Source organism: Hetaerina americana, unplaced genomic scaffold (assembly GCF_022747635.1).
Source record: "Hetaerina americana unplaced genomic scaffold, ioHetAmer1.1.p SCAF_13, whole genome shotgun sequence".
Lineage (NCBI taxonomy): Eukaryota > Metazoa > Arthropoda > Insecta > Odonata > Calopterygidae > Hetaerina > Hetaerina americana.
Genome location: NW_027286403.1, coordinates 4,820,362 through 4,948,636, shown reverse-complemented (window position 1 = coordinate 4,948,636; position 128,275 = coordinate 4,820,362). Strand labels below are relative to the sequence as shown.

Below are 128,275 nucleotides of genomic sequence, written 5' to 3'. Positions count from 1 at the left end.
GTGCTTTTCCATCGCAATCCTGATGATTATGTTCTTCGCCGTAATAGTTTTTTTTATGCAAGGTGATCGACAGTTAAGGTCATCTGCACCATTAGGGATGGATGGATAAGGAAGGGTGGTGAGAAACCCAGCATCAGCATTAGCCTATTCTTGTCGAAAGGTACCGAGGGGTCAGCAGTTGAACGTCCCATCCGACGGACTTCTTACTCACTCAAGAGTGCTCTTCACAAAGCACCTCATGTAGGGATCGGGATACCCTAAATATTTGTTGTCTCCAGGATTCGAACCCAGACCCTCTCGGTGGGAAGCCTGTATGTTAGCCACCACACCATCCCAATCCCCGAGGTTCTTTGTTGACACATAACTCTGGAGAAACATGATACACTACTACACACCAGAGACGTAGGACTAGTCAAGAGTGTGGGTTTCTGAAGGCAATCCGGCTCCAAAGATGGCAATGGCTGTGAAATCAGCCAACAAGGAGATGGTCAGGGGTTTTGGGATGTGCACAGAATCATCTATATCGATTACTAGCAAAAAGGACAGATGATAAATGGAAAGTATTATATGTCATTACTGAACTGGTGTTGAAGTGAAGAAATCATGAAAAACATCCTCATTTGGCAAAGAAAAAAATTATCCATCCATTCCATCAACACAATGCACTTGTTAACCATAGCATTTTTTATGGGAAAAATTATGAAATTAGAGTTCGAATTATTACAGCATCTGCCAAATTCACCAGATTTGCCTCTCTTTGTCTTTTTTTATTTCCAAACTTTAAAAATGGAGGCTTAGCGAAAACGATTCACCTTGAATGAGGAGCTCATCTTCAAAACAGATGCTTATCTTGAGGACCTTCCAAAATTCTTTGTATACTGTATGGCTTAAGAAAGTTGGGGAAATGCTGGGAAAAGAGTATCAAGCTAACAGGAGATTAAGCTGAAAAATTAAAAAAAACTCTACCCAAAGTAATTTGCTTTTCTTCAAGTATTTCCATTGTAATTTTGCTTTTTTTTGTATTTTGTATTTCTTTGCAATTTGTATTTGTAAGTACTTATTGAATGACCCGTAAATCTTGATCGCTGCTGTAGGCAAAGGAACAAATAACTTACAAGGGCTGCCACTAAATCAATACTGAAGTCAATTCAATGAAATTTGTTCATTTCACGTCAACATTGTTCATTAAACACACTATACTAACAATATCGAATTAAATAAAATTTTAGGAGAATAAAAAATATGATATGACTCTTTAATGAAGAGCAGACATTTTTTCAACACGTTTTCAGAAAAATGTTCAAGTGTGACCTCCTAAAGTATGTGGACTATAAACTAAAAATAACCGATAACTTACCAGCATTCCCTTCATCATCAAAAACAACAAATGTCCTCCCATCATTGGGCATGACATCCAGCGAGTCTTCTTTACTGGCTGTAACTACACCTTCTGCAAGATACAATTATAATAATATATTACCAAAATGCATGAGAAAACCATGTCACAATTATACAAGAATATTCGCTTATAACTACTTAATTATTAACTTAGAGAATTAAAATCATGATTTAGAAGAAATAAATATGGTATTTGCACAAAGAGAAACCAGGGAAGAGAATGAATGTTGTACCACAGCAGCTATAACCAGGGGTCGTATTCTGCAACTGCTGAGACATATATTAGATGTGAAGAACATCACAAGAAGACTTCACTCAATATCACTGATAGGGACTCTAACACCAGCTAGTGGAGTTTCTTCACCCCTCAACATCCACTGATAGTATGATTCTTTGAGTACAGTCAACAAAATTCCCATTTTCTGATGGTCAGCAATGGAGAATGGAGGGTCCACCGCACGTTCCTATCTTTAGGTCTGAACTCTTTCTTACCAAGAAAGGGTCAAGTCCCTCCTCCCTCTGACTGACTCCTCCCTTGCCCATTAGGGTATTAATGCCAACATCATGAGGCATGATTGACCTTTTCAAATGCTGACTACATTCAGTAAGCAAACACTACTCGACTGAAAAGCAATGGATTTCAATGCCATTTGACAACAAATCTATCATATTATCACAAGGGAAATAAATACTTATGCATTTTCTAAGAATGTTAAAAATAAAAATATACTTAAAAATTTAGATCCACAAGTGAGTCATCAAGAGGGTGCGGCGCTTAAATCCAAACAAATTTCAATTTGAATTTCCCGCCATATCTTTGTTCCACTGGAGGTTGCGATTGGCGTTCTTGAAAGCTATTGGCATCTAGCAAACAGTCATAACCTCAAAATGGCCGAGATGTTACGTACAAGTGCAGAGTACAATTGAAGAGCCTCTATCATCGAAAGTGTTTGCACTGGAAGTTATAATTAGAAATAGTTCAATTCTTCTGGTACCCCAGAGCAACTGTTTATGATATTGTGGCTAAGTTTAATGCTTCGGAGAAGTCAGGGGAAGGTTTCGCTAAACCGGCAAGGAAATCTCATTCAAGGAAACGCGTGCTTGTCTGGATTTAAGCACTGCACCCTGTAGATACACTTCAAGGATACAACCCCTGGAGGAACAAAGAAATGGTATCCAGAGGGATTATAAGGGTCTTCCACCACCTTTGCCACAACCTCTGGAAGAGAGGGACGTCACTATTCTTTTGCAAAGTAGTGCAAGAAAATAGCCAGAATGTCTAAAATGAAGTCGTTAAACTGGTCCCATGAGGCTGAAGTAGTATTGTTCATGAAGTTTTGCACAGTAAGAGCATTGCCATTACATAGCAGCGTCCAAGACTCAAAAATTAGCTTTGTTTGCTTTTCAGGAGTCAAGCTTTGAGGAGTTGTTTGCTCATGGTACTATTTTATTAAACAATGATATGGCTGAAAAGGTCAAATTAAACAACAATATGAAAGTGACCAATAATGAAGTGAAAGTAACAGAATAGGCTTTCAAATTGGTCAAAAGATTGTGGCAATGCAAATCATTGCAAGTAATAACAACATCGCTATGAATGAAAGCAGCTGGGTGTCGCATTTTTTGTAAACATTTGGGGTCTCAACTGCAGGAGCACTTCTACAGAGTGGAATTTGCAGCTCCATAAGTGACATAATAGTCTGGTTTGAATATACTGTAATAAAATTGTACTGGTTCTCATGTATTTTCCTGTCTGTCACTACAAGTCTTCAAATAGCTCATGCTACAACTAATTCAGGCAAATCCAGCATGGCCAATAGCAGTACATTGGGACCATGTCAAGAGAAAGGTGTACCATTAAATATTTACTTTAAATTTGGGTTTGATCATTCAAGATAATGCAATATTTTCCACGTTCACAGGTTTTACTGAAGTCTATTGGGGCAGTGACCCAAGTAATTGAAAGCCATACTTTGTTCTCAAGTTAGTTCAAGTCATACGCAAAGGACTATTGCTTAGTCCTCATCATAGACAGAATGCATGACTACCTTGGATGCTTACAAGGAGGCTGTGTCCTTAAAGAGCCTATTAGCTGAAGTGTTAAACACAACAAAATGTGCATGGAAAATCAAAATACCATCAAAATTGCATAATATTCTAAGCCCCATTATCTAGACTAAGCATGTAGTATTGCTAAACATGTTAGTACTATTAAACATATATTATCAACCCATGAGGATGGTGGTAGCTTAATGCAATGTGAAATTACTGTACAACTGTACATATGATTGCAAAATTTTTACAAAGGCAATGCCTAGGATTAGGCATGAGAGATGAGGGATTGGACTAGGTATGCAAATGTACGCTAATTTTGATAGGCTCATTGTTTTTTTTCTTCCCCATTTTTCGTTGGCAGTTTAAGGAAGATATTTTGTGATTCAAAATGTCGTCGGTGCGTCTGCCGTGAGTCCCGTAAGACTGCTATCATTATAAAACATGACTTATCCATTATCATTGCTTTCTCATTTATCACTTCCGATTTCAAAGAAGTGAACGAACTACTTTTAAATAGCACAAAGTACTCCTACAAAATATTTTAAGAAGGGGTTGTAACATGGGCCTCCAAAACACATAATCCCTCATTGCATTCATAACAAAAAAATTTTAAGAAACTTCTTCCGTTCCATTTGTCCAACTGAAAAGCGGCATAAGCAATATTCCCTCAAAACCCATAACCTTCCAGGGCGCATTTTTGTTCACTTCTTCAACCACAGTGTCAACTGTTTTCATTTATAATCATAGCTTTACTTAATTCACGCAATTTCATGACGGTAAATTCACACACCGGTTATCTACAAATAGCCTTCCGTAGCATCGAAAAATACGAAACATCGACATTCATGTGTATTAAGCATTGGTCAATTATTTTTTGCTAAAATAAATCTTGGATAAGTCTACTTAAGCAATTATTTTGAAGTAGGTACCCGCAGCATCCACTATAACTTGAGTAGAGTAATCTTCCTCGGATATGACAACAGCTGGTGAGCATCCTTCCGTCACGGCTGACATTCGTGATTCCTCAATTATTTGGTCCCGTTCTGGATCCATGAAGGTGAGCTGTTAAAAAAATCGTACACTTTAGTGACAATTCATTTTCTGATGTTTTTAGCATTGACTTCCTCGCCATTTTGTAAGGAACGTGATCGAAAGGACCACAATATGCCCACAAAAATGAACGAGTTACATTAAAAAGGTCAGGCTTCTGCTAGAATCACGTAAGTACCAAATATTAACAATTAATCCTTGCCAATTCCCAAACCACAGTTTGTATTTTATTCCGGGAATTCAAATCCCAAGATGTTTAGTCACCAGGATGTTCCACAATAAATGGGACATATTGCCGCAGATATGAAATTCGCTCTTGGCCTGACGTCTACAGTCGAATTGGTGAAACTGTTGCAACATTTTCGACGTCATTATTCAAACCGTTTAAAGTGGAGTATCACCAGATGGAAAGAGAATTTTCGCCGTTGCGAAGATTCTTTATTATTTAACTGAAGTATACATAAATTTTAATATATGTTTATCATATTTACGTGTTTTAAGATGCTTTAAATTATAAGTGTAATCACAGATATGATCTGAATTATATGAAGGTCAGTTTGATAGATAAGGGTAAAGTTCACCTAATACTAAAATCAACTTCTGGTGTAATTCGCACATCTCTTTATGTAGATGTTTCTTTTACTGTGTCACCTGCAATTTCTCTGTAAAATTACTCGGAAATAATGTCACAGGACTGCATGCATAATGAAACAGGGCTGTGTGTATCATGATTCAAGGCTGTAAGTGCCATGATGTTTACGTTTGTGTGCATATTTTGATACAAAAATAGGTAAATAAAATCTTGGTAGATTTGGGAAATAATTAGGGATACTTTTGTATCACATGATATATTTTTTGTGAATGTGCACCCATGGTTGGATTTTCTTTAAGACTAATCTAGGCCATGGTCTATGGTGCAACAGTTGCAAGATGTACATACAAGAAATAAAGATACACGAGAAATAAAAACCTAGTATTTAGAATATTAAACTTAATCATTTTGAAAAGGATATATTAAATACCATTTGTTAATTTCACATCCATATACATTAGATAAACTGAATGGTATGTTTATATTGCCCATCTCCAAAAATAAACTATTAGGTATATATTAGATTAAAATTATAAATCCATTTTTGAGGGGAAAGGGCACAGAATCATGTGCTTTTGCCTTGGGTATATACATTTATATATTTGGCACTAGGTACACGCACATCATTTGCCCAGGATTGCATCCATCATAAGATAAGGTAGTATGGTTTTCAAGGCAAAAATACAAAACATCATAGTGAAAACTGGCACAATTATTTGCTATACTGTATGATTCTGTGAAAATACAAAAAATATTTGAACAAATTATAATCGGGATTTAGAATGCTAGAAAAACGTTCAGGACTAAAAAATTTGAAAATATAAAACAAGAAGAGATGGAAAGAGGAAATATAGATATCATAGGGCTGTGTGAGATGAGATGGAAGGATAGCAGGTATTGCTGGAGTGATATTTATAGACTATACGTGTATGGTGGAGAAGAAGAAAGCCAATGAGAGGTGACAATAACATTAAACAAAAAGGTAAGAAGAAGCACACAAAACAGAGCAAGTGACTGATAGAATATAATTAGTAGAAATAAAAGCTGAAAAAAGAATACAGTCAATGTTCAAGACTGCATGTCACCAAGGAATCTAATGGATGGAGAAGTCAACAGAGTGTAAGATCAGTTTAGAGGTCATAATTGGGGGTCTTCCTGGAGGGAAAATTTAACAGTGAATGAGGGGGATTGGAACTAAGGCATAGACAAATGAACAGATGGAAGTGAGATAGGGAACAAAAGTTTAGGAACACAGAATTAACATGAAGAATGAATTCTGTAGGAGAGAGGGGTTAATCATGACAAACAATTGGTTTAGACACCACAAAAGGCATGTGTGTTAGTGCATGGAAAATACCCAGGAATTCAAAGAAATAACAATCAGTTAGACTATTTTATGGTCAGGCACAGATTTAAGAACAATGTAATTAATTCACAGTTCCTCAGCAGCAGATTCAGACTCAGATAATTATTTAGTAATAATGATGTTTAGTATCCGATTCAAAACGATAAAACATAAAAGCTAGATTAGGAAATGGAATATAAAAGCATTAGCAGGAATTATGAGAAAGGAGTATCAGTATGCTTTGGAGAAAATGATGAGTAAAGAAAGGGAGAATAGAACAATAGAAGAAATATGGTAATATACGAGGGTCATCCGGAAAGTAGTACCCGTTCGTGCCGCATGAAGTGCTGACGACGCGAGTAGCCGCTGGACGAGGTCAGATAGCTTCAGTGGCTTGTCTGCCTTCTCTGAGCCAAGTTGCGTGACGCTAGCATTGCCTGTGTTGTTTCTGTGATTGTTTACAATGTTTAAAAAAATTGAGAACGCCGCCAGTTGTGAAGTGAGGGCAGTGATTAAATTCCTCAATGCAAGAAACGTTCGCCCATGTGATATTCATCGCCAATTAAAGGAGGTGTATGGAGACAATGTAATGGACGAGTCGTCTGTTCGGCGGTGGTGTCGCAACTTCAACATGGGGAGGGGGAACACACACGACGATGAGCGTTCGGAGAGACCGTCTGTCATTACAGACCAACTGGTGAGCTCAGTTGACGAATTCGTGAGGAACGATCGGCGCGTCACAATTGATGACATCTGTGAGCATTTTCCCAATGTTTCTCGAACAATTGTTCAGGAAATTGTTAAACACCATCTGCATTATGCAAAAATTTGTGCAAGATGGGTCCCTCGCGTATCTCAATGAGCTGGCGGCGAAGGACTATGCAGCAGGAATACAGAAACTTGTCACACGTTATGACAAATGCCTTAATTTGCTTGAAGATTATGTTGAGAAGTAGTTTAAAGTATCCTCTTTCAAATAAAATTTTTTATGTTTGTTAATATTTACTTTTGTATCTTTATTTCACGAACGGGTACTACTTTCCGGATGACCCTCGTATTAAGAAAGGGATATCAAAAGCTGCAAATGAAACACTATGAAAATTAAATAGGAAAAGAATGAGGTAACTATGGATTACTGACAAGATGATTAGAAAGATATATGAGAGAAGGAAATGGAGGATGATCTATCTCCACAAATCAGTGATAGGTAGAAGGAAGTATAAAAATTTATATATAATAACTTGAGGAGGGAAACAAACAGAGCAAAAGAAGCTTGGCAAAAGGTAGTGTAAGGATATGGAATCCATGCAAACACTCAATGATAAGGCAGGAAAATCATTAATTGAATCAGGGAAAGATCAAGAGAGATGAAATGAATATGCATTTATAGAGAAAATATATGGTAAAGATTTAAGGCCATCAAACTTAGGCATAGAAAGAGAATTTGATGCAGATGAGGATAGATTAGGTCCAGGCTTTATCAATAGCTAGATAGAAAGGACATTAATGTATTTAAAATCAAATAAAGCTGTGGGGTTGGACAACATCCATGTGGAACTACTTAAAGGTTTAGGAAAAGGTCAGAGGAAAAGATCTGATGCACTAATTCGTAGCACATATGAGGGAGGAATTTTGCTGGAAGAATTCATCTAATCAGTGTTAGTTCCTATCCCAAAAAAGGGAAGGGCTATCATTATGCAAGGACTAGGGAACTATAAATTTGATTTTGCAGGCAGCTGAAGTGGTTCTCAGGATCAGCAGTAAGTAGGTGGAGAGCAGAGAAAATTATTATTTAGGGGATAATCAGTTTGGGTTCAGAAAGGGAAGAGGCATGCGTGATGGCTTAGCAGTATTGAGGACACAATTAGAGAGGAAGATAGAATATAATCAGGGTGTATTTGCCTATTTTGAGAAACTGTCTGACAGAGTGAATTAAGTAGAATTAATTGATGTATTGGAGAAAATAGGAGTAGATTGGAGGGATATGAGACTTATCAGCAACCTGTATCTGTCTCAGACTGCTCAGGTGCAAGTGGGGAATGGAGAGTCCGGATGGGTAGAGTTAGGAGAGGGGTATAAGGCAGGGTTGTTCATTGTCACCCGTGCTGTTCAATGTATATGTGGAGGAAATGATTAAGGAGGCCTGGGGAGAACTGGAGAAAGGAATGAAAGTTGGTGGACAATTCATATAATCAGTTAGATTTTTGGATGATTGAGATTTAGTTTGACAGTCAGCAAAGGGGTTGCAAGCATTACTATGTGAATTTGGAATTATGGGTAGGTATGGGATGATGAAAATAAATACAAAAAAGCAAAGGTTCTATGATTTTTGAGAAAGAGAAAAGCTGAGTTTAATATTAAAATAAAGTTCATAAACTAGAGTAAATGGAACAGTTTACCATGAAAGTGTTCTAAACCAAAATGGTCAAAGTAGCTGAGACATGAATAATTGCATTTTTTTAAGGTCCCTTTATTTTGTCAATCAGCCAAGGAGTTGCAAGCATTGCTGAGTGCATTGGAAAGTCAGTACGATAGGTATGAGATGAGAGTAAATGTTAACATAAAGGTTATGTGGTTATCAAGAAAGAGATACGCTAAGTTAAATATTAAAATAGGAGTTCATAAACTAGAGCTGGTGGATCAGTTTACCTCTCTTGAAGTTTCCTTTACCAAAATGGTCAAAGTAGTAAGGACCTAAGAATAATTTTGTGAGGCAAAGAAGATTTCACAAGCAGAAGGGAGTTGATGATAGGGACACTGAGTAAGGTTATTAAGAAAAGGCTTGCTAAAGCCTTGATATGGCATGTAATTTTGTAAGGCATGGAAAGAAACATGGTCATTGAAGCAAGAGGTTTGGCATACAGAGGATGAATTCCTGTCTCCCTCTGCAGATAAATAATTTCGTTCCTATGTACGCTTTTACTGCACTTGTTAACTGTTTTATTTTTTAATTGTGACTATATCATTTGTGTTCAAACTCTAATTGCAATGCCTTGTGTCTGAAATATTTGCTAACAATGTAACATGTTCCATATATGTCTTTTCCAAACCAATAAACATCATCATCATTAATTGGAGGCCACTAAAATGTGGGTGTAGAGAAGAATGGAAAGGGTGAAATGGAAAGAAAGAAAAACAAACGAGGAAGTGCTAGGTATGGTGCGGAAGGAGAGGGGATTGTTGGGAGAAATCCCAAGGAGGTAAAAAAAGATTGATGAAGAGCATTTTGATTGGCAATGGGGTGCTGAAGACTTTTGTAGAGGGGAGAATGTTTGGCAAATGAGAAAGGGCAAAGAATAGGATAGGCATGTTGGATGGCATGAAGGGAGGAAGGTCTGCTGAATTGAAGAGGGGTTAATTATAGAGTTAGATGTCAGTTTGTGTTCTATGAGAGAGGCAAGGGAATCACCGTTGCACTGTTGTGTCCATCAAAAATCTCTCTTAACTGGTAGATTACCAACAGTAATGAAATAATAATAAAAAGATTCTATGAAGTCAATCAAAGAAGTTTTTTAGGTACAATTGAATGTGCTTTTGATTTGATGAGCTCAGATTTTTTAACCCAACCTTTATGGCAGTTTTTACTGTATGGCCAAGGATTTTGTAGTCCATCCTTGCTGTTTCTGTCTATCGCATTCCTTGGTAAAAGGCTTTTATTTTTGTAAGCAGCCTCCATTTAAGTTCTTTCAGACACAAGGCCAATGTTTCTGCTTTTTTGAGAGCCAGTTCTTTTTTGGTAGTTCATGATGCTTTTTCCAACATTCAGCCTGAAGAGTAACTTTTACCAAAGTCATCCGCTAATATGCACTTCAATGCAATAATTTCAGTGTAAAAATCATTCGCCTTCACTTTTTGGGCAGCAGCAAAATTTTCCATAATTTCCCTAATATCTGCTGCTAAATTCTTGCTTGTGTACTGCTTTCAGTTGATGCACACCAAGGATAGACTGATGGAAAATCATTGGCTTAAATTGAGCCATAATTGCAAAATAAACCTCCATGATTCCTTGAAGACCAGGTATCAGCTGATATGCAAATTCTACTTACACTATCCAATTTGATCTGAACAGCTGCTGCACTTATGGGATGATGAAAGGAAATTATATTGGTAGTTCTTTTATTATAAACTATATTTGCATTCACCTGTCGGCCAGGTAAGTATTACAGCATACGAATACTAATACATTATACATACTCTTCACGGATGGGGAAGTAGTAGACTTAAAGAAGCCATCCAATACAGCCACCCACCCACCACACAACCCACTTGATCCTTCCAAAATCTGCCAAAGCCCTGATCACACGAGTTTTAGAATAGCCCTGCAGGGATTATTCCAAATGAAGTTACCTTCAGAAATAAAAGTAACAAGATATCAGATTCACCCTCATGAGAACTTCAGCATAAGTTTGTTGCACTTTGCACCATCATGAATTTCAAAAGGTTATCATTCTCTATTCCTTGCTACCACGTTCCATATTTCAATGCACTATTCGAGAATCCAAACAAGGGAATATTTTTGGTCTGAGGGCTGATGGTTTGGTTTGGGGGCTGATGGCAATTGTGTGATCACATTGATATTTCAAGGGCATTATTCAGAGTCATACTTCATTTTGGTCAGCCAGCTCCATTCTACAGGTAAAACCAGTGCCATAACTCTGTTTCAGGGATTTATTAATTTTTTTGCATAATTACAGTTTTGGAAGTTTACAAATTTCAGTAGGATGTAGCTTAGTGTAATTATCGCTTTTGGTGTTTATATTATTGATAGTGCCTTAATTAACAATTTTAACGATTTATAATTCCTTTATGGTTGAGGTTAGTTTTAATTTCATTTTACTACTTTCAGTATTGCAGTATGTTGTAGCTTATTGTGTTTATTACTTTCTGTAGTCACTTTAATATTATATTTAGTTTTGTATTTAATGGTTACACAAATGGATACCACCATTCACAGGTTTAGGAATTAAGTTAATCATATGAATATCTTCCCTTTGGTTTAGCATAGAGTTAGGTGGGGAGTCTGTCATTTTAGTTTTTGTTTAATTATTGCATTAAGAGTTCACTGTTATATCTGTTACTGGTGGGTATTGTTTGATTCATACGTTCATGATGTTTTTATGATAGCTGGTGAATCTTAATTTCATTTGCAAACTCATCAACAAGAATGGAGCAATTAACAGCCACCTTCTTATCTTGAGAGTGATGAGAAAGATATAGCATGTTGAAGTATATTTTTTCCAATTGATGGTCCTCTTTAGACTAATAACATTAGTTAGCTGTACAGTTAACATGTTGGGAGTAGGTGTTATTAGGATTTCCTGAATGGGTTATTTTTACCTGGGTGTCTCAATGCTCTTCTTCAATGCATGCCTCCTTTTATTGTGAGAGGTAGTCTACTGACTGAAAGCGTCTGGGATGAATCCTGGAAAGTTTCCCAAACGTATTGCTGACTGGGTAACACTTGGCCATTCGTGGATCTCACAGACGTAATCAACTCTCCTTATCATGTTTTCGTCAATAGTAATTGGAAGCATGGCTATATTACCATACAGGCACTTTATTGTGCATTAGACTTTTCAAATTGAAAGACTTGGTGTCCGATTTCCATGCATTGATGCTTTCTCATTAACATTAAATGATGATCATTCCTTTTACTTTTTTCAAAACCAGATGATATCCTTTAGGTTTCTCAAAACCTAAAGGATATCTTCTGTCAATATCAATTGCAGAATATAATTTTAAACAGATGAGGCAGTGAGTGACTACATTTGGTTACTTTTTCTGATACAGCTAAGCAGGTTGAATTATCGTTATCAACTGGAGTAACTCTTGAAATAATCTATTTGAAATATTTTGCTATACCTATTGGCAGATTTTAAAAACATAAAGTTTAGTATTGTGAGGCCACCTTTGTAACAAATATCATTAAAGTCAGCTTACATCAAGCCTGACCAGCTTCAGCATCCAACAAGTATCTTGAGTCCTGCATTTAAAACTGCCTTCAATAATATTTCAGCCACTTGTTGTCCTAGCCATATGCACCAGTGGTTCTTGAAATACTAAATATTGTTTTCCACTCATGCTGATTTCTGGATTGAAATATTGTGTCAAAAACTTACTAAAATATATTAAGACCTTCACAATTCTAGCATCAGTTTGTTTTGCTTGTTGAGTGTGTATGAAACAGAAAAACTGGAAACGATTGAGGCATATTTTTTGTATTAAAAAGTCATACCAGTCCTTGTGGTTTATTATTTTATTAAGGTCCAGTTGAGTCAAGTGTCTTAAAAAAGGTAACAGTTATTGCATTTATTTCTGACCTTATGAAAAGCTAGGTTACATACAATATGGAGTACACTTGCAACAACCAACAATTACTATGAGGAAATTACATGAGGCCATATTCTTTGATAGCACATTAAGAAACAAATAAGGAAGAAAGAGAACTAAAAAACTCCAAATCGCACTCTCACCCTTATTTTACAGAGCATAATTCTTCTTCTCAAAATAGGTGAAATTCAAACTTTTTAATTTAACATTGCTTATTACCGTATTTTCCCATCGATAATGCGCGCCCAGAACTTTGTAGTCATCATGAATTTGTATAGATACCGCACGCCCAGGGCTTCATAGTTATCTTGAACGTGTATAGATGCCGCGCATCAGTATTTACATGGGTATATATGCGTGTAAAAATTATATGTAGTGTGTGTACAAATACATCTACAGGGTTCGTCCGGAAAATAAGTGTACTGACTCCTGGGCTGGGCGCGCCGCTCCAGGCGCGCCCAGCACCGCTCTGACGGGCTGCGATTGGAGGGGGGTATGTTGGCAAGCGACGCTGAAAAAGGCAGTCGGCTCTGAGCTGTGGTGTAGTGAGGAGCTCTTTTAACGCGAACCTCCACGCTCGACCCACGTCACGGAACGCGATGCCGAAGTTTTTGGAGCAGCGTTATTCCATCAAATTTGCGGTAAAGCTTGGGAAATCGTCTACCGAAACTGTCGGTATGATTAACCAGGCTTACGGGGAGTCAGCCATGTCCAGAAACATGATCTTTCGGTGGCACAAGATGTTCGTGGAGGGCAGAGAAGAGGTCGACGACGAGTCTTCGAGAGGTTCCCGATGATGCCTTCGCGGGGGCGTTCCAGGAATGGGAACGCCGCTGGAACAAGGGTATCGACTCACAAGGGTCCTATTTTGAGGAATATTAGCTTAAGATATGTAAAAGTGTAATAAATTTTTTTTTCCTGAGCTCAGTACACTTATTTTCCGGGCGAACCCTGTATGTTTGGATTTTTTCAATTTTCATTAAATAACATATATCGTCATTTTTTCGATCATCTGAACATTTTTGTCTAGATAACGCCCGTGTTATCGATGGGAAAATACGGTATTCCTTTTGGCCAGCAAATACTTCAGATAATTAAGAGAAAAATGCACTTTTTACCGATTCATGTTTCCCTAGAATAAGGTTTATGTTTGCCTTAGTTTTCACATCTTCAATATTGTGTATGGAACCCCATCACCACCATCTTCTTAAATTAGCTGAAAAGTGTTTTTCGGTCAAATGAAAATCTTTTACTGCCAAGGTTGAACTTTTTTAGCTTGTATCCCAAGTAATGGTGTCTCAGGATGCTTCCTGGGCTGCTTCAAAGATAATATGTAAATATGAAAAAAGTAACAATGGCCAAGAAGGAAAACTGCCTGAACTAATATGCATGAGATTAATTTTCACAAAATTGGGTTTAACAGTTATGATCAATATTTGTACTACTCTACTCTGTTTATGACTGTTATAATAACATCAATGGCAGATTGTCCTGGTTGTTTCAACAGCCAAACAAAGTTTGGTATAATGAGGGCAATGACAGATTTTTCCTCATTTACCTGAAATTGCAAGTAAGATCCAAAATTACCTCCTTGAATATTTTATGAGACAACTGTATTTTGGAATTTTGCAAATTTTATGCCACTCACTCAGGACCGTCCATTTTCTTGTGATCTGCAACACTCCGTAGTCCTCTTTGATTGACCTATGTCATTGTTCACTACTGACACACTACCTTTTGGTGTAAATGTACTCGATGACACACATTTCTCCAGACTAATTGAACTCATTACCAAAGGAATCACTAGCTGTTTCAACTAATATGCTTGAAAAAGTATAGAAAACCCACACAAATATTTCACACCTACCTCATGAAACAATGATCCAAGTCTGATAGATGCTCTTCATTGTACCAATTCACAAATTTATCTAAAGAAACTTGCTGCCCTATACTTGGCCTTATTTTATGAGCAAGGTGCCTCAAAAATAAATACAAAATTCAATGTTCCAACCTTTTTATTTTTGCTTGAAAACAAGTTATACAAATCACATTAAATGATTAAAAAACTATCGAGACCTTTGTCAAGGAAAAAATTTAGAGGGCTCCTTAAGGTAGGTAATATGCCTAAGGATATAACCAAGCATTTGATAATGATACTGGTTCCTACCAGAAGAATTAAAATGGAAAGTTACAAAAAAATTAATGATATAATAACTATATTCACATGTATGTACCTGATAAAAACCTAGATCAGACAGACAGCATTCTGATCCAATTTCATGGCTCCATCAAAATTGAGTTTTTTAATAACTCTTTTATAAAACATAGGACCACAAATGTCAGTTTAAGCTGGGAAGTGCTTCATTGGCATGAATTAATGTTTTCCATAGGTTGGTTTGAGAGGTGAGAGGCTCACCTGCTATATGCCTTATATAGCATATGAAATCATGCTTTCTGGGTTAGGAGGGCATCCTTTATTGTTCACCAGGTATGGTTTCCCAGAAAAATCTGGTAACCAGAAAATTACACAGCTTGGGTTTGGCTATCAGTGTCCAGAGACATCTCCCAGATGTAAACCCAGGGCCCTCCAGTCAGCAGCCTAATTTTTTACATAATAGGCCATCACTACCACTGCCCAGAAAACAAATTGGAAAAAACAATAAAATATGAAATACTACATATAAAAATTAAAAGAAAAGGAAAACTGTTCACTTTTCAGAATCCTCTCTCTTATTAGCAAATGACCTCTATAAATTGAAAGACCACTGAGGTTAAGGAGCCTGCCCTTATCCTCTCTTCTGTTTCATCATATATCATTTCCTTTCGTATAACTATCTATATTCATTCATTTATATATTTATATATACATAACATATAACTATACACACACATAAACTTGAAGCAGATAAACAAATATTTTATATGCAAATAATATTCCATTCCAATTTTTAATTTTTTGCACCATACTTGCAAAGAATGTGTAAAATTTCATCACGGTAACTTCCTGATGCCATTGAAGGAACTGAAAAGAAAACAAATATAGCTGAAACATGCAATTAATACAGAAATTTTAACCACTATCAAACAACAACAAAAAAGTATAAAACTTCACAATGAGTAGTAACACGAATGATTATAAATATTTGAAACACTGCAAAAAAAATCACAAGAGTATTAGACAAGTGATTAGTTAATTGTTCCTCAGCTAAAAAATTAAGATAAAGCTCCCTCTCCCTCCTTAAGTGCTAAGTAGATGGATAATAATAATTTCTTTACACACCACACACATATAAACATTTACAGGCATAAGTTTCTCAATTCACAAAGATGGTTCCCACTCAAGATTAAAAGAACAGCTCAAATACAGCATTGGAAGTGGGTATGTATTTACAGGATCTTTTCCATGATCATCGTAAAGAGATTTATACGAGGTCCAATCCAAATTCTGACTTAACCTCTGGACATTTGTTTCCTTAAGAATTCCTTTGCCAGTGAGAAATCTCAGAGTACATAAACTTCAAAGGAGTGTTAATTTAAAAATTAATTTTAATATCAGGTATATTCTTTGTGAATTGAAGACGTGTTGCCTGATTTGAAAGATATTTATTTACTTATTTTATTAACATATTTTACATTAACCCTAAAAGCAACCCCTTATCATGTTGTGGAAACAAACAGTGCAGCTTATTCTGAGTCACAATAATCATATCTTATGAGATTAATTCTGTAGGCATTCCTAACAACCTTTACACTGAATGTTTAAATGTTTAACTTTTTAAATGCTGCAATGAAAAACTTGCAGTATAGAAAATTATGCATGAAAATCATACATGCTTATTTTAAATTAAGTCAAGATAAAAAGATTAACATTCAATATTTTAGCCTACATTTAAAGCATATTAATTTAGAGATAACTTATTATCAGTTGATTCATCAATTCTGCAAAGCAGAGAGGCTTGTTTTTAGAAATCGCATATTAGGTGTGAGAGGAAAAAAAGATTCTCAGGGGCAAGAAAAAAATAATTGATGATGAAGGTCATTTTCATTTTTCCTTCTTAAAAGTCATAGAAAATTGGAGCATTTAAGTTTCATTCACAAGAAAGTTAAATTCTTTATGGGTCAGATATTGGTTTAGAAAGTCATGCCGAACTTCTGAGGGCAAAATATTTATAATGGACTGGAGTAAGCAAGAGATGAGCACCATGGAGTTAAAAGGATATGTTTAGCAATAGAAAAGGATTAATAAGAGTATTAATAATTTCTGTATCATTCACAATGGATATAAAACTTAACAAAAAAAGATCTAGAGGCTTTTCTTTTAGGATGTAAATGGAAAAAAATACTTTACACTTTCAGACTTCACTTTGTGGAATTGTTGAATATTGAATGAGTTTGTGATTTTCCACAGACTATATTTTAAGGTACAACACGTTTCACCAACTTGCGGCATTATCAGGAACAAGTTTGGCTCACATGCAGCAGTTGAATAGATACCCACCCTAAGGATTACAAATTGATACTCTCGAGCAAATTGAGATTAGAAGGCACTTGGCAGACCCCAAAAATACTTATAACGATCAATTATGTTCTCATCCTTCCCCTCTCCTTTCCAAGGAACTGATCTTGAGGAAAAACAAATCCAACTGTTAAACGTATCTGTTTGCCCCTACCTCCAATACCTCTGACCTCCCCCAATGCCACTACATAACCAAGGCATCACCGCCTTTCCCTTCCCTTAACCAAAAAACCTCAACCCCCACCTTCAACTCTCCACCCTCCCTCTCCCTTCTACATAGCCTCTCCTCTGTCCTAAGAGTATACTTGAATATTCAACTGCTGCATGTGAACCAACTTTGTACTTGATGATGCAGCAAGTTGGTAAAATACATTGCACCTAAAAATAAAGTCTGAGGAAAATTAAAAACTCATTTACTATGCACAAGAATACTGTCAATTGAATGCAACCAAATACCCTTTCAAACTTTCCCTCATTAGTTGACAAAAGGAAAATATGCATTGAGTGAATTCTTCCTTCCAAAACTAAGTGCCATAGTAAAACTTAAGAGTAAAAACATATTTCCATACTTAAAATTTTCCCTAAATAACAATGGTTAATCCTCAAGATTTTTTTACCAATTTTTATTGTTTTACCAAGGATTGATTCTTATGATATAGGAGCATTTAATTTTCACTTTCACTCAGTTATATCTGAAAGTTTTCTACTTTAGAAAAGGCCTATGCCCAAAAGATAACAGATGGATCTCATACAAAGGCATCGTTGCTAAGGTACATTTGATTTTGCATGAAAACTGAATATTCAATCATTTCTCTGTAGAGGCATCGCAAAACTTGGTTGGACTTGCACAGAAGTCACATTTTGGTGGATGAGTTCAGTTTCGTAAAAATTGCCCAATGCAGGGGGCAAGGGAGGCAGTGCACATCCACCAGGGTGGGGCAAACTAGCAATTGCTTCTATTCACTGCCAACCATAAAATGCTCTTGGATTATTCTCAGTAACTAAGGGCAATATAATATTTACTTTTTAGGTACACAATAAATTTAAGTAGCTTTAGAAGTTTAAGTAAACTGTAATATTTCAAAGTGATGATTTTATACATGGCAAGAGGAACTGAATAATTCATAACTAAGAATAATCACTTCACAGTGGTATAAATGCTACTACTGAAAAATTATAATAAAGTAATCATCTTTTTCTCAAATTATAACAGAGAATCAAGCTTTTCCAGTGAAACTCATTAAACCAGATATGATTATTTCTAGTTTTTATTTTTAGTATCCCACCTTATCCGTCTTACTTCTTTTAGTTTAGAAACAATCACAGGATTTGATAAAAATACTCTTACTTTATTCTCCATACTATTTTGTTTACATGATTAAAGAGGAATGATAAAAATTAATAATTTTATAATACCAATATGAGAATCACAAGTCTTGTCTAGATTTTAAAAATGTCATTCATCAAAAGTAGCTATCTCCATGTTTTTGACTCAACTAAAGATACATGTATGTCCCAGATTGCAAATTGCTTTACATGCTCTGTGTAGAAGGTTTTTTTACCCATTATCCTTAGAGATATACAGCACTTCTCTTAATGTAATAAGGGCAAGTATACGAGGAGGGTTGATTAAAAATACAATAGAAAAAATGACACAAAAACAGGCAAAAGGAGCATTCAAATGCATTTGGAGACTCATTGCATTTTTGAAAATCGTAAATAAAAATACATATTACTATACTTGGAAGTTATAATTTGAATGAATCTAGCATAAGGATTTTTTGCACATACAAAGCTACCCAATGCCAATTATGAGTAGAAAGAAAGCAATGTAACTGCAACATTGAAAGAAAAATGACAGAATATATATTTACGTGCAGGCATAATATGTCACCATTTGTAAACGTTGCCATGAACAGGGACTATCGTAATTGGCTGTGTGCTTTCTTCAAGGTTAACGTGAGCCATATGGCAGCTCTGCCTTTAATGCACTCTTCCCTCCCCTCCCTCAAGGATCCCCTTCCAAGCACACTTCCTCTTCCCTTCACTTCGTGCAGGCGAGAGCCACCAAGTTTTGCGATGCCTACACTAAGCCTGTTATTGAAATGAAAAAATAATAACCATAACAATTTTATTGACTAGGAAAATATTTAAGGTTTTAATTGATTAAAGAAAACAATAGTATGAAAGTCATGAAGGAAAAGAAATCTGGCAATCAGAGAGTGAAAGTTTATAAAAACATTGCACACATCCAATCTTTCAGATTATGCCTTGCATGCAAACAGTAGCTGGGTAGAGTTAACTTGTACAACAGCATAGATTGCATTTCTTTAGCAAATGTTTAACACCTATGAACATGCAAAAAATAAAATATGTGATAATAAGACTATTTATGCAAAACTTGAAGACTTTCTCATAAATATTGCAAATTTTGGCATGGTATACATCTATTATTGTTGTTTCACATTTTATTCCTGATTTACTTGGTATTCATTCTCGTCATTTTTTTAAATAAGACAATTTAAGCAGCTCCACTGACTCGAATTTAACTAGGAAACTCTTCTGCAATCTTAAATGATTACACATACTGCAGAAGTTTAAGAGACGATTTTTGATAGCTTGCTAAAATAAAGGAGATTAAATTGATGTAGGTTGTTTCAATGACAATTAATGCTGGAAATAATTCCTAGCAATTAGCCATTAATAAACCAACCTAAAGCAATGTTATTTAACTTTACCCATAAAAATCGAGGTTTTCACTTCCAAGATAAATGTAGTACACACTAGCCTGTGAATATTTCAACATGTATGGTTAAAAAATGGATATTTTAAAATCTATAATACATGACGAGAATTTTGAGTTATGAGAAATGATTGCGTCTTAGCCAATGAACCAAATAACTCAAATGTATTAACAATATGCATCTGCATGAAAATTATAAATCTCGTTAGTTCCTCATTTTTCTATCCTCTATGCCTTTTGTTTAATATATGCACTACACCTACATTAACACACTTATACATACACACACACAAAGAAAATGTTCACAAAAGTGTATATCAGGTTAGTTATAAGCATGAAAATAGCATATAAAACTTAGAAACACAAAAATAGGTACTCATATTGTTTGGTAGGTGATGGTAGACGAGTTCACTCAATAATGAGCCCAATGGCATGTCAAATTCACACATTAGCAGGATAAAGGTGGGGGGGGGGATATCCTTTCTCAGTGTTACCTATGGTTTCCAGGAAGAAAGGGACCGAGGATGGTAACGTGAGAAGAAAAAAGGTGGAGCAAGAGAAATAGAGGGACAAAGAAAGGGGGGGGGAGATAGGGGCAATAAGAGAGGCAAGAAGGAAGGAGAGATGGTGAGAATGAATGAGAGAGTGCAACTGGTGGTAACATAAGAGGTGAAAAGGGGGCGAGAGGGAACAAGAGTGAACGATTTGGGTGGAAGGTTTTGAGTGCCATGTGTTGAGATTGGCATAGAGAGTGTGAGCCGGAAAGAGACGGGAGACTCGCATGTAGTCCATATCATGCATTGAATCAAAATCCAAATTTAATGAGACACAGCTAAAAGTGGAACTATTTTAGAAACACTGCATGTTTTGGTAAATAAAGTAAGAATGGTGGTCTAGTCCCTATTCATCACTGATAATTTTTTGAGAGAAAAAATGACTTCCTTCAACATATTTATTAAGCATTATCCACCTGGCACTGTCCACTCTCCATGTGCTTGTGTTTTTGGCACTCAATACTATTTTGTTTTCGGAAAAGTATATCTCCAAAAAAATATGTTATTAGATGATCATTAGCATAGGATACACATTTATGCTAAAATCATGAAAAAAAACATTTTTAGCAAATTAAACATAGAAAACATGCAGAAATCTATAATTAAACCATGTCCAGAGTTTAAAGTAACCAACTTTAGTGTGAAAAACTAATATTGAACTTTAACATCACAATGGATCCAAACAAAATCCAAAAGTGGGAAAAGCCTTTCAGGGTGGGCAGTAGAATAGACAAGTTTTGAAAAGTGGGCTGGAAAGGAAAACAGAATGTCACTCAAATAATTCTCCATATGTGAAAGTGATAAAAAAATCACAAAATTAAAATGCCAAATGATATTCATTGAAAGACTTTCCACAACACACTTGCAAGAAGGCAAAATAATGGCCACAAAATGGAGGTATGGAGGGAGACTTCTGAATGACCAGAGTTGCTTAACACTCAGATGTAAAAGGGTGATTGGAGGCCAAGTGCAAAGAACCAAATGAAATGGAAAGGTTTACCATAGATGAAGGTACATTTCCAGCATGTGAAAGAGGGGAAAGAGTTGCTGGCCAAATTTTAATGAGGGAGGAAGGCATAGAGAAACATAAGAAAAAGAAAAATCAGAGATCAAAGCCTAAAGAACTGTTTATTGGTGGACGATTTACGAGCCCAAGTGAGGGGATAAATAGGGGCACTTCTTTTTTTCTTTACCGATTTCCACATTGTGCCTCCTACCTAGGAAGCCGTTGCTAAATGCGGCTATTACAGGTTCCTGTAGTTCCATAGTTTTCATCTTTGAAACACTGCCTTAGTCTCACAATGTTAGAGGATGTACTATATTTATGTGAGCTATGAAATATTATAAAACTGAGTCATCACATCATTTTTCAGCTGGTCAAATACCTAAATTTTAATATCACCCATTATATGCTAGTTGCATACACTAGTATGTGGATGAAGGAATATTTTGTTCATATTACCTTTATTAACCCTTCAGAGATGGTCTATGTATTGTGTATGTTCAATAAAATCCACATCAAGAGCTGCCAGGCATTTTTATACACCTTACATTCCATGTTATCTAAGATGACCACACTACTTGGATTTGAATCCCAATTTTTTTGCTACATCTATGCACGTAGAAAATGGTTAGGCAAACACATTTTGTGGAGTCCATGCCTTACCCACGTCTTTATTACTTCTTGACAAGGGAAGTTTGAGCATGAGACCAATGCAATAAGCATTTTGATTCCATTATACTGGCTCCCAATGAAGTAATCTAGGTACAATATTGTAAGTGAAATGCAAGCACTTACACAATCTGGTGATGCACCCATATATTATCATGTACACCCACAACGTGGAAACTTAAGTTTTCGAAGATGAGAGTCAAAAAGGTGGACAAGGTAGAATCTTGGTGCTGTATTCAGGCTTTTTAGGATGAGCAGATGCAAGAAAACCTTCAAAGAGAAAGCAGCGAGAGCATCATGATCTCTTTGCTTTCAAAGGCTAGAAGTCTATACTGGTTCAACACAAGGTGTCAACAGTGTGAGAAAACAATATGCTACAATCATAAATGGAACTATTTTTTGACATGAGCCAAGTTATTTTTTACTATTTTGCTTCATGTTTATGGATGCATATTTATAATAAAAAAGCCTGTGCACCTAATGGAAATGACAAGCAGGGAAAGGTGATAAGTTTTAGCTGAAGACAAAGAGGTAGAAAGGGTGTGCAAATTGGACTTAGATTAGAGTTTAGTAGTTGTTGACGCAAGTGACAGTGATGAAGCCAGTGATTTTGCTTTGCCAGTGATGCTGGAGAATCTATTCAGAGAATAAGTGTAATAACAAGAGTGAGAAAATTATATAATGTTCATTATCCCAAAAACATTAGTGAAAATGCAAAAAACTATATTTGAAAATGTTAATTGTTCTTTGATAAATCCCTTGTTTCATAATTGTAAAGGAGACCATTCAATATCCATAATAATACATTGCCTTGCTTGTAAATTTGTTTTTGAGAATATTGAGAGCACAATTAGAGGCCTAGGGGCTGCTGTTGGCCGAGTTGGTCAAGACCTGGCCACTTAGTGGAAGCATGCGACCACATGGATTTTCCCAGATGGCAAAGAGGGAAACATGGACTAGTGACTCCCACAGCAGGAGGGAGAGACTTCATATCCTAAATGTGTTTCTGTGCACACAATAATGAGTTCCAGCTTAGACCTGACTGCAGCATCATCAGACCAACCAATGAATAGGCATATCAAGCATCCGAGTTAAGTTTACCATGCAGTAGCTATAAGGGCTGTGGGAATATGTAAGTGAATAGCTAGAGCAATACAGTATATATTTAACTAAAATCATCTAAATGAGTATTACTTCCCGGTATCACATCTACACCTAACCAATTCAAGGAATGTTTAGCAGAACTTCACCACTAAAGCATTTTATTCTCAGATCTTTCTTCCTATGGCCCAGAAGCAACATGTGCCTACATCCACTCAGCTTGCCCACAGAAGGTCTTGACCAAGTCTCTATGATGATTAGCAGGCCTCTGGTATAATCATGGAAACCAATTCCAGACTTCCACAAATTCCACATTACACAGTTATAGCCGCAAAATAGTGAAATAGAGGAAAAAAGAAAAGTTGATACCCATAAATATAAGAGGTTATTACTGAAATGTGAGCGGGTTTCATCTGAAAGATCAGCTGCTTTTGGGTAACTTCCTCAAATGAAAAGAGATGAATAAGTGAGTTATGAAACTATTTTGAAGGAATACAGGAAGAAAGATTAAAAAAAGACTTTGTGTTTCCAATGGCAAGAATTCATTACTGTCGACTAGTTTCGGTACACCATAGCATCATCTGAACAATTGTAATTTAGGTCTGTGCTTTGATGTTTACCACACAAAACTATTTGACTAAATTTATTTGCACCTCATTTAATCATCTACACCTTCAATGGCATCCCAAGATAAGTTGCAAGCTCACGTTCATACCCACACCAGAAGCCTGGAGAGCAGTAGCTATGTGCTGGCATTTGCATTCAAAGGACATCTGGGTTTTTCCACAAGCAGAAGCAGTGCCAGGACTGAGATCATGTTCAATGACTCAGTCAAAAGTCACAAATTCTGAGTTCTAATTTAGCACTAGAAACTTAAGGAATCAGCAACATTATTAGTCACTGCAGAAGGCTGATGAAGCCATTTGCCAGAAGGGTGTTACTGGAGTTTAGAGATGGAGAGGGAGAGAGGTGGGGAGAAAACGAAGAATTAGCAACACTTGATGAAAGGAACTCCTGGGTACATTGGTTAATACCCATTCAGCAGGTTAAGCACAGTGCTTGACTTTCCGCACAAGGTGAAAAATACCACTGACAACAATGCAACCATGCGCCAACTACTGGAATGGCCCATGACTTAGCTGAAGGAGGTTAGCATATTAGCTGCGAGTGTGGCAATTTTTTGCTCCCATTTATACTTATTAATGTGCAAATGTTTCAAACAGATTTCTTTCACTACAAAGTGCTATTGCATTGTGGGCATGAGGTGTGTTTGTCAGAACTAACCTGTCTCCTCATGACATATCAGAGAAGGTTGACCTCCTTCTCTTAGGAGGAACATTTTGGAATACGGCTCTTAGCATATGCACATAGACAAGGTTTCAAGAAAATGTTAGCAATTGAAAAACAGTCCCTACTAATTTCACTGGGTCTTTTGAATTTGGATGCAATGCTTTTCGTGACTACTTTGAAAAAATTACTCCTTTGAGTGCCGCAGCACTCCATGATCATTCCATTCTACTGCTTGAGGTGTCAATGAGGATAATTTTATCCCTTGGGAGTACAATTAAAATGATGGGGTTAACTTCTTGGCTACAAAAATATTCTTTATATTTTAATGAATTCATGGCTGTTTTGCTGCATGTTGATAACATCGGTCATGTTCTTTTTTACTCCACAAGCAATGACCCTCACTTTTTGAGCTTGTATTGCCACTTTCAGGGGCTGTATTAACGGTGCTAATGCAATAATTGTTATATTCTACATTTATATTATTTTTCAACGACACACATTTGTCTTTCATACCAAGAAGTCATCGTGTCTATCCTTATTTGAGCTATCTCCCACTGTTATTTCTCCACTCATGATTCCTGCTTGCAAATACATCGTTGCCATCAAAATCCATTTAAATTAATTCCTAAGTATTTAAAACTTCCCCAAGCACCGAAAGAGACACTACTTGTAGTATGAATGCACTTCCAAGTCTATTCCCTTCCAAAGACTATCCATTCCACTGAAGCCATACTGCATTCACTATTCATCCTACCAGCCACCAGTCTGAGTGTATTAATAACATTGACTGCAACTGACCCATAGGTGCACAGAATCAACTAACATCTCATTGAAATAAAATTGGTTAATTTCAGAGCAATTTCATTCTTTAGCCCATATTTCAAAAAAAGCAAAAGCCATTTTCCAGGTCTTTTCTGTTCATCAAAACAAATCTCAGGTAATAAAAAAGTGTCGCGGACAATACTAAACTTATTTCATTTTGAAAATGAAGGACCACAAAGTGATGCCCATCAGCTTACCAAGCTTCCCACACTTCGGAAATTTAACTTCACCCTTCCATTAAGGACAAGGAAATCAACCCCTCACATGGAAAATCCTTTCTTGCCTGATTATTCACCCCACCAAATTTTAACGTGTCACACACAGCAAAAAAGGTAACCAGTGTAGCATTCTACTGACAATGATTTAGGACGGCAATAGGACTTTTTCCACTGAAATTAACAATTTGTTATACATACACCCAATTTTTTTCTGACCGATACATAGTATTTCCAAACTCTATATGCTCATTTAATGTGAGGTTTTAAAACCTATGGCTGTTTCTGCACAAATGCTGTCCTATCAAACAATGCATAAACTAACCAAACTGATTAATGGTTGTTAATGAAGAGTGTCAATTATTATCCTTCCACAAATTTATTTCATCCCTTTTCATGGAAATAGTTTCATCTTTTTTGAGCTGTACAGCAAACTCTCAATCATCCGTGGGCTAATGGACGTATGATGCAGCACGGATAATTGAAAACCACAGATTACCAAATATGTGGAAAATATGGTTGAGATATAAATGGACTAAATTAGTAAGACTCAAATAAGTTTTAAAAAAACAAGTCACTGCATTCAGGAAACAATTCTCTCTTCTTTTTCCCTCCTCGTGATTAATTCAAGCTTTTTGCAATGGAAAGTGAAACTTTTTTCTGTTTTTCAGCAATTTTTAGAAGGATGGAATTATATTTTTCCAAGAACACAGAACTATTTTTAAGTGAATAGTAGAATGTATTTTCCTCAGAAAGCTCAAAAAATCACAGAGCCAGGAAAAAACAAATGGCTAAGGAGGAATATTCACAAAGGCCCACTGTTAAAAATTTATATTTGTCATATGATACTGGTTAAAATAATGCAGTGTGAATATTTAATGACTTTTTGGCTGTATAGTAAAAATGTTTGCTCTTCTTGAAGGAGAACATGACATTATAGGGACTAGTGAATGTGAGGGAAATGATAACAGGAAAGGATGAAGAGTACAAAAATGTTTGCATTAAAACATTAAATATTACTGATGGCTTTTTATTTTGTGAAATGAAAAACTTTTAAGAAACCTGAAATATGTCAAACTTGTATTTTTTTTTAAAGTACATCAAAGTTTCAAAGCATTTAATCATCTTTACAAATGTAATTGCATAAAACTTTTAAGGTGCAGGGAAGAGAGAGTAGCACAGATGATCCAAAAAATGGATAATCGAGAGTTTAATGTATCTGACAAAAATCTCTGAAATGCATCACATCCATTACTCCTTTCTGTGTAGGCAAAACAAGGCAATCAATACTGGGTACCACTGCCAATTCCATTCAATCCCACCAAATGGAATAAAACACCAAGCCACAGTCCCTACCCACCTCAAAACTTACCTGTTCGTCCCTGTTCATCCCTAGCGGTTGCATCCGCTCCGAGTTTAAGCAACCGCTGAACAGCTGAAACCTGTCCCTCTCGTGCCGCACAGTGCAATGGACTCATGCCACTACCCGCACGGCCATCCACTGGCAGCCCACACCGCGCCACCAAGAAGGTCAACATGGGCAGGCGACCAGCTTGAGCGGCCAGGTGAACTCCTCCGCGCCCCGAGGCATCCACCCGACCCAAGGCGGCACCCCTCAATGCCAACAGCTGGACCAGGGCTACGTCTCCGCTCCGCACCGCTTCCAGCAAGGGGCTGAAGCCGCACGAGTCTAGTGGGTCTGGTGGACAGCCCGCCGCGAGCAGCAGCTCCACCACGGCCCCCCGAGCATGCAGTGCTGCCACGCAGACCATACCACTTCGTCACTCCTCTCCTCAGACCACTCCGATCCCATGGCTCATGCTTTGAGCTTTACCTACACCAGGGGTGGCCAGACTTAACAATCCCCCCCAAAAGCTACCGACACAGACATCCTCGAGTCAGACCTCTGACCCCCATTCCTTTAAGTGAAATGCCTTCCAGAATGAGCCATGTTGGTCTCCATAGAGCACACATGCATAATATTTCAATTTGTGTACAAAGCCTCAAGAAATTGTCCGCGAATGAGGCAGTGAATTCCCTTCCTTGCTTCAGCGCCTCATTATATTTCACACCAAATCAATAAAATACCTCTCATCCCAAAATGAGAAAATATCATTTTAAACACCTTTCACATGGATAACCTATAACTTGGGTTCCCTATCCGGGTGCAAGAAAAGGATTACAACAGATAATTAAATTTCCCCATTTGGGTTCTTGGCAAGAAAATGCTTGAAGAGAAATACAAAGATAAATCAACGGACTCGAATTCAAGAGGATGTTGCACACTCTACTGGAGTGGGGCAGGAAAAGTTTCATGCTAAGTCCAGCAGGTGAGAAGTGAGTATCTTCAACCAAGGCATTTCAGTGGATGACTGAGAACTTCAAGGCATGAATTAAATCGTTTGCCAAGCTGAGCAATCAAACCAGGAGAGCAAAAAACACTTTGCATACCCCCTAACAAACTCCCACCCCATTCTCTGCAAGTAAGGCTCTGATTGCCCTGTCCTGCTGTCAACTTTCCCTCCCTCAAATCTGTAGAATCGATACCAAGACTCACGGTTAAATGACAAGTAATCCTCGGCATAGAAGGGAAGGGAGGGAAGAAACACCACCACCACACACTACCATTAAAATATTTGTACTTATTCCAGAGAACTAATTTCTAATCTATTTCGCCCAATTTTTCAACCATATATTTTACTTATTGCATTTAATGCCCTTTAATCGGTGATATCTTAATGGGGTATTTTGCAAGGTACCAATCCTTTACCTAATATTGATTTTTTGTTCAACTCTTAACCGATATATGGCTCAACTAGGTGACCATCAACAGGATTGAGAACTTGGCACCAAGGAAGACAACAGTATCGAAGTACTGCACATGGTCAGGTGAGTGTGATCAAGTGGGAGGAGGTGGGGGAGGTAGCGGGGGCCAGTTTTTTGGGGCAGGGGAGAGGCAGGACTAAGAGTGGGGAGAGAAGGAGAAGGGGAGATGTGTTTGCTATTGTATCGTGTATCTATTCTTTCCCCTCAAAGTTAGTTTCTCAGAAAGAGGTGTGGAGGGTTGCGGGCACAATTTGCTTATTACAAAGGGTTGTGCTGGAATTTAAGTGCCTTCTTATCTTGATATTCTCGTGAGCATCCATTTATGATCCTTAAGGGAAGATGTGCAGTATTTCGGGAGAAAAATTGCTGATGTGGTTGTATTCTAAGAGGTATTTTGAAAAGAGGGAATTCTGATTTTTGTGACACCTAACATGTTCTTGGGCTTGTGTCTTGATATTTCTCCCTGTCTGTCCACATAAGAGATATTGCAAATATGGCCTTTCAGTTCATGAAAGCCTGATTTGAGAAGTATTTCCTGTTTGTCTTCACCATTAGCTATGAGTTTGGAGAGATCAAGGGGTGGGTAAAGTGAGGTAGGTATGCAATTGTTTATCTTATAGGAGATATCTCCCAGGAATGGGAACAAGCACCACTTGAAGTCTTTCGAATCTGCAGAAAATCCTGTGGAAAAGTACAACATCTTTTAACATGGATTTGAAAGAGGGAGGTGGAATAGTTGATTTTATAGGAAAAAAGCAGTCGCTAAATTCACTCCTTGATATTTACTCCTAGGGGACTACAGGTAGATTGAAATTCTCTGAAGCATATGATCAATGTAAAATGGGATACCACTGTGTATTTTTTACTTACGTCAATGTATTAAAACCATTAGCAATTTAAAATTTCATAAATTTTAACTAGAACATACCCAAATGGTCCAAGAGAATATCAAAAAATCCAATAAAATAATTGAATACCGGGATCCCTGCAGTTATGCCCCTGAAAAGGACCTCGGTTGAGAAAACCATGGTTGATAAACCACTTAGTGTATGACTTATTGCCAATATTTTTTCTATAAATAGCAGTAGTCAATCATGCTGGGGTAGGTCTTTGATCTACCCTGGCACAACACAGTATTATACTCCAAGACCCTCACTAGGCTGTTACAAATATCCTTAACCACATACTTGATATTGCAATAACTCATTTGTTAGCTGTGCATACTTTTTACCTCCATTAATTCTATCCAAAACGTCTATTCTTGTCCTCCCTCTACCTCTCTTTCCCAGCATTTCCCCTCAATTACAATGTTATGCATCCCATTGCCTCTCAGCTTCCCCTGCATCCGCTTACCCTGTGCCTGCTCCAAATTTCTCCCAACGACCATCTCTCTTCTCCTACCATGCCCATAACTTCACAATTGGTTTTCCTTCCCATCCATATCACTTTCTATATTCTTCCCCATGCCTGCATCTCAAGTGCTTTCACTCTCCACATGCCTCCTCCTACCTCCCTGACCAGGTTTCTGAATCATAAAAAACTGGGCTCCATATTAATTTTCACTAATCTTTTCTTCACATGTTTACTTAGGTTGTCGGCCATAAACTTCCACCTCTTTGTAAATACTTCTTTTACTGATGCAATTCTTCTTTTAATGTCCTGCCTACTTAGCCCACCCTGCTCCAAAACAGGCAAAACTATACTGGTTTATGTTGCCTGACTTGAATATTCATCATAGCCTTCCTATTTCTTACCATGGAACAAACTTACCTAACTTCACTTCAGCTAAAGGCAGAAGTGAAGTTAGACAAGGGCATGCAAATTAAGGCAGGTGTGTCCTCCCACCTTCGATAGTGTCCTGCATTTGATAGCTGACAGCCATTTCAAAAAAGATGTAGGACGGGGTCACCATCATCAGTAGTTCAATTTTGGTATTGAATGCACTCACCCAGATGCCACTAAAGGAATGAATTTGAATGGAGGATGATCATGGATAATTTCCAGATTTAGTATAATTAGCTTTACATCAAGTTACTGCATAATTTAAGCAAGAACAAAATTATAAGCAAACTTAATTGAAACTTGAATTTGAAAACTTTATTATAAAACATTAATTTCAGAATTAACTTTGCAGTTTCCACATAAAATAAGTTATTTTATGTGGAAACTGCAAAGTTATTTCTGAAACTCCTGTTCGCAATGGATTTCCACAAAGTCTCGGCCTCAACCATCAATCACATAAAACATTAACTTATCGCAATTTTCCACACTCTACTTTTAATATAACTCAACTGGTTTCAATGTCATTGCTATCAATTTTGCTAATGATCTAGCAATTTTGACACGAGTTGAGGTATATTAAGAATAAAGCCTGAAAAATTTGTTTTTTTTTCATTTTATAACTATAACTTTATTACATTAAAAAAATACTACATTAATATTTGATGTATAAATGGGGTTTTAAATAAGCAAGAAGACTAATTTTAGCTAGATAAAACTCAATAGCCATGCAGTTTGTGAGAAAAAATACTAAAAATAATGACATTTGTTTCGGCAGAACCATGTAAATGTAAGAGAAATGCCCCCTTGGTGGGTTAGTCTACTACTCAAAACATCATCCGTACATGGCTGAATGCTGCAGTCAACAAAATAGAGGCTAAAAAGGGAAACCTATATTATGGGAAAAGAATTTCCATCATACAATGAAATGCCTTATTTTAGCATGAATCTATGCATGAAGTCATCCATCGAGAATTGTGCAACATTGAAAGTTAGGTTTATCCATGTGCAGGCATAAGTAGCCACAACTGCATTGCTATTAATTGATAGCAAAACAAGGTAAATACAGAGACAGAGTAAGTAGATCTAGGGAATCAAACTAATCAATTCAATTTCAATCGTCAAAGAACCTTCGAGCTACTAAGAGTTTGGTCCCGTAGAGGCTAATCTATTGAAAGCATGTCACTGCAGTAAACCTGCTTCAATCATCTACTTATTATACACACACCCAAGCGAAGAACCAGGGTATTAAGAACTGTCTCTCTTTGCACAAGATTTCTTTGTCTCTCCAGGATTTATATCCATGACTACCTATTGACTGTACCTAAGAGATGGAATGGTCTGCTACTCCTCAAGATGATTATGTGGTGGTCTTATGTTTTCCATCCACAGTGAAGAGCTCAAGCCATCAATGTAAGGGTGGCTGTGCCTCTAGTGAGGTGAGTGTTGCTGCACTTTGTACTAATCCCTTGGGTCTCCACCTCTTCTCATGTTAACAAGAGTACCTGCCCTTTGGGTTAGTTGGAGACAAATGTGCTAGTGGCTTCTGTTTGTCATATCATAGTAGCTCTACTGGTTTCATTAACAGTTGAAAGGACTTCCTAACCTAAGGTTTAATTCATACACACTTTGAATGCCATTGCTGACTCTTCAAGACTGAGTATATGTTGAATACATTTACATATTCTGCAGCTAACTACACATTTAGAGGTCAAACCACGATTTTCAATCTGATGGACTTCCTCAATAGTTTTAAATACTGCACAGAGGTGTTTCTTAAAGGCACATGATTCTATAAGTAGCATAAGCGGAAATGCATAATTAAGTCTTGAGGCGGCAAGAGAGACCTCATGGCCACGTAAAAAATATAATCAGGGATAAATTCCCAGATTTCTAATTGGATATCAGATAGCCACCGACCTTGGCCATCTTAAGTACATTGGCGTGACAATGTACTAATTTGCCTATTAGGAGGTGGTAACTGGCCAAATTTCTAAATTTCTTTGGAAGGGATTTTCAATGAAGATCCCTTTTAGTATTAATTCTTCTCCACTTATATGGTGCAAATGATTCATTCCTTCCAAAACCGCACAATACTAATGAAAAATTAAGACTTGCCATTCAATCATGGCATTCCCCAAATTTAAACCACTTCCCCACCTCCAGTGTATGTGAAGGTGAATTCTACAATTTTTGACTAATGTCACACAACTGAATAAGAGCTGTGAGCAAGAGATTCCATATACCTCCACCTAGATTGGGACCATATGCCACATACTTCAGGGTTTTCCTTCTGAATAAAAAAACCAGGGGCCAATCAAGAATTTACAACAATTTCTAAGTCAATCTCTGTGGACAATAACAATGTTAAAATTTTAATTTTTCTTCCAGTTCAAGCAACTAATGAAGCAAGGCACTACACTTAATTGTTTTGACACTAAGATGAGCATTACCTCATCTCATGAAAGTCACATCAAAATAATCCTCTTGTCATGGAGCCAATTTGTCCACTTTAATTAAAGGAACTGACTATATGAGGCTTAAACACTGGGCTAGGGGATTCAGTAAATATAAGTGCACCTCACCGGCTGTGTGAAGGGGTGTGCGCCCATTTCGGCTGGTGGCAGTGGCTAGAGTTGGTGCTGCTGCGAGGAGACAGCGTGCAACGGCCGGATCACCCTCCCTGGCTGCCACATGCAAAGGTGTCCAGCCATCTTTGTTGCGTAGTCTAGGGTCGGCTCCTGCAGCCAATAGCGATCGGACTGTTGCGAGAGTGGAGGGCCCACTCCTGGTGCATGCCAACATTAAAGGAGTCCAATCAGCTCTCTTCAGTGGATCCACATCAACACCTGCATGGAAAGCAAGATGGTTGGTTCTTTGTGACATAATCACTATCCTTGGGAACAAAATGCACATCTGCTCTTGGATTTAAGCACCAATACCATAATTGCAATAGTGTAAAACAATTTTTTTAAGTGAGGGTTTACTCCGCGAGTTGGCATTTAGCTGTTGAAAGACCCTTTGACTGTTATAATTAATGACAGAAAGGAATAAGGCATATATGTGATTTTTTATTCTTCACATGTGTCTTCATCTGTAGCATTGACCATGAAAATAGTGCCAAGGGTTCTCACCTCAGTCTTAAAAGAATTTGGTAAAAAATTCCACTTTGGAAATAAATGATAAATATTAACAAGCTATAAATTCTGTTGTCAAAAAATAATGCAATAAATAATACAATATTAGCTTTATGAATCTCAATGGCCTCTATATCCTGGACTCCTATTGAAATCTCATGGATTTTCATTTGACATTCAAGGTTTGAAACCATTACGCAACACACAATAACCTAAAATTAGGAAGGCCATCAAAAAATATTTCCCACCATGCTCAACAATACTGAACCTAATGCTGGTAAGTTAAAAAAGATAAGAATTTAAATTTTCATCGGAACAAAAATAAAACTAAATAATTTTCAGATGAATGATGACAACTTCTTTTTAAAGACGCCGCACTTCAGGTAGAAATAAAGGTTCCAATCTAAACATTTCTTAGAATATCATTTTTAAAAACCTTGGGTCAGATATGGTGTCTGGAAGACTAAATATATGCATACAGACAGACATACAGAAGTACTTTACACTGTTCCCTTTAAGGGCATGCAAAAAACACAAAGCCTCATTTTAAGTTTTACCAAGAAACTTAGCACCTTTCATTAACTACTTCCATGCGACTCTATCTGTTCATACTACCTATATCACAGTCACATTCAATGCATACTATTCTGCTGTGATTTATGTGGTACAGTAGAACTTCACTTAACAAGAGCCACACAAAGCAAATAATTTGCACAACGAGCAAAAATATTGGTGCTGAAAATGACTCGCTTGACCAGCAACTTTTTGTATGATGAATGATGAGGAGAGGCGAATTTCCAGAATTATTGCATGTCTGCTGCTTCAGTTTGTTTAGCATTCGTTCCAATAGCATCTTAGTGTCATTAGTGATCAAGCATTTTTCCAAACTTATATTCCGATATAGGTGATTTTTTTCATCTAAAGTTTAATAATATTTTGAGCGAAGTTTTAAAAATTTCCCCAGAAGAAAAATTAGCAAGAAGACAGCCATATGAGAATAAAAATAAACGTAAAAATGAAAAGTAAAATAATTGAAAATCAGGAGCAAAAAAGGAGCATGGTTAATCTAGCACACACATCAACAATCGGTCAACATAAACAATTTGCATTTTCTTCAAGAACAAGTACAAGACTACGGAAGTATAGATGCTTCGAAGAGAGTGGCAAGAAAACCTATGCAATGGTTACATATTCCCAACGATGTCTACAGGTTTCTCACTGGATAAACAAAAAGCAATTGTGTTGCGACATTATTAACGAGATATGATTTGCGAAAAGGGGAAAGTGATTTTCGCCAACCTCATTTAGAAGATATCAGGATCATCAACAGCCGAAGTAATTAAGAGGAGCCGTGCATGGTTCGAGAGGTTAAAGAGAAGAACAGGCATCCACGGCATTGTGATGCATGGTGAAGCAGCAAGCTCCGACTCTAAGGCAGCAGAGAGCTTCATCAGTGACTTCAAGAAGCTCGTAGATTCACAGGGATACCTTCCCCAACAGGTTTTTAATTGTGATGAGACGGGTCTCTTCTGGAGGAAGATACCAAACCAAACCTATATTTGAACACAGCAGTAAAAGAAAGTGCATTGCCCGGCCATAAGCCAACGAAAGGCTGTCTCAAACTGCTATTTTGCACAAATGCATGTTGCATTTGAAAATTAAACCCCTGACTGTTTACCATTCAGAAACTCCATGAGCCTTCAAGAAGTGTTAAGTCCAAAACAACAGGCTAAATGTGATGTCAAGGCTGTGGGAAACTATTGCATCATATCATGCATACAAAGCATCTCCGTAATAAGGTAGGGGCTACACATTTACATACCATAAATTTATTTAATGATAATTCTGAGTCACATTTTTACAAAATTTTGAAGCATCAGCAAAAACAAACATCCCCAGAGAGCTTTTTAGTTAAAAGGAATTAGATATGTAGCATAAATATAAAACTATTTAGTTAGATTCTTTTTTGATTTTGAATCTAGAGTTTACATTCCCGGTTACTTCATTTCACAGAATGAGAAAAGATAAACATGATCCACAATTCTAAGCAAGGTTAATATAATTTTCTTTGAATGAACTTTTACAAAGTTTTTTTTGGGCATAGAATGCATGATCATATTTTATATTAATTAATATACAAAAAATTGTCTCACTAAACGAGTGTTTTGCTTAATGGGAAAGATCACGGAACAAATTATTCTCATTGTATGAGGTTCCATTGTATGTATATGGATATAATTTCTTTGAGTACTAGTATTCTTTCCTCATGGATAATAACCTTGATGTGGTGAAAGGGCTCGTGCATTCTGATGACCCCTAGAGATGTGCTGGTGGGAGAAATGATATTTGCTCCTCGTAGGGTCACAGGCATGGGGCTTGGACAACAGATGAACAAGGGTGACTCGGCTGTATCAACTCACCGGTGCACTATCTGGCATGTGAAATTTACATAACATTATTTTCTAGAGGAAATGAAGCATCACCGCCACTGCCTAAAATGAGCTGCTGTGAAGCTCTTTGCAGATGTCGGCCCTTCAAATCCACACACCTTTGGCCACCCTACACAGCATCCTGACACTCCATCACTTGTCGCCACAACATAATGAAGTCGAGATATACGCAGATGGACAGGGAGTGGCTAGCTCGCAGCTGCCTCTTTATGCAGAATCCTCGGCCAAAGTGAGGCATTTCTCCCTGGTCCATATTGAGCACCTGAAATCTGGCTGAATGGACAAGCTGGAATGGCCACCCACAAGCAATAGAGCCGCACAGTACTGCTCAGATGCTACCTTAGATGAACTTGGAGCTGGTGTTTGGGGTCCTCTTCCCACTCTTTTAGTCCACTCTCATCACATGCAGGGTACTGCAAAAGTATCTTCCATCCCCCTACCAGCCAGGGTGCTTTTTGCCTACTGCAACTTTGCAGCTGTCGCCGTTCTGCCCGGAGAGTGGTCATATGACTCAAGCTGGATAAAGTAATATCAATCATTGACTTCATAAAGTAAAAATGTATCTACTGCAAAATGCAACTAGCAAACACTACACTGATACCTAATTCTTGGATGCTATTGATAACACTACGCTGATAAGAAACAATGGTGATTTCTGGTCACTGTGGAATATGTAACCTTTGAGAGAGTTGAATCATGATGTCTGGGTAGGGTAGAAGTGGCGCCACTCTCATTTTCTGATATCTTTGCTAGTGAGTGAACACTAATTAAACCAGATTTGGGGAAATTTCATTAAGAAGGCTTTAGCTGAGGAAATAAATATAAAATGTGGCATCTAAGTACAAAATGATAATCATCCAGCATGACACTAGTCTAATAGATAAAGACTGCTTTAAAAATACAGAAAGCAAAGTAAAAATGCTTGATACTATATGCTATCTTTTCTCTTTACGTGCATTAATATATTCACTAGTAATGCTTCCTTACTATTCTAAAATTGGGAATCCTTTTCCTGTATGTGCATGTATTCAGAAACTTTTCACCTTTCACCTCACTCATGTTGGACTAAATCAGAGATGATTTCATGAATGAAATTGCTCTTTGGAATGCTCTTGAAATGATAAACCCTAATACAAAGTGGGATTTATTATTCCAAGATCCCCTTCAATTAGATATACACACGAACAATTAATGGATTACAATTAGTTACTGTCGACGAAAAAAATAATGCCAAGCATTTTTTTAAGGTTGAACAGCAACAAAAGTAAACATTTTAAAATAAATATGCGCTTTCTGAGATCTTATCCATAAAAATGTAAAAACTCTTCCCATAATTTCATTGCAGTTGCAATTACTTTAAATATAATACTGAAGCTCACCTCTACTTAAAAGGTAAAGGACAACATCAGGTCTTCCAGCCTGAGCAGCCTCATGTAGTGGTCTCTTACCATCAAGGTTGCTTACTTCAGGATTTACACCAGGACATTCTTCACACAAAAACCTAGGGGAAAAATTCGAAATGATAGAATTTTTGAGGTTAAACCTAGTTCCCTTTTTACTTATAGTAGGTCACTCAGTACTGATTGCATTAAAGTAACAGAAATTTTTAAGTATTTCTATACAATAACATACGCAGGTTTCACTGAGGGAACAGTTGAGAAAGAGGAGTAACTATAAACTGAAAGTTTAAGGATATCTTTTTTGACCATATATATAACTAGGTAATTTGTAGCATAAATCGTAGCACTTCCAATGAATTAATAAAATGTTTACACTTTTAGTATCTTCAACTAACAATCTGCTGAGCCCTAGCACCAAATACAAGATCTCACAGCAGCAATCAAGTAAATTTTCTATACCACAAACAAAAACAGGTTTTAGTTAAACCACTAGGTAATTGTTGGTGTGGCACTCCACATAAAACCCACACACACTTGCCTTCATTTTTTTCTAATTGTAACTATTTACATAACTAATAAAAGAAAAATCATAGAATATTAAATTACAACAGACATAACATTGATGGATTTCCCAATTGAGCTACATAAGAAATTGTAAATTTCATTTCAGAAGCAATATTCTAACACAAATAACTGAAAAACATAAACATACACCCTGCCACTCACTTGTAAACTTCATATATAATACATGCTATGTCTTTAAAGAGAGTGGTGAGATGAAATTGGGCATAAGTGTGGTTTAAACTTTCATAGAAACATATTTGCTGCATTTTTTCTATCTTAAGAGTCAAGCATTCCTCTTCCCATGTATTGCTTTCCTTTCTCCCATCCAAATTCCCATTAACCACACCAGCACTACCTCTTACAAATCCATTCATTCATATCAACACCAAAAATATTCCCGGCACTTGCAGATGAAAGAGGTAATTAAAATCAACAATAACCACCAGTGAACAGCACAGGGGTTGATTTCATGGATGAGGGTAGAGTTCACCTCATACACAGCATGTCATATTCACATATTAATAAGGAAGGAGAGTTGGTTTCTTTCCCTGGACTGCCCTGTGTTTTCCCATGGAATATATATCCTGGTCCCTCAACAACCATGCAACAAGGGCAAATTAGGCTGCTCAGAGCCATTGGTAGCTCAGCCAAGGCTCATTAAGTAATGTGTGACAGTAAACTAAAAAGCTTAAGAGCCACTAGGATACTTTGGCCACTTCAAAAACTACACCATACCAACACTTTTTTATTTTTACAATATTTCCCTCTCTCTTCAATACATTGTGGCACAGTTCTCTTAATGTAAAAACCTCTGGGACACATGAGTAGATATACAAAAATTTCATTCTCTGTCCATCTTTTGTTCATCATTTATTTGCATAAAGGCAAGTGAAGCAGTGATGAGAAAAGTGATCATGCAACTCAGATCAATGTGAATGCACAGCACACACAACCTATTTCTCCGGAGTTAATGCATTTCCATTCACTTACAAAAAAGTCACATTTATGTGCTGTTCAAGTTAGAACATTATACATGAAGAGTTTTCAACAGCATCCTAAAGATCATAAGTCCAGACTGTACATACATCACACCTACCTCTCCTGACTTGGGGAGGCAGATGTGTTTCTTCCCACCTGATTGTCAGACCTTCAAGCCAGCTGAAGTCCAAATTTAGCAAGGTTTGGCTGGTATGGCGAGACCTCCTCTCATAGGAGGATTGGGGACATCTAGAGTGGATTCCAGTTTGATAAGCCATCAATTAATTGGGGTAATCACTCATTTAATACAAATAATTCAAAAAAGGAATACAGTGCACTCCCTCTTAACTGGACTCACTTTGAGAAGTCACATCTAGACCTAATTTCCTTAAAGGCTAAATGACAAAAATTATGTCATGCTCTTTTCAATGCACCAGCATTAGGAATATAAGATTAAGTGAAATCCATGGATGGAAAAGATTCGATGTTTCCTAGGCCATAACATATGTAGCTCAGAGAGCAGATTGGCATAGAACCCAAGTATGAGCCTTGCCAAGACATCTCTCATTAAAAGTAAATTAGGACTAAGTTTTATAAGCAGTGCATTGGTTTCTCATTTAAAACAAAATGCCATAGATCAAGCTCCTTAAAGCATGATCACCAAACAGTAATCAGAAATGAGCAATGGGTTGATAGGTGATAGAGTTCACATAATACCCACCACACAATGGGCATCACAAGTCCAAAGAAATGCCATGCTCAAACATAAGGGTATTGGGATGGAGCTTTCTCCTCCCTTTGTGCAGCCTGTGGCTTCCAAAGAAGGTCTGGTACCCAAAAAATTACACTGCTTGTGTTTTAGAAGTGCGTGTCCAGAGGCATCTCTCATTTGGAATCAAACCTGTGGCCTCAAGTCGGGGGTCAACAAACACTACCTCCTTGGCTGCCACGCCAAATAGATTTTTTCCATTACATATGTTACATTAAAACTATATCTAATTAATGTTCTCTACTTTTATATTAAAATAGATTAAAGAAAAACCAATATTCATAAATGTTCAGATTGCTGTTCTGAATTCAATTCCAAACTTTTTTTATGGATTCACTGGCATCATCTCCTTGAGACAGAGGTCCAGCCTCTTTGGCTAGATTAGATATACTAAACGTACGAAGGAAATAACTGGAGCTTACTTGGGTTGGAATGGGTCATCATTTATTCTATCAGAACTGAATACAACTATATTGAGACTGCACCTGTTTTCCCACATCATACTTATTGAGTCACCAAATGGGTGTGTGGAATGTGGTGTAAGGACAGTTTTGGTGGATCATAACTGCAGGCATGAAATATGTAATTTGATATAGCTCAAAATTATTTCATGAAGTATGTGTTAATGGAAAGAGTAGCTGTTAGAGAGATTTGAGTTATTTTAGACTTCATCTTTGCCATCATCAAAAACTGCACGCACAAGGTTTGCATAAAAAGTATCAGTAATAATTTTTTCCTGACATGTTTGTGAAGTGCTGAATTCAGACCATCAGTTAATTATGCCCATGATTGCACATCATATTGGCATTGATAAGATGACAGTGCACACCATTATCACTGAAAATTTGGTGATGCGAAAGATCTGCACTAAACTCGTCCCAAAGATCTTGACGGGTGATCAAAAGCAGAGTCGTGTCTGCTTGAGAAGACCTTCTGCACCGGCATCACAACGATTCCCCAACCCCCATACAGTCCCAACTTGGCACCAGCAGACTATTTCCTATTCCCAAAAGTGAAATCCTCCCTCAAAGGGCACCACCATGGGACCCTAAGTGCCATCAAAGAACCTCGTATGCGTACCCTTAAGGACGTTCCAGAATCTGCCTAACAGGGAGCCTTGAGTCATGGAAATGCCACTGGTAAAAGTGTGTCGATGCTCAAGGGATGTAATTTAAAGAATTTTGAAGCATTGCACCAATATTTCAAAAAAACCTATTTTTCCAAAAAAATTCCCAATACTTTTTATACAAACCAAGCATGAAAAAATACATCTGAGACTTGAGGCACTGAGTGTGCGGAAATGGAAGGCAAGGAGGTAAGGGCATACAAAATGTGTGTAAGGAAGGGCGAGAAATGCTTCACTCTAGGGATGGCATTGAAGGTAGGTTTCAGATCCATACCTCCAGTCCACTCTCATACTCCACAATAACTCCATTAACTATGCCCACTCTACTAGGTCAAATGGCAAATTAAATTCTAATTAATTTTCTAATGTTCTCATCACTGCAATATCATCATGTGGTTCCTATCCCCTTTCTTAAGCCAAACTGATTTTCGCCTAAGTATGTAGTTGTTTGTGCTATTTTGTAAGCTAATATCAACAATTCTCAGAACTAGATTTCCTGCATGTGAAATTAAACTTATCATCTTACATTCCTCACATCCAGCAGCTTTACACATTTTTGGTTTTGAGGTAAAACTTGACCTAAGGAAATCGGGCCATATTCCTCCCTAATAAATACTGTGGGCAAATTCCCTTCCTCTTGATTTTCCTTCAACTCTTTAACAAATTTGTGTGGATATTGTCTATTCCTACTGCCTTGTTCCACCTCATCTCCCCTAGTTCTTCCTTTTTTATCTTACCATCTAGTATTCTGGTACGCAGGTGCTCATCATCAATTTTGCATCATCTACACGAGTTTTTTTATTCAAGCCATCAAACTCTCTATATTGGGAACCACAGGAATAATCTATGGAATGGCTATCCCAAATTGTTGCAAAGTGTTTACATTGAGCATGAGCCGGCGGGAGTGTTGTCTCTAAAAGTGGGTCCACTGACAAAACAAACAGATTCTCTGGTGGAGACATTGTCCTTTAACAATGACCTGTCAATGAATCGCAAAACCTCTCTGCTACATTTTCTCCTGCAAACAATTAACTTTGCTGCATCATGCAAGCCACAAACATCAAGATGTTTCATGTTCTGATAAACTGATCCAAGAATTTACTTCACTAAACCAAAAGACAAAATTCTAAAGTATAGTTAAAACATACAGGTTTCAAGGCAGGATGATAAAGACATCACAGACTGATTAAAATTATCGATTCTTTCCAAGGCCATGGAGACAGGAATTGTTGACAATTTAAAACAATAGGAAAAAATAACAAAATTTTGGACTGAAAACCATAATGAGTGTAGGGCTGACTTTGGGGCCATCCTCTCTATCATCCTAATTTTAATTAATGAATATTACTCTTTTTCATTTCAAACATAACTACTGTCCTGCAAGCTATGGCTACTCAGGGCATCATGAAGAACATTGCAGTGAACCATAGACAATTCTTCACTGAAAAGTCCAACCTATCCGAAACCGATCAATGACATTCTCCATATGAAGTAGCAAATCAATCATGGTTCATGATGTTCTACTATTGGTTAATCAACTATAAAAACCTTGCATATTTCAGAGTGCTTAACTTATTCATTAAACAATGTTTTTATACCATGGAATGGAATAGGAGCAACATGGAGACTACTAAAATCTTTTCAGCAGCCTCCAATTCCTTTTATATCTTTTCATGCTAGAGTTATGTTTATACATCGAATGTAAAATATATGGATGTTATAGGTCTCACCTCTAGCCTAAGATCATATTCATCTGGACCATTAAAGACCATTAGTGAAAGGATTTATTGTGATTAGTCGACTCTACTGTGAGCCAATATTTTTATTAAAAGTAACCCAATGCTTGAAATGAAAAACCATTAACTTTATGATTCCACAGAAAATTTATTTCGATACAACCTGGGTTTTGGCGTTCTCCGTCATTTTCAGTTAACTACTCTTACAGGCATCCATCTATATTTGTCCGTGAGAGTTGTTACCTGAAGAAGATGTTGCGACATTCAACATCTTCTTCAGGTAACAACTCTCACGGACAAATATAGATGGATGCCTGTAAGAGTAGTTACCTGAAGATGACAGAGAATGCCAAAACCCAGGTCGTATCGAAATAAATTTTCTGTGGAATCACAAAGCTTTATTTTTTCATTTCTAATATGAATCAATTCCATAAAGTTACACCTGAAACCAGCAATTACATCAAACCTAATGCTCATTTTATATTTGAGCAAGCTTTTTTATATTATAAGTAACATTTGTACAGGATGGTCAGCAATTAGATAGATTTGAATGTCTGGATTTTTGCCAGCTTTCAAGAGTAAAAATTCCTTACTACAGTTTTTTTTTCACTTTCTTATATCCCCTATGCAATCCTGTGGATACTGCAAATTTTATGTACGCAACTTTTGCAGCATTTCCCCTATAGCATACACTTTCATTGTAGATAAAGTATAATATAGAGTTTACCTTGCATGTAGTTTTGCATTCCTGCAACTGAGTATTTTTTACTCTTTTAAGCAACTTGGTGAATGTTAACTTTGTCATACATTTTTAAATTCTTTATTGCCATCAATCTGGAAATACAAATTTGTAAATAATTGTTAAAGCAGGGGAATATAAGTAGGCACATAGTGTTAGTGAAAAAAAATCATTGCAATTATGGATTATTTATTCTCCATGGCTTCTCCCTGAAAGAACTAAGTACCCAAGAATTACCACTCATTTGTAGTGCAGTCAAGGGTAACCAGTTATGTCATAGCAGTGCACTCATTTTGCATTATTGACAGCACTTGAAATGTCAATCTACACAGTTGCAGCATAAAATTTTTTACCTGCTCGCCGATGACGCATTGAAGGCTACTAGTTAAAAATAAACCCAATAGGGTTAGCCATTCATAAAAGTCTTTTCCTTCTACTACCCACTATCTAAAGAAAACAAAAATTCTCCAAAATTCCATTTTTCAGAGTTAATTTTTTTCCTAGAACCAAATTCTATCAGATGAACCTTGAAAATGAGATATGGTGAGACATGTGAAACTGAGTATTTTAAATCTGAAGAAAATATATTCCTCACAAAACTAATATTCATAATTGAAAGCTAATGCACGTTCAAAATTTGGCATCAAGAAATTTTCAAGGCAAGACCAAATGTTTCTATTAAAATTATGGTGCTAACCTCCACCACTGCGGTGTGTTAACTTTTTCATGCATGAGTGATTCACCTTCTTCGAGTGATTCAGAAACATTTGAAGAAGCGACTAAAACTGAAAGACTGGCGTCATTCGGCAAAAATTCAGGATACCCACAATTAAGTACATCAATCAAATGTTTGCAATACCTCCACAACCCCCTCCATATTTGCTTACAACCACAATGGTACCTTAATGATGACACAAGTCCCTGAAACCATGGCTGGTGAAGAAAAGCTGATGTCGTGAAAGTTTGAATGGTGGTGTTTTAATATGGACATCTATTGTCCATATTAAAATACCAAAGATAACAATAATAACTCAAGGACAAATAACAATCTCAAGGACTTCATGAAGAAATTACCACGGTGAAAATTATCATTTTCGACCCAAGGTTTAAGCAAACCATGCTGCTGTCTCTGGCAAGAGTGGATGTCAGTGTCAGAATCAGAATTCTGCTTTCAGAATCCAAACTAGTACCAATAATTGATATTTTTAAACTTGTCCAATTGGAGTTAATTTACCTAGCTATATTTTAATGATTATATAACAGACTCAGTGTGATATGCATGGGATGAGAATCAATGATGTAAAAACCAAGGCGATGTGAGAAATAGGATGCATGTGAAGTAGGGGGACCTAAACTAGTACAGGTATAGCAGCTCATATGTAATTTGTTCCAAAAGAGTCTGTTAAAAAGTTGAGGGAGTAGATGAAAAGGATCATAAGTAAGGATAGATAGAAAATTTCAACAGCGAACATTTCAACAGTGAGAGTATGGTGCCGAAGTTTGGTAGTTGAGACAAGAGGATAAGTATAACAATTTCACGTTTAACTTTGTGGAATTCCTTCATTATGAGGGTAAGAAAGAAACTTTACACTTTCACAATAAATTTTTTTTAAGTTTTAAAGTTTCTTTTTTACCCTCATAAAAAGGATAAGTATAGATAAGCAGCTTTAGAGATGTGACTGCGAAGGAGAATGAAAAAGTGAAATGAATGGAAATAATACGAATGGAGATTCTCGAGAGGAATAGAGGAGGAGGAGAGAAGGTTGTTGGGAGAAAAAAAATGAAGCAGAAAAACAGAAATGTATGAAACACTGAGAGACAATGGAATGTGGAAGACTTTCATTAAAGGGATGCATGTGAAATAAAGAAAACCGATTTGGTACAATGTCCAGTGAATCTGAATTTTGTGTTCCCTTGAATCTTCCACGCAAACTTTTGCCTTTTTCCAGGGGAACCCTTAGTTTTCTTTGCTAACCCAATTGCAGTTTCATTTGAGGAAAATATCCATATTAAATGCATATAATCATTAGAAATATGTAATGAAGAATGGGGTAAGGAAATTTAAATGTCTAGGCAGCAGTTGTCTCGAATAATGAAAAAAATTTTAATGTAATGATGATTGTTTGCTGCATCAGGCAAATAAAAATTACTACCATGACAGGGTCCATTCTTGTCAACAGAAGCTCTCCTGCACACGAGTAGCATGGAGGGGATGTTACAAGGTAACTTTTTAATGCATAAGAGGGTACTGTCACAAATTGGATCCCCTGAAATTTAAGGTGAATAGGTGATGGGAGTTTCTGGCAGAGAAACCATGACATTTACTATGTATAGTGCAAATACTGCCCATGATTCATATGCTTTCAAGGTACTGATACATAGAATGTATGGATTTGAAGGCGAATATCAATTTCAAAGGAGGTAGCAATTGATCCATCATGGAAGATTTGAATTTAATGAAGAAGGATGTTCTCGGTGGTGCCAGTCGGTGTTGTGAGGGTATGGTGGGAGAGGAGGGTATGCCCTAGGGGACCCAAGACAAGGATGGCTGGGGGTGGGGGATGGGTGGGTGGTCACGGCAGTGCCTTACTCTAAAGGAAGAAGTGACCGTCTTTCAGAAAAGCATTTTTTCCCCACACTAATTTTTTTAAATTATAAGTAGAAACTGTGTGGAAGAAGGATGTCGTGTTCGTCTATGAGAGAGAAATAGGGCGAGTGCTTATGGATGAGTGGGATAAGGAGGCCAAAACTCCATAGGTTAAGTGTCAGGATCAGTGTGCATGATGTGGTGATATCAAAAGCAGCCACGAGAAGGTTTGAATTAGAGAATGGTGGCACAAAGCAGATGATTGAGGAACTATTGGCGGTCCCATAAGATGGTAGTCAATGAATAGGCAGGGCATCACAGGCAATGGTCCACAAAGGCAGTGATTATCGAAAGAGAAATGGTTTCTCCATTTCGTGGCAATTTAGTTTAAGATTCAAGGAGAATTGATTTGTTTGTAGGAAATAATGTTCCTGGACAATGGTTTTGCCCATACTGAACAGATTAGGTAATTAACAGTATATACAATAGATGTATCAACCCTCAATCATAAATGATTTGCTTTCATAAAAATAGGTATCTCAATTACCTCAACTATATGCTTCTTAGCTGTCTCAACAACAGACATCTTACCTAACTCTTCAATGAAAAAATAATTGCACTTTTTTCCTTGCCCATGTTAAATATCCTCCAGGGATAAAAAAATTAAAGGGAAACCAATGTTTTCCCTTAATACATACCTCATGCCATATAAAGGGATATTATATAAGACTGAGCATATTATGTAAGAGACTATAAGAGGATTCAAAGATTACACCCCGAGATTCTAAAAATCCATAAACTTCAATGACTATTACTTTCGTATGTTCACAGAACTTTACATAATGACTCAAAAATAGTCAACTTTGAATATGTACGTATATAACATTCTGAGTACATTATCAATGGATGTTTGAATGCCATATAGATATTCAAAACGTTCAAATTTAATCATGTTTGAATGTCTAATAAGCGTTAATTATCTAAAGGAGTACACTAGTTTTTTGAAAAAACATATTTCTCTAAGCATGGAGTTTTTTTATATTACTTCAAACAATGAAAAAATTAAATTGGCAAAGTTACACTTGTCAATAGTAAATTTCTGGTATTGGTGTACACATGGAAAACCTAGAGGTATGCTCTCATAGGAAGTTATTTTTAATGCCTATAAATAAAGAAAAGACAAAAGGCCAAAGAATGTAAATCATACTCTTATGCTGAGACATTTATAAAATCATTCCCACTTACAAGAGAGCTATCATATAAATATTCGAAATGGCCTCAGCACTTGATCTTTTTTTGGTTAATATATTGAATACATAGAGTAAAATACAAATAATTTATGCTCATAACTTCAATGCTTATCTGATCTGTAATTTTTCTGTTATGTTGGCTAGAAAACTATACGGTTTTCAGTTGTCTTGTAATGCAGAATAATGATCAAGGTCAAGGTGAGGGACTGTAAAGTAAATCAAGACCTTATTCACTGCTGGCCAACGATTAATTGAAAATTGATGCGGAATAGTAAGCTAACCTAAAACGAAAATTTAACGAGGTTGCAAGTATTTATGAACCATGAAAAGAGACTGGGGCAGAAGTAAATTATAGCTCCATTTGATTAATCACTACTATGCTTCTCACCATGTTTATCCACTGAGCAACCAAAACCACAAGGGAATATTAATTATATCCTTGCCTAGATAGTTGACAAAACTGAATATTTACAAAACAATCACGCACCTGAACAAATGTTATCAAGTTTAAATTCAAATGCTATCACGTGATCAAATATTAGAATTTTCGAATAGGGTAATGAAGCGGAAATTAAAATAAGTGATACTTTTTGCCACTGCAAAAACATTAGAATGACTATAAACATACCTTAAAAGATGTAGGTGTCCTTCTCTCGCGGCTACATGAAGTGGAGTGTCACCAGATTTCTTGTACTTGCAATCTGCCCAATGAAGTGTAGTTCCTGCTGCAGTTATTAGTGACCTCAAGTTTTCAAGATCTCCTTCTCTCGTCGCTTGAAGGATTCTTTGGTAAGTGGTTGGACTATTGGTAGTCATCTGCCTGGTCGACAGAAAATAAAGCAATTTCACTTTCATTGCATTTTTTCACAAAAAATGGTCGAAGTGAAAAATGAGCGCACTTTAATAATTAATATCCGCAAATAAACGACTCATTTTTTGGTGATGTTGACTAATTATTCTCTATTTATGAATTCCAAACATCGTCAATTATGAAAAAAGAAAACATTTCGTCAACTGTACATTTGATAAAAAGGACAAAAAATCCCGAGAAAACTGATAACTTTGGAGCGTACCGTAATTCATAAACAAAGGTGCTGCCTCGAACATTGATTCAGAATTGACATAAAACTCAAGACAGGAAAATAATCCTCAGCTTGAAATAAAGTCCCGGTTGCTATTCAAAGATATTATCTAAACATGTAACAAAATATAACAAGCCGATACGATTACGGATGGATAAAAAATTGCCGGCAAAACGACAGCAATCCGACACATGATATTTACTAACAGATACCACGCATAATCCAAGCAGTCTTCCTGTCGCTTCGTTCACGCTATCAATATTAATCCGGAACAGTTAAAAGTTTCAACAAAAATATAAATGGAGTACCTCTTTTTGCTTCTTGGAGAAGAGTGGATGTAACGCGAGCAAAGCTTCGGGGGGTGTACAACGCCTGACATGCCCGGCCAGCAAATATGAAACAACTTCTCTGAATCTTCTTCAGTGACGCAGTATTTTCAGCACGTTCCTATGACAGAAGCATTTCCACCATTTCAATTTACCGACGGATCTCGTTCACAAACAAATGCGTTTGGGTGCGCCTAGTGTCAAAGTCTTCAAAATCAATTGTACCGGAAGATGGGGTATTAACCGCAAATACTCCGATTTACTTATTACACTACGATATCCCTAGATATTTCTATGATAAGACATAGATGTCAATCAAGAGGTAGATGATAGTGTTGTTTTCGCTAGAAATAGCGTTATGCTGGCCAGATTTTACTGCGTAACAAAACTAAAAAAATATCTGGTCTTACTTGATTCTTTTCTCACTCAGGGCAGTCGCTTCGTGCAGCCTGGATATATAACTCTTTAATTTAAACTACTTGTTGCGGTTCTATCAGTTTGATATTTTTTACATCGAAATGGTATGAGTCGCTCAATTAACATGTTGAACCGGAGTTGGTTACTCATCTATGTTTTTTATACTGTTAATTAGTGACGATAGAATAGGGATAGTGATAGAATTGTCGCAAGTGCGCCAACGTTATATGATTTCTGAACGTTTGTTAGTGAGAGTGACATGAACTAATGATAATAACATTTTACGCGCAAGAATGGATACATGCACGGTAAACGTCAAGGTTAAACCCACACCCTCGTCGTAATACGAGATAGAACGTCTCAATGCCAATTAAAAAAACAATATATCTAAGTCAATTACGTACTCATGCCCTGATTAGTTATGTCGCTCTGATTAGAATATTTCTGGTCGTGGTGCTATATTTCAGTCCTAGAAGTTAAATTAACTAGGTACCTATAATTCTGAAGTTTCTCTTCTAAATATTTTAATAATAAATGCCGTAAGTAACAGGTTTTTATCATCAGTACCTATTTAAAGTTCACTTTGAATAGTATTCCTAATTTCATAAATGTAACATCTAAATAAAGAATGAATCCCTAGTAAAACACCGGAGGTATGTTATATTCTTAAGATAGAAGATAAAATTCTATTTGCAGTGCTTTTTCCCCATTGTTATAATAAATGTAGCAAATCGATTGAAACGTTTTAAATATGTACCAAAGTGTCATCTCATGCCAATATTTTGAGAAGGCTGAGAAGAAAGTCAGGGGCAGAGGAAAGAATTCTTTCCTGAGCCAGAATCCACACCAAATCACCATCCATGCAATCACATTTATTAGATAGGGGACATAATTGGAGATTTTCATGGAGGGAATCATTTGTTAGTGTTGGCCGGTGAGTGAAGAGATGATACTACCGTCTCTTTTGTAACAGACCATTAGGGTGTTACAGTTTAAGAAAAATTATGAACTCATGGGAAAAGCAATCTTCTGTTCTGCAGGGGATGAATTAATCATAAAAAACACTTCATTTAAACACTACAACAAGTGTAGGTATACATAGAAAATGCCACAGAATTCAGAAGGATATCTTTTATAAGGGCAACGATTTAGGAACTCTATTCACAAAGGCCATTTGACAATTGATATTTTGGAAATATACTATCCAAATTCTTATTATGTTTTCTCAATACCGTAATGACCACCAGCTGGATTCTGTTTGGGAGCCTACTGTTTAAGTTAGATTTTGGATGGACACAAACCACACATCCCTATATTTATTAGCCATGCCCAAAACAAAACCTGTCGTAACACTCCAAAAGAGCCCTTCTGTATACTTACTGCAGTCATTCCTGCCCTTTCCCTCCCTCTTTTTCACTTACCACACATTCGCTTCCTCTTTATATCAGTTTTCAGGATTCCATCACTTCAATGCAATAATTTCACAGTGTAAAAATCTAGAGTTAGATAAAATTCAGCAGTAGTCACTTAAGGTGCTCCCCAGGGAAGTGTTATTGGATGCCTTTGATTCTTTCTTTACTTTAACAAAAGTACATATGTGGTTAGTAGTAAGACAAGTTTATTTGCCAACAATGCAGTGGTTTACAGAGATATTTGTAATCCTGAGGATAAAGCAACTTTAGCAGATAACCTAAATGCTATACACAATGCTGGGGCGACATTTGGAAATTAGAATTAAACAGAAACATGCGTGTGGTGATGAATATTTGAAAGAAGAGCAATTCCCTCCTCGATGCCTACTGCATCTGCAATACCAAAATTGTAAGTATAGACTCGATTAAATACTTGGGCATTACCCTTACTCATGGCCTCTCTTTGGTGAAACATATTGGGGAAATATGTGGTCAAGCTAAAAAAAATTATTTACTAGAAGAGTATTGGGGAATTTTGATGAGAAGATTAAAGACGCATGTTATCTTTCACTTGTTAGGCCTCATTTACAATATGCTGCTGGCATATGGGATCCTCATGAAGCTAGATTGATTGATGATTTGGATCGTCTACAGCATAGAGGAAGTAGATTTGTATGGCATTGTTATGATAAACTGAGTACTGCATCAAAATTATTAGAGGAACTAGGTTAGGAATCAACAACGGAGCAAAGGTTAAATCAAAGAATTAATCCTGCGCATTCTTTATATACTTAAAAGTGTACTAGCGACATTATATTTTTTCCACAATATCCTGGCATGCTTCCAAGTTGCTGACAGTTATATGGATTTAAAATGCACTGCTCATTGAGTACTCTAACATGGAGGACGGCATCTTTGTCTCTAAAAGATTTCATTTGTCCCATAGCTTTCTCTGGTGGATTACTACATATTGTCATTTTAGATGGGTTGCAAGTTGCAAAAATTCACTCAACAACTCCCTGAATTCTAGCACCATCATCCTTTTTAGTTAAGGGTTGTATGAAAAGGCAAAAGACGACCAAGAAGCAAAATGCTTTTAGATGTTTTTTCAAAGATCTCATTGGGGCACGATGCAGTAGTCTGACACTTGGATGCTATAGGTGACCTTACAGAATAGCTAGCAATTGATACCATTTCACACAATCAATGCCATCGGTTGATAGTTACGGAATAGCCCCCTAAGGATATCACTTCCAAAATCATTTAGTTGGTTTTCCATTTCATAGCCCCCAAAATTGAAGGTGATGCCACATGATACTCTGATATTAAATGCTAATCAAACACTCACTTTCATCCCTATTGATTGATTAGCCAATACTCAAACTTTCAAATGCCTAAAGAAACCAAATGTGATTTTAGCTTTACTTCCAGCACCCAATGCTCATGTGACCATTGGCATTTCATAATGCCTTAATTATAAAGCCAACTAAAAGTTGGACTGGAAAATCTGGAGAACACAAACAATGAAAGGTAATAAACCAAGTAAGAATGTAAAAATAATAATAAAATGAATGGGCAGAGCTATCTATGTACCCGGTCCTTTGACTGAGGTTTGTCTTTGTCAACATTCACTCACTCTTTCATGACAAAGTGGTCATCTTGACTACACAGCATCTCAGATGACAGTCTGCCCTTCTTTGCACCACTTGTTCCACCAGAAACAAGTACACAGCAAATACCACAAATTATGGGTCGGAACGCTTATGTCAAAACAATAAAGCCAATCATGCCATAATATTTTCGTCATATTTAGCTACTTTTAAAACTCTTTACCACAGTAAAAAGTGAAATGACTATCTGAAACATTATGACACTAAACTAAAAATGCTAAAATCAAAAATGAAGGTTCTCCCCGATTCAAAACCACTTCAAACTCCAATACTTGCCATTGGTTGTAGTCATTCTAGAATTTATAGCAAGTGGATGGTTAAGGGAGAGTGTTTTCCTGAAGGCTTAGTAAATTTAATTTTGATAATAATTCAATAAACTTATTATGTGTACTTTCATGAACCCAGTGGCAAAGAATCCTTTATCTTTGACCCCAAACATGCATTGAATTTTTATCAGGGTGAACAATTAGACTTGGCATAAAAATCCAGTACATGGACATAGAGAAAACTCAGATAGTTCTAAATTGGCAAAGGTTGGCATTTTTAACAAATACAATTTTAAAATTTGGTATATTTACATGGAATCAAAGCAACATCCTCTTCACAATCATCAAACATGAACATCTAACCATGATCTTTCATGGCTGAACAAGGGGAAATGCATAGCATTAGCAGCTGGACACTTTACACGACTGTGTGCTCAGTAAGAAGTGATTATAACAAATAACAGTAATTATTCACACAACACAAACTTATTTTTGGATGCATCAATTACATATGCTTAAATGACTCAATGCAACAATAATTTATTGAACACCATTGTGCATGAATCAACATCAGAATCTATTTTAAAACTTATGCTCAGACTCCAAATAATGCCACAAATAAAATGTATACTATATTAATCCATAATGTAGCTGCCAATCACATTATTCTACAATAAACAAATAATTCAATAGCTGTTTAACCACTCTTTTTTACAAATATTTTTTAATTATTTAAACCAAATATAATGTGGACAGGTTTATATACAGAGACACTATGTTCATTGGACAAGTGCAACTTATGTATTTTGAGAGGTGCACATTGTTTAACAGGATTAATTTAAATCTAATACATTTGCAAGGCATTAATCAAAAATGATAAGGCTACAGCAATGATTCAAAGACTAAGTATTGTTAGCCTTAAAATTGGTTGCTCTCTACCATTTCAATTTTTCTTAGCCTCATTAGATGCACCACTGTGCACCATGCATCAGTTCTATTTCCAAGCTTACCACATATTATTGAGAAAAGTGCCAAGTTTTACATAGAGAGCAATGCATTGAAAGTTGCATGAGAAAACTTAACTCAAATTTGGTAACCCATTTTTCAATAGGTGAATTGAAACATGTTCAGTAAAATATAAATTGAAGTAAGAATGTCACTTATCCATAGAAACATCAGAAATAGCCATGTAGAGAAGCCCATATTAAAAACGTGTGCCAACACCATTTCCATTGTAGCACATTATATCATGCCAGCTTCATAGAAAAGGTGAAACCATAAATCTCCTGGATGTTAAAATACTGGTGATCTTAGCAAGTAATTCGGTATTTCAAGTAATTGTACAACATCAATTTTTATAATCTTCACTAACTACTAGACAAAACAAATGAGCATAAAACAATTGGAATAAATACAGTTTTGGTACACCCATTAGAAAGGCATTAAATTAAAGGCACTCACAGTTGCTGTTGTTTCAATTTCAAAACATTAACAACGTTAGAAATCAAATATTTAATAAAACAATGTTTCATGAAGGTGAAAACAATAATTTAAAATTTTAATTAAGTACTAATGGAATCCAAATGCTTTGTTTTTAAGTAAATTTCAGGGGTAGAAAAAATGGGACAATTGTGGAATTCCTTTTTCTACACTCTAGCACAAAATCCTTTGCACTACAACAATTTCCTACTGAATAGTTCCATCAGCATTATCGCTATTTTGGCACCAATGCCTCAAGAGGTACTAATATCACTCACAATACAACATGGAGTTTATGTCGTGAATAAGAAAGGAGGCAGAGCATTTCTACCACAAATGGGTCTCTCGTATTTCACTTATTATGTGGTTGGCCCGTTGCAGTGCCTGGAAAAGAGAATTAACTTGTGTTAAAACAAACATTAAACAGGGCAGGCAATGAACTTGCCCTTCCACACCACAAACAAGCTGTATCAAGTGGGGCCCCAGAAAAGGTATCCTTCATGGGGACTTCTTAACATAAATAATAATTATTAAGTTTAGATTTTTGATGAGCTACATCATTACATTATACAACTCCCATTTAGCAAAATGCCACTCGGCATAGAGCATTGTTGGTCCTCCAATCTCAATAATCATAGTCATGGTATTGATAACTGTGATTAGACAAGCAGCACTTCTCATTATTATCAGCATTTATGGAGAATTTCTGATTACTTGTAATATAATAAAAGCAAATATTTGTAAAACAACATATATCATCAAAAGAATTTCAAATAAGATGTTTATTTATTTATTATTTTGTCCTATCGGTCAGGCATGTGAAATAGTACATAGCCATAAAGATACTACCTTGATCAAAAAGTTCCCGGAATAACCACCGTGTGGCGCTCCCATCGTTCCGATTTGAGTTCTGTTTTTTTTGTTAAATTGGTACATCTGTTGTTGATATTCCCTTTAAATCTTAGTGTCATAACTTGACATTTGCAAAAGTTACGTAGCCAAGAGTACATCTATCTCTGTGTGTGTTGGCGATGTTTTACAATTTCAGAAATGGATTTAAATTTGCAACAACGAACTTGTATTAAATTTTGCGTAAAAAACGGATTTAGTGGCGCACGGACGTTGGAAATGTTGGAAAAGTGTTTCGGCAACGATTCTCTAAAAAAAACGGTCGTTTACCAGTGGCACGAGCGGTTCAGAAGTGGTCGTGAGTCAATCGAAGATGATGAACGCAGTGGCAGACCATCGACATCGAAAGTCGGAGAAAAAATTGATAAAGTAAAAGAAATGTTGGTCAATAACCGCAAATTAACCATCAGAGAAATAGCGGAGGACTTGAACATTGCCTATGGATCCGCCCAAGACATTGTGGTTAATGATTTGGGTTTCCGTCGTGTAGCAGCAAAGTTGGTGCCAAAAGACCTCAATTTCATGCAAAAAAGAGACCGTGTTGACGTCGCAAAAGACATGATTTGCGAGGCTGAATCCGATCCCACATTCATCAAAAGGATCATTACTGGAGACGAGACGTGGGTTTATGAGTACGACACGCAATCCAGACATCAGGCAAGTGAATGGCGTTCACCAAATGAGCCGAGACCAAAAAAACCACGTCGTTTTCAGTCAAAAAAGAAGGCAATGCTGACGGTTTTCATGCATTACAACGGTGTAGTGCATCATGAATTTTTACCAGAAGGCCAGACAGTAAACAAAGAGTATTATTTGGGCGTTATGAGACGTTTGCGTGAAGCAATTCGCCGAAAGAGACCAGAAATGTGGGCAGAAAACTCGTGGATTTTGCACCATGATAACGCACCGTCGCACAGTGCTATCATTATTCGTAATTTTTTGACGAAAAATGCAACAAATACCATCCAACAGCCACCGAATTCACCTGATTTGGCTCCCTGTGACTTCTTTCTGTTCAATCGAGTTAAAAAACCATTACGGGGAACGCGTTTTAGCAGCCGAGAGGAAGTAATGGAAAAATCGCAGGAAGCACTGATGGACATACCGAAAACTGAATATAAAAAATGTTTCGAGGATTGGATCAAGCGCTGGCATAAGTGTGTTGCAGTCGATGGGGATTACTTTGAAGGGGACAATATAGATTTAGATGAATAAACTTGTATTTTTAATTTTCTGAATAAATTCCGGGAAATTTTTGATCAAGGTAGTATACAGAAAATACAATTTGAACAATAAACAAAAAGATACACTTTAAGGAAATATAGCAGTCAAGCGCACATAAAAATTAGAAAAATACATGGAAACACTACATACACACCCATACGCCTAAAACCACTGACAATCAAAAGTTATCACTCATAAACCCATCCAAATTGTAATAGCAATTGATTAAATAGCAGCTTCTAAAGTTCAGCTTTAGACCTATTTACAGTGGGTTTATTTTTTTCTATTCGATGGCAATTTGTTAAATATAATTGAAGGAGAGAGAGGAGGACTTTTATTAGATGCAGCACAAGATTACTGCATAAAATATATAGTCTCTTCCACGAGTGAAGTAACAATGTATGAAAAGCAAGGGAAAAATAAACCTAAATTTTTATGAGCAATGCACAGCAAAACATTTAAATGCATGGTAGTGGCATTAATTTGAATAAAAAAACAGTGATCCACAGGAGTTGTGAGGATACAGTATGCTACACTGTATGATAATTAGCACGAGGGCTGTCATGAAAATGTTAGAGTGGAACTTAATATAAGATTTATTAGCAAGGTTTAAACACTCTTCATAATTAAACAAAAAGAAGCCATATGTTTTCATAGAAATGGAGCACACAATATACAGAGAATAGAAGTATGATATAAATATAGGGTATGAATAGAAGTTAGTAATCTGGAAACTTATAGATGCTTTGACATGGCATATTTTTTTGGCAAAAAATGAAGAAGGTGGCTATCATTCATAGCTACCAGAAAAGCACAAGAGTAGACTCGATGTGGAGAGATGGCACCCAAACAATTGTAATGTTGAAGACACCAGATTCACTAAACCTGACATGAATAGAATAATAATTTTAGGAATGGAAAACAATCCGAGTGAAATAGGTTTCTTATCCATTTCCACCGGGATAAATTGTTGGAACAAATCTCAATTAAAATGATCAGGTGCATGGATGCCTATTAGCAGTCTGAAACAATGAAAAAGTGAAATTATGAAATTGTAGCTCAAACACAACTGAAGAAGAAATACGTGCCTATTTTCATTACGTTAATATCTAAAATAAAAAAAACTTCAAAACAATTGAAACCTTCCATTACGTAACAGAAACCCTGTGCATCATAAAGTTATGATTTTGAAAAGCTTTATTCTGTTATTAAAATATTATTTCATTTTTTTGATAACTGAAAAATCAATAAAATAGATATACTGGGAGAGATCCTTCCTAGAGTAGACCATGTAAATAAAATTTGGTTGGCCCACCATGTACTTTCGTGTATGTCCAGAGAGAAACCCCCTCCATTAAAGGAGAATAGTAAATGAAACTACATTCCGATTCAGCCCTATACACAACAATCAGAGTAAAAATGCTTGCTTTGTAATGAGTTTCACAAAATATGAAAAGCCTCCAACAAGTAATGCCTTCAATGTACACTCTAAACTGGAAAGAAATCATTAAGAGGAAGGAAAAGAAATTCCTTCTAGCGATGCCATAGTACCAGAACTCTGTATCTGAAAATTGAGTACGTTTATCCTAGGGTAAAGAATATAATGAGTACACATCATTCACTCTCCTTGTGAAGTTGACTGGCAAAAAAGCAATAAATTGGGTGCGTTCAAGTTAATCAATGGAGCATGCCAGCAGAATTTATAGAGGTGCATTTTAATAAATGGGAAGCTCAGGGACTTTTTCACAATGGAATCAAAGCAGAGACAGAGAAGACATGCACACACTATTCCTGCCACAAAACAAAACAAATAGGGAAGAAGACAGTGAAAACTATATGGACTATGATTTCAGATAATTATTAGGTGTAATAAATACAAGTTTGTGTTTTGTAAGTCATATTCATTTTTAAATGAGCTGTAAAAATTAACCAATTTGGTTTGGAATATATGCTAATGCTTAGCCAAACATTGCTTCACTTTGATCTCATAAGAAGCTGCTAACAGGAGCTTCTAACAATCTGATATTCTAATGCAGCAAGCAAGCCACAGCCACTACAAAGCTATATTCAGATAGAGAAAAAATGCCACTTGGATTAAAGGCACACATGTTCTTTGAGCATTCAAATTGAATGTTATTGAAAAAAGTAGCACAAAAGCATAAAAAAACCAGTGTGCTTTGACTTTGTGACATAATTTCTTCAATGATTCTAACCATAATAAATGCCAAAAAGAACTCCCTGAAGGATAGTTAAATCATTCTTATCGTATGATAACTAAATCATAACTAACAAACTAACATATATCAATGATAACTAAACCATTAAATCAATCTCTATCAAGTAATTCTTTGAACATTTGGAGAGGTAAATAACAACTACTGAATATGGAAGTGGAGCCCAAGTTATAACCCTTAAATATAGAAAAAATTATTGAATTTATGAATGGAACTACTTGAGGGCTCCAATATTTTATAAGTTTAAAACACATATTTAATGATTTTAGCAACCACTAAAATCAAGCTTATACTATTGGCATACTTAATCATGAGTAAAATAGGAGAAAAAATCAATTTTATAGTATTAGTACTTAAATAGATTATAATTGTGGTCTAAATGCTTAAAAAATGATTACTAATTCACATTCGACAAATTAAACACCCAAAAAAGAAAATTATTTCGATTTTTACCTTCAACATCTCAGCAGCTTCTTTTCTTCTTTGGATTGTGTGCTCTGACTCGTATAACAGTTCATCCAATTGATCTGGCTTATATAAATGGGTAACTAGTTCTGACTGCAAATTGTCTTTCACATAGTTCACAAGGAAATGCATCACCGCTTTTGGGACACTATCTTGGATAGATTTCCTCACTATGTAGAAGTAGGACTTAATCAGTCGCTCTGCAAATGAAACAAATATGTCACACTAATTTATACACCTCCATTAGGGATGAAGTAGAATATTATACAAATATTACAAAAGATCTTGTGAAACAAATGTGGAATGAATCAAAGAGTGAAATTACCACTGCATCAACACATTAAAAAATGATCCTACACATAGAAATGACATTTCATCAAAATTAAAGTAATCTTGCATGCAGATGAATATAATTTTTCTCACTCAATCTTTTGGTTTGAACCCAAGGTAGCCTTAACATTGCAGTGGTAGCTGTTATCATTGCTTAATAGTATGGTTAACAATGTTCAGGCAACAACAAAAATAACTTCATATTAAGAATACCCTGATTGGGCCCAACAATCACCATATAGTGAACATTGCATTATCTTCCAAAGAAACTGCGGGAGATGCCGCAACAGTAACTTTTAACGGAGTCATCCGCTAATTAAGTGGCTAAAGCACTCGACCGGATATTGAGGGATCTGGGTTCGAATCCCAGACAAGGCGAATGATTTTTACACTCTGAAATTGTTGCATTGCATTATCTATTACAGACACACAGGCGTGGCAATAGGACACCTCTGACCCAAGATGGACAATAAGAGTTAAACAAGCCCTTCATTAAAACTGGATGAAAGTAACGATAAAGAAGTTCAATCTAAAATGGCACTTATTGAAAACACTTATCACTACACCATGAATTAGATGGATATGGAAAGCCGTACCTATCCCCACACTGGGGCTTCAGTGAGGTTCTCGGATATCTCCAAAAGGATAGCTTTTCAGGGAGGGGTGTAAATGGAAGTAAACACCTAAGCCAGAACTATTTAAATTGAGGGAATCACGACACAGTATTCCAGATCAAACTGTCATAAGTTTGGCCTGTGCAAATATTATTAAAGTGTGGACTTGTATTAAGCGGCCAATTCCCATAAGCACAGACAGTGGGCCCTCAAGATGCCACACTAATTTCGTAAATAACAGTATCTACAGGCATGATATCAGGTACTAACTGATTTCTGCGGGATTAACCTACATTATTAAATGATTTTGGGATCCAAGACATAAGCATTCCGAAAAGTAAGATTACTGATGAACTTTCCACTGGATGGCCATAATTCAAGTGGTCAACACCTGATCCTATCATCCTTGTAAAAAGGAAGAGATGTGGCAGAGTCAATTGAAATCTAGAACTCCATGTTGAGGCATGCTAACTAGGGCAAAAGACAGGTAAAATTGTGTGTTTTGGGACCAAGGTCAAGTTTTGCATAAACACTTCTAACATTGGATAGAAGCCAACAGAGAATGACCACGGAACTATAGACTGACCATTGATTGGATGGACCATAATGACCGGAGAGAACAGATAACTTTACCTCATGGGGTTTAAGTACACCCAAACAGAGCAAAGAGACATTTCGCCTGCACAGAAAATACCCCGCTCAAGCAATGGCTCACAAAAACTTCCCTGGGATAGAACTTAGGAAGCCCAAGGAATTCACAGATATTCTCACAAGAAATACTACTTCAAGTGCACCATTTAAAATACATGTTTTCCCCTTCACCCCCATCCCCTCTCCATGAAGGCTCATGGACTCCCTCTCCCTGACTCAGCTGCTTCTTAACAGCTCATGCAAGTCACGCATGCACTCAAGAGAGTCATCAATAACCTGCATTTCATCATAATTATGACCTACATCCCAATGAACAGATCAGCAACAATACTTCCTGCACGCTTAATATAATAACATACTAACCGATCACATCACAGTCCCTCTGCTCCCTCTCTGATAGTTTCCTCGGGCATGATGCATGTGATGGTTCATGTGCAGTGACAGGTCTTTCAAACATACTTCTGCCACCTGACTCCCCAGAATGCACTGGGGTAGATAAGGGAGAATTTTCAGCTGATGGATTTTTACTATCCACACGATTTGCAGGTAAAATATTTGTTAGCCAACCTCCTGAATTCCCGGCGTGTTCATTTCCATGAGGCAACAGCGAATGGTTCTAGAAGAAAAGCATCACATTGAAACATGCTTAAATAAACTACTTCAAAACAACAAAAAAAAACACCAAGAGATACAACAATAATAAGAAACAAAGATCTGTGACTCATAAAATGCATTTTTCATGACATTATACAGCACATACTTAGACCATAATCAAAACTAACAATATTCTTTAAATAAGATGTATTACTTTAAGGGTATGCCTATCTCCATCTCCATCCATTGTCACAGATGGTGAGCCTGGATTAACAACTCTATTATTGACTATTCTTAATGGTCTATCTTCATCATGGGTGCTCTTCATCAGTGTAGAGACAAGAGCTGCTTCTTTATAGAAGTCAGGATGTTTGGTGTTGATATATGCAAGTTCAATAGCTACAAGATTTTCAACCTGGAAAAAAATTTAAAGACTCCATAAAAGTTGAATTTCATATTTGGTATAGATAAAGAAATTCTGCAATTTACATTAAAACAATCTTCATTCAATTCTTTTGCAGTTTTTTCATAGGAAATTATACTTACCATGCAATTGGTTGTTGGTAAACGATGTCTTAGAAGTTGAGTAACTACATCTCCAATCCTATCTGACAGTCTTGGGAAACGAAGCATCTCTTGTTGAACTTCTGTTCCACAGTGAAGTATGATGCTCTGCATTTCTTCATGAACTAACTCTACACACCTCAAAGAGGGCTTTTCTAATCTCCGAATCTGTCTCTTGACCAGAAGCTCAAACGAAACCTAATCAAATGAAGAAAGAACTGAATTTATTGAAAGTAAATACTGAAGATGGAATATTTTAAAATTAATACATGAAATTTAGCTTTAATGTGCAAGCATGATGCAAATGAATAAACTAAGGAGCAATTTAGTTTTTGCACAATTTCATTTGACATAACCTAGCTTTGGTAGAAATTAAACTTCATTACATGATTTTTACAAGACAACCATAGATTTATACTGGGCCAGTCCCACAGATATAGCAGGTATTTCAACCCTGCTGGCATCATTACATTTGAACAAGTAGAACTGCATAAAAAACACATAGTTCTTGATGAAAGTACCTTCCAGTCCATTCTCTATGGCCACTTTTTCAATTGCATATGACAAATGGACCAACTGATACCATGGGAAAAATGCCATAGTTGTGTTGGACAAAGTTAAATATTTATTTAATTCTCAAATAAACATACAATACCAAAGGGGAGATTTGATATAGTGTATTATATGCCTTCTCAGGAAGAAAAGTTATGTCTTGCTAAAGCAGAGCTAAGAAAACCTTTTTTCTAGCTTGTAATCATTCCATGGTGTGTTCATGCTCAACATGCATATGCTTTTCTTCTAATTTTCCTTGAAAAGAAATTAATAATTTCTTTGGATTGAAAGATGTATTTAACAACACAGCCATTTAAATGTTTGGCATGAAGTTTAATTAATTAAAATTTATGAGTAACAGTATGCAATTATTATAACCCTAATTTTTTAGTGCATCCCTGCAATTTCCATGCGAACTGAATGATTTTGAATTTCCAGTTCCTTTTAGTGGTAGAGATGATGTGTATTTTAGATGTAGGCCTTTGAGTATGCAAGCCTGGGTAAATATTGGAACTACTGCTAGTCAAACTTAATAAATAACACATTTTCAGGCATAACATGGTGGAAATCCTTCATGATGATAGAAGACATTTTGATTTTCCACATCCTGGAGTAGTTATGCGGTAACGAAACCTGCATCATAATAAAAATACTCTTAGGTGGAAAAGCAAAGTGTCTTCTTTCATCAATAGTCAAACTTAAGTGAGATCAGTGAAATGTCAAGTGTAGCAGGACCATTTGTATCATATATCTTCAAATTCCACTTAGGAAAAATAAATGGAAAAAGGATTGCATGTTTAGCAGGAAAAAATCACCAAATGGAAATCCAAATAAAGAGTGGCTACCCTTTACTATGTGAACAAGCAACTGTATGTGGCATTCGTGGACTTAGAGAAAGCTTTTGACAATGTGGGATGAAACAAGATGTTTGGACAGCCGGAAAATCTCAGAATAGATTACAACGACAAAAGAAGCTATTAAAAATCAGCTATACAAAAAGCAAGTAGCCATAACGTGAATGAGAGATGGAAATCATATAGAGGCTAACATTAACAAAGGAGTTAGACAAGGATGCAACCTCTCACCTGCATCATTCAACATATACCTGGAAGAGACAATAAGAGAAGCACAAGGCATCGGATTTAACGGAATTAAGATCAATGGAGAAGAAATAAACATGCTATGCTTCGCCAACGATATTGCAATGATAGCAGAAAACCAGAAGGATCTTTAATGTCACTAAACATATTGGATCAAGTTCTACAAAGATACAACAGGAACAAAAAAGAGACGAAGACTAAAATCCTGGTGTGGGGAAGAGAAAAGCTGAATACAGTAGTCACACTGAAAGGACAAAAATTAGAGCAAGTGGATTCCTTCACCTATCACGGAAGTACCATCACATGGGGCGGAAGAAGTACTACAGACATCAAGTGAAGAATAGCTCAAGCTAAGAGAGAATTAACAATGAAAAGACAACTGCTGTGTTAAAAAAGATAGAACTACAGATGAGGAAACAATAAGTGAAAACATTTGCATGGAGCATAGCACTCAATGGATCATGGACCATCGGAAAAGTAGACCAGAAAAGACTAGAAGCCTTCAAGGCCTGGAGCTAGCGGAGGATGCTTAAGATCAAATGGACAGATAAAATGAAGAAGTATACAGAAGAATAGACAAAGAACGGACCTTAAGGAACACTGTAGAGAATTGGAAGAACCAGATGGATTGGCCACACCCTGAGGCACAATGGATTCGTGAAGAATATACAATAATAGAAGGAATATACGATAATAGAAGGAAATATAGAGGGAAAAGTCCCAAGAGGAAGGCCAAGGGATAAATACATGGGACAAATAAAAAAGTACAGTGCAAAAAATACCAGGATGTAAGCCAATTAGCATCAGATAGGGTTGGATGGAGGGCTGCAGTCAACCAATCTTAGGATTGAATGACCAATGATGATGACCCTTTTTAATACTACATATTACCAAAGAGTATTTCCTCAACTACAGTGTATCACACTCACTAAGCTTTCCCCATAGAACATCAATTCCAAGTATCTTCTGCTTGTAGAAAAATGGGTTAAGGTGCTCATATTTTAGTTAAGCACTTCTTGTATGTACTTGTTACCACTTTAAATTATTGTGATATTTTTCTTGATTGCATTTAATATCCCATTTCAATTATTAATATGAGTGCATTTCAATTATCAACACCATTGACGAGTACATTGAGTTGTAACTCACAGCAATAATGCAGTCAAATGCTTCCTATTCATTACAAATTCAAATTTTGAGAATTAGCATCAAATGTCAAATATTTGTGAATCACACCTGGGTTTTCATTATGTTTAATCATTGACACACTAACTGACATCATATTCTTCAAATTTCTTATTCAAAATTCACTTTGAATTATTTCCAGAAAATGTCCATAAATGGTTTATTTCTTTACAATGTTGATGAATTGTGCTATCTATTTAAGGAAACATAACTTGTCCCCTGTAATGTATGATTGTTTTAAATTACTATTTATGGAATCTTTTACAGGACTTCTTCGCCTGAGCATCAAACTCAAAAGAACAAAAATTAACGGTCAGATTGTAGTTTTCAAATGCAGAGTTTCTTTCGAGTCAATGTTTTATACTGCAGTATCAATATAAATGGAGCTTCCTTTTCATAATTAAGCAATGAAGATTACATAATTTATAAGTCAAAAGATGAAAATCTAGCAAATATGACTCTTAGTGCCTCATTCGCTGCAATACCAACATACCTCTGGAACAAATAGTGCCGGTCTAGGCCCAGTGGCATTTCTTATGGCAGTCAAAATATCCCTTTTTGTAAGGCCATCCAAGGGATGTATGGAATCCAGAGCCTTGCCAAATGATTCATGAAATATGTAGCATATCCTAGCACCCCCACATCTGAAATAAAAATTTGCACGTTACACAAACATTTAGGCAAAATTCATTGCAAAACTATTAGAATATCATTCAATACCTTCAATCAAATGAAAAAATAAATTAATAACTTTATTTAAGACAAAAATTTACATTAATACGCCTTTTTCCTTAAGATAAAGCTCGAGTAAACATTAAATGCAATACTTTGTCTAGTTTAAACATGTGGATGTTAATCTAGTTTAGGAATGAATTTACACTTTACCTGTAAAACCTTAGTAGTGTTTAATTAATATGACATAATAACAAAATTAATTAATAATCAGAAAAACTATACATATGATATATTAACTTGACTTGGATATTAGACTGACAAAATTGGAGTGGAATACTTAATCTAAAAGTCTTCTTGTATATAAGAGCCCATATATATTAGAAAAGAATAAATAACTGGGGAAATATCAATGGCTGAAAAATAAAATGCAAAATGAGGATAACCCCGAAGTCCATACAGTTTGGGGGCACAAAGTTTAAAGTCTGAGGAATTCATAAAATTTATTTAAAAAATTAACTCTCATAATTCATTCTGGGTGATTAATTAGTGGTTTTAGCGATGGAAAGTACAATTTTTATGTTTTTCAGCCATTTTTATTAGGTTTTAACAATAGATTTACAAGAAAATAGAACCATCATAAAGTGAATAGCAGAATGTACTTCCCTCAGAAAGCTAAACCAATCATGAAGCCAGGAAAAAACCAATGACTGGCAAGGGAAGAATTTAAAAAAGTATTGCTGATATGGATTAACATTCTTTATATGATATACCGATTAAATTTATAAGGTGTAGGCCATTAATGACTTATTTGTTGCATAGTAAAACTATATATTTGCTCTGGACTTTAATGAAGAATATGGAATTCTCAATGCTAATGAATGTGAGGAAACCAATAATTGGAAAGTGTGGAGAGCACAAAAATGTTCAAATTAAAACTGAAATACCATTGACAACTTTTTATTTTGTGAAATAAATTTTTTTTAAAAAGCTGAGGTAAGTCAAACTTTCATTTTTATTAAGAATATTGAATGTTAAATGAAGAAAACAATGTATCTTTCCACTGTCCTTTTATTCACGTACAACTAGTTTCAACGCTCAAGCGTCATCATCAGGTACACATTAATCAAGTCGCAGTCAATTTATATACCATTCATGAGGGAGAGGAGGGGTGGTAGAGAGGTGAGAGAGGTGGGAGAAGGAGGGGAAAAAAGTGGGGTTGCAACCTCTCTCACCCACCCCTCCTCTACCTCATGAATGGTATATAAATGCACTGCGACTTGATTAATTTGTACCTGATGATGACGCTTGAGCATTGAAACTAGTTGTACATGAATAAAAGGACAGTGGAAAGATACATTGTATTCTTCATTTAATAAACATGAACTTCCACAAAGTTGAGCCAGGAACAATTGAAGAATATTGAAGTTTAAAAGCATATAATTATATGATTGATAGATGTATAAATTTTGAGGTGCTGAGAAGAGAGACTAGTACGGATAATCCGAAAACCAGATTATCTACACAAAGGTAATCAAGAGTTTACTGTATTTCAAAATTAATATAAGATACTGTGCACACATTCCCATACTTGAAACCATGAATAACAATGAAATGAATAACCAAAGATAAAATTGTCATACACTGTAACTTACAGTTCAGTAGTTTCAATATTTTTTGCAGTGCCCTCAATAGTTGAACAATAGGAAGATGCAAATTTGGTTATTATCTGAAGGAGAGTTCTGCTTTTATCCAAAACGTCATCACCATAAGAATGTAGCAAAGACTGGAACTGTGACACCATCACACTCATACGGGTCTGAAATTGAAATGGGAGACATTTTTGGACTGGATATCTAATCTAATGAATGCTCTTAAAACTTAAAGCTAGCGTCACTGAATAATACAAGCAATTACAAATTACTTATCAAGTTATATAAAACCTTAAGTAAAAGAAACGAAGTCATCAGCAAAGAAATATTGTAAAAACTACAGGCAATTACTTCAAGACAAGAAAAAAATTAGACAAAGAGATCATCTGTAGCCAATGTCTGGAAGTAGAAACGATTGCTCAATAGCTCAAAGATGCTCAATCCAATGGAGCATTTTGGTGGGCTGAATAATACATTGTCCTGGAGATAACGAATAAAACCAAATTTTCAATAGTTGAAATCATGGTATTAAAGAATTTCACTTTCAGTTAACTTTTTAAAAACTCCTTTAATCTTGAGTAATATAATAAAGAATAAAACAATGAAAAGAAGACTTAAGTGATACATTTTGATAGAGCATCCTTTCTCATTCAAGTATAGGATAAAAGGGCAACCATTACTATGGAGAATAAGAGAACTGGTAAATGATCTCCTTTAGTAATTTCCAAACACCAGTACAAAAAAATTCAACGTGCATATATTTGTAGTTATTTACAATATGTAAATGCAGTGAAAATTCAATGTGATCCTGAGAAGAAGTTGATAAACGTACAAGAATAGTATTTGGAAAATTGAATGTCTTAAGTTCATGGTTATTATTAGATTTTCAATTAATGATATCCGAGAAGTCCTACAAAGTAGACAACTTTATCCTTATACTTGATATTGAAGAGGAAGTAGAAAATATAGGGAAATTTTGAAAGCGCCATGTACCATGCACACCTTTTTTTTCCAGTTAATGCTATAGAATAAGCGACTAAGTAGTCCAGTGGGCTAGTGACTGGAGGGCCTGTGTTTGATCCCTGGGCACAACTCTTTGGGTACCCTAAGCTCCACTTAAGCTGAGTGATTTTTCGGGTACCAGATCTTCCTGGGAAATAATAGGTGGCACAGGAAAAGGAACTGGCCCCCCTTATTACCCTGCTAATGAGTTAATTACACACACCATTGGGTGAATCCATCACCTACCAAACCAGTCAAACTGTGGTAGTGGCCACTGACAAAGAGGGCGAACATCTTACACAAATTCTAGTTCTGCTCTCCAAATCCCCTGCCCTTCACCTAAGTCTTCCGATTTGATCAGTCCATCCCCCTCTTCCTACCAGATCCTTGTAGAACAAGCTTGAGACAATGTGGGGAAGAGTTTTGTTTGCTTACTTTTCATTCATGGCCATCAGTCCAAGCTAGACACCCTTTCCCCAATAACTTGAGTTTACTTAATGCATTTAAATTTGTCACAGCTACATGGACAATTTTGAATTCACTCTGCAGCCATTTGCAAATAGCTCCAAAAATGAATCGGCAAAAAATGTTAAGGGGTATTACAGAGAGTGAAAAACTAAAAGGACTTAATCAAAGAGGCGGAAAAAATAGGAAATCACACTACAGGACAAAGGCACCATGTGCCAGAATCATGCCTATGGAATTGGAGAAAGGGCATGGTTGCAATTCATGAGAACAAAAATATTTTTATGGGTAAAATCGGCCAGCTATCCTTGCATTATTGATGCGGCTAATGGATAAGTGTGTCAGAGAGGAGTATATAGGGGAGGGGGGTGTGAATGGCACAGAAACCAGGGAAGTCATAGAGCAGATCCGGAAAGGAATTTTTGAGGGAAAAAAATTGATCATTTTTAGTTTGCACGATTTCAAGGCAATTTATTTTCTGACAAAATTTTTGCAAAAATTTTCCCTTAAATAAAATTACTCCTCACAAGTTACTAACCTATGAGAATGGTACGATCCTGCTTCAATAGGCCTATTTATTATGGTTATGAATTAAAACATCTTGTCTTAAGATTCATTGATGTCATGCAAGTCAAAAAGAAATCACTAAACTGGAATTACCTTCAGATCTGGTAGGCAGTCTCTTATATGATGCATAAGAAGTCTATTCAGAGTTTTTGCAAGATATAAGGTACCATTTCTATTAGCTAACGTAGGGTACTTCCTTTGGAGAAATGTCGCTTCATCTTTCAAAGCCTCTTGAATAGTCTGTAAGAAATGAAAATTTCAGCCAGATTCAACAAAAATTATCTGTCGGCACATGAATTGAGCTGAGCATACCACACAATTACCTTGCTATTTAAGATATCCTGCTGAGAACGGTTTACAACACCAATAATTCCGAGTTTTACAGGAATAACTCGTCCACATAGAATATCAATGGCATCTGTGCCTAAAGAATAATAAAAATATTTATTTATTAGAAACATAGAATGAAAAGAACAGGATAGACCATTTATTTTGAAGCATCTACAAAGGACTTTGAAGGTGTTAACATTATGCAAAGAAACATAACTCAAAAGAAACAACCCCAACAAGTTTCACAAGTATACGATATTTTCTCTTTTTAATGATGAGCACCATAATGGAGGAATAAGAATGTGCATGGAACTTGCAGGGTAACACAGCGTTAAATGAAAAATTTTATTTACATTAAAATAAATACAAATGTTGCATCATTTTTCTCAATAGAGTATTCCACAGCAAACTATCTTACCCATTTTCTAGATTATTCGTGACATTCTCTCTTCCCAGCACCTCAAAATTTTAATAAAATTGCAATCGCAAAGAAAACCAAACGGTTTCAAACTTTGATAGACTTTAAAAAAATAACAAATTTGAAATACGTGGGCTTTAAATTTTTAATTTCACAAAATAAAAGGTTATCAATAGTATTTGATGATTTAATTGAAATAAGTTCCTAAAAAACTATGATTCCACCCATATAAAAAATGGCCGAAAAATGGAAAAAATGTTCTTTTCAATGCCAAAAATTGATCACTCTGAAAGAAAAAGTTTCCAAATATATCACAACCATAATTTTCACATATTTTAATTTCCAGCATCCTCATTTCCATGGAGTAATTACAGTGATGGAGCCATTAATTGAACTGATATGTACAGCCATGACTTAACAACCTTTTACAAAGATACCAACAACTCAGCTATATTTATTTTTTAATTATATACTGACTTTCCTACTTAAAAATCATTTTTACTTGACCACTGCTTTCCTTTCAAATTCAGTGATGAACCTAGTTGTTGCCCATTTACATAATTAGCACGAATCCACGGAGTATTTTCTTTGTAGTCAGAGTAGCATGAACAGTATTTTAAGAACATCACATATTATCTAACTCCAATCCATGTAGTTTGTAGAACTTTGTGAGAACTGAATCCATATTTCCACAGTTTACTTTCCAGAATTCAGAACAGCCAATTGGGATTCAAGCACAAGGGAGTTCTGATGTATGAGAGAAAATAACGCCTAAAACACTTGGTTTAACTGCTAGCTAGATTGTATTGACTTTAAAAACTTTTCAAACATATCTCTCAGTGAAAATTCTTACAGGAACAGCATCTGAGGAAGATGAACACTTTATCATTAGTGTTTGAGCTAGCAAACATTGTCACATCATAGCCTGGCATGGAAGATAGACAAAATAATTGCATGGCTCTTCAACACAATTAATAGGTATCAGATTAAAGAGCAGCATTGAAAAAATAAGTTCTAAATATTTACTCTAAGTAGAGAACTCTATATAATTTTCAGAAATATTGAGACTGCATCTTTGCAAAATCAAATCATTGAAGAAGTTGGGGAAACAATAAAGGCTGACTGATTTCTTGCTGAATCCCTGGGAATTTTTCAATTCTATCTAAGTCAACTGAGGTGTTGAAGCCAGGCTTTCTTTATGGTTAACCCCTGTCTCCTGCAGAACTTGAATGTTTTCTCCCTATAGCCATTCCTAATTCCTGAACTGTAGTGCCCTTCACCCACCACTCCATTACAATCCCCCATCGCTATTACATGTTTCCTCCCTGAATCATTTCCTCTAATTGATCATGCACCCTGTCTATTTTTTCCTCTCTAAGATTACCAGTTGGCACATAGACCTGAATAATGACCAAGTTCATTGGTTGAGGTTTTAGTTCTACGACTAATATTCTATCACTAACTTATTACAATACGGGATAGCAACTGCAGGGTTATAGATAGCAAAAATTCCACTTGCCACCGTCAGCGTCTAAAAAATAATTAGTTCTACTTAAAAGCATGCTCTTCCACTAACCTTATGTGTTTTGTTATAATAACCCATTCTTTCCGAATGACCTCATTCGTGTTCAGTTCATCTGTTTTTAAGTTTCCCCTTCAGTCCCTCGTCCCTCTCCGCAGGGGGAAATTCCTGCTACCTGCAACATTGGGTCGCATTCCCTGCCTTTTGCAGACTCTTTGGGGGTAGAGTGTTTTGTGGTGCATTTTCATGTGGTAGTGATGTTTCAATTTCTTGCTTGTTGTGTCCTGGCTTGCGTGTTGTAGGATGGCTTTCGTGCTGCATCCTGAGGTGCAGTTTTTAGTTGTTTTGCGGTATATGTGTTTGCATGAGTATTGGATGAAGGGATTTTTGCATGAGTGTGTGCGCTGCTGTGGGTGTAATTTTCCGTGTTGTTTTTTTTGCATTTGGTATTTTTCCTTTTTACGGTTGGTGACCTAACACCCCCCGCCACACGCCCTTGTGGCGGCTTGCGGGGTATTATGTAGATGTAGATGTAACTTGCTCCATGTTTACTATGCTTTTTTAGACCCTTTTGTCCAATACTACTTCCACCCCTTGCTGGCTCTCTACCCCTCTGCTATTACTATATAATTAACTCTCACTATTCTCTCTCGGCTGCAAGTGAAATCTTGTCTAGACATCAACACAACAGCTGCTCATATATTTAAGAAGGGAGGAGAAATGAATTCTTTCTTTGCATTTCTCTGATGATGATTGATTCTCTCCTCTGTCAGTCACAAAGACGAGGAGTCTAATGGTTGCATGTCCGCGCAACTATCAATCCTTCCCTGACCAGTCTCCACCTTCATATTGCATGGTACATGAAAATAGCTAACTATACACTCTACCACCATTCCAATAAAATGAGAATCTATGCTAGCAAACGGATACATCTCAGCAAGGAAGTGGGCAATCACCTAACAGGACTACACTATGCTCAGTGACAAAAGATTATGACTGCACTCATAGTGAAGAGGATATCTAGACAAAAGAAATTTTGCTTGCTTGTGGAATTCTTTCTTAAAAACAACTTTCAGGAATAACATGAAAAACTTATGATGACATCAGTATTACACATCATGGCACATATCATCAAAATGGATGTGAACTGGAGTGCAAGAAATGGAGTACAAATGATACACAAAAAGCATCAAATTTGTAAAATCAGAAACAAAAGGGAAAATGGATTTTTATAGATAATTAAAGCATTTCAACAAAAGGAAAGAAAAATTATGGTAAAGCATGTTAAAATACCTGCATCCATAAGATCCAACTTTGTTACCACAGCCAATGTTCTTTTACCATCAGGATCAACTTCTTTTGCTAACTTCAAGCTTTCACTTGTGGCCATATCAGTATTAGCAGTCACTACCGCCAACAAAATTGAATTTGGATTTCTTATGTACTTCACAAGCAATTCTTTGATCTGGGATTCAATGTCCTCTGGTTGATCACCCACAGGAACCTGTAAGGTATAATATCTCACACTAGTATATTCATTTACACAAGTTTTTACTTGAGCTATGATATAACCCATAAAATAACACAGGAAAATCCTCACCTCGAAGAACGAAAAGAGGACACAGAACCATGAGCTTTAATTTTGGTTATCATAGTATTCGATCAAATTAACTTGGGGGGTTTTGAAGGTCCAGTGATTATAGAGTAATTTTCAGTGAAAAATTTGGAATTTTAAAATATAATATTTTATAAGAATTTTTTTAATTGATGAGGATATGAACTCAGTTAAACAATATGAAGTGAGTTTGATTTTCGAAAAACTTAAGGAAAAACTCTTCCCATTAAAGTAGCCACTTGGAATCCAGTTAGAATATATGATTGTATGAATTATCAGGGGGATAAGGCAGAGTTTCACATGCTCCCATAATAATGATAATAGGGAAATATCATCTAAGGAAAATTGGATTTAACTCGCTGTATTACTTATTGCCACATTATAATAAAATGAGGGAGACTTGATCCCAGGAGTGTGTTCAATCAAAAAGACAATAAATAATGGTATTTGTGGTCAAATTCATTGAAACATAGGTATCAGAAGCTTCAGGGTTAAAATATAAAATAAACCTCATAAGTAGGGTATGAATTTGTTAATAGGATGCATATTCCAAAAGTAAGAACTGTTTTCTTATATATAAATATTGTTGAGTCAGAATAAGTTTCATGTGGTGCAACCTATTAAATGTCAATTATGTTATTACCAATGGCTTTAAGAATTTAGTAGTCGTTTGCCTGTTGATGAATAACAATGTCTGCAAAAATCATTGCTCTCACCAGTTTCAAAGTTACTGTGAGGGAAAGGTTAGACTATGGTCTGGGGTCTTCAAAAAAGGCTGCAAAAATCTGCATGGTCAAGAGGAATGGCAGACCCAGTATCCAGATGATAAAATCGTTCAACAAGTGTACCAATAACTGTGATCTGATCGATGATTAGTGCTCTGGCTGATAATTTTGCTTTTGTTGGATGCACCACTATTAACACAATTGTTGCGGGAAAGCTTGGATGCCCAAGGTGGGCACCGAAAATGCATACATACCACACAAAGAACAAAACATTTTGAGTGGATGAGCGTTTTTGGACCTCTCGTATTGACAATACTGAGATGACATGTCTTTTCCACATTTTTGCGGGTGATGAGACATGGATATCCTACACAAAAGTGGACAGAAAACAACTATTAATGTAGGGGCACCATTCAACTTCACCAAAACCAAAAAGTTTCAAGCAGTCTTCTTACTCAAGTCAGAAAATAATGGCTACCATTTTCTGGAAAGCAAAGGGCTTTTGGTTAATTTCATGGAACATGGGACGACAGCCACAGCTGACTTATACCACAAAAAGCCCACCAAACTGAGATGAGTGATTCAAAATTGACGGAGCAGGAAACCTTGACCAGAGGAGACGTCCTCCATAACAATGTGTACCCTCACACCACTGCCCAAACCAAGGAGAAGATTCAAGGTTTGGTTGGGAAATATTTGATCACTCACCCTAATCCCGACCTTGCACCTAACTATTTCCATTCTTGTACTTGAATCTGTGGCTTGTTGGGCAATGGTTGGAAGACCACAAGGAATTTGAGACCACCATTGCTAACTGGTTCAATTCCCATGTGGGGAACTTCTAAGCTACAAGAAGTTGGTGCAGTGTTACAAAAAGTGCTCTGACGTGAACAGAAACTATGCAGAAAAGTTGCGTAGGGTTGTAGGAAACTAAAACTATCAACAAAAACTTTTGAGATCAAATATATTTTTTATGATAAAACTTCCTTAATTTTCGAATGCCTTGCACTTGCTGATGGTATCAGTCGGTATATTCTGAAGTTTACCCTTGGAAATTTGGAGGAATGAGTAATTCATTTGGTGACGTTGTATTGTGCTTAGTGCAAAATTACTACGAGGGTCATCCGGAAAGTAGTACCCGTTCGTGAAATAAAGACACAAAAGTAAATATTAACAAACATAAAAAATTTTATTTGAAAGAGGATACTTTAAACTACTTCTCAACATAATCTCCAAGCAAATTAAGGCATTTGTCATAACGTGTGACAAGTTTCTGTATTCCTGCTGCATAGTCCTTCGCCGCCAGCTCATTGAGATACGCGAGGGACCCATCTTGCACAAATTTTTGCATAATGCAGATGTGTTTAACAATTTCATGAACAATTGTTCGAGAAACATTGGGAAAATGCTCACAGATGTCATCAATTGTGACGCGCCGATCGTTCCTCACGAATTCGTCAACTGAGCTCACCAGTTGGTCTGTAATGACAGACGGTCTCCCCGAACGCTCATCGTCGTGTGTGTTCCCCCTCCCCATGTTGAAGTTGCGACACCACCGCCGAACAGACGACTCGTCCATTACATTGTCTCCATACACCTCCTTTAATTGGCGATGAATATCACATGGGCGAACGTTTCTTGCATTGAGGAATTTAATCACTGCCCTCACTTCACAACTGGCGGCGTTCTCAATTTTTTTAAACATTGTAAACAATCACAGAAACAACACAGGCAATGCTAGCGTCACGCAACTTGGCTCAGAGAAGGCAGACAAGCCACTGAAGCTATCTGACCTCGTCCAGCGGCTACTCGCGTCGTCAGCACTTCATGCGGCACGAACGGGTACTACTTTCCGGATGACCCTCGTATTTAGCATTGAATGTATTCCATCAATATCTAAAAACTTCAAAAGAAATGAGGTTTGCACCTTAATACCTGAGCAAATATTGAATGTCATTACGTTAAGATATTTATATGTCCAAGCTATTTAACAATGCTATATTACCTACAATCAAATAAGTTCCAGGGTTGGTAAAAATCATAGTTTATGTTTAATACATTTAATGGCTTTCCAAATTTCACCATCATTTTGTTACAGAAATGAACAAATAAAAAGTATCTATGGCTGTGCAACTATGAGTATAACCTAAGCAGTGATATTGATGTGGTTCTTGTCTTATAACCCACCAAGGTTGCAATTATTTATATAGCAACTATCAACTACCCCAGCCAATATAAATGAACTGAACAATTTTTGTGAATGAATTGAATTTCTCTAAGAGGGAAAAAATATGCATTATTCTTCTGCTATTGCCAAAAGATTCCTTCATCTGTGCAATTATCAGAGATGGGCCAGTTTAAAATTTTACTGATTCCAAAACAAATCCTAAAATTCTGATCACCAGAGCCACTGCCATTGATTAAAAAAACCCAAATTAATAAAATTACACCTTATAAAGGCGCAATTGTACAAAGAAATTATTTTACATCATTATTCATACCATGACACCACCCAAATTGAACACACTTTCAGAATCAGGCAAGAATGCACCTAAAATACATGAGGCTAGCATGTTAGTCTTCAGAACATAATTAAAAAAATGCAAAATTCCAAATTATTAAACTTGTTGCTACAATGTGGCAAACAGAGTTATTTAAGATCTCCAATCACAAAGTCCAATAACATTCCTTCATCCACCTTCAACAAATTGTAAACTTTTATTTTTAAAACAAAGCATCTCGCCCCGACTAGAATTCACACACAGTGAACTCTCGATTACCTGTGGACGGATTATCTGTGCTACTCTCTTCCCAGGAAATTGAACAAAATCACTATCATAAAAATAATTAAAGGATTTGAAACTACTATATTCTTAAAAAAAATTAAGTGTGACATACCTCGGCTTTTTAAAAAGTTTTTAATATCACAAAAACAGAAGTAGTAAATAGTATTTAATGTTTTAATTTTATCATTTATGTGCCATCCATGCTTTACAATTATTGGTTCCCTCGCATTTATTAGCCCTGAGAATTCCATATTCTCCATTATAGGTGAGCAAATACAAAATTTTACTATGCAACAAATAAGTCGTTAACAGTAAACCAGTATATCATATGATGATTATGAATCCACATCGGCCAATATTTGTTAATAATCCTCCTTCAGTCATTTGCGTTTTTTCCTGGTGGCGTGATCGGTTTAGCTATCCGAGGAAAACACATTCTGCTATTCACTTTAATGATGGTTCCGTGTTCTTGTAAATCTGTCATTACACCCTTACAAAACTGGCTGAAAAACGTAAAAAATGTAATTGCCATTGCTAAAAACTCCAATTGATCCCATGAAATGAGTAATGAAAATTCCAGCATATATCTATTTATATCACAATCATATTTCCCGCATACATCCATTATTCATGCTTTTCAATTATCCGTGCTTCTTCATGCATCCATTAGCACACTAATAATCATGAGTTCTCTGCACTTCCTTCAACCCTTACTTCAGTCAAACATGCCTATTTATCCTATTCCTACCCCTTCTTCCCTTGCCTGCCATTATCCCCTCTATCACAATCTTCAACATCCCATCGCCAATCAAAACACTCTGAAGGGCAATTAGTAATTGTGATGCTATTATCATAGAAAGCACTGTAGTCAGAGCAAATGCACAAGTGTCACATATAGTTCAAACCCAAAGAATGCAGTATACATCTCCAACACAAAAGAGAGCTCTGTCAAGTACATTGGCAGTTCCAGAAAAAGCCAGGGAGTTCTTGCAAATAGATGAAATTACCTTAAGAGATGGGTTACTCAAGAGAAAAAGTCAAAATTACAATGGAATGATAATGATGGATTATATTTGTCATTGGGGATTATTTTAAGTCTGAGAGGGCATGGAAATTTCACCATAGACTGCAGTGAAAAATGAGGTCCATCTTATTTTTGAAAAACATTTGTACCCTCTCAAATTCCAAAACAACAGTTTTATTTTTGAAAAATTTCCTACAATAATTTGGCCTTATTAGTTTTCTAAACATTCAAAAATCTTGCAACCGGGCATTCCATTAGCTACATGATTTATGTATTTAGTTGCAGGGAAATGGATTTGGAAATTATAAATAGTTTTGCAGGTGGAAATTAGTCCAGTTGATATATCAACAAGATATTGATGATTTTTCACCTTTTTATAAAACAATTTCTGTAAATTCAATTGACTACCATGAGAGCAATTTCAGTTCAAGTAATAATTCATTATTATTATCCTCCAGATTCTTACAACAAACAAACAACTGCTGGAATCTGGCAATGCTATAGTGAATGTGCATGGGATGAGATACTGGGACATGGCCTCTGTCCATGCACACATGACTACTTTGTTCTGGCTCGCCATTAAATTTAAGTCAATACAAAGATTCTTTGAAGAGAATTGGTTCCATACAAAGAATTAACACTGAAGTCACCTGTTAATATTGTGCTCACTATCAGTAGCATATTTGCGTGTAACATCATCCAAGTCAGAGAGCTGTTTTACAGTAAGTAGTCTGTATATCAAGCAAATGAGAATTTGGGTGTAACTATTTCGATTTCAAGAAGGATGACCTCGGGACATTTTGTATGAACAAATTTTCTCTTCAATTGAACCATAACATCTTCAATCAATCTTCAATCATTTTTCATGTAGATGCCTTAACCATCACCACGTTTATTAACATGAATATTGCAATAAAGGTGGTAACCACATAGGTACAGAAGGCTTTAGCCATGTTTCAGCTAATAAAATAACATGAACATCTTGTTTATATAGAACTATTCTACGGGGCTCATATTGTTTACAAAGCACTGGAAGGATCCAGGAGGAGAATGCCCAAGTCATTGTTGTATTTGCTGAGAATGCATGGAAGAACTCGAGGGTATTCGAATCAAGGCCCAAGTCCTGCCCCTAAGCAGGGGATGGGAGCTGATAATGAAAGAAAAGGGGGGGGGTTGAACAGCTTCGCGGTGGGTCATGGGGGAAGGAGTGAGGTCTCTGTGCATTCCAAGGGTGGAGGGTCACAGCGTGAAATATGAAAGGGTGGCTGAGGTGATCAGCTCGATGAGTTTGAATGTTGGTGAAAGTATTAAGCATACTGGCAGATCTTCGGCACAGAGTGAGTTGTGTTGGAATGGAGAGCAAGGACACAGATATTTAAATTCTTAAGTCTTATACAAAAATAAATGTTGAAAGTATGGGTGTAGGACTTAAAAGAAAGCAAAGAATTAAACTCTTTTAACTATATCTTAATATTTTGGATTTATTTAGTATACAACAGCACTAACCTTTGTGAGACCAGGCAAATCAACCAAGGTTAAGTTGACAACATGCTCTGAATATATCTTAAGGTTAATAGGTTCTGGACAGATGCCTTTGTTATTGCCTGCCATTCTGTCAGTTTCACTTTCAATTTCCCGCCTGATTTCGTCAAATTCTGTAATTACTTTCTTGTTAAGATGCAAAAACTCCCCCCATTCCTCCAATGCTAAATTTCCTGCAAATAAAAGAAGTTCAAACATTGTGTTAACCAGGGAAAATTTCAACAAAACTATGTTATTACTCTTATATACATGTAAGTACTTGGGAATGCTGATAAAAAGATTAATTTGAAAGACAAATGTTGACACAAATTATAATATCAAACCAAAATATGAACAAAACAAACAATATTTTAGCTTTTCTCAATTGAGTGTGGCATAATAAAATGATGGAACAATATAAACACACACCAAGCATTTGTTCAGATAAATTATCATCACACAGGACATTCATGGTAGGTCCTAAACTATCAAGATACCTTTAAGTCACAGCATGCTGACCATTATATGAATGCTTAAGTCATGCATGAGAAATGAAGGAAAATAAAAAAAATGTGGCGCCAATTTTATTAACATTCACAGTGTTCCATCTATTTTCATAACTGCATTACTGACTATAGGAATTATATTTAAAATAAGCTCACAGTCAACATAAATGAAAGTGCATGAACATCACATCAGGTCAAACAGTTAATAAAATCTTCCTGAAGTAACACCAAGAACTAAAGACTTTGTTAACCAATAAAACAGGTGGCTTAGAGGTAGGTTCACAAGTTCATTAGCAACTACACTAGGAGTTGTGATATGAAAGGGAAGAAACTAACAGCAACTTCAATCAGTTTCAATAACACACAACAAAGGATACATGTACATCACTTTTGTGCACAGCATTTCATGATATAACACAGATTCAGTTCAACTAAAATGGCATACTCATACATCACTAGGCTGAATTGAAGATGGTAGCTCTCTTATTAATTTTCTCAATACCTTAAGCAGCACAAGTATCGATTTATACATTCATAATGTACAATAATGATTAAAATATATCAAACCATTTTCAGCCGAGCGGTGCTCTTTATCATCTTTAGGGCAGTAAACCAGCTGCAGAATAAGGGGCCTTCTGGTGACTATGCCCGTCCCCCGAGGCAGGAAAGACCGACCGACCAAACTTTCAATTACTGAACTTTTTCCCGAGCTCTGAAATATAAGCATGTCACATCAATTTACTGATCCAAACTGTTCAAAATGGTTAACAATGCAAATAGCATTGAATTCAGGATTATCAATCAAATACACAGCTGAACAGAAGAAGAACCCAAAAATGACACTCAGGAGCACAACTTCTTCATGAAATTGTGAGTACTTAACATACACTAAAGCCAGTACATAGTTATATTACTGTCAATAGTTCTATGGCTGTCATATTTATAAAATATCAACATTTTTTCATCACACTACAGCTCAAGATCTATTTCCAATCCATGATCCACAATTTCTCCCTCAATTAATGTCACAGGACACAATGATACCAACCATATACAGTGTACGCAGTAAATTAAGCATTCAAATCATAAATCAAGTATTCTGAAATATTTTAATGCTACAAAGAAATATCAAAAAACCTTTTCGGAATATTAAATGGAAAAGTAAATAGCAAGTCCATAACCTATGTGGAAATATGAACAGGGAGCGCAGATAAATTGTGGGAAATGGATTGGATTGATACTATTATCTCCAAATATGTGGAAAGCATTTCCAGGAGCCAATTCGGATGCTGCAGTATGCAGTCGGTGCATAGTCTGAGCAACATACATTTATAAATATTACATACAATTCACTTGCAAACACTATCTAAAACCTAGTATAAACCCACGGATTTAATGTTACAGTGATACCGGTCAAAGACAAAGTCTGCATATTGTGGGTGTCCAAAAAAGACAAGCATTTGAGCCTCATTTCCACCCATTTCCAAGGTGAGCCACATGGGGAGAAACAAAGAAAGGGAAGGAAAAAGTTTAAAGGCAGAACCTGTGAAACATTTATACGAAGCATAACATACAGAATGACTTCTTTGGAAAATGTACAATAGAATCAGAAAGTGGTGGACAGAGAAATGCAAACAGCCATCCATGCATGCAAGTGGAGCCAATCCATGCACCACTAGTTGTAGGAAACTTCTTTTGTAGGAAAGCCCTTCAATTTAAGAATCCAAGGCACACTTCCAGGGCCAGGGAATTATAGGAGGGACGTTTTCACATCTCATTCTTCCTTGTAAGTTGAGGAGAAGAGATACACTCCGTCAAAATACGGAGAGACATGGAGTGTATGGAGCTACCCTGAAACCTACATGATTGGTCTGCAGCAGCCGGGGAAAATAACTTCCTAATTCCTTCATTACACATTTCATATTGCAAAGCCTACCATTTCATTTATTATCAATATCGACATCGGTAAGCAATAAAAAAAAATCTGAGTTACATTATGCTAATTACACAAGAGTTGCTGTGCCAGAGAAAGAGAAGGAAATCTTAAGGTGAGCTTTGTTACCTTAAGAGAGGGTGATCTCAAGTGGTGTCATCTGAAGACGGAAGAAATCTACAACAGAGATCATGACTTATGGCAGAAAAGTCAAAGGTGACACACACAAAGGCATGCTAAAATAAGTGGATTGGGTTTGATACTTGGGAAGCAGAATAAGCAGTACTGAAGAAGAAAATAGTGAGCAGAACAGCCCACATAAGGAATGAATGCTACCAGAAGAAAGGCCTACAAGTAGACTGGGAAGCACAACTATGGAAGTGAGGAGGCACATCACTGAAATGCATATTCTGGCAGCATGCTCCTCTTTGGGAGTGAGATGTGGACTACGACAGAAGTAGGACAGAGAAGGCATTGGATATGTGGTGCCACACAAGAATAATGAAGATAAAATGCACATATCAAACATTCAAGGGATATATTTTAAAATTAGAAGTATGAAAAACAAGGAAACCAAATGAAAATTCTGAGAGGAAGAATCAAAGCAATCTGAGGACTGATGACCACTGATCATTTTATGCTCTTGTCTAAAATGCTCACCCCACAAAAATTATAGGGTTGATGATTGATGAATTATAGAATGATTCAGCCTTTGGCAGGTTTCTTTGTGGTCCCAGAATTACAAAATTCATGAGTTTGCACTCGCCTCAGTCATATAATATTCAAATTGATCTCACCACAAATACTCAACAGAGCTTGCTTCGCCAAGAACAATTTAAAGTGTACAAACCAGTTCTTGGGACTGATATACATGTCACATCGAGCAGAGCAACAATGCCTTGAACACAAAACTTTTATTTTTTATTGGTGACCACAATGAAATGCACTGGACAAAAATATTTCATCAACTTGCCATCTAAGCATTAATAAGGAGGAGATAAATCCATTGATTGACAAAGGGATCTACCTAAAATGCAATCACAGAATCTCTTAGAACAGATAGAAAGTTTTAAATTCAAAGATGGAAGAATTATAATTGATAACCACAATTATCCATGTTCAAATATTAACAATGAAAACAGGGTTGATGTAATTATATCAAAAGATGGTATCATATATGTTGATATTACCATGTGCTATTACCAACCATGTTTTGCAGGCAAAAACAATTTTCAGATGCACATGCATAAGATACTAGGACTCCTAGAAGACTACTAGACATCAATATGACTAGGGTATAGAATCATTCAGGGAAAAATCACTGCAAGATGATTCTACTTTGAAATGATGTGGTAAGTCAAAACAAAATGTAAGCTGAACGCTTTACAAAGGAATGTAAATTTTCATAGTAATATGCACCTATCTCCCAAGGGTATGTCTACCATTTGCACATTTCATCACACAGCCACTAAAGAGTTTCAATCTTTCCACAAGCTTTCTTTGAAAATACTTAACTACTTTCCAATTAAAGAAATAAAGTACATGGCATATTTAGTAGCATAATAGTTGATGAGGTATTCCAGTTACAGAAAACTTAATAAAATTGGGGGTGGTTTAAATGGAAGAGAGTTAAAACTGAGCACTTTTTCGGTCATGACCTTTTTAATCAAGATCTTTGAATAGGGCTACCTTGAAAGTAAACAGCATGACGTTTTTGGGCAATATAATTGTAACTGAGAATGGGAGACAACAAGAGGACGATAGCAGCATAAAAATAACAGAAATATCTTACAGCAATATGACACAACAAAACGAATATTGGTTCATAGAATTCTTAAACTACATTTCCCCATAGCCACTTTTCATGAACACTTCATTCAAATTGTAAACAAGATTAATATTTATCATGGAAGCCACTGCTGATATTCCTCTTCTTTCAATAAGAAAACTTAATAATAAATACTGACTTTTGGAATTAAAACAAATCCATTTTACATAATAAAATATTCTGCAAATTTAAATTTGTCATCATAAAAGATGTTTAGGTTTAAAAAAAATTGTTGGTGGAATCACACTGTATTGATGTCTTTGCCTTGCCACTTGGTATTCCAATCAACAGATAGATGTGAACGGAATATTTCTTGGCTCTCCTCAATATTGCCTACATTATTCCATTTCTTTAGTATGAGCACGCATCCGACTATGAAAATTTTATACAAAAATAATACTATCAAATGTTATACTATAATATACGTAGTAAAAAGATGGAAACAATTATTTTTTGTGAAGCAAAATTTTACAAAATAAAAAACATAAACCATAAACACAGTAATCAACACGAAGGTCGGTTTAGTAGGTGATGGTAGAGATCACCCAGTACTAAGCCCTATACGGCGTGTGAAAATTCACACATCAGGGTAGGGGGGCCAGTTCCTTTCCCTGCGCCGGTTATGGTTTCCCAGGAAGACCTGGGACCCGAAAAATCACTTTAGCTTAGGAGGAGCTGCAGGTGCCCAGAGTGCCTTGCCCGGGATTCGAACCCGGGACCCTCCGGTCAGCATTCCAACGCTCTACCCACTGGACTACCGCGACTATTTTACAACATAACCAAGCCATTTTGGATGTGTAAAGGGAATCTCAATTGGATATGACAAGACAACACAAATACACAGGACTAATTAGATATATAAATCCAAATGATATATTGTTCTCATCATGACCATACCTGATATATTGATTTGAAGAATGCATATCTTAAATGCCGTCATATTTTTATTGGAAAATTTTATTATGAAAGCTATGAAGATGCGTTATCATTCACATCTACATGTCAAACTGATAAATATGAACCAGTTATTAAGAATCATGAGGAAGGACTTAAATAATCAAAGAGTAAAACCCAAGTTCTTTACATGACAGATGTGTGTTAGAATAAAAACAAGTCCTCTAATGTTGTATTTGAAGATTGAATTTTTGCACATCGCCATGATGTTACTAAATGAGGAAAGTAGGTTGGATAATAAGATGGCATACTTTCTTCAAAAATCCATGAAAAACAGATATCACATTTTTCCCATTAAAAAAACTATATGGACAATTGGTTCAACGCACAACAAGTACCTTGGCATTATTCTCACAATCAATCTTTAAATATGACAGTTTTGAATATACGAACCCAATTTTATAAAATCTGTTTTCATTAGAAGATTGGTAGGCACAGTAAAGTAAAGATAAAAGAAATGTACATAATATTATGCACGTTCCATATCATTAGATACAAGTTGGGTCAAATTTTGAGAGTGGGAAAGGAATTTGGGACTCGTGGATTCAAGGAAGATCACCAAATTAGAGTATAAATAAAAAAATTGGTTTCATCGTAAATAAACTGTGATGGAAACCCGATATTGACAAGGAGAAAGTCATTAAGTCTTTGAGGAATGGAAGGGTCATATTGGCCCTGACGATATTACATAGATACCAGATTGTCACCATATTAGCTCATTTGTATATTAAAAGACGAACTTCCTGAATCTATTGATTCATGTGCATGCTTTCCTCCATACACTTACGCGACAGCTCAAAAACGTTATGTACATTTAATTAGCCACTCCAAATTGTACCTTGGGGGCCTATAGTATTAATTTAATTGCTATTCGCTCTCCGTATAAGAAGCATTACCATGCCACATCTCCATCAACAACTAGCGTCAGTACGTTCCTTTAACGAGCGCATCCTTCACGTTGCAAAACAAAATATGTGGCGAATGCAAGGACGACAAAATAACACTACGCTTAGTATATTTTGGGGGATTTTTCTAAGATGTAATTACTAGGCCCCAAACAGGGTTTAATCTTGAAAATCTTACAACTTCTGATGATTGATTAAGGACCGCGGCAAAAATTCATTTCGACTTGATATGGATTGCAATGCTATGGGTGAGAACCGATTATTGAGAAATGACTCAAATATTTCACTAAAAAATACAAAAACTCTACGGAGCATAGTTATATATAATAAACTAACATTATAAATTCAATCCACAGACAAAATAAGTGACTCATGTCAAAAGAAGAATACTTGAGCCATTGAACATTTTCGGCCTCCGGCTATACGTCAATAAAAGTGACGGGCCAAAATTACAAATATATTCTTCACCAATGCCTTACCTGTGAACCCACGACGACTATTTGAGGCAGCTGAATCGCATCAGCTCCGACTGTGTTAAACACATCTTGCAATTTATTAATGACTGGAATCAGTGCTTCCATTTTATATCCAATATATTTAGATTAATAATTTAAAATAGATAAATAACATCGGCCTGAAAACTCTTCACACATTCGCAATAACTTTACGTCGGTCTTATCACGACGGTTACAGGGATTCTATCCATCGGTGACAGCTGAAACGCGTTTAGCAAATTAAAAACGAGAGCGAACACCGGAGCGGATCGGAACTATGAAAACATAACGTTACATACTTCTGTGTCTGCGCATATAAAAACCAGCATATAAACCAAATACGGCTATTGTGTATTCATGGAACACTCAGCGAAGACAAACATGTATTATTTGAGCACTTCAGAGGTACATACGGGAAATAAGTAATGCATGACTGAATCTTGTTGGGACCTCATTGTTTAGAAGCATTTCATTGATTCTGACTCGTTCCACCACTTCGACATAAATTATGCCTCAATTACCTAATAAAACGCCTTCGATCAAACCCATTGAGATGAGCATCATTTTCCAATGCACTCAAATAAATAAGACAGCAGCTATTACCCTTGATCATGATTTAAACATAATCTAAGAGACTAATATTTTTAAAATATTAACGTCTATTTATGCGCCTCTAACAAAGTCGTCCCTCAATATTCAAGCACGATAATGTATAATTCTCTTTCTCCATAAAATTCAAATCAAAAACCCTCAGCTGTGCGATAAAATACAATATCCACCGCGGTAATGAAAAAACTATATTGGTGGGAATTCATTTTATTGCATCCAAAATAAACGACGAAATCTTTCTTCCCAAGTGTTTCGTATGTTTTCGTTTTCCTGAGAATAGCAGGGACGTAGCTATAGCGGGATCGAGGTCCGAACCCCAAAGACCAATAAATATGTACATATTGAAAATGGGCACGTCAAAGTAAGCAAGTAGAAATATAAGCGTGAAATTAAACTCAAATTTCTGTTTGCAAAACCCTTTCGACAAAACTCCATGTTTTTGTATTATGTATTTAAAAATATTGAAATTGCTTGACTGTTCACTTCACATTCCATCTAGATAAATATATTTGATTAGAAGATCTAATATCTTGTATTCCGCCTCCAGAAAAAGAAATGTGCCTTTGGTATTTAGGTCCCGCCAATGTTTTGTATTGTCAGCATGGTTTGTCTCTATTACCGGGTTGGCAAAACTGGGTGCGCAGTTTACTGTACGAATAAATTGTTTAGGGTGTATTGAAAGTTTTGTAGTATTACGGCGACCGAGAAAATATAATTAACACAATGTTTTATTAGGACGAAAGGCAAAATGAAGGACTTCAATAATCTCTGTGTGTACGCATTTCCTTAGATGTCCAGGAATTTTCCAGTCTAGAAATCGCCTGTATCATGGGGAATACATGTAGAATAAGCAACTAGTACGCATGATACTTTTTTAATACGAACTAAATTGCTAAGCAATCATGTAATTTAGTTTTAATCGTAAAATTATTGACATTTGAGCGAAAAACTCTCAAGATCGAAAATATATTTATCTTATTTTTTGTGCATGCATGTCTTTCTCTTTTGAAATCCAGGAATGCAAATTCAAGATGATTAATGTCCAAAAATCATGAAAGTTTGAGATTATGAATTAATTCATTTTAAGACCGTTAAACATAGTTCCCAATGTCCGTGATCAACCAATGCCCCGAGAAGAAGAATGAAGAGATCGCAATTACTCAAGATGTTCCTGTGCTGGCCGACATAGAAAGGATTTGTTGGCGACAGAACTCAGATAGTGAATACTCGAAGTATTTTTCTCCGTGCAGTGTTAAAGAAGAATTATGCACAGAGTTCAAAAGTTTGATATCCAGAAAAACTGTCAAGTCCTCTGCAGCAGCTGCTAGAAAAAGCATTTACTTCCGGAATTCCAGGCAAAGTGGGCCTATGTTAAAATTATCCAATGAAATACCATGGACACCTCCAAAATCTCCATATAATTTAATTCAGGAGACTTTATTTAGTCATCCTTGGAAGTTATTGGTAGCAGCAATATTTCTTAATAAAACATCAGGTATGTGTAGGGTGGGGGCAAGGAAATAATTGGTGGAGAAACTTTTTTTAATTTATGCTCCTAGCTTGCATTCTTTCTTGCGTATTGCCACATTAACTTACGAATCCACCGTATTAGGAATTCTTTAAAATTCAATTGGGTATTGTAGGGAAAGAATGCTTCTGTCATTGGGGGAGAGGCCTTTGGAGAGACCATGTTCTCCCTGAAAGTGGTGAATGTCTTTCTGTTGTGAGAGGTAGTGTAACTTAATCGGTGTATAGCATTAAATATTCAAATTTACAGTGTAACAAAAGAGAAACCAGTATCCACGTTCTTTTCAATTTTTTGAAGGCCGTGTGTTTTGGAATGTGTGAGGTTCATGGTTAATGATAAATATGACTAAATCACCTTTTTTCTGGCTCCCACGCATTTAGAAAAAATTATGAAAGAACTCAACCCTTTCATAAAAAGTGACACTGAGAGTAGACCTTCAGCCCAAGTGCCTACCCATATATTTTAGATGGCTCCCGAGCCTAATTCTGAAATCAGCAGGGCACTAAGCCCGCTCCCTTTTGTATTCATCTCTTCAACTTGCAATTGTCAATTATGTAAATGCTGCCTTATTCTTCACCCAACAATCTCATCTTCCTCGCCAAATCCTTATTAACATACAGATATAGATGCAAAAATATAATTAATCACCTGTCCTGCAAAATCCGTAAATTCCTGCAACTTCTCTCCTACATTTTGCATTGATGAATGCAACACTTTTCTCTCTATCTAAATTAACTAACATCACCATTCCACAATATCAGCTACCTTCTCCAATTACCACATTTTCTCGTACACCACTTTCCACTGTCAAGGTTTTGATAAGTACTTTCCCCTCTCCATAGTCTAAGATCTCTCACAAAGTTCCCTCAACCTTGAGGTGAGAACCTGAGAGATGTCTGCCCACATCTTTCTTCGCCCTGCGTTTGACCGTGTCTTAACAGAGCTCACTGATACGCATCTCTTCCCTCCCCTCGATGGCATGGTGCATGCTCCCACAGCACTTTCTTTCTGCTCCCTCTCTCATCCTGCCTGAGAAGAGCTTCTGAGTAAGACAGCGCATACTATCTGAACTTCAGGCACAGTATATGCCCTCTTTCGTGTTTTATTTTTAAGCCTTTATTATAAATTGTATGTTAGTATCTTTAAACCTGTGAAAACATTAAACTATTTATTAATATATGCTTCCTCTACCAAGGTGGATTCAAACTATCAGCCTTCTTTAGCTTGTAGTCAGTCACATACTGTACACTAAGAGAGTTCAAAAATTTCAACTTTCACTTTTTTCAAGCACACTGATGGACATGTCCCTCTCCTTATGAAACTCCTCAACTCTGCCCCTCCAATCTAAGAGGAAATCCCGCCCCCCTGAAAAACTGACTCCGCTCTCAATTAGAGCCATTCAGTTGTCAAAACTCAAACAAACTCTTGAATATGTAAAGGCCACTAAGGGCCATTTTAAATATTGCCCAGGAAGATGTTTGCTTCTTTATATTCGAGAGATGGTACCTGTTAAACCTACCTGGGTTTATAGACCAGCAGTATATGTTGAACGAGGACCAAGGTTCTCCTCTTTCACAACTCCCCAAGTCCATGGGTGCCCACCAAAAATGATTTGGTGTTGTTTCCTCTTTCACCATCTGAATATCCCAAAATTCCAATTGAACTAATTGGGCTGATGATGGGCATTAATTCGTAGTTGAACATGCATGTTGTAATGCTTGTCCCCGGAAGCGAGGGGTCGAGCCAGAGCTGAAGAGCAAACACCTCTTCACATTCAATAGGGTTTGATTTATTCATTCAGCCATGTCATTCATTTTAGGTATATGAGGAGCTGGGTGTCATGGGGTTGGTTAAATAAATTTGTTGTCTAAATTTATTTATTATTCCAGGAAGAAATGCAGTTCCCATGGTTTTGAAGTTCCTTAATGCCTGGAGTACTCCAGAAGATGTACTTCAGGCTGATGTGAACACTATTGAAAATATGATTCGACCACTTGGACTGCAGAAAAAAAGGGCACAGACAATAATTAAATTTTCAGGTAATTGTAATGGATTAGCTTGAAGTATTCTATGATGTGGGTATCAATTTAGGATGGTAAGTTCTGAGAAATCCAACGGTAATGATCCTACCACCATCAACTCCCAGCACTTTTGTGACACTTAAGGAGTTATTTGCATTGGTGACTTGAGTTGTCATACAGATCTGAAGAGCAGTAACTACTCCATGGCACTATTATTAGTTTTTTGACAATGTTTTTCAAAATCAACCAGGGAGTACATAGACTTAGGTACACATGCCAGGGGCTGATGGTAGGTATCGGTTAGACTTTATAGTGGTAATGCATAAATTTATTTATTTAATCTTCTTATTTTACAATATATGAAAAAGGTCACACATAACAAAAAATATTGATTTGAGATTGTAATTATAGTATAGCTTGTCTTTCCTTGATGAAAAATATTCATTTACGTCATAAAAACCATTCTTTATTGAAGTTGATTTTAATCTAGATTTAAATATCTTACACAAGGTGATATCTTTTATGCCTCCTGGTAAATGATTATAAATTTTAATGTCAGCATAAAGGGTCCTTTTTGAAATAAAGAAGTGTGATGTTGTATTAAGTACACCTCCTTTCTTTGTCTTGTGGTATATTCATGGATACCGTCATTTTTTTTAATAGAAACATGTTTACTAAAAGATTTAGTAGTTTGATTATCTTGAATGGTTTTCCAGGAACAGATAGGGATTTATATCACAATTTAGCGCTCAAATTTCAATGTTGAATATTAGAGAATTAGGAAGGAAATGGGATGTAAAAGACTTTTCCTGGGTTAAAGGAAAGAGCACCAGGAGGCAGTTCATAAAAATCTGAGTGAACATAAGGGGACTGGTACAGTTGAAGAATAACGGGAGTATCTCAAACATAGAATAAAGAAAGAGGCAAACAAAACAATAAGAATGGTAAAATAAAAAGAAAACTTCTATATCCGTAATAAGTTAGCTCAACTCATCTTCCAATGAAAACAAAATTTTTGCTGTAATGGTTTGTGGAAGAAGAAATTCCTCGGCAGTGACCAACGACCCCTCAACCAAAACACCCTTCTGAACTAGTTTGCGGGAATGTTACTTCCTTGCCAGTGACCAGCTACAGACCCAAACACTCAAATCCAATTGGAATCATTCACAGGTTTAAAGGGACTCTGTTAAGGATACCTGGGTTTATAAACATATGTACACTATCCGTGACTGTTTGTGGGAATTAATTCCACGCCAGGAACAAACACAGAGCTGACACACTTACAAGCACTCAGGAAAATAATCACTCACTTATTCAAAAAGGGCCTCACTGCTGGGAGAATATTATTCAAATTGAGCAAAATTAGCAAAAAACAGGGAAAGACGAGTGTGTGTGTCGTTCTTTTACTTTAATAAGAATGATAAATAGAAATTACAGGGGAAATGATTAGGAAGATAGACGAAAGAAGGAAATGGAAGACCATGAATGCAGAATTAGGCAGGAGTACAAGTACGAAGAACTAAACAATAAATTGAAGTGATAAACCAGGAGGGCCAAGGAAACATGGAGGAAAGGGAAGTACGAGGATATGGAGAGTTAGTAGACTTTGGGCACGCCATACAGTTAGGGGAAGGAACTCTTGGGATTTAAGAAACAAAATTCCATTTACACTAACAGAGATGTGATGGGTAAAATATTTATCAAAGAAGAAGAGGTTCTGAGAAGATGGAAAGAATATATAGGAGAGCTATGGGATTAACATTATAGGCCCTATAATTTTGATATAGAAAGGTAATAAGATGTTGATATTGATGTCATAGGTAATGGATTACCTCTCTGACTGTCCATCAGAAACTTACCTTATGATGATGCCTTTCCTGATTCATTGACTTAAACCAGGGATGAGTATGGTGACATTCCCTGCATTGCTCCCTTAACATGTGTGAAGAAGCAAGGCAAGAGAAGGAGCAAAGGTGGGATAGAAATGCTAAGTGAGATATTAATTCGAGGAAATTATTAGAGCATTCCTCATGTAATGTGACTTTTTCTCCTTTACTTACAAAGTTGGAGCAAAGATCTCTCTGAGAACGGAAGACTGATTTCTCATCACTGGTATCATCCACCGTCCTCTCTGTATTTCCCTCATTTATTTTGTGACCTAAGGAAATGTGCAGGCTGGTGAGAAGTTAAATTCTTTTGCCAGTCAGTGGGCACTGTTTATTATCTAGGGAAACCTCATTCCATGATACAGTATTCTGTTATATTTTAATACCTGTTTAATGTGTACATTTCTTTTTCAGAAGAATATTTGAACAAAAACTGGACCTACCCCATTGAGCTTCATGGAATTGGGAAGTATGGGAATGACTCCTATAGAATATTCTGCATTAATGAATGGAAACTTGTTCAACCAAATGATAGGAAGCTCAATTTATATCACCGATGGTTATGGGAAAATCATAAAGCACTTAGAGTTGATTAAATTTGTTTTAATTTTGCATGAAGTCCTACACAGTGAAACCTCTCTTTTACACTTTTGAGGTGGGACAAAGTGTAAATTGATGTAAGTTGTAATTTGCAGGAAATGGAAAGCATTTAGCTAATTGTCCCTTCATTTTATTTAATTTACCTAAATAGTGATGCACCCCTGAATCATGACAGGAATAAGTGAAGAAACAAAAGTTATCATAATTGCAGTAAAACAGCTGTTGCTCAGAGAAGTAAGAAGTTCTTTGAACAAAGAACCTTTTTCATGTACTTATGCGCCATCACATATGTATTTAACTCATATTGTTATTATTGAAAGAGAAATAAGTATAATATTGATGAGCACACATCTAACATAATAATGTATAAATATAATAAAGAGAGTAGCCATCAACATGATTATGCAGAGCTGTGTACACTAAGGGAGAAACCTTTTGAGGATCTGCGCTTTCAGATTCACCACAGATGTTTTTATAGACAAAAATATATCAAATTTTGAAATGCTCGATCCAGTCATTTAATGCTTTGAAGTCTCAATGCCTTATCTTGCTATAAAATGTAGTGCATTTTCACTTAAGAACACTCCACTGATTGTTATGCTTAGCAGTTCTGGGAGATTGAAAGTGTACCTCCAATTTCTTCGTCTGTCATACTCAAAGAGTATTTTATGTATGCCTAATAACCACTAGCTGCATTCCTGGGCATCTTTTTTATAATTTACCAGAGTTTTGCTATTGTGTTTAACGTTGAATATGGTATAACCAGGGACACTCACAAGTGCTCATATACGAGTCAACTCTTTGCAAATTATTAATTTTATCTTCTAATGACAATGATTTTCTTATGAATTAGTTTGCCGTTTTAAAGCATGTTTCCTTGCTATTTTCATTCTACTCTTAAAAACAAAAAGCAGACTTAAAAATGTGTGATGAACAGAGCAAAGGTTTGTGAAATTGGAGAATTAATAAAAGAGAAGAATTGCTGGAGAGTTAAAGCACAGAACTCAACGGCAATTTGAACATTTTTGCCTTTATGCCTACAAAGTAGTGGTAATAGTTAGTCAAATAACACCTAACTACATATTCTTGGGATATCTCCTAAATTGTACATGTGACGTGCACCATTCTACAAAACTGTTCCATTTGAAATCTGTTTGAATCACAACCATTACACTTTGGCATACATATTTTTCATGATATGATAATATTGTAATGTAATATCATTCAGCAGAGAAATATGCTTTTTTGGAAATCAAATAAACCAACATTCATATTCATACAGAATATATATATATATATATATATTCATATAGAATATATATATATATATATTCCATATGACATGACCACAGTCTCATTCATCATTTGCCATGAGTGTAGCATGCCAGCCACTACCTTGCTTCTTATCAATTGTCTTAAATTTCAGGTAAATTCAAAAGTTGTAAGTGTAGATTGTGGGGAAAACAAATTCTGAGGGTGTAAAATTGAAGTTTCACCGTAATTTTAAGATGCAATAAGTTTTCTTTTATCTGTAAAATATTTTTTGATATTTTTATTCTCATGTGTTTATATTTGCGTATTATATTTCTTTCTGTAAAATGTTCAATAATAATTTTATTCAATTGAGATGCACTGGTGTTTATTTCCCTTTTTACATGATTCCATTAATACATCTTATATTTGCTGATAATGCTATTAACATTTCTAGCTAGATGCTAATGTGTAGTTGGTATAAACCAACTATAATTAATCCAATAGTGCATGCTTTGGAATACTCAAATGTGATAGCCTGCAGAGGGCTATCTTATGAGAGCACTCACAATTATTCTGAAGATCAACTGTTATACAGGAAGGGAGAAATGTTCTGTCAACTACAAAAGTGCAAGTTATGTATTTGTGCTTCTCTTAGAACATTTATGCTCTTTGTACTCCATTAAACAGTTGAGAAATCCATGGCAAAATCTCTCCATCATTACATTGCCTGCAGTGAACTGAATTCATTCATTTGTGGACTTGCCAGTTGTTTGCCATTCTCATGGGTTCAGTTGAGTTAGCTTGGGTCAATGAGCCGATTCATGTGAAGCAGGCACCTAAAGTAAACTGGAATCAATACAATGAGAGTGATAATTGCTGTCAATCCCAAGGTTATTTATATAATATTAAGGTTTAAATAATATAAAGGTTAAAATAATGTAAAGGTTTGTCTAAAAGTTATAGGTAATAGTTTGCAACTTATAATTCTGACTTCACTTGTGTTGACATATTATTTATTCAGAGTAACTCCAACTACACTTGTATTTTAAGAGCTTACATTCGGAGCTATCTCTGTTAACAACCAGCAACATAATGGAACTCACCCTGCTTGCTTTTATTTTATGCATTATTTTCAACCAAAATTGCTGCTTAAGTATATTACATGTAGTGTAACGTGCTTGAAGATCCTAGCTTTACTGGAAAAATTACTACCCTTTATTGATTTATAGCATTTTAACAAAGTACTGCAATGAAACCTTAAATTTATTTACTTCCAATTAACATATATATTGGGCAACTTATACAGAGCTACTTCCAAACTCATCAGACACCTAAATCCCTCACATTTAGGGAGGATGCAATCTTGGACATCCAAACTTTTTAAGCAGCAAGAGACTGCAAAATTAGGCTGCTTAATCAGCTGCTCCATTCAGGATAGGTAGGTAGTTAATGTATCCTAAAATGATGCCATGTTGAAATCCCGGTCTTCCAAGTAATGGAAGCATGGGTGGTAGTAGGAACCATGCTAGGAAAGTATTTTTTTCAAGTCACAATAACATTGTTTTTTCTTTGAAAGGGTACTCTCATTTGTGAAACAGGTTGTTTCACTGATTTTTGTAATTTCTCATGAAGCAATTTCTGCATGCATGTCAATGGATGATGCCAAGAGTGCACAAAACCTTCACCTCCCTTGCGATGGGGAAATGAAATGCTGAACCACAAAACAAACTAAGAATAAATACTAGTAATTTTAAAACTGAAATAACCTTACAAAGAATGAAAATGCTTACCAAAAATTCACAAGTGCCACTTAAAACTAATTTTAATTGAGTGATTAACTACACCAAAACATAAATTGAAAATGACATGAAGTCTATGTTAAAACAATAATAGAACAATGCAGAATAATCACTGAAAAACCACCAGACAAACTGTATATTGTCAGATGAAATAAATGCCTGTTGCTGTTGCAATGAAACACTAACTGAACTACTAAATGTATATCATATTAAGAAAGAATATTATTCCTTAGAAGAGAAAATCATTCAATTTGAACTTTGGCTAGTAAATTAATGGAAAACATGGCAAAACTTGAACAATGCTTTTTTGCAATTTCACCTCTAGATTTGAAGAAATTAAAATTTTGGGCCACTTTTGAAAGTATTTGCTATACGGCATTCCTTAAGAGTCAATAGAAAACAAGTTTTATTTACAGTAAAAGCAATATTGATGTTGATTGGGTCATAGCTGTGAGACAAATTTCATAAAAAAATATTCAATAGGAAAACTTGAGATGTCAGCATGAGTTGTTAATGGAATATATAGGTTTAAATACCAAAAACTTAAGGCTTGAGAATAAAGTTAAAGCTGCTAAATAGTTAAGTCCACATGCGTATCAAAAGAATTGGCTATTTTGCATTGAAAAATTGGGTGTGGAAAAAATCTCGGCGAGATGGGTGCTGCTGGATCTATACAGAACTATGGACGAAACATGAATTTACTCCTACGTTCCAGAGACAAAGGAACAGTTGAAAGTGTGGGTTTCCAAACGGCATTCTAGCTCTGAAGATGGTGAAATAGGCTGACTAGGGATTGCCACGGTTTAATGGGATGCACACAATCATCTATATCAAATGCTTGCAAAGAGAAGAAGCAATGAGTGGAGATAAAATACAAGGTGTGATCAAAAAAAGACTGGCCTGATTTTATTCTGCGCAAACCGTTCAACGGATTGAAACGAGTGACAGTGTGCCATCTAGCGACACATCTGACAACTAAAATGAAAGGTGTTACTTTTGTTTATGCTGAGTCGTTATGCAGCAACAGCAGCTGAACCTGTCCGTCGCCGCGTGCAATGGCAGCAATGAAAGAGCTAGAGGAACAGCGTGCGTGCGTGAAATTTTGTTTCAAACTTGGCAAAAGTGCTACGGAGACATTTGGAATGATTCAGCGAGCCTTTATTAATGTAGCTATGAGTCGGAGCCAGTGTTTTGAGTGGTAGAGTCGTTTTAAATTAGGTAGAACCTCAACAGATGAAGATTCGCGAACGGGGCGGCCTTCCACTTCGACAGATGCCAATCATGTCACATTGGTGAACGACTTGGCGCAGGCAAATTGCGGTTTAACTATTAGGGAGATTGCCGAGGAAGTAAACATTAGTTTTGGATCCTGTCAGTCAATTTTGACAGACATTTTGATAGATAACGCACCGGCTCACACAGTGCTAATCGTGACAGTTTTTTCCCCCAGAACCGGAACTTTCGTGATCCCACAGCCACCCTACTCTCCAGACGTGGCTCCATCAGATTTTTTTTTGTTTCCCAAGTTAAAATCAACCTTGAAAGGGAGCCGATTCAACTCTATTGCAGACACTAAAACTAATTGTACGGCAAACTTGAAGAGGATCCCTAAGGTGGCTTACCAGGCAGGGTTCGATAGCTGGAAGAAATGTTGGCAAAGGTGTGTCATCAGCCTAGGCATGTACTTTGAGGGCGACAAGTCCAATTAAGCTGTATCCATCAAAATAAACAGGTTACAAAATCAGTCCGGTCTTTTTTTGATCACACCTTTTATTATGCATCGTTATTATATCATTTGGGCTAAGAAATCAAGAAATAAATCCTTATTTGGCAGGGAAAAAATTATATAATAATAAATAAGATAATGCACGGGTGCACACCTGTGCAATTCAGTGGAAAAAATTATGGAAAACAAAGATTGAATCATTACAACATCTACCATATTCATCACATTTGGACCCCAGTAGTTTTTTAATTTCCAAACTTGAAAAAATGGTTCAGCGGAAAACTATTCACTTTAAGCTAGGAGGTCGTTTCCAACACAGATACCTATTTTGAGGACCTTCCAAAATTCTACTTCCTGGGTTGCTTAAAAAGTTAAAGAAATGCTGAGAAAAGTGCATTCACCTAAGAGAATATTATGCTGAACTATATAAGAAAAGGAATTAGTACAGTTTTCCAGAAAACAACATGATGCGTTTCAGAAAAGGCCTTTTCTATACAGGCATATTTAAATTATTGAGGGATTTGAAATTGACCTTATAAAAATCTCCAAAAAATTCAATTTCCTCATTTCTGTTAGAAAATGACAGCTGTTTCTCCATTAACACACTCTTTATTTTACTTGGTTATATTTTCTAAGTTGATCTGATAGGTAAGGGTTGATCTTACCATGGTACCAAACCCAGCATCATCAGAAATTCTCCTATCGGGTGAGGGAGCCAGTTTGATCCCATGGGCAACCTATGGTTTCCCAGGTAGGTCTGGCACGCAAAAAATTACAAAGCTGGGGTGACGGGCAGTTGGATGCCCAGAGTTATCCACACGAATAGAACCCAGACCCATTAGGTAGTAGTCAAACGCTCTACCCCCTGAGCTACTGAATTTCATCAAAGGGTAACATACGCTCCTTTGATATTAAATGTCTGCAATTTTCACTTCAATAACCAAAACTTATTTTAGAGTTGAACTACATATGCTTCATCAACAACATACCCTAAGTGTTAGGAATACCACTATGGATAGTACTTTTAAATGCTTGTGTGTGACCTTTGATCTTTAACAAAATTTATATCACGTTTGAGAATTTCAATAAGCAACAAAACAACTGTTACCTACCATGCACAATTTTCGTCTCTAAAAGATGTACATAAAACCATCCTGCATGGGTTTCCACTTTATCCAGTTAGACTTACAGAGACTTAGCATTGACTTCAGTATGTTTACCTCATGTTTTTCCACTTCATATTGCCTTTTAAGCATTTCAAAATGACTCAAAATACCATTGATGTCATTATCATACCCCTGAAAAAAATGAGAAAAAAAGAAATCACCAATAAAATTGTTTTATGGTTATTCCAGTGGGTTAAATTATAAAATAGGTATGATGATCAGAATTCCACAATGGGCGGAGTCAAGGAGAGTAGATATTGGATTTGTGGACACTTTTTACAATCTTGCAATTCATAGGTTCTCCTTAAAAGAACATGTAGGGAAACAAATTCCAATGTGTGTAAATTATAGGATGAGTCATTCAATAATTTCTTTGAAAATCCCAGAGTTGGGTTCTGTAATATAAGAAAACATTTGCTTTTAGTAAGCTTCATCTCTCACCAGACTGCAGTTTTAAGTTTCAGTTGTATCCATCCTGTGGTTTCATTTTCATTGTTGATTGCAGCAAAAAACCTATGCTCATCCATAAAAATGATAAAAAAACAAGTTTTGTGGGGTGATTTAACACTTCTATTTAAAAAGCATCACACGGAAAGAGATCAAAGCAGAGTAGGAAAAATTTCATGGCGCATCAGCCCCTGTGTTTGAGATGGTTTACAATGGCCTAAATGGATTTAAACATGGCCACACATCTATAAATGATGAACATTTTTCGGGACAACTACTGTTGGTGACCACCTCTGAAATTATTGACAAAATCCTTGATATATGGTTTTGAATGATTGAAAAATGAAAGTTAGTGAAATAGTGGTGGCCACAGGCATTTTACAAGGTATGGTGTTTTCAATTTGGCATGAAATATTGGGTGTGAAAAAAAACCTGGCAATTTGAGTGTCATGTTTGCTCTCAGTGGAGAACGAATGCAATTGTATGGTCAATTCCATTTGGCTCTTTCCCGTTGTACTCCTGATGAGTTTCTGCATTGACACAGAACCGTGGATGAAAAATGGATATGTCACTATATTCCAGGGGAAAAGTAACAGTCAAAAGAGAGGGTTTCTAAAAGGTGATCTGGGTCCAGAGAAGGCAAAGAATGTGAAATCAGCTAACAAAATAATGGCCATGGTTTTGTGTGATGAAAGTGGAATTATCTACTTAGATTAATTGCAAAAAGGGTAAATGATAAATGGATATTATACGTGCTGTTAGTAAAACAGATGAGGGAAGATATCAAGAAAAAAGTCCCTATTTGCTAAAGAAAAATATTTTCCAACAAGATAATGCATGGGTGCACACCTGCGCAGTTTCCATGGCGAACATTTAGGCATCAAAGCTTGAATTATAATAGCAATATCATATTCACCAAACATGGCCCACAGAGATATATTTTTATTTCAAAACATGAAAAACTGGCTCTGTGAAAACAATTAAAGCTAAATTAGGTCATCTCCATTATACATCCCTAATTTGGCAACCTTCAGAAATCCTATGCCATGAACAAGTTTGAGAAATGCTGGGAAAAGGGAATGAAGCTTTCAGAACATTATATCATACAATAAAAAGTTCTAGCCAAAATAATTTTTACATCTTTTTTCCTAAGGACTTATTGAATGACCCACCTAGAATACTCGTCATGATTCAGTGTTAATGTTACAATGATAAACATGCTATGATTTTCAACTATTTAAAGAATTTGTCAAGTCCAACTACATATTGCCCATTACATACATACCATTAATCAGTAGATAAATACTAATAATATTAATTGCAAATATCTATCTGAAAAGATGTGGCTATTGTTCAATGACAAAATAAAACTCATGATTGAGATTATCAAAAAGACACAAAATACTAATACGTACAATATCAAATCCTTTAAATCCTGTGCCTAGTTCAGAATCCTCAGTTTCATCAGCACCAGGGATTGTCTCTTGCCTCTTTTCATTATCAGCTAGTTGAGCAGGATTGCTGTCCCTTTCAGCACTACAATTCATTTTTTCTGGTTCTTCATGTCTCTCCCTATCATTTTCAATTGTTCTTTTACCATCCTTATGTACATGAAACATGAGAAAAAATATGTATTTTCCAAAATGAGCATTATCATTATTCCAATATATTAATTAAAAAAAAATATGAATGACTGAAGTCCAATATTAGCGGATTAAGGGAGAGTACAGACTAATAAAGTTCACTTTTCCAGTCGTAATACTGTTGTGCTCTCTTAATAAAACATATAAGAGCCAGATTTGAGGATGTGGTGATTATCAGACACTCATAATCATAAGGTGCTAATGTTATAAAGGTAAGAATAATTATGTTAAATATTTAACATATGACAGCCACAGCTAGCAACCCAAAGGTTGGTTTGATAGAGGAGGGTAGATCATCACCCAGTACTTAGCCCAGCATCATGTTAAATTCACCTATCGCTTAGAGGGGCTAGTTCCATCCTATGTGCAACCTATAGTTTCCCAGGTAGGTCTAGCACCCACAAAATCACAAAGCTGGGGTGATGGGCAGTGGCATGCCCAGAGGCATCCCCAAGAATGGAACCCAGCCCTTTAGACAGTAGTTTACCGCTCTACCTCCAAGCTACTTCGTCCCTTCAAATGGTAACATATGCTTCTTCAATATAAAATACATGCATTTTTCACTCCAATAACCAAGACTTTTTCTTAGTTGAACTACATATGCTCCAGCAACAACAGACGTGAAACCTTAGGAATATAATATAATATAATATTTTTATTCATCCAAGAGACACAGTGCATAGTACTAGCTCTAGCAAGTGTATAGGACATGTCATGGTTTACAAAAAATAGAAAGTATTACAAGAAACAAGTGTTACAAGGATAAAAGGAAGGAATGAACATTTATGAATTAGGTCTCAGGTATTCTTTGATGCTGTAAAAACACTTATCAGAGAGGTATTCTCGGACCATACCACTAGTGATGGTATTTTAAATGATTGTGTGTGACCTTTGATCTTTAAAAAAAATTATATCACGTTTGAGAATTCCAATAAGCAACAAAATAACTGTTACTTACCATACACCCCTTTCTGCTTTTTAAAGGGTATATATAATCTTCCAAAATGAGCTTCCTCTTCATCCGCATAGATTTACGGACATTTTCGCTGGATTTCAGTAAGTTTATGTCACCTACTTGACTTGGACCCAGCTTTGCAAGGGATTTTGATCTTTCCACAGCAATAGGGATTTTATCATTACCATCCTTGCGCACCTGAAAAATGAGAAAAATATAACTTACTAATAAAATTATTTTTAGGTTAATATAGTGTGTTAAATAAAAAAAAGTCTATATGATAATCAGAAGCCAATAATGGGTGGATGCAATGGGAGTAGACTTTGGAGTGATGGAGACTTTTTCCTATCTTACAACTGAAAACTTCTTCTTAAAAGAATATGCAAGAGCCAAATTTGAATATGAAGTGATCATCAGACACTCATAATCATACGGTGCTTTTATTACAAAGGTAAAAATAATAATGCTAAAAATTAATATATGACAACCACAGTTAACAACCCAAAGGCTGGTTTGATAGGGTAGGGTAGATCATCACCTAGTACCAAGCCTAGCATCATGTGAAATTCCCCTTTCGGGTAGGGGGGCCAGGTTCATTCCATGTGCCACCTCTGGTTTCCCAGGAAGATCTGGCACCCAAAAAATCACAAAGCTTGGATAACAGGCAGCAAGATGCTCAGAAGCATCCCCAGGAATCAAACCCGGGCCCTTTAGCCAGTAGTCCAACACTCTATCCTCAGATCTATAGTGTTCCATTAAAGGTTTGTATAAAAAGTATTGAGACAATTTTTTCCTGATATGTGCGTGAAGTACTAAATTCAGACCATTGGTTAAGTGTGCACCAACCGTGAGCAGAGTCAAGAGTCTGCTTACGAGGATCTTCTGCAATTGAATCGCAACGACTCCCCAGCATCCAAACAGTTCTGACCTGGCACCAGCAGAATATTTGCTATTCCCAAAAGTGAAATTCTCCCTCATAGAACACCACCATGGGACCCTTGGTGCTTTCAAAGAAGCTTGCATGCGTACCCTAGAGGACTTTCCGGAACTCGCTTACCAGGGAGCCATTGAGTCATGGAAAAACTGATGGCAAAGAGGTGTAAATGGTAAAGGGATGAACTTTGAAGAATTTTGAGACATTGAAGTAATATCTGAGCTAAATATATTTTTCCACAACTTTTCCTGATATCTTTATTACAATCCATGTATGCTCCTTCAATATGAAATACATGCATTTTTCAATTCTATAACCAAAAATTTCTCCTAGTTGAACTACATATGCTCCAGCAACAACAGACGTGAAACCTTAGGAATACCACTAGTGACGGTATTTTAAATGATTGTGTGTGACCTTTGATCTTTAAAAAAAATTATATCACGTTTGAGAATTCCAATAAGCAACAAAATAACTGCTACTTACCACACACCCCTTTCTGCTTTTTAAAGGGTATATATAATCTTCCAAAATGAGCTTCCTCTTCATCCGCATAGATTTACGGACATTTTCACTAGATTTTGGTAAGTTTATGTCACCTACTTGACTTGGACCCAGCTTTGCAAGGGATTTTGATCTTTCCATAGCAATTGGGGTTTCATCATTGCCATCCTTGTGCACCTGAAAGAAATAGAAAAATAAAAACTTACCTATAAAATTAATTTTTTGGTTATTATAGTGTGCTACCTCTCGGGAAGTAAGAAGGGAAGATCTGTGATAACAGAGATAAGTCAGTGGAATAATAGTTGACACAGGAAAGATCCAAGAGAGAGGAATAATACATAGAACTGTATGGTAAAGAACTTAGGCCAACTAGGTTAGACAGAAAAGAAACATGAAGTATAGGAAGATAGCTTAGGTCCAGGCATACTTAACGATGAGATAGAAAGGGCATTAAGGGAGATGAAATGAAATAAGGCTGTGGTGTTAGGCAACATTCCTGCGGAACTACTAAAAGGTTTAGGAAAATATGGGAGGAAGAGTCAGCATGGACTAATTCGTAGCATCTATGAGGAAGGAATGTAGCCAGAAGACTGTGAGATCAGCGATAGTTTCTATTTTGAAAAAAATAAAGGCTACATCATTTGAGGACTAAAGAACAATAAGTTTGATATCCCATGCAGCTAAAGTTGTTTTCTGGATCACCAACAAAAGGATAGTGTGTGGGGCAAAGGATTACTTAGGGGATGATCAGTTTGGGTTTATGAAAGGGAGAGGCACGGGTGATGCTATTGCAATAATGAGATCACTAATATATATATATATATATATATATATATATATATATATATATATATATATATATATATATAATATAAGTGTTTGTGACCGTAGATCATCAACAAAATCCCTGCTATGACTGAGATTATCTATAAGCAATCAATAAAACAATACATACATCATTCCATTCACAACATTCAACGGCCTCTTCAGGATACTGTGTTTCATCCATAGCTGCTATTTTTTCATCAATGACTGCTTTTGTCTTCTGCCCATTAAATGATTCAATGCCATTCTTATCTCCATGGTTTGCCTCGGCAGCTTCATTCATAATGCCATTCGCGACTGGGATTTCCTCAATGCTATCCTCGTGCCACTGAAACACAGGAAAAATAAAATTCATCAAAGTTTGAAGCCTAAAATGGGTTTGGGACTTGATGTAGAGTAGGTTGCTGGGTTGTGTTTTGTTAGGAGTCACAAAATATTTATTTGGTAGTTTTACCCACCCAAAACCTACCTTAACTGGTTGATTACTTAATAATAATAATAGTGTGTTACATAAAAAAAGTATTTATGGTAATCAGAAGTCCACAATGGGTTGATTTAAGGGGAGTAGACATTGGAGTTCTTAACTTTTTTTACAATCTTGCAACTGGAAAGTTCTCCTTAAAAGTACATATTGGAAACTGGATTCGCATTTTTATTGAGGGTAGAAAAAGAAACTTTTCACTTCAACAAAAATATTTAATACTTCACGCAACCATGGTTTCAATGCTGCACATCATCAGGTGACATACATGAGAAATTTTTCAACTTGTATCGCCTGGCTCCAGGAGGGGAGGAAGTTAGGGGGAGTAAGTTAAGTACTGGTACAGCAACCTATTAGTGGACTAGGCAATGGAGGGATATGTATTCGATGGTTTCTGGCTAAACTTTGTGGAAGTTGACGTTCATTAAATGAATGATGAATCATTTTCCACGTTCTTTGCAAGAACAAAAAAAACACATTGTGTTCTTCATATAATGAAGGGGGGGTGTTTTTCCACATTGGCTTGACTCTCATTAAGGGATGGTCGATGGTCATTACTGCCTTGGTGGGGGTCAGGTTGGTGCGGAAAGATTTTGGAGACTTTTAGGAATTTTAGGAGGGGGAATCGCAGGGCTATATTGTTTTGTTGACCTCCTCAAATCTGTCTGACTCAAGGGATTGCCAAATTTCCAACTCCTCCAAAGTACGAGGGTCATCCGGAAAGTAGTACCCGTTCGTGAAATAAAGACACAAAAGTAAATATTAACAAACATAAAAAATTTTATTTGAAAGAGGATACTTTAAACTACTTCTCAACATAATCTCCAAGCAAATTAAGGCATTTGTCATAACGTGTGACAAGTTTCTGTATTCCTGCTGCATAGTCCTTCGCCGCCAGCTCATTGAGATACGCGAGGGACCCATCTTGCACAAATTTTTGCATAATGCAGATGGTGTTTAACAATTTCATGAACAATTGTTCGAGAAACATTGGGAAAATGCTCACAGATGTCATCAATTGTGACGCGCCGATCGTTCCTCACGAATTCAACTGAGCTCACCAGTTGGTCTGTAATGACAGACGGTCTCCCCGAACGCTCATCGTCGTGTGTGTTCCCCCTCCCCATGTTGAAGTTGCGACACCACCGCCGAACAGACGACTCGTCCATTACATTGTCTCCATACACCTCCTTTCATTGGCGATGAATATCACATGGGCGAACGTTTCTTGCATTGAGGAATTTAATCACTGCCCTCACTTCACAACTGGCGGCGTTCTCAATTTTTTTAAACATTGGAAACAATCACAGAAACAACACAGGCAATGCTAGCGTCACGCAACTTGGCTCAGAGAAGGCAGACAAGCCACTGAAGCTATCTGACCTCGTCCAGCGGCTACTCGCGTCGTCAGCACTTCATGCGGCACGAACGGGTACTACTTTCCGGATGACCCTCGTATTTAACCTGCATCCTTTCTTTTCTATGTGAAGAATGTCCGCCGTGAAGTTACATGGAATGATTCTTTTCCAAGAGGTGTTTGGCAAAGTGGGATCGGTTGGCTTTCCTTGTGAAGCTTGAATGGTGTTCTTTAATCCTAATATCAAATCTCCTCCCTGTCTGTCCAATTTAGATGGTGTTGCAGTCTGCACAATTGAGTCCTTTCTTTTCTATGTGAAGAATGTCTGCCGTGAAGTTACATGGAATGATTCTTTTCCAAGAGGTGTTTGGCAAAGTGGGATCGGTTGGCTTTCCTTGTGAAGCTTGAATGGTGTTCTTGAATCCTAATATCAAATCTCCTCCCTGTCTGTCCAATTTAGATGGTGTTGCAGTCTGCACAATTGAGTTTATAAACCCCCCTTTGTTGCATTATGTCAATTTTGTCAGTGGGTGAACCCATTATGTTTTTTAAAGTGTGTGTGTTATAAAACACTGTCTTGTTCTTGGAGAATATTTGTTATATCCTGAGTGAAATGCGGCCAAGAAATGGAATTCTTTGCCATTGGTGCTCGTCAAGTTTAGATGTGTGGTATATAGCTTTCTGAGCTATCAGTGTTTGTTTTATTTGATCCCACATTTAATTCCCCCTCATTAAATGAAGAACATAAATGTGTTTTTTCCGCTGTTCTTTCAAAGAACAGAGGAAGGATACATTGTGTTCTTCATTTAATGAACATGAACTTCCACCAAGTTGAGCCAGAAACAATTGAATACAGACCCTCCCCTCCCTTAGCCTACTAATAGGTTGCTGCACTAGTACTCAACTTACCCCCTCTCCCTTACTCCCCCTACCTTCCTTCCATCTTGGAGCCAGACTGTATAAGTTGAAAAATTTTTCATGTATTTGACCTGATGATGATGTGTAGCATTGAAACCATGGTCATGTGAAGTCTTAAATCTTCATGTGGAAGTGCAAAGTTTCTTTTTCTATCCTCATCGTGAAGGCATTCCACAAATTTAAGCCTGAAACAGTTATATTTTTCAAATGTTTGTGTTAATTACAGAGTAGTCCAGTGTATTGAGCTGAAAGCATATAATACATTGAAAAATAAAAAAATCTAATCAAAATAATTTGTTCATTTATTTTTCCTAAGGAAATATTGAAAAAACCACGTAAAATACTTGCAATGATTCAGTACTTATGCTACAATACTATGCTAACACTACAATACACTGCCTAAATTTACAAAACAAAAGTTTTTTTGGTTTATTAGCTATTAACTATTTTTAAATAATTGCATATTGTCCATCAAATACATACTATAACCTAGTATACAACCCCTAATAACATTAATGGTCAGTACTTATTCTAATATGTGTGATGATTGTTCAGTGACCAAATAAGACTCATGATTGAGATTAACAAAAAGACACACAATGCTGTTATGAACATCTTCAAATCCTTTAACTGCCGTGCATCGATCAGAATAATCAACTTCACCAGTGCCAGCATTAGCCTCCTACCTCTTTTCTTTATTAACTAGTTGAGCTGGATTCAGGGAATTGTGCTTTCTTTCAGCACTAAAATTAATTTTTTCTGGTTCTTTCCCTCAGTACCTATCATTTGCAATTGTCCTTTTGCCATCCTTGTGCATATGAAACATGAGAAATACGATGGAAAGGAAGGGATGAAGGGTAGAGAGAAGCCGAGCATCAGCATTAACCTACTCTTAAGAAAAGGCACCAAGAGGCCTGCAGCTTAACGTCCCATCCAACTGACTGGGTACTTACTGATAGTGCCCTCCACAAAGTATCTCAAGTAAGGATCGGGATACCATCGAAAAATATCTGATGCCTCAGGGATTCGCACCCAAGTCCCTTGGGTGGGCAGCCAGTATGTTAGCCACCACACCATCCTGATCCCAATACTAATAATAGTAATTTAAAAAAATTATATGAGACTGCGTGGCCTTCCATTAATAAAAAAAAATTATATCATTATTAAAATTGTAAATATGCAGCATAAAAACAATGCTACCTACAACATCTAACCCATGATGTCTAGAGGCGTCTTTATAACACTTCAACGCTAAGTCTGCTCTTTTCAGTTTCCTAATGATATACTTGATATCATGAATTATTTACCGCAGTTTAAGAGTATCATTGACCATCTCAGCTCTCTGTTCTGACTTACTAGAACTACTGCCACTCTTAGGTAGCTGTTTTGCCTTTTTAGCGTTACTCACCTTGCTGGCATTACTCAAAATACCATCCTCCGCCGGAATTTCCTCGTACAACTGAAACACAGGAAAAAATTTTTTTCAAGAGATTGTATTTTCATTTTTCCAATGTGTTGATTGACAAAAAAGCATTAATACTGTATGAAGCCAACAATGGGTTCTTTCAAAAAGAATACCATTTGCATTTTTTCAGTTTTTTCACCTTTGTTTCCTCAAAAGAGAAAGTAAAGACATGGATTGGAATATGTTTGAGACTACAGGACCTGTATAAGGATTGAATAAAAATATTATCGAGGGAACATAGACTTCATACATATAAAATATATTTATTTCTTTTAGTTCAACTATTAAAATATTTTTTTTAATTCCACTACTTATAAATACTTACCAATAAAAATATTTGCTAAGCTGGATGACCAAACCCTAATAATGGTAATCAAAGGCATTTCTAGGATGGGGTACCTAAAAATAACCGGAATAGTCCTGTGGTTGGTGGAGATTACGTAGTTGGAATTTCTTCCACTAGGGGAGCATAGCGCAAATCATGCCGAGTTCTGCACAGTCATTGTTGTCATCTGGGTTGGTTGTGTTCAGTCACAACACTTCATTTTGTAAAATCAGTTTTGTTTGGTCCTCATTTTTCATTATGGGGGATTTAAGGGAATAGCGTACCACTGTGAAATTTTGGCTCTTGCTTGGGAAAAATGCCACTGAAACTGTTGTGATGTTAAAAACAGCTTACAGGAATTGTGCTACGGGAAAAACTCAAGTGTACCAATGGTTTTCTTCTTTCAAAAAAGATAACTAGGCAATTGAAGACAAGTATTGTTCAGGACATTGGTCAACAATAAGGAAGCCAGTGAAAATTTCATTGTCGCCTCCTCCAAAAAAAGCTCGTCAAGTAAAATTAAATCTCAGGACGATGCTCATTTGATTTTGGATATGAAAGGGATGGTGCAATCTGTGCGTTTTCTTCTTGTTTCCTCGAATGAAGTGGGACATGAAGGGACAACCTTTGATAATGTGGAAGCAGTAAAGAAAAAAACAAGGCAGGACCTGTAGTGCATTAAAACAAATGAGTTTGAAAAATGTTTCCACCAACGGAATCACAGATTGGACAAATGCATTAACTATAATGGAGAGTACTTTGAAGGTGATAAGATTATTTTGTAAAAAAATTAAATACATAGCTTTAAAAAAATAATTCTGGTTATTTTTAGGTGCCACCTTGTCTGACTGTGCGTGACCTTAGACCATCAACAAAAATCACACCATGATTGAGATTATCAATAAGCAATCAATCAACTGCTACGCACATCATTCCATTCATAACATTCAAGGGCCTGTTCAGAAAGCTGTGTTTCATCATTGGCTGCTATTTTCTTCCGCCCATTCTTATCTCCATGGCTTGCCTTGGCAGCTTTACTTAAAATGCCCTCCTCCACTGGGATTTCCTCAATTCTATCCCCATTTAACTGAAAAAAAGGAAAAACAATTATTTTTTAAAGAATTGTATTCCTATGCTTCAAATGTGCTGAACAACAAAAAGTATTTATGGCAGTCTGAAGCAAACAATGGGTTCTTTCAGGGCCATTAGCACTTCTTCAGTTTTGTTACTCTAGTGTCCTCAAAAGAAAAAGTGAGGATATAGATTGGAATATGTGTGAGACTGTCCTGTATAAAGATTGAGAAAAAATATTATCAAGAGAACTTATTTTATGTATATATGCATATATTATACATGCAATAATTGGAATTGTAATTAGTTATATAAATATAAGTGTGTGTGACCGTAGATCATCCACAAAATCCCTGCTATGACTGAGATTATCTATAAGCAATCAATAAAACAATACATACATCATTCCATTCACAACATTCAATGGCCTCTTCAGGATACATTGGTTCATCCATTGCTGCTATTTTTTCATCAATGACTGCTTTTGTCTTCTGCCCATTAAATGATTCAATGCCATTCTTATCTCCATGGTTTGCCTCGGCAGCTTCACTCAAAAAGCCATTCGCGACTGGGATTTCCTCAATGCTATCCTCGTGCAACTGAATCACAGGAAAAATAAAATTCATCAATGGTTGAAGCCTAACATGGATTCTTTCATGGAGTACTCCATTTGGACTTTTCCAGTTTAGTTACCCTTGTGCACTCAAATGAAAATGCAAAGATATGGATATACTTCAAAACACTCATGCACCTTCAAAAACATTCACTATACCTGGAAGACAAAAATACTAATAATAATAGGAATCGTAATTAGGTAGATAACTGTGTGTAACCTTAGATCATCAACAAAAATCATGCCATAATTGAGATTATGGATAGATAACCCAACTGCTACATACATCTTTCCATTCATAACATTCAAGGGCCTGTTCAGAATGTGCCATTTGATCATCATTTTTATTGTAATTTCAATACTTAAGAACTTTCAAAAACATTTGCTAAGGCTGGAAGACCAAAACACTAATCACTAATAATGGGAATCATAGTTACTTATATGACTGTGTGACCACAGATCATCAAAAAAATTCATGCCATGACTGAGATTATCAATAAACAATCAATCAAACACTACATACATCATTCCATTCGTAACATTGAAGGGCCTGTTCAGAATGCTGTGTTTCATCAGTAGCTGTATTTGTCTTCTGCCCCATTAATGTTTGAATGTCATTCTCATCTCTCTGTTTGGCTGTGTTAGCATTATTTAAAATGCTATCCTCCACCGGGTTTTCCTCAATACAAACCTCGTGCAACTGAAAAACAGGAAAAGATAAAATTTTCCCAGAAATTTATTTTCATTTTTCCAATGTTTTGAAAGACAAAAAACTATTTATGAATGTCTAAAGCCAACATAGGGTTTTTTCAGAGAGTGTACTATCAGCGCCTTTTCAGTTTTGTTACCTTTGTGTTCTTAAAGGAAAATGTAAAGAAAAGAATTGGAATATGTGCGACTATTGGACACTCACAATAATTCAGTAAAAATGTGATAAAGGTTACTTATGCTCTATAATTATAAACATAACCCTTTTTAAAATTCTACTTGAACATCCTTTTTTTTAGTCTAACTACATTTCCACCTTCAAAACAATTTGCTAAGCTGGATGACCAAACACTATTATGGCAATCAAAGTCACTTATTTAACTATGAGTTACCTTATCATTTAAAAAAATTCATGTCACAATTGAGATTATTGATAAGCAACAAAACAACTGCTACGTACATCATTCGATCCACTATATTCAAGGACCTGGTCAGAATACTCAGTTTCGTCAAAGCTAGGTGTTGTTTGTTGCTCCATTAATAGTTGAACTTCTTGTATTGAATTCTGCCCAGCAGAATCTGCAACTGGATGAGGTAAATTCAGGGATACTGCAAAAATTTCACCAACAAGTATCTCCTTTCGTATATCTTCAATTAAATCATTTGGTTTTATGTCTTTAGGAATTTGATTTTTGACACCCTTTTTCATCTGAAAAATATGAAAAAATGTTAAGTTTCACATATAATTATATTGGCATTAATCCAGTGCATTAAAACAGAAATATTTATTCATCATTGAATGAAGTCCATAATGTGAGGAATTACGGTGGAGAGTGAATGTTGGATTGAAATCGTACTCCCTTATAGTGCTCTCCACAAAGCACCTCATGTAGGGATTAGCACCCCACTGAAAACAATCTACCACCTTCAGGGAACCCAGGCCCTCTAGGTGGGAAGCCAGTACATCAACCACAACACCATCCTGATTCCCCATGTATTTTTGTATTCATTATTTTTCATTCTATTGTAACAGTAGAATGCCCAAAACTAATTGTCAATCACGAAGTATCTCGAACTTAATCCCCGTTTGTGCTCATTGGGCAGCAAGTATTCATCGATGAATATTACAACAGTGCTACAGGAGTCACCGTACATTGTGCTTCTTCAGCAACTTTGAGGATTGCTGATAGTACATATTAAACTAGTTCCATAGAAGCTTGAAATGTCAAGTGGATTTTGGCAAACGCCAGTTAACTCATGAGGGTATACAAAAGCCTTTTCAAATCCTGATGGTCATTATTTGTAATTGAGCTTGCCATGGGCCTTGCAAAGTCCTAGCACCTTTGAACTCCAGGTGCTATTGCCACCTATCTAGCATCAGCATTTCCCAGCACTGTCAGTTGGGTATACCTCCTGAGAGCAGAGAGTAGAACAGAGGATTGCTTGCAGCAAGTTCTCAGTTCAGCCTCAATGAGACAATTCTGCCTCTAAGGTCAACCGACAAACGTACACAACTATATATGCCATTTTATATTTTCAACTTTCGAGGCTAAAAATAAGTGCAATTTTTGTGAGTAGCTTCTTCTCATTTGGAAGTGGAACTGAAACAACCTCATCCCTTCGCAGGGCTACTTGTACAAATCATCATAAAGATGAGGGACTGAAAATGACTTGAGAGAGGGAGAAAAGGGAAGACTGAGAGAAAGTCATCCATGGTTAATGTGGTCAAATAATCTCTCAGGAACAGAAGAGCATCCTTGGAACAGAGGTAAAGGAAGTATGCAAAAAGAAGAGGGCAGGTTGGGAGGGATTATTGAAACAAACTTAAGTTTCCCATTGTAACCTACTATCATGCTCCCGTCTAATGTTTCTGCTCATATGAAATGGCATGAAAGGTATGCATTTTGTAAACAGATCTAATTTGTGCCATATGCCTAACATGCCATATGCCTGTGCCTATTTCAAATCATAATGTGACTTGTGCCTTTTTTCATACTGGTAGGCCTACACTAGAAAAATTATGACTGTAGTTCCCAGCAGTATTTTCTATCACTTACATCTTTATCTTGGTTCCATTGTTTCAATGCCAAAAGGAGAGCTTTTAATCCTGAAAGTAAGTACAGTGGAACTTTTTTTCCAGAGTTATTGACTCGCTTCAAATCCCCCAAAAGACTCCTCGCAGCAAACCAGTTTACCTTATGAAATGAGGGGTACAGGAATTTCTTTGCCAGTTTCATACTGACCTCAATTTCATGCACCCTGGAAAACATAAAAGTTAATTAGAAAAAATTGAAGTGAGACCAGGACATCATTTATTATTGATGGTGACAGATATTAATGATGGTAAAATGTCTTTATTGAGGCAACATTGAGACTAGATAGCCCCTTCTTCAATATTTCATTGCTCTTGTGTATTTTAAGTTTTTCTTTGAGTCTTTACATAGCATAATGAAGAAATATCCTTGAAATCACCTCTTCTTCCCTTTCATACCTAAATATGAAATTTTTTTGAAAACCCTTTCCTTCTGCCAAGGAATGGAATTGACATTTACCCTGCTAAAGAGAATGAGCCAGCACAGTTGATGGAGTTTTTCAGGAGACTACATTGATAAATCCCAAATTTGCAATATTTCATATTTATTCCATGAGTGATAGAATTAATAATGGACAGTTGAAGAATAGTTAATTTTTTATCTCCATAGAGAAAGTATCACCCTAATAACTCAACATTCTGATGAAAAAAATGAAATATTACCATAACATGGAATATCATCACATTTTTAGTAGCCTATGGGCCAAGGAGACTAAGACTTTGAGAAAAGTACAGAACCCCACCTAATTACTTGTCACACATGAGGGAACACAAAGGGTCGTGCAACACCATGGTGGATTCATGCACTCATTCCTCCCTCACATGGCACTTAATCAAACCTAAGCACCCCTCAAATAGTTAATCCAAAGTGCACATTTGACAAAGCTTTACTCAAAAACAACTATTTTTATATTATTTAGATAGGTATGCATGTTTGTGCTGCTAAAATTATTATTTTTTCAGCTGCTATGCCACCAAAAACCATATTACCTACATATGGACAGATGTCATTGGAAAATGTGTCCAAGAGGCCTTGGAATATATGTACCTTGAACTGCCAGAGTCAAATTTTTTCATGAAAACAATACTCTCCCCTTACAGGATTAGGAGAAAGCAAAATGCTCAAATTGAAAAATACTGATCAGATAACAATGTGGAATGATGGAAAGAATTAACTACTCACTGAAGCTGCAGTTGAATGTTCAGCGAATGCAAGAAATTTCCCCCAAACACAAGGGAGTCAACAGGGGTTAAGACAGCATGGATCCATCCACTTGGGATCAGAAGTGTTTGACCCTTTTTCAGTGTAAACTTGTAACACATGTCAACCTGAAGTGATAAAAGATGGCAAAGTGAGAATGTCAATCAATGTTTAAAACTCTGAAATTAGAACCGCTAACCCCACAGGCCATCTAACGGAATTGAGAAAATGTTTAGTCTTTACCTGATCTCCGAAGAATGTTTCACTCTGAGTGCAAGAGGATGTCCAACGCTGGTACAAGGACAAATTAGCACAAGTGGGCTTTATGAGAAAGAATGTCTTCTCCCCCTGTGAAAGACACAAAAATATAGCATTCATCAACCTTATCCAAGGAACAACTCTCAGGAAATACTATTTTAAATGATCATTATAATCTTTCATTTTCAAATCCACCTGTGCTCTCATGATGCAGAGTAAATAAATCAAATATTTTAACAATATGCATAACTTGGAGGAATTTCTTTAAACCTTATTTTTAAGGATCTTTTTGCATATTATTATGAGGCAATCTACCGGTTATGGTAGGTTTTTGGATGTACGCAACTACCAAATAAATATTTTGTGACACCTAACAAAACACAAAATCCTGCATCCTACTCTACATCAGGTCCCTCTTCATCTCAGAGTACTTTCTTCCTCCCTTCATCCCATCCAACATGCCTATCCTGTTCCTTCCCTTTCCTCATTTGCCTAACATTCTCCCCTTTATTACAGTCTTCAAAATCCCACTGCCGATCAATATGCCCCTCATCCATTTTTCCTGCCTCCATAGAATTTTTCCCAACAAACCCCTCTCTTCGTCCATCATACCAAGTACTTCCTCATTTGTTTCCCTTTCAGTCTATTTCACCTTTTCCATTCTCCTCCATACCCACATTTCAAAAGCCTCCAATCTACGTCTATCCTGCTTAAATGACCACATTCCTGTGCCATAAATAGCTATACTCCATATCAATGTTTTTACGAGTCTTTTCTTAATATCCTCACTCAATGTCCCTGTCATCAACTCCCGCCTCCTTGTGAAAGCCTCTTTGCCTAGCAAAATCCTCCTCCTTACGTCTATACTACTTTGACCACGTTGGTCCAAAAACTTCCGAGATACGTAAACTGTTCTACCTGCTCTAGTTTTTGTCCTCCTATTTTAATGTTTAGCTTAGCCTTTTTCTTCCTAGAAAATCGCATAACCTTTGTTTTATTAATATTGATTCTCATCCCATACCTGTCGCAGTGAGTTTCCAACTCACTCAACAATGCTTGCAACCCCTTGGCTGACTGACAAACTAAAGCTTGGTCATCAGCAAACCTAACTGATTTTACGAATTCTCCACCGACTTTCATTCCTATCTCCAGTTCTTCCCATGCTTCTTTAATCATTTCCTCCACCTATATGTTGAACAGCAATGGTGATAATGGGCCACCCTGCCTTACACCTCTTCCTAACACTGCTCATCCGGAGTCCCCGTTCCGTGCTTGCACCTGGGCAGTCTGAGACATGTACAGGCTGCAGATTAGCTGGTCCCTCCAATCTATTCCTATTTTCTGCAATATACTCATTAGTTTTTCCCAATTCACTCTATCAAATGATTTTTTGAAATCTACGAAAAAGGCAAATACATCCTGATTGTACTCTATATTCCTCTCGATTAGTGATCTTATCACTGCAATTGCATCACACCTACCTCTCCCCTTCCTAAACCCAAACTGATCATCCCCTAAGTAATCATTTGCCCTACTCTCTATCCTTTTTTTGATGATTCTGAGAACAACTTTAGCTGCGTGGGATATCAAACTTATTGTTCTGTAGTCCTCACATAGCATAGTCAATATAAAATAGCAATGTTTATGACAATAGCAGTAAAAGTATCTAAGTATTGAATCACTAGCCCAATGATGAAGTTTCCTCGACACTCTTCATAGAGCCATTCATCTGTCTGGGCTAAATGCAGGTCTCCCTATAAGAGAGTGGAACAGGGCTCATGGACTTGGCCCAGGTGGCAACTAGCCATCTATGTGTAAGAAGTTTATTTCCCCCAAACCCTATTTGGCAATTCAATTAGGGAAATAAAAGAGGGTTCAAAGGTAATATCACATCAATGCAAGGCTCTTTGAGGGTGTTTTACAGAAGCGAAATTAGATTGGTTGCTTCACAAGATAAATAGGGCAAGAGCACCTGGTATTCTAATCACCTATAGAATATGAGTAAGCAATGGACACTGTTTACCAAACAAAGCAAAAAAAAATTAAGATTTATTAGAAGTACTGGGTAAATTTGATGAAAAGGTCAAAGAGAAGGGTTATCTTTTGCTGGTTAGGCATAATTTAGAATATGCTGCTAGTGTATAGGATCCTCATAAAGTTAGATTGATTGCCGAATTGGATCGCATACAGTGAAAAGGAGCTAGATTTGTCGGGGTAATAAAATATCTAAAAAGCTCCCAAAGGTTATCCCTTGATGGCCTTTTGAGACCAATTCAAAAAGTGTATTCTGGCCTTATGTGTAAGACATTTTTCAATAGGTTTTCTCATGGACTCTCTCCTGGAGGTGCACTGTGGAGAGGAAAAGATAACTGCTCTGAGAGACAGAGTTTGGCATCCACCTTTGGCAAGTGCCCAACTATGATTAAATTAAATGAGTCTCTTCATGGGATGACATACGCTGAGGCCACTTTAGATCTACAATCCAGAACCCATTACAACTTCAGCATGTAATTAAGAGAGATGATAAACATAAGGTTAGTACGCAGTGTTTGGTTGTAGATGGTCCATTGAAAGTTTCTAAATTAGAGTGACAAAAGAGAATTGGTACGATTTAGAAAATAGGAATACGAAATTCAGTCTAATATCTTACCCAAAGCAAGTGGTACCAAACAGATGATCCACCAAAATCGATGTGAAAGTCTGTGTATGAGTCCTTGGTGCTCAGGAGGCAGTATTTCTCTACCTGAGGTCTGGTTAGTGTTTTATCTTCTCCAACATCTGTCGGCCATACATGGTTCAGCCAGTCTAGCTTGCGTGCTATATAGGGGGCCTCAACCAGAGAACTAAGCCTGAAAGAGTGTGATAGTATCAAATGGCAATGCAAAATTAAATATCAAACACAAAGTTGAAAAGGGAGGTGGAGTACATGAAACCTGTATGACCAGAGACGCAAATAGCCATAGCAAAGACCATAGCAAAGCCAAAAATCTAACAACATGGAATATAAACACTCACTAGGTGTTACATGCATATTATTTCACCAGGTATTACTATCTTATATTTTCATTCAACAATAAAATTAATCCACCTTCTAATTTAACACAGACAGATGTAGGAGATAGATTCAAATGGATGCAGAGCATTGTGATTGGTGTTGGAACCCCAGTGACAGAGCAGTAGATGTTGGGCAAGCAAGGCATGGGTGGCAAAAGGATAGGTACATTGAATGCAACAAAAGGAGGAAGGAAGAATGTGGAATGGATGCAAATAGCCATACCAAAGGTAATAGGCTACTGAAATGGAATATAGAACACTATTAGAGAGTTAAATGCAAGATATCTCACCATAAATAACTATCTTACATTTTCGTTCAACAATGAAATTAATCCATCTTCATATTTGTGCCCGTTATAATGCAGATAGATGTAGGAGGAGTCAAATTGACCTGGTCAATTTTGAGTCTTCTACAGAAGTCAATCATGAATGGCCCTGTCAACACCGAGGGAAAGCTTGAAAGTCTGGCTACCCAAGTAAATCTTTAAGGCCCACCTAGCCATTTTTTTACCTATACAACATAGTCACAATAATTACCCAGTTACCCATCATCATTTGTAACATGGAGATACTCACGGTGTGCTGGAGATTTCTAAACTTAGTAGGTTCAGAACCTTGGTCCTTTTTGGATTTTTGAAGTGCCTGATGAACTGCCCAAGCTTCATTGGGACCTCACTTTGGCGAGCGACTTCAATCACATGTACTCTTCTATTGGAGCCTATTAATGGAGAGAAAAGCCACAATTAACAACAAAACTGCAATCATCATGAAATGTCTTGATTAAAATTCCAATTAAAATTGATAGTGCACAAGTCTAATAATGCATGCTTTGATGCACTATGAAAGTAAATAATGAATTAAAAGAAGTATACTCAGATTTTATTGCTCTTATGAACATTATCTTCGAAAATATTGATCAAATATACATTGATCCAAAGACTATTTAAGATTATTATCAAAGTTTTTTGCATGATATTTTGAAAGTAAAGTATTTTAGCCATGAATACTCAGCCTATTACTATGAACAACATATGCTAAATATAGGAATGGACCACTGCTGGAATGTCACATTCCAAATTTGCTCGGGAATCCACTTGTTCAGTAACTTAACCCATAAAATATAAGCAAGCAGCTCAGTCTTCAGGAACAGGTAGTGATTACAGCACATGAATAACATTTTTTGTCCTCCATCCAACTTTTGTTGAAAAGGATCAAGTGACCAATATGAGGGTGGCACACAATGGAGTTTACAATATTTCTAATAGTGCTCATAAATTATATTCTCTCAGAATAGCAGTAGCAGTGTTAATACTCATCTCCATAAAAGCAGTGACTGGAGCTCTGCGCCTACCTTCCTTTAAAATGTTCTCCCCTCAATAAATATTTAAACCATTTTCTAGCTGTGATGTATGGAAGAACAGACCCTCCAGAAGCAATTTGTAGCATTATATAGGCATTGGCTGATGATTTGTTAAGGGGAAAGCAAAATTTCAATGCAGTGTCATGTGTTGCCTCCTTCGTTGCCGGGGATTGGGATGGTGCTGAGGTTAACGTACTGGCTTCTCACCAAGAGGGCCCAAGTTCAAATCCTGGAGATGGCAGATATTTTTCAGGGGTATCCCGATTCCTACTTTAGGTGCTTCATGGACAGTACTTTGAGAGAGTGCGCCATCCATCAGATAGGACATTAAACTGCAGACCCCTTGGTGCCTTTCATTAAGAGTAGGCTACTGCCAGTGCCAGGTTTGAGATATCACTATGCTTTTTAAGCCTTAAATTTATGAATTTTCACTATGATGAATGCTGATGAAGGTAAGCCTCTTCTCTTACGCTCAGGGAAGTTCAATGAGTTTCTCCCTTTGTGAGCAAATGGTAGACTCAAATACATACATTCTGGCAACCAAATCTACAACAAGCCTCTCTTCAATTCTTTATACTTCCATCCTATCTTCATTCCATATAACATCCCTATTCTATTTCTTCCCTTTCCTCATTTGCTTAATATTCTCTCCTCTATACCTGTCTCCAACATCCCATTGACAATCAATATGCTCTTCATCCATCTTTCCTGCCTCCTATACATTTCTCCTCTCAATCCCCTCTCCTACATCTACATCTACATAATACCCCGCAAGCCGCCGCAAGGGCGTGTAGCGGGGGTAACCTCTCCTGACCCACCATGTCTAACACTTCCTCATTTGTTTCCTTTCTGTCCACTTCACCTCCTCCATCCTTCTCCACTCCCACATTTCAAAAGCCTCCAATCTACACCTATATTCCTGCTTCAATGACCATGTTTCTACACTGTACAAAGCCACCCTCCAAATCAAAGTTTTGATGAACCCTTCAATAACATCCTTGTCATCAATTCCTTCCTCCTTGTGAAAGCGTCTTTTCATAATGTAATTGTTCTTGTGCCCCCACTATTTAGACCATCATGACCAAAACATTTCTGCAATTGGTAAACTGTTCCACCTGTTACACACAGTATAACTATTGCTCCAGTAATCCTTGTTATCCTCTCATCTCACCTTACACAGTTCTAGCACATCTATATTGCCCCTCTCCGTCTCTCACTTTATAAGCTCTAATTTTCCTGTTCTCAACATCATCCTAACATTCCAAGTCCCTATTCTAACTCATTTGGTCCTCTTCTGTGCTGCTCCTGTCACTTTCGCTTTGCAAGGAATTCTTGAGAATAAGACCATAGAAGCCTTGCCTACCTTGCTGCTGGGCCCAACACAAAATAGATTTGACCAAGTCCCATAGTTGCCAGGACTCATTTTCTCTACAGTGCTCATCATGCCATTCTTGGGAGAAGTAATTGAGGTGGTTTCATGCTGCCTTTCTCAATAGTGTTTTTAGCATAACCCCATCACTCAATAGCCACCCCTATGAGACAAAACACCTTGGCATCTGCCTTGCCTCAATGCTGCATGGACTACCTTTTTACTTTTTACCTACCTCCAAAAATTTGACCTATATGTGTGGCCCTTCCAGGAGCAAATATCAATGCTCTTCTCAGCAAAACTCTAGGGGTCATCAGAACACACCAACCTTCCTCCACATCAAGTTTTTAGCCCATGGGGAGGGAACAGGGCATATAATGGATTGATAATATTATGCTAAAAAATTTATTTCATTTACTTCCCAGGTTTTTCATTTCACAGGTAATTTAAAACTTTTCCCACCTGAAAGTTTGAGCCTTAAGCAGAGTTTCAGCCCAGAGTTGATCATGCAAAGTGCCTCTTTTGTGATCAATACATACCTAATACCTTATACCGTAGTATTGATGAAACATTTTTGCCAACAAAAATCATTCGCAGTTACTTAAATATATCTGCCTAATAAACACCACCACCTATGGACCTAAATTTTGGGACCTCCATGATTCTGAAATGCACTATTGCCAGGTCTTTAACTGCTACCATGGTGTGAGGAATAAAGAAACTTGTGGCAGCCTGGACTAAGTTTTGTGGTCATGAAAAAACTTTTAATTATAGGCAATTTTTTCATGAAAGGGTTCTATTTGGCTAGTGTTGACTTGGCATGTGAACTAAATAAAAATAATCCACTTTTTACAGGGAAATTGAAAACTTGAGAACCAAGAGAAAGAATATTCCTGGCGAATTAAAAGAGAAGTTAGGGTTAGGGGAAAAGATAAATTACAGAAATGGAGAGATACTTTTCTCTGGACCAAGGGAAAAAAACCCTAAAGATAACTCTTCTGTCGTTTCCCAGAAAAGCAACTGCACAGAACACACATCTACTTATGAAAAGACATGATGGAAATACAGAAATATTTAGGAAGCAAATAATAGGTCCATTTAATAATTAAATGGGAGGGATTGATGCACATGACAAGATATAGTATTCTTACTGACATGAAAGGCATTCTTCAAAGTTCTGGTAGAAAATTGCATCTTGTATAATGTATTTTGTGTCATGGCCCATATGGTGCTCAATTCTGACATCATATAAAGAGAATTATCCCACATAAATAATGATAAGGCTTCAATATACATTATACATCATAGAGACTTGACAGTCAGGATGGCTTAGGAAGAAATACAATGACATATCTGTATGTGCAGATGGATTTGAGGCTGGAATGTAGCAACTACCAGGGAGGGAAGAAAACTATTGCATTTTTAGTGGAAAACGTGGACTGATGAGAAGTTGGCCCTGAGCAATATGCACACAGCATCAGAAAGGCATGCACAGAATTTGACTGAGTCACCAAAGAAGCTAGATGGAGATGGCGAGTGGAAGAGCCTGAATTTTAGGCCCCATCAGAGTTGAAAGGTCAGGTTTTCTACAAAAAGAGCATGTCGAAAGGCTGACAAAAATTTATGCAATTGACTGATTATAGTTATTCAAGAAGTTCTCTCGGGTTTCCCACCGGGTCAGGTTGCAGTACACCAACGTTTTGAAGGCTGACTCTGCCATCGTCTTCAGGGTGAAGTGAAGTTACAGAAGTGAAGCATTCATTAAAACATGAAGTCATGAATTAACCTTCTGAACATAACAATTAACAAGGCATCTGAAAGGCATTTTGGCCAAGTGATGACGAATTTCCTGGATTCTATGTTGAATAAACATAGATATTCGTGTAGCTGCTAGCTCTTGAATGTAACAACGCAATTTTCTTCATATTTAGTGTTAACATAAAAATAATTTGGTCTTCTCTGTCTGATCCAAGTATTTTTGGTACATTCTGATCTGAAAAATTAGGGTGCCCCTTATGTGCCGGGGAATGTGGTATCCCATGGGCCAGAGAATGTGGTACTGTACATCCATTCCCTCAAAATAATTACTTAAGAATGTTTTCCCTGCCCTGTTGAAATCTAATTTCAAAATGCCCTTACCTCATGTAAAACTGGCCACCTTATGAAATGCAACACAAGGGGGCTACATAGATTTCAAAAGGGCGTGTCAAGAGTTGTATTGAGTAATATGGAGAACCACGACATGTAACAAGAGTTGCAAAGATACCTTCAAGCAAAAGAATTTCAGCCAGGTTTGAGAACACTGGCCATTTCTATGCTATACCAGAAAAATAATAGGCAGTTGAGTTTCCATGGACACAATATAAAAGATATAACAGGTGCAATGTTTCACTTTACAAAAAGTGAACCATCCCACTCTTTTTATGTCTATAGTAAGGATTTTTTCATTTCTATGTGATATAAATTTGTAATTGAATAAGTTGGGAATAATAAGCCAATATAATCTGTACATGTAGAAATTATTTAATTTTTTTGACAGGCTTAATTTTTACAATGAGAGAAGTAACTTTTTTTATCATTTTTATGATACATAAAGTGGGCATGGAGAACATAAATAAAGTTACAGCAAGAAATTCTAAGAAAATACTGTTTGTAAGTATTAAACAGTGCTAGAGATCCATTTCATCCCCATCACTTATATCTATTGATTTTAGCTTTAGTTTTCTTATCTAGACTAATACAAATGGTTGTAAATTATAACATCAGTCTCACTATCAATATCCTAACTTTTAAATTATGCTCTTTTTCAAAATGCAATGCTTTTGGGGAAATACATTATATTATTTCAGCACAATACAAATAACTTATCATAGCTACTTAATAAATGAATTTAATGATGGTTCAATTTCTCCCAAACAAAAACCAGATTTTTTTTTTATATTTGAACTGAAAAATTTGAAAAAAAATCTAGAACGATTTTCTTACCATCTAATCATACCAACAATTTAGTAAATTGGTAACCTACCTAAATACTGCTCCACATCACTCACGGAGAAGGTATCTGGTGGTATGGTAATCCCCAAACCTTCCTTCTGCGGGACCAAAATTGGATTAGTAAATCCTGCGTGCTGCAGGAAAGGGAGAGTAAGTTGCTGCCCGGTCATTGTCAAAATGACCTCATTAGCACTGGGGAGAGACAAAAGTAATATCATTCCTAAATGCACTGAAGCTGCATAGCACCTTAACTAGTGCCCCAGATGTGTATTGATATAAATTAGATGGTGAATATTTGGCAATGAGCAGAGGATGCAAGGTTCAAATCTGGGAAAATACATTGTACTCTGAAAGATCCACATAAGCTTCCTTAATGTTCAACGTCTTTAAACCTTTTAAAAGTGATACAGGACAATAACAGAGTCGAATACCCTGCAACACTAAGGTTGAACAAGTATTAAGTTGTCTTTTCAAATAATGGAGACATCACTCTAACAAAAATATTTCAGAGATGTTATAAAAGGAATAAATAGGATAAAAATTGATTCTTATCTTTGATATTAGGTTAGATATTACACTAATCCTGTCTTGATTTAGTTGATTTCACTAACAATTTAAAGACAGAAATGGCTGAATTAATTGCCTTACTTCTATGTGACCTTAGCAATAGACTCGTAATCAAAATCAAATTCCCATATACTTTGAAGATGGCAAGAGTTGCTACACTACTCAAGAAAGGATGCAAAAATACACTTGATAATTATGGATCCAGAACAATGGTCATTGTCCTACCTGAAATAATTTAACCATTAATGAAAAAGCAATTAGAAGCCCATTTTGAACCAATAATATCCCTAATCAGTATTTTACAGACCTGGGACATGCAGGAGATCTGGGATCAACAAAAAAGACTTGCACAAGCAATGATAAATATAAATAATGATGCTAATTTATGGCAACAGACACACTTGGTGAAATTTATTCATGTTACATACAGGGTTCGTCCGGAAAATAAGTGTACTGACTCCTGGGCTGGGCGCGCCGCTCCAGGCGTGCCCAGCACCGCTCTGACGGGCTGCGATTGGAGGGGGGTATGTTGGCAAGCGACGCTGAAAAAGGCAGTCGGCTCTGAGATGTGGTGTAGTGAGGAGCTCTGTTAACGCGAACCTCCACGCTTCGACCCACGTCACGGAACGCGATGCCGAAGTTTTTGGAGCAGCGTTATTCCATCAAATTTGCGGTAAAGCTTGGGAAATCGTCTACCGAAACTGTCGGTATGATTAACCAGGCTTACGGGGAGTCAGCCATGTCCAGAAACATGATCTTTCGGTGGCACAAGATGTTCGTGGAGGGCAGAGAAGAGGTCGACGACGAGTCTTCGAGAGGTTCCCGATGATGCCTTCGCAGGAGCGTTCCAGGAATGGGAACACTGCTGGAACAAGGGTATCGACTCACAAGGGTCCTATTTTGAGGAATATTAGCTTAAGATATGTAAAAGTGTAATAAATTTTTTTTCCTCAGCTCAGTACACTTATTTTCCGGACGAACCCTGTAAGTTAATAATTATATCATTAGAGGTTGCGATTAGTGTTTATTATCTCTATTTTCAAAGTCAAATTAATTATGGTAAAATGTTGTGGACACTTTCCAGCACAGGGGATGGAGATGGTGCAGTGGCTAATATACAGGCTTCCCACCGAAAGGGCCCCTTTCAGATCCCAGAGGCAGCAGATATTTTTTAGTGGTAACCGAATCTATACTTGATGTGATTTGCGGAGAGCACTTTGAGTTAAACAACATCCATCGGCTGGGATGCCAAACTGCGGACCCCTTGGCACCTTTCGAAAGAGTAGGCTAATGCCCATGCTGGGTTTCTCTTCACCCTTCCTTTTCTATCCATCCCTAATGGCACAAATGACCTTAGCTGTCAGTCGCCTCCCCTAAAGCTGCTACTAATTTCCAACAGTACCAAAAATGCTCTGTTCTTTCAGAAAAACGTTATCATCCCTTTTTGAAGGAAAGAAAAAAAAACAGCTAAATTACTTCCACCTCTTTTTTTAATTTCACGCCCTAGGTTTCAATTGATTGTATCATCATCAGGTCCTTTTTTGAGCTTTATCTTCCATTTACATCTGTACCTTTGGTCATGGGCTAACAGTACAATGGAGGGTAAAAGAAGGCATTTTGGGATTGGACAAGAGAATAAAGGGATGGGGTTTCCAAGGATAAAGGTTTTTCACATCACATAAACTAGAAAAATGTTATGTTGTCCTCTTGAGTCTTTACAATGTATTCTCATCTAAAAACGTTTCCACTGCAGTCACATTCCCAATCAATGGCATTGGTTTCCTGGGAAGGGGAGAAGGGAGGGGAATTTTCATAACCAGGGAAGAGGGGTTCAAGGAATTGGGCGGTTGCATGGGGAATTCATTTTTGTTTCCTTTGAAACCCAGGTCATAAAATTAAACAAATAAGTGGAATTAACATCGCTGTTTTTTTCCTTTCCGTAATAGATAAGCTCCACAAAGTCAAGCCTGAAACTACAAAGCTTATTTCTCTTTGACATAAAAAGATAAGACAGAGCAAACCTTTCTTTCAACAAGCTAGAATAATGACAGTTTCTTCTCTAAATGATTTCAAAATAATTTCCTCTTTACGAGGAACACAAACAATATTGTCTGTTATAGGAAACTGTCATAATCATGTTACTAGCAAAAAAGAAAGATTCAATGTATCACCCCGCAGGACTGAAAAAAACAAAAACTGCAATGTGATGGTTTAAAAATGCTTAATAGATTACATAATGAGGCCAGAGTAAAAATCATGCCAATTTTAAAAAGGGCATGAAAAGGTGGCTACAGTCCCAACCCTTATATAGCATAGATGCCTTTTTAAGCTTTAAATTATATGGACTGACTTTTTAATGAATTTCATTATGATTATGTTGTACCGTTGAGGTAGGCAATGGGAAATCACCTAAATTTCTTTGTTCCTAGAAGTGCATAATGAGCACTATGAAGAAAATGAATCCTTGCAACTACAGGACTTCGCCGAGTGCTGTGCCCAGCAACAGAGGAGGCAAGGCTTTTGCAATTGTCATTTCATGAAATCTTTGCAAAGTGATAGCAATAATAGCAGCACAGTAGAGAGAAGAACTAGCTAGAATAGGGACTTGGAATGTTAGGATGTTGTAGAAGGCAGGAAAATTAGAGAATATAAAGCAAGAGATGGAGAAAGGAAATTTAGATACTTAGTCAGATTTAGAAATAGATACTAGATCTGTGTGTGAGGAAAGCTAGGATTACTGGAGTGATAGTCATCAAGTAGTAAATAGCAGAGAGAGGAGAGATGAGAGGTGGCAATAATGTTGAGTAAAATGGTAGGACGAAGTGTAGTAGACAGAGAGTAAGCAACCAATAGAATACTAATAGTAGAATTAAAAGTGGAACTGATGAGCTTGGTTATTGTTCAGATGGACATGCCACCAAGGAATCATAGGGAAGAAGAAGCTGATAGGGTATACAATCAGGCATAGGACATATTTATGGGCATTACTGGAGGGAAACATTCTATGATGATTGGGGATTGGATTATGACGATAGGCGAAGGGAGAGATGGTAGTGAGGTGGGGAACAAGGAACGACAGTGGGGAGAAAGCAATAGACTTCTGCAGGTGAGGGGTTAATCATAACTAACACTTGGTTTGGACATCAAAAAAGGCATACGTACACATTGATGACCCCCAGGGATTCAGGAGTATATCAGTAAGATTATATAATGGGTAGCCACAGATTTAAGAAGAGTGTGAGAAATTCACACAGTTTCCCAGGAGCAGATGCCAACTCAGACCATAATTTAGTAATGATGAAGTGTAGTGTCTGATTTTAAAAAAGTAAAAAAGGAAAGACTATGCAGGAAATAGAATCTGGAAGCATTAACAGGAATGGCAAGGAAGCTGTGGATTAAAGATGAGATAATTAGAAAGATAGACAAGAGGATGAAATGGAAGAATGTAAATACAGTATTAGGTCAAATGATGCATAAAGAGTTGAATAGTAAACTGAAGTGGGAAACAGATAGAGCAAAAGAAGTGTGGTGGTAGATGCAGTGAAAGGATATGGATAGTTTGCAGAGAAAGGGTGAAATTGGTGCACTATATCTGAACAAATCATCAGTTGAGGTCTATTTCATGCTACTTGAAGCTTATGAAGAGTCTGCTCTTTATAGTATGGCTAGAAGATGGTTTACAAGGCTGAATGAGTGGCAGTCACTAATTTCAAATCAAGGTGGACTTGGAGCTCCACTCACTGCTTCTACTGAAGTAAACATTAAAACCACTGTGGGTTGTGTGAGATCTTTGAATGATGCTAAGAGAGGCATCACAAACAATGAACCATGCAACTCATTGCATGCCACTCACCTGTTGATAACAGGAAATCTGGACACAGGACATTTTTATGAGTGGTGGGTTTCATGAAAAATATGGCTAAATTGTGATTATCTCATGAAAGTCAATGGGAAGTGTGTTCCTCAACCTCCCAGACCTAGCCAAAAGCAACTTGTTCCTGTTCCCTTTACATGAAAACAAACCTTAGAGGAAAGCAATTTTAAACAGCAGAAGTAGTGGCAAAGCCTGCTGAGATGATTTTGAAGGACCTATTTAATGGCTTCCAATAGATCTTCAAAGGTTGATGAAAGAAATTGGGAACTTGGCATTTCATTCAATGGAGACTACAAACCTACATGTAGTCTAAGAAGACCATTTAAATTTGTAGGATTAGTACCATTTTCTTTCAAAATAATTAATTGTCATTCTTTATTGAACAGCCCTTGGATTGGATAAAATAGGAGTAGACTGGAAGGACAGGCAAATCATTTAAAATATATGCATCTCTTAGATTGCAAAGGTGTGGGTAACAGATTGAGAATTGGAATAAGCAGTGTTAGGCAGATGGATGGTACAAGGTTTTCCACAACCACCAGTAATTTTCAATACTTGGGTGCAGGAAATGGCAAGGGATTTAAGTTTTGGTGAACAAATTAGCCAAGATATTTCCAATATTAATGGTCAAATTACAGAATCAGTGTGAGAGGTATTGGATGAGGAAAAATAGGAATAACTACATAGGTAATGAGGTTCTTGAGAAATAGCAAGTCTAAGAATAACATTAAGTGAGGGCACAAACAACAAGAGAAAGAAGACTTAGAAAAGGTGGAACAATTCTCATTTTTTAAAATATGAATATTCAATGCCATTTCCAATATTTACCTGGGGAAGTGCTTAGATCTTAATTCCTCCACAAAGCCCGGAGTTCCAGAGGAGAAAGTTGTGGTTTCAGTTCTAGACCTCTGGTTGCTTCTATCCAGATGCTCATTTTGTTGCCCTGCACAATTCAAGTTTGAACCAAATTAGTAGATATTTTTTATGAGATATTACATTTTGAAAGAGATAAATATCAAATCAGTTATTATAATGGTGCCATACAATGAGGAAATTGTGGAGGATGGGGCATTAAATGCCCAATGCCTAATGAATTCATCAAAGGGAATTGGGATGATTGCACATTCTGAATCTGCATATTTAAAGGGAGTAAGGGATGGAACATTTGATATGATTAGGATTGAAACCTTCCCAATGGAGGTGATGGTAGAGTTTACCCAATATTAAGCCCACAAAGTGTGACATTCAGTCGTCAGGGTAGGGTGGCCAGATTCAGTGGGAATGAATTTTGTACATTTTTAATGGAATTTTGTGTTAGGGACTAGTAGAGTGGGGCATTCGGAGAGGAAATGTTGGAGAGACCTTCTTCACGGGGGATAGAAGTATATATATATTTATATACATATACTTCTATCCTATATACTTCTATTCTATATATCTATATATATATATAAACACAGATGTCGATTTTTAGACCATGTAGACACAAAGGAAGGACACTCAAAATATGTTGTTTTGACGTTTCAATGGCTCGGCTGTCGTCTCTAAAAATCTACATGTGTTTTTATATATTTGTACGTCGCCGAAGAGTGTTCCATTTAGAAGATATTATATATATATATATTTGTTAAATATATATATATATTTAACATAT

The 128,275-nt window shown here is 36.5% G+C and overlaps 6 protein-coding genes and 2 long non-coding RNA genes across 13 annotated transcripts in view; 1 reads left to right on the top strand and 7 right to left on the bottom strand.

Moving 5' to 3' along the window:
* LOC139686122 (cyclin-D-binding Myb-like transcription factor 1) overlaps window positions 1-4,770 on the bottom strand; it is a 31,672-nt gene extending 26,902 nt beyond the window's left edge. The window contains exons 1-3 of the mRNA XM_071583305.1: window positions 4,682-4,770; window positions 4,383-4,515; window positions 1,358-1,450 (exon numbers count right to left, since the gene is read on the bottom strand). Coding sequence (XP_071439406.1) covers window positions 1,358-1,450; window positions 4,383-4,506 — 217 coding nt within the window. The 5' untranslated portion in view covers window positions 4,507-4,515; window positions 4,682-4,770. The remainder of the gene's footprint in view (window positions 1-1,357; window positions 1,451-4,382; window positions 4,516-4,681) is intronic.
* Window positions 4,771-14,767: 9,997 nt separating this feature from the next.
* Window positions 14,768-49,085, bottom strand: LOC139686056 (ankyrin repeat domain-containing protein 16-like). Of its 2 annotated transcripts, none has more exons than XM_071583163.1 (6): window positions 48,843-49,085; window positions 47,653-47,844; window positions 37,255-37,376; window positions 32,874-33,137; window positions 27,056-27,439; window positions 14,768-15,792 (listed from the first exon to the last, which is right to left on the bottom strand). In XM_071583163.1, exons 2-6 carry the CDS (start codon window positions 47,838-47,840, stop codon window positions 15,719-15,721), a joined length of 1,032 nt encoding a protein of 343 aa, XP_071439264.1. In that variant the 5' UTR covers window positions 47,841-47,844; window positions 48,843-49,085; the 3' UTR covers window positions 14,768-15,718. The 2 variants fall into 2 exon arrangements, with proteins under 2 accessions (XP_071439264.1, XP_071439263.1); XM_071583162.1 differs by lacking the exon at window positions 48,843-49,085 and adding an exon at window positions 48,415-48,836.
* Window positions 49,086-52,482: 3,397 nt separating this feature from the next.
* Window positions 52,483-85,220, bottom strand: Drp1 (dynamin related protein 1). The gene is made up of 13 exons (XM_071583164.1): window positions 85,003-85,220; window positions 79,471-79,615; window positions 78,383-78,591; window positions 72,020-72,230; window positions 68,780-68,880; window positions 68,550-68,696; window positions 66,426-66,589; window positions 64,592-64,742; window positions 61,244-61,459; window positions 60,912-61,112; window positions 60,467-60,719; window positions 58,497-58,708; window positions 52,483-54,060 (listed from the first exon to the last, which is right to left on the bottom strand). The coding sequence occupies exons 1-13, from the start codon at window positions 85,102-85,104 to the stop codon at window positions 54,004-54,006; spliced, it is 2,169 nt and encodes a 722-aa protein (XP_071439265.1). The 5' UTR covers window positions 85,105-85,220; the 3' UTR covers window positions 52,483-54,003.
* Window positions 85,221-86,237: 1,017 nt separating this feature from the next.
* On the top strand, window positions 86,238-93,287 carry LOC139686055 (methyl-CpG-binding domain protein 4-like). 5 transcript variants are annotated; one of them, XR_011700290.1, is made up of 6 exons: window positions 86,238-86,483; window positions 86,643-87,121; window positions 89,044-89,193; window positions 91,075-91,148; window positions 91,240-91,353; window positions 91,476-91,556. XR_011700290.1 is itself a non-coding variant. In XM_071583160.1 (4 exons), the coding sequence occupies exons 2-4, from the start codon at window positions 86,734-86,736 to the stop codon at window positions 91,110-91,112; spliced, it is 576 nt and encodes a 191-aa protein (XP_071439261.1). In that variant the 5' UTR covers window positions 86,238-86,483; window positions 86,643-86,733; the 3' UTR covers window positions 91,113-91,203. The 5 variants fall into 5 exon arrangements, 2 of the variants coding, with proteins under 2 accessions (XP_071439261.1, XP_071439260.1); XR_011700291.1 differs by lacking the exon at window positions 91,075-91,148 and having other exon boundaries at window positions 86,239-86,483; XR_011700289.1 differs by lacking the exons at window positions 91,075-91,148; window positions 91,240-91,353 and adding an exon at window positions 91,813-93,287 and having other exon boundaries at window positions 86,241-86,483; window positions 91,476-91,716.
* Window positions 93,288-93,314: 27 nt separating this feature from the next.
* LOC139686141 (uncharacterized) lies at window positions 93,315-99,601 on the bottom strand. The gene is made up of 3 exons (XR_011700303.1): window positions 99,469-99,601; window positions 97,553-97,738; window positions 93,315-93,761 (listed from the first exon to the last, which is right to left on the bottom strand). It is a non-coding gene; the product is annotated as an uncharacterized lncRNA (long non-coding RNA).
* Window positions 99,602-100,290: 689 nt separating this feature from the next.
* LOC139686121 (uncharacterized) lies at window positions 100,291-103,141 on the bottom strand. Its single transcript, XM_071583304.1, has 4 exons — window positions 103,045-103,141; window positions 102,072-102,266; window positions 100,772-100,849; window positions 100,291-100,323 (listed from the first exon to the last, which is right to left on the bottom strand). The coding sequence occupies exons 1-4, from the start codon at window positions 103,096-103,098 to the stop codon at window positions 100,291-100,293; spliced, it is 360 nt and encodes a 119-aa protein (XP_071439405.1). The 5' UTR covers window positions 103,099-103,141.
* Window positions 103,142-108,955: 5,814 nt separating this feature from the next.
* Window positions 108,956-110,381, bottom strand: LOC139686038 (uncharacterized). The gene is made up of 3 exons (XR_011700287.1): window positions 110,313-110,381; window positions 109,668-109,844; window positions 108,956-109,130 (listed from the first exon to the last, which is right to left on the bottom strand). It is a non-coding gene; the product is annotated as an uncharacterized lncRNA (long non-coding RNA).
* A 148-nt stretch (window positions 110,382-110,529) lies between these two features.
* LOC139686120 (histone lysine demethylase PHF8-like) lies at window positions 110,530-122,350 on the bottom strand. Its single transcript, XM_071583303.1, has 9 exons — window positions 122,212-122,350; window positions 117,034-117,175; window positions 116,054-116,252; window positions 115,086-115,157; window positions 113,389-113,493; window positions 113,128-113,273; window positions 111,910-112,111; window positions 110,678-110,834; window positions 110,530-110,561 (listed from the first exon to the last, which is right to left on the bottom strand). The coding sequence occupies exons 1-9, from the start codon at window positions 122,348-122,350 to the stop codon at window positions 110,530-110,532; spliced, it is 1,194 nt and encodes a 397-aa protein (XP_071439404.1).
* Between the last annotated feature and the right edge of the window lie 5,925 nt (window positions 122,351-128,275).

Excerpts from the sequence above, each read along its gene's own strand:
- LOC139686056 (XM_071583162.1), bottom strand. The coding sequence starts at position 48,485 with ATGTCAGGCGTTGTACACCCCCCGAAGCTTTGCTCGCGTTACATCCAC. Across the intron at positions 27,440-32,873 it reads CACACCCCTTCACACAGCCG|CACTGCATGCTCGGGGGGCC; the intron begins GTGAGGTGCACT and ends TCTGCGTGGCAG. Across the intron at positions 15,793-27,055 it reads GGATGAACAGGGACGAACAG|TTCCTTCAATGGCATCAGGA; the intron begins GTAAGTTTTGAG and ends TTTTCTTTTCAG.
- Drp1 (XM_071583164.1), bottom strand. The coding sequence starts at position 85,104 with ATGGAAGCACTGATTCCAGTCATTAATAAATTGCAAGATGTGTTTAAC. Across the intron at positions 78,592-79,470 it reads GCACCGCTCGGCTGAAAATG|GAAATTTAGCATTGGAGGAA; the intron begins GTTTGATATATT and ends TTTTATTTGCAG. Across the intron at positions 58,709-60,466 it reads GAGGGACTGTGATGTGATCG|AGCGACTGATTAAGTCCTAC; the intron begins GTTAGTATGTTA and ends TTTCATTTGCAG.
- LOC139686055 (XM_071583159.1), top strand. The coding sequence starts at position 86,734 with ATGTCCGTGATCAACCAATGCCCCGAGAAGAAGAATGAAGAGATCGCA. Across the intron at positions 87,122-89,043 it reads ATTTCTTAATAAAACATCAG|GAAGAAATGCAGTTCCCATG; the intron begins GTATGTGTAGGG and ends TTATTATTCCAG. Across the intron at positions 89,194-91,475 it reads GACAATAATTAAATTTTCAG|AAGAATATTTGAACAAAAAC; the intron begins GTAATTGTAATG and ends TTTCTTTTTCAG.
- LOC139686121 (XM_071583304.1), bottom strand. The coding sequence starts at position 103,098 with ATGGATGAAACACAGTATCCTGAAGAGGCCGTTGAATGTTGTGAATGG. Across the intron at positions 102,267-103,044 it reads AATGTTGTGAATGGAATGAT|GTGCACAAGGATGGCAATGA; the intron begins GTATGTATTGTT and ends TATTTCTTTCAG. Across the intron at positions 100,850-102,071 it reads AAAGCAGAAAGGGGTGTGTG|GTGCGCAAGGATGGTAATGA; the intron begins GTAAGTAGCAGT and ends CTCATTTTTCAG.
- LOC139686120 (XM_071583303.1), bottom strand. The coding sequence starts at position 122,350 with ATGACCGGGCAGCAACTTACTCTCCCTTTCCTGCAGCACGCAGGATTT. Across the intron at positions 117,176-122,211 it reads TGATGTGGAGCAGTATTTAG|GCTCCAATAGAAGAGTACAT; the intron begins GTAGGTTACCAA and ends CTCCATTAATAG. Across the intron at positions 110,835-111,909 it reads AATGGAACCAAGATAAAGAT|GATGGTGTTGTGGTTGATGT; the intron begins GTAAGTGATAGA and ends ATGGGGAATCAG.